This window comes from Brienomyrus brachyistius, chromosome 23, assembly GCF_023856365.1.
Source record: "Brienomyrus brachyistius isolate T26 chromosome 23, BBRACH_0.4, whole genome shotgun sequence".
Lineage (NCBI taxonomy): Eukaryota > Metazoa > Chordata > Actinopteri > Osteoglossiformes > Mormyridae > Brienomyrus > Brienomyrus brachyistius.
Genome location: NC_064555.1, coordinates 20,022,081 through 20,166,259, shown reverse-complemented (window position 1 = coordinate 20,166,259; position 144,179 = coordinate 20,022,081). Strand labels below are relative to the sequence as shown.

The following is a 144,179-nucleotide window of genomic DNA, read 5'->3' as shown; positions in this document are numbered from 1 at the left end:
TGTAATCAATCACAAAGAAACACCTAAGAATGACTGTCTAAATGAGCATATAAGTATTGAAAAAGATTTCTTAAACGATTTTTATTTTATTTTATTTTAAAATGACCAGCCAAGCACCTATCAAGATTTTGTCGATATTTCAAATTATATTACGTCTATTTAAAGTGCTATAGAAAAAGACTATATAATGTTTATAAAATGTGAAGTTCGCAATGAAAATGCCCCGTTCATTATTACTCTAGGTTCAATGGCCGCGTTAATTAGGTCTAATTAGCCTCATTCAACAAGAAGTACAGCAATTACATTTATACTGTTTTCAACTGTAATTGGCCTGATTATACGGAGTATTGCCCTCATTAACCAATGCTCGAATTGTTTAAAAGGGAAATGAATAGCGGGGACACCCACCAACAAAAAATCAACGGATAAATAACAAAGAATATGCTAATTTGATTCATTAATATAAAATACCAGATATCCATTCATTCACCTAAGACAAGACTAACATTACACATACAGGCGTTTACAAATGTTTATTACGTGAAAAATAAATCCCAGCGTTATAAAATATAATGTGGCCCTTAACCCACAGACAATGAGGTAAAAAAATTTACTCCTTTCAACTTATCGGGCAACTTTTGGTTGCGGACGATACATCTTGATGCTTGTGAAGAAATCCGACTGATTTTATTGATCTAGACAAGATTGAGTCAAAAAAAGCAAAAAAAGAAGTACCAAAATAAACATATATTCCCAATCGGTCTGGCGAAAACTATTTATCCGGTAAAAACAAATTGTCAGCAAGGCAAGTGCGGGAGGAAGATATGGAAGTGCGGGTATAGAAAATAAATTTTAACGAACAAAGTCCAAATTTATCTTGCACCACCCTCTATGAGGATTAAAACATGCCAATACAATAATCATACCTATACACTTAATATATTGTGGTTAATAGACTGTTTAATATGAACAATATAACTGGGAATGCAGAAAAACACCGATTCACCTTCTTTTAAACAGATTACAAGTCATCCACCGTGACTCACAAAAAACCTTCTCCAAAATATGTTATTTACACTCAAACGAAAGGATCACGCACGTATATAATTCATTTTATATGCGTTGCATTATTATTTGCAGAACAGGTGAAACAGTCATGTAAAATTAAATATAAATATGCGTGTGGCAATAGACACTCAATTTACAAAGTTTATATTCCTATATCACTATAATGTATTAATAGAGAATAAATCATAGATAATTAATTGCATACCAAGTACATTGTTTTAGCCTATCTGCTTAGCAATTTCTAGTCCAAGCAAAGTTCCAAAACCACCATCCACAAGCCCCGAAGTCTTTTAAACCGCACTTACCTGAACAAATAATTACTGTTAAAAATAATAGCAGCATCCGTGGTTGGTTCATGTTTTAAGAAAATCCGTTATAAATTCTCTCTTCTTAATCTTCAAAAACGTTGGATGTTATGCTGAGTAACGTTTCTTTCCTTTATCCTCCAGAAAAAATCTGAATCAAAAATTTAAACTGATGAAAAACCGAAAAAAAACTTTATTCTACAGGATAGAATATTTTACTTAAGAAATCATTTCTGCATTGATTTAAAAACCCTTTTCCAGCAAGTGCCGGAGTAGGCTACCGTTCGTCTGCACAGCTAGTCTACTTTAAGAATAGTCCCTGTTCTTCCCACTATTCCGGACCCCTTCAAATTAGTTATACGGCGTTATTGTCGTCCCCGTTGTCACCCGCGGTCAATGAATGGACGCTGACACAGGATACTATCGCAGGCAGAAGCAGGTTGGCCCTGATGAACCAATGACCGTCGATCCGCCGCAAGATGGGAGGCGTTTTAAGGAAGATGGACGTTCCGTTCAAGCTGATTCCTGAAAGCTTGTGCACGACTTATTGACATATCAGTATAGCTGCATTATAGGGTACCAAGTATTACACTTGCTAACACTTCACTTAAAGCTGTCTTGTATAATGTAATAACCTTAATAGCACATTCTTAATGCATAATAAGCATGGATATAATGTGCTGTTTTGAAATAATATTTATAACAATGTCTATAATGCTTCATCAATGCATTATAATGTGTTCATAGATTCTTATAGACATGACATTCATAGTCTTACGTTTGCCTGTGGCATCCACCTAACCCTCCTGACTCCTCCCTAACGAGCCAGGACTGTTGCTCGTTGCCTCGTTAGTCTTTGTATTTAAGTGCCAGTTTGGCTTGTCAGCCCCTGTCTGGTCAGTGATGCCATTCCTCTTGTCCGTCCATGTCCGTCCATGTCCGTCCATGTCCGTCCATGTCCGTCCATGTCCTTCCATGTCCTTCCCCATACAAGCCTTCTTCTTTTGACCCCTTGTGGTCTTATTTGTCTCCCTGTTCCCGTTTAGTCCAATAAACACCTTTTTGTTGGCCAAACACCTGCCTTCCAGTCTGTAACAGCAATCAACACTCTTGTGACATGCAGAAAGTTTTCCCAAACATTTGCATTATATCCTAAATTTGACATCTAAATATGCAGTCAGCTCAGAGATATAAAATAAGCAAAAATCACTGGCAGTTCTGGCATTAAAACAACTGAATCAATTCCATCAAAACTGCAAAAAAAAAAATTCAGTGAACACAGTTTGACCATTTCAGTGTTGGGTCACTATACTGCACAGTTGCACATCATATCGGGCACTAACTGTTAAACTTCACCTTTCCTGTCTTCCTTGGCTCAAACTCCTATGATTTCATCATAGGACATTTGCCCAGCAACCACGTGGTTCATGCCGATGACAGCAGAACTACTGAGATGATCCTGCGACATGGATCTCAGGTGTGACTTGGTGTGTTTAAGCTTCTCTCTACTCCTACTGCTGTCACTGCAAGAGTGAGAGCGATTCTGCAGGCTGTCCATAAATTTCAAAGAGTTACTTTTCATGTATGTATGTCAGTAACTCAAGCACTGTCACATGTTCCTACGCAAGTTTCCTTCCATCCAAATTTGACCGTCCTTTATGCATTACAGTTTTTCTGGATCGGTTTGGCACATTTTATAAAACATACTTAACATTCTCAAGACTTAAACGGCATTTCCCAAAACAGTTCATACATATAGCACAACACTATAGTTTAGTTGCAAAACTTAACCAAGCTTTTAAAATGATTTAAAAATATGTTCCATAAATTGCAGTCATACGGCATTGTTGTGCTTTTGGTTCCCATGATACACGATTTTGTTGTCGTTTTGTTGTCCTTGTGTTATTCAGCGCTGTGTGACTTCATTGTTTACTATTGTACTGTGTCTTGATATCTACAGATGTAACATGAGCTTGCGAGGGCTTCCTCTTGCCAGTGAACTTCACATACTGTAATTTAGAGACTTGCAATGTAGAAACTGGTGTATTTGACATGAATACTGTAAGCATCAGCTTGTTAAACAAAAATGATCAGTCAGTGACAATGAGAAAGTGGGAACCAACTATCATTCACAAATTGTGGAGCTCAGGAGCAGACTTACACTGACATACAGTAGTGACCAGGGACGGATTACGGACCGGGCCAGTGGGGCTGCTGCCCAGGGGCCCTTGGGGTGCAGGGGGCCCGTGGGGCCCCTAGCCCAAAACAATTTGCAACGCTTATGAACAATGTATTTTCGTTTGTCTATTTTAGAGGGCCTACATTCTTTGATCCTCTGCCAACAAGGGCCCCTGACCCTATAGGGAGGGCGTTTGGCTGCCAAGGGCCCTTGAATTGTGATGGTTGTGGTGGTGGTGCTGGTGGTGGGGGGGGGGGGGGGCCTCGCGAACGAACCCATAATCCATCCCTGGTAGTGACAATATATCTAAGCATTTTGACTGTCATGGCTAAAACGATGCTTATTTTACTTTTAATTTTGGTGCCACTTGCTAATTCATTGGTGGAATTATTTAATTGTTTTGAGTAAATTACCGGCTTTTGCAACTAAACCATAGTGTTGTGCTGTATGTATGAACCATTTTGAGAAATGATCTAATAGTCGTGAGAATATTAAGCATGTTTCATGAAATATGTCAAAGCAGTCGAGAAAAGCTGCAACAATATATTTAAGCATTTTGACTGTCTTGGTTAAAATGATGCTGATTGTACGTTTCATTTCGGTGGCAGTGACTAATTCATTGGTGGAATTATTTGCTTTTGAGACATGAGTTAATTGTTTTGGGTGAGTAGTTTTGAGTGCCTTTTGCAACTTAGCCTAACTGTTGCACTAAATCCAGGCCAAACCCCAAACTGAGAATAAAATATATTTCATTAAGTGTGCCAAAGCAATTGAGAAACACTCTAATAAAAAAAAACTATGTTATTGGTTTATGTATTTGCTATACTATACTTTATGTTGTTATTTTGGGGCGTACTCTTCTACTTATAAAAAAAAAAATTCACTTAGTGACGCATTTCTCAGAACATACCCTCGTCGGTAAGCGACACACGACTGTAGCACATTACAAACATACACCTGTCAAGGAGTGAAGTAGGTGTTAGTGCAGTTAGGCTGAGCTTCCATTGAATGTCTAGTCATAAGTGTAAGCAGAATTGGAGCCAGAGCTATGAACAATCTTTCAAACATAACCAGAACATAACAAGATAACTATTCAAATTAACAAATTGCAACACAAAGACTATTCCAAAAATATGAAGTGGTGTAGTAAAGGCATTACTGGAAGGCTGGGGAAGCCGTATGTCTGGTCACACTCTGTCTACAGCAGTGTTTCTCAATCCGGTTCTCGGAGACCCACAGTTTCTGTGTCACGTGGGTATTATGGGCATGTGGGTTTTGTTTATATCCTTGTGCCTTTGGTACGTCAGCCGGGATCGCGGGACTAATTAATTGCCTTGACAATTGCGGCGCTGGAACAATGGTTGGGATTGGTTGGGAAAGTGAAGGGGGAGGATCGCATTACAGAAAAGGCACCCTGGAAGTTAGGACAGCAGACCCGGAGGAGATACCGGAAAAAGGCACACCAGGGAGTGGACAGCAGAGACCCGGAGGAGAGACCGGAAAAAGGCGCACCAGGGAAAGGACAGAAGAAACACCGGACGAGGCATCGGGAGAAGACGCACCGGAGAGTGGACAGGGGAGCCGATACTGGAGAGCGGAGCACCCCGAGTGGCGATTGCGTCTCGAGACGCTCTGTCGGGGAAGGAATCGCTTGGACGCCGGAGCGGGGGAGAGTAACTGGGCATTCCCCCCGCAGCGAGTTAAGTGGAAACTCTGCTCGCTTGGACAGAGCCAAATATCGGGTCGGCGTCGGATCTGGGGTCTGGTTTAGGCTGATGTAGTGGCGGGTGTTCGAAACCAGGTTATCAATCCTCCCTGTAGTGGATACCGTGATATGGTGTCGTTTGTAGTGGGTGTGTACGGGTGTTTCGATGTGTGTGTGTGTGTGTGTGTGTGTGTGTGTGTGTGTGTGTGTGTGTGTGTGTGTGTGTGTGATTATTGCGGTGCCCTGTGGGGGTGATAAGTGTGCGGTAGTGTGCCTTTGTCGCGATACTCTCAGTATCCCTATACGGCGATTGTGGGTCGTGCTGTGGTAGAATCTGTTTGCTCGCCTTGTGTTTGTCACCCTTATAGGCTGGGGCGGACGGAACCGGGCTTGTGGGGATCATCTTTTGCACGGACATCGCCTGGCCCCGCTGATCCGATAGTGGGCCCTGAACGGACTAAATTTTTATGACGTTTTTGTATGCCATCGGCTAGCCTTGGCGTTTTAAAGTGTGTTTTTACTTTTTATGTAAAATAAATTGGTAAAATACAAACCATCGGGTGTTTGGGTGTCTGTGGAGCAACTCATACCAGCACAACCAGTTGGAACCCAATTGGAGGGTCCTGGTGCCCTATGGTAACATCTGGACCAGACAGAAAAGTGGACTGACTGTCTGGCAGGAAGATCGGAGGTAAAACATAGACCAACTGTGGGTCCCCGAGGACCGGATTTGGAGACACTGATCTACAGAGTTTTATAATCAAACGGCTGTGATGCTCAATCGCAAAAAATTTACAGCCTGTTCAGCATTTGACCCCAAGTATTCTCCCAGCCAGAGCAAGAACCATATCCCTACACCAACAAGCTACACGATTTACGCGTAAGCCAAGGTAAAGACCAATGAGCTGTGTATCTTAGGGCTCCAGAGGCTATTGTTAAGATCAATGGCATAATAAACTGCACTAATTTCCAGGATATTTTAGCGCGAAACCTGGTTGTTTCTACATGAAGGTTGACCATAATCATAACGAAAATCGTTTATTGTATGCAATCATTTTTATGAAGGGTTCCAAAAACTCCAAAAAACATGAACTGAATGTGCATATACATTCACCGGCCACTTCAATAGGTGAGCCTTGCTAGTTTGGATGGACTCTCTTTTGCCTTCAGAACTGCCTTAATTCTTTGTGGGAAGGATTCAACAACGGGCTTCAAACATTCCTCAGAGATTCACGTTGTTCTTAGCTGACAGGAGTGGCATCCACTGTGATCTTCTGCTGCTTAAGCTTGTCTGCTTCAAGGTTCGACATGCATTCAGAGATATTTGCATTCTGTATACCTTTGTTGTAACGAGTGCTTATTTCAGTTACTGTTGCCTTTCTATCAACTTGAACCAGACTGGCCATTTTCCTCCATCCCTTGCCATCAGCAAGGCCAGAGAACCACCACTCACTGGATCTTTTTCTGTAGAGATGGTTGTACATGAAAATGCCAGTAGATCAGTAGTTTCTGAAATACTCATACCAGCGTGTCTAGCACTAACAATCATGCCACGTGCAAAGTCGCTTAAATCACCATTTTGGTGTTTGATGTGAACATTAACTAAAGCTCCTGACCTGCATCTGCATAATTTTATGCATTGTGTTTCTGACACACAATTGGCTGATTAGATATTTGCTGCGGCAAACATTGGTTGATGTTAAACTGCATTGTAGGTCAAGATAAGGCAGGTGTACAGACCATTCACAGACTCTCAGCACCAAGAAGTTAAACATTCCCAAATGGAGATCATCGTGCTGAAATGCAGGAGGCACAGCAGTAAGGCCGACATCTTCTGCTCCTCTGAATTACTCTCTGAAAGGCTTTAAGCGCACGATGAACGCCATTGAAATATAGGCTGTTCATTCCGACAGACCGGCAAAAATTGTTTACCGTCAGTTGTGAAGCATTGATCTTAACATAGTAATGTCTATGTAACTTCTTACTCTGATGTCCTTGAGCTGATTGTTCAAATGGATTCCTTACAAACATCTTTATGACTGTACATCAACATTGTAGAGTAACTTCAATGGACAGGCATCCTGTTCAATTTGTCTCCTGCCTTATATCCCATGTTCAAGACAGAGTGATAGTGGATAGAGATGTATATATACACACTGAGATTTTATACATTTGCATGTTACTCACTTAACATTTACTAAATATTCAGTCAATATTCTTTACTAAAAAAATGCATTTACAGTATGTTCACCATATAAGTGCCTTTATTAGCAAGAAAATGTCATATCTTTGATTATCAAAGTAATGTCCTCTGCCAGTTATAACAGCAGAGAAAACCTGAGGCATTCTTTCTACAACAGACATTAAATACTGCTCTGTTTCATAGGGTGAAACAGTTAACTAGTGCACTTAAAGTTAAAGAACAGCCTAGAATGTGACTATGCCATCACCACACAACCAGGAAATAGGATGTCAGACATGTACTGTTACATACTCTTTCCATGTTATAAAGGAAACTTGTTTTGACTAATATTTTCATTTACAGTTGTTCACTGAAATGTCCAATGCTTAACAAGTTTTTGAAATACATGGAAAAGTGCTAAAAACCTGTGCTGTGCAAAAACTATTGGCTGGCAGTGTATTATGGGAATGTTACCCACTGACCAATGGTATGGCGGCTCAGTGGCAAGTACTGTGGTCTCGGACCTCCAGGGCTGGAGGTTTGAGTCTCAGCGTGAGTCTGCATCTTCTCCCTATGTTGCGTGGCTCTCCGAAAGGTGCTCTGCTTTTATGCTGCAGTCCAAAAGCATGCAGCTGGGCCCACTGGCATTTCTCAAACGAAACAGAAACCTGCCCATAATACATGCCATGCAAGAGGCTAACATTTTTATCCAAGCTGTGCCCTAAAATTCTGCCCTTTGCTGCTGTGGACAGGATTCCCTGAACCCTATACCAGGATAATTGGATGAAAATACTGTTTTTTAAATCATTTTTCCTGTTTTCAAATTTGTAGAAAAAAAATTTAAATATACTACAATATTGCAGCATTTCAGTACCTAACATTTGTAATACCCAATATTTAATAATTAGTAGAAATGACTACAAACAATACAAATCAATCTAAAAATGTTTTATTTACTCTGTTTTCTGTTGTCAGAAGTGACATATCCATATGTGCTGAAAAAGAAAATAAATTGAGACAGGATACAGTATTCAGTCCTTTTACAGTGTGGCATTTAACCAAAACTTACATTAAAATGATTACAGTGTGAATGTCATGCCAGAAAACACTCAGGACAGAGCCAAGGGCCGAGTATGCCAGGATTTATTGTATCTGAGGCAGTCAAAAACAGCGGAGACAGAGGTTGGGGTCACAGAGCAGGTAAATCATGAATCTGGGGGGATCAGTCCTGCGGAGATGACGCTGGACAGGGTTTGATGCTTGGTAAGTAGCCACATGGATTAACAATACCTCACACTGAATGTGGGGCTGCTCAGGGTTATATAAGGACGCATCAGGTGTGGCTTCCTTCCCGAAGGAGCCTGCATTCACTCGAGGAGAGTATGACAGTGAATACAATACTGCAGTAATGAGTAGTAATGAGCTGATACAAAAGCATAATAAAGAGTGGAAAAGTTGATCATTTTCCTAAGCTGGAATCCCCTGAACTCACTTGCAGATTAATGGCATGAAGCTGCACACAGCAAGCTGGCGCTGTCGCCTATTCCGAGGGCGTCAGACGTTGGCAAAGTGCTGTACACCCGCCTCACCGAATCCTGCGGACAGGGAAACCTCCGGTGACTTCTGAGGGGCCTGAAATATCGGGGAGGGGTCCAACAGAACGCAGCCCTCCATCAAATCCGTGCTGGCGAAGCACCTGGGATAATGCATCTGTTTATTAAGTCTTCATTGGTAAATGTTCAGGACCACGCACGGCCATATTAAGTGCCCTTGTGAGAGTAACGCCGGGACGAGATGCTGCCCTTATCCGATTAGCTCCATAATGGCCCGGCGGTTGCCCACGGCGGCTATCACAGGCTGCTAATCTGGGCCCGTATTCAGTTCCCCATGTGCTTTTCACGGCGTCACTTTCACAAGCTGTTGACTCCATTATCTGCAGGGAAGAAGAAAGTGAGGATTTATACGGGGGGGGGGGGGGGGGGGGGCAGGGAGAGAGGCAGCAGAGAGGAACAGAGGAAGGGGAAGGGACCTGGGGGAGGAGAGAATGAGAGATCTGAAGAATTACAAATGAGGCGTCGTTGTTTACATAGGCATTGGAATTCCTTTAGTCTTGACTCTAAATATTAAAAGTTCACTTTCACTTTTTCCTCGGCTCCAATAGGTAACAGTTTTTACCAAAATCCGTGTGCATTTTAACGCCTGCTGACTTATCATCTATACATTTGCATATAGACACAATAAACCAAACATTAAACCAATACAACCAGTGATCTCTTATCTAAGACGAGCAGTGTTTCCCAGCTCAGCTTCCAGTTTAAAAATGAGAGTTTCCTCACAGAGCACAAGACTGTTTGTGGGAGACCATATGCATAATCAGAGGAAGAATTCATTATGCATATCAAGGGCTAGACTGAAGCCTGCATAAGCACACAAGCAGGAAAACTACAATTCTGCTTAGTGGACACCTTTAACATCCACCAATGACAACAATAAATTAGTGGCATGTCGATTAGTCAAAAGCAATATATTAATAACAAGGCTCTCCGTATCTGCAATTACGCATCTGCAGATTCAAACAACCGTGGATCGAAATTATACTAGAAGAAATCAGAAAGTTCCAAAAAGCTAAACCTGAATTTGCTGTGTTCTGAGCACTACACTGAAAGTGAAATTTGGGTAGACTATCATAATATTCAGCCAGATGCGGGGGTGACTAAATCATTTTCTTCCGCTGCTGACGTTCTGGTTTGCGGTTCTGGTGAGACTGAACGCCAGAGATCCACTCCTTTGTTGTTCACCCTCACTGCTTTATGATGCTAATAACGAAAGAGGCTGGTTATAATTCACTATATGATCCTGAGGCTTCAGAGTGAAGGCAGAAAAAACATTGCAGACGCTCCTCTACTTACGAACTTTCAGACATACGAACGAAGAGGACCGTCAGTCCAAATTGTGTTCGTTGGGCTCCTGTTTCCTGTCCGCAACATCACTTTTTTTTCTGCACATCAGCCCCGCCCAGTACAACTTCTGGCCGCTACTCCTGCCGCGCAGCAGCATAGCGTGCGAACTCCCAGCATCCTAGTTCTTTGTACTTGCATATACCCTTAAAATGATGTTGAATAACAACTTTCAAGTTACTAACGTATATCATTCGTAAGTAGAGGAGCGTCCGCATTTTACTTTATCAAGTCATTTATCTGGCTTGTGTATTTTCCCTTTTTTATTTGTATTGTGTTAGGTATTATAAGTAATATAGAGATGGATTAACCATTTTGCATAAGAGATTTGAATATCCATGGATTTTGGTATCAGCAGGGGTCCTGAAACCAATCCCCTGCGAATACAGAGGACCGCCTGCGTAAGGAATGCATCGTAACAGTATAATACCTTAATATACCGGAAGAATTACTGGGCAGCTCTGCAGGCTCACATCTCCATAGCTGGGGGACTGACTCCTGTCCCAGGCTGTGTGTCATTTCCATCCATAGTCCAAAATATGTGCGATTACAACAACTGGCAAAAATCACGCAATCACCACACTTAGAGTATGTTCACCCTGCTTTTTACTTCATAGCAAATAAACAAATCACAGATATAAATTAAATTCCAGATATTTTTTCCTCTACTTTATTTGGATAAAACTATAGCATTAATTAAAATAATTGTATTTCATTTGTTTGACACAGCTGAACATGATGGCTATGTGAAATCTATCAAACAAAAATGGTTTCATGTTATATCTATGATTTGTTTGTTTGGCACGAAGTATAAAAGCCGGGTGAACATCCTCTAAGTGGCGTGACTCCGTGATTTTTGTGAGGGGTCGTGGGTACACTGGCATCTCTCAATCACACATACTACGTGCCGGAGAGTATGCCCTGTGATGGACTGGCATCCCATTCGGAACGTGCCGCACCGTACCTTCCAAGGGACGGGATCCAGGTCCACTGTGTACTGGATAACCAGGGCGGAAGGAGGAAAAAGAAAACTGCTCAACCCGACTAGCAATAAGCTGGAATAATGAGCCAGACTTCTGTAAACTCACTACCACAAACAATAACCCAGAATAAAGCAAGGAACTCAGGTGGCTTCCTGTTATTCATACCCACCCCCCCCCACCCCCCCAGCAGCTGAAAACACAGATATTTCTGTACAACAGTTTACATGCAGCATTTAAGAGACCCTGGGTCTCTAAATTCCCCTTGGGCCCTCGGGATGGAATCACTCTTGCTGTACTGCCCTGCTGGACTGAAAAAAACATGCATGTCAAACTAAATTCCATTACAACAAACAACAAAAGCGAACACTAACCCGCCCGCCCAAAAAGATCATCTCAAATCCACTGCTTCACCTTAAAACCCATATTCCAGAATGTCAAAGTGTCAGGATTTTATTGGGGGAGGATCTGGAACAACACTACTACACTGTGGACTTACACATACGTAAAAACACACACCACACATTTTTACAATATGAACGGTTCGTTTAAAAGCAAAACAAGCATTTGAGTTTGTAAAACTTCACAAACCTACATTATACAAGGCTAGTTCCCTGGCAGACAGTAAAACCATGTAGACAGAAGCAATAAATACGGCTGATGAATAATTCTGACATGTTTAAATCTATGCCGCAGATGAATCCATAGAATTGGCAGCAAAAATCATAAGTGATCATAAGTGATTGAAGTTCTGCAAGGGAGACAGGGAACCAAACGCCTCCAGCATGCTGGACGATGCCTTAAGGGAGAGAGGGGAGATAAATGAATGCTTACCTACTGATATTAGTGCGAGGGTGACACTGCAGTCTGCTCAGCCAATCACAGCATAACCCCCCCCCCTCCCCACAACCTACAAACCCAACACACATGTATAATCTACATGTATGCTGACATGTATAAGCATGACACGGGGCTCACCCTCCACTCGGCCACGCCAGCGGCAATGCGCTGCTCCGACTGGGAGATGCGCTCGCGGCCAGCCAGCACTCTCTGTGACAAGGCGGCGTTCTCCTTCTGCAGCTTCTTCAGCTCCCGGCGCAGGTACTGCCGCTGTTGCTGGTAGTAAGGCATCACGAAACTGCACAGGTCCCTCTCTGGTACCCCACTGGGCCGCCTGGCGATCACACACGCCGGGTGGAGCCAACATGGCGCATGTAAAAGATGCACGTGGACATAGGGTAAAGTTACTGAACTTGTACAAACTCCTGGCACACAAGATAAGCACACAAAACTGCAAGACATTAAGCTTTTCAGTGTCTCAATAGCAAACAGCCTGAGAATACTTCGCAAAATTCTGAAAGCCCAGACATAGTGTGAATTTTACATCACAAATTTAAATCTTATCACGATTTTACCTTTGCATACGATAAGATCATGTAAATGAGTTTCCAGCCTTTTCCCTTAATGGTTCACGGTAGCAACGAGCCGGACAAGCAAATGGCAAATAGTGGCAGAGGTCTTGGGAATTATTTTTTTGTTCAGTTCTTGTTAATTATCTGAGTAATGATTATGAGTAGTTGTTAAAAAAGCTTCTTGCCCAAGAGTTTATGCTATATATAGACACACAGCCAGAATTTCAGAGTCAGGCTACAACTTAAACTGCGGTCGGCAGTGTTACGGGGCCAGAGCCTAATCTGAATGTATTATCAGAGAAGATGAGTGTCCCCACCAAGCCGGGTCTGTGCTCTCCTTGGCTGCTGCCTCCAGACGGTCCAGATCCGCCAGCTTACACTGAAGGTTCCCTTCCTCCATGATCTGAGCGATGTCATCCTGCACATGAGCAGTGAAGCACCAACATAACTAGCAGTAAAGTGCAAACAGCAGGATTTAACTAGAGCCTTTTGAAATAAACATTAAACGATAAATACTAATACACACTTCAACAAAGCTAGAATATGAATTGGCTTATTTACAACTAAAATGAACTATAATTACACCTTCAGCCAGTGCCTATGGTCTATTCCCAAGACAGCTGGTATTTTTCCCAAGATATATCATACATATATATCTTATCTTAAACAAATAACACATCAGATGTGCAAAGAGCAGTGATTTTCAACCACTGTGGCACAGTACACTAGTGTGCCGTGAGAAATTGTAAGGTGTATCGTGGGAAATTGTTCAATTTCATTTAATTGATATAAAATACTTATTTTAATTAATTACTTGCAAATAACATGCCATTGTTGAGTGTCTGTGCTGTAACAGTGATGTATTCTAAACAAACAAAGCTATTTCAACATTACTCCCATTTTCCACAACATATCTGTGTGAGCTGAGCTTTTCAAGCCTGACTCATATAAAAACTAAAAACAGAGAGAGACTGAGGGCTGATGAGGAAGAGCTTTGTGTGTCTGTCTGCCTTCAATTCCTGCCACGGTATCAGCTTTGTGTTCATCCAAACAGGCTCAGGTTTCACACTGAGTGAGTATGAATAAACTGAGAGACTATTTTCTCATTACTAGGCTACAGAGTGTCATTTTGTAACATTTTTGGTTGGTGGTGTGCAGTGGGATTTTTTTCAATGGAGAAAATGTGCCGTGGCTCAAAAAAGGTTGAAATACACTGGAATAGAGCTCATCTGACCTCCAAACAACTGATAGTGCTTATGCTGTCAAGCTTCATCCATGACCGACACTTAGATTGTTCAGTTTTATATGATTTACTACTCAAATGTCTGTATGCAAGTTGTTTGACAGAGTTTGCAGAAAACAATTTTTAGTTGCAAATCAAAATACCTCCACACTTGGCTTCTGTTTTTTTTTTTTTTGCGGCTATCCCCACGTTTTCAAATAAATTCCTATAATTCTCTGCATTAGCAGAATAACCAAATATCAGCATTCAGGACATCAGTATTCAAATAATAATGCCTCAAACGGTTATCGGAACAGAATTATTTGCGCACTCTTAGAACGGACAAAAATAAGTACAAAGTTAAAAAAAATACATAAAGCTACATAAGAGGAAGCAATGATACTTGCATTAAACTGATAAAAACAAATGCACATATTAAGTCTCTCAGGCGATTTCTAAATAGATGTGTGTGGGGGGGCGTGGCCATGATGTCACAGGAAGGAGAGTCAGGTGACCACAGCTTGCGTGACAATGTGCGGTTCAGTGGGCTAAGCCGCTGCCTGTGATCAGAAGATCGTCGGTTTGAGCCTCAGCAAAAGTCACATGTCCGCTGGCCACTGAGAAAAGCCCCTCCCCCTAATCTCTACAGGTGCTGGCTGACCCTGTGCTGTGACCCCAAAGCTTATGCTCACCTGTCTGTGCAAGATGGGGGTAGAAAGGTAGTATAATATCCAAAACAACTTAATGTGCTTCATTCCAGTAAATAAGTTGTACCATGGGCGGCATGGTGGTGCAGTGGTTAGCACTGTCGCCTCGCACCTCTGGGACCCGGGTTCGGGTCTCCGCCTGGGTCACATGTGTGCGGAGTTTGCATGTTCTCCCCATGTCGTTGTGGGGTTTCCTCCGGGTACTCCGGTTTCCCCCCACAGTCCAAAAACATGCTGAGGCTAATTGGAGTTGCTGAATTGCCCATAGGTGTGCATGTGTGAGTGAATGGTGTGTGAGTGTGCCCTGCGATGGGCTGGCCCCCCATCCTGGGTTGTTCCCTGCCTCGTGCCCATTGATTCCGGGATAGGCTCCGGACCCCCCGCGACCCAATAGGATAAGCGGTTTGGAAAATGGATGGATGGATGGAAGTTGTACCATTTCAGATATCGCTACCCGAATGTCCAGTCAAGGTCACTCATTTCAGTTTTACTTTCTTCACATAAAGAAATGGTTCTATTTTCATGCTTTTGGGTGGGGATCAACGCATCCCATTCCATAATGCAGCAAATTGAAAGTCCCTGACAGATTCTACTGCAACGTGGTCCTGTTAACGCACTTCCCAACCTGGATGGCAGTCTGAAGCTCTGAGATGAACTGCCTGTGTATGCTCTCTGTCAGCTGGGGGTTCTGCTTGTAAAATGGGTGGAAGGTCTTCGCAAATCTGTGAAAACTACAAAGAGCAAATTCAGTTTGCAAAGCCACTATTCCCCAAGAGTCAAACAAAGCATAAAGACCAATAAAGGGAAAGGTGATACCCAGGAACAATGGACTGTCTAAAAGCAGTCAGTCTCTCAGTGGCCTAAACAGCAGTTTAACTGACAAGGAAAATTATTTAATTGCACATTCCAAGTGAAAAACAAGTTGGAGAACATTTTAATATTTTCTGAAAACAGCATGCCTAAAATATCCTTTTAATGTCACCAAAGCGTCGTCCTCATTACTATTTTCTTCTCTGATATCCATCCATCCATCAATTACTTATATAATAAAGTTAAGGGGGGGGGATACTTCAGAGATCCCTTGTTAGAAAGCAGAGGAGGCAACGTCCCTCTCAGAACATTTGCACACACACACGCACACAAACAAACTACAGAGGTACCCCGTGCAGGACACACAAATCAGGATTTAGGGACTTTGGAGTTCATACCTTTCTCATAGATTTAAGCAGCTCCAGTACTGATGAACTGACTATCCATCTATCCCCTAACCACTTATCCTAGTCAGAGCAGAAAACCTAGGATTACAACCATCTAAATAAATAATGAGGTCGACAAAGATTCTGCTGTCCTTCAGAACAGGACCCACATTGGGCCTGATTTTAGGCAACTTCTGCAGCCCGTTAGATCACTGCGAAATATATTAAATATAGTTATACTCAACTAACGTGGGAAAGCAAAACTATGTGATATCCAACTATCTGAGACGTGCTCCTGGCTACACCAAACACAGGGTCGTTAACTTTGGTCAGCTGGCTGCATGAGATTTTCAATTCGACACAAGTCTGCACACACATTTAAATGTATGTAAGAGTTTTATTACCTTGTAAATAGTCTACGCTATCCCTACGCTTTTGACGTAGCTAACTTAGGTTTATAACGGAATAATACAGATTTCCGTAAGATTTCTTGCGCGAGAGTCCGAAACCGTGAGTGTCACGTCAAAGGCGTGAGAGCTGACAGCCCTACTTCTAAATCACAATACCCTTGACATCAGGACAGTTGTTTTGTTTTCAACCTCCGCGCCTCGTTTATCAACCTAACATGTCCAATAGATGAGTTGAACCTGCCCGGCTAATTTAATTAAAAACGATGATTCGAGGAGTGGATTAAACCGGACAAATAATATGAAAAGTTTACACCATTAGTGTTCGAGGGTCAGCATCTCTAGAAAAGGGTCGGTTCCGTAGGTGGCTGAGGCTAGTCACCTGGCATCAGCTATCAGTCTTTGCAAGCTCTTTTCCATAACTTTGTTGAAAAGCTTCAGTCGATTCCTTCGTGGATCGGCGGCATTGCTTTCACTGGCGCTACTACGCTCTGCAGATTGGTCTGAGGCGTCTCCAGCACTTGCCCGATCTTCGGTAGTGCCCCGCTTTTCCTCCATGCTGCTTCTTTTTGATCGAGGTTGCAAAAAAACCGCCAACAATTCAATATGGCCACCCTGCTGTCAGTAACTTGGAAAGAGTTTCGTTTTTCAATATCATTGGACAGCGTCCTTTCCATTTTAACCAATCGCGTCGTCGTAGAAATCGCAATCACGCTTAGCATTTGTCCATTCAGTCAGAAGAAGCTGTCACACTAAGCGAACGCCCGCCTTTTAAAAGCACAGCGCACACCAACTAGGATAGTTCAGTAAAAATTGAAATGCTGCTGTATTACAGGTCTTCCCCATGGTGGACTTTGCACTGCCGTCGTCTGTCGCATTTTTATTATTACCAATAAATTACAAACCCCGACAGGTTAAGAACACCTCTAATAAACTTAATAGGGAGATCGTTAATAATGAGATTCGGTCGAATATCGCACAGATAAAATCAGAACCAACTTCTTTATTAACATCACAAAAAGGGGATCTTGTAGGGGGTAGAACACATTTCTCCAACACAAATTGCGTTTTAAACACGTGCCAGACTCAATAACTTGGCTGATCTCCAGCACCGAGGTAATTTTAACAAAATAGCGACCTCTATTGGTCAACAGAATGTGTAATGCAATCCACTATTTAAGCAAATTCCAGTAAATGTCAGAGTATTTTAACGACGTAATAGATAAAACACTACTACTGCTAATTACAACTACAAAAAAAGTAAAACAAATACAACAAAACTTGGATCGGAAAATAATCTAAAACAAAACAATCGTTTATAAAATCCAAAAAGTACCAAAGAAAGATGAAAAATTTAGTCGTACTTTATTGTCGGGGGTGGGCGAGGATGCAGATTTGTCCCGGGCTGTTTAAAGGAAGAAACATTTCATTTAACAGATATTACGTGTCACCCCACTCGGCTGCATCTCGCGATTGTCCATGTTCTGGACAATGGCCCCACCAGGCAGTCCTTGGATCCGTTGCCCCTCCAAAGTAGTGAACTAGATGATAAAGCCTTTCCAGCGCCCGCCCCTTAGCTTCCTCCCTCGACCTCTGGAAATCATCCATCATCACACAATCTTGGAGAAGAGCCTGAATTTTCCTCCAAAGAAAGATTAGCTATGGTACCAGTAGAACTCGTATTCGGATAAGAAGTAACATATTAAAGGAGATATTCAACACTTTTAACATCTTCACTAAATGCTATTGTTTATTAAAACTTGTCAGATACCATTTTGGAACAAGCTTCCCTATAGCATAATAATGACACACATTCTTTATATTCATTCTAGTCAGCACTAGATAAATTTCAAGGAGTTCTTGGCAAGCAAAATTGCTGTAAAAGTTAAATGTGGCAATGAAATTACTCTCATTAAGGAATCTGTTTTCTGTGAGTTTTTTTTTCTTTTTCTTACAGGAGAATCAAGAATATTTACCTTAAATGTTTTTCCTAACCTCCACCATAAAGACAAAGAGAAGCAAATAATAATAATAATAATAATAATAATGATAAAATAAAAAAAATATATATATATTTCCTCTAAAAGTCATTGTTCCCGAAGGAGCATGACATAAAATCAAGTATGTGTCACTGTAAATGCTATTTCATAAGCAGCAAACTACAGAAATTGTAAAAGAACTAGCAGGTGAACCAAGGCTAATATATTTGCCTGCATGTTTGAGTGAAGTACTTTTTTATGCTTAGTCTTGTTATAGATTTTCTCCTTAATTGTTACATAGTAATAAGTTAATGCCACAAAAATACCTGGCGGGTCGATCTATTTATTATTCTTTTTAAAATAATATTGATACTGATGCTGCACCCAATAACCCAGAAATATGCCCCTCCTGTCACATTGTGTTTTCCGTGTCCCTTATTGCCATCTGTACAGATACTGATCCCCTTGAAAATGCCCTGACACTAAGAATAACATTGTCCCCTTAATCAATAACATGTTAACAATAACAGCAGAAATATTTATTTTGAACAATGACTATCTAAAATGTCGTAAACGCAGTTTAGGCCACAGTGGTCCAGACAAATGTGTTTAAGATAAACGAATAAAGCATGGTTTAATGGGTCTTTTGATTTTTTTTTTCTTGAAGAGATGGTTGGGTTCTGCAGTGCTGAAACGTAGGGGAAATTTATTCCACCGTAGAAGCACAAAAACTGTAGGCAGGATTCAAAGAGGGGAAAGGCAACCCTGTAATTAAGGAATAATGAAAATCTGTATCATTTAAAATCTTTTATCTCTTCCTGCAGGTAAACGAATGCCAGTCTGATTGGATGCACCCAACCCCCCAGCTGGGCCCTTTAACTGTGTGGCTGTCCCACAGTTCTATTGCTTGGGGTTTTCGCAGGTAGGCGGAAATACCAGGAGCGGACAGAAAGGAAAACGGAAAACACAGGAAATCAGTTTCATACTCGTGCGAAATTTTCCTAATGCTGTTTTCCAGAGTGCAAAGAACAAAAGGATTAGAACAGAAGCCTCAAAATACGTCCCAGATGGATGTGAAAGCAAAACCAACTTTTAATGAAAAATAATACCACAGGATCCTTTCATACAATAAACATCCTTTATGAATGTAAAACTCAGGCACTTCCAGTACAAAAGGGCATAAGGATGCTTTTAGGAATTTCCAAGCAATCCATTTCAAGTGCATTTTATCCAGTATGCTACCAGCTAACCTTTCCCAAGTAAATTCACACAAACTATGACTTTTTTTGCCAAGAAACATTGCAAAAATAACTCCCATCCTAAGAGGCAAATGAATTGATTAATAACAAAGTACAATTGAGTGACTGAGCTGTAAACTTGCATTCTAAACACTGAAGGTAACTTGCTGCACCTTTGTGTTGTTCACTGCTAGATCCTGAAACTGCAGAACCATCATAGATCTACTGACATGTTGTACCAGAGTTGTTCCTCAACTCTCTGATGCAAAGAGTAAATATGAATAATGACATTACCGTCCCTTGTTTTGCTCAATATTATATCGGAGATGCAGACTGGTGCAGACAACCTTTGGCCAGTTGGTGAGGTAACTGTAGCCCCCCTAATCACCTCAAGCTTCTCCCCCAGCAGGGAAGGTTGTTACACAAAAAGGATGTGTTTATTATAAGGAATCCAGCTGGTCTGTAGTCATTAGGGTCACTGGACCATCTATTCTATGTGCACAGGCACTGCGTGAGGCTTGGGTTCACGGTAGCCAGAGATCTTCCTCTCTCCATACCTCCACCATGCCATTATTCTCCAGCAGTTTAAGAATCAATGCACATTGTATTAGTTATCAATGGGAAATTCCATCCATCCGGCCACAAATCTCCCATGATGCTTAGCCAGTACTGGGTCATGGAAAGTCTGAAGAAAAACTGAGGAAGAATAAGAGCATAGGACAGAGGACCCACCCTGGGCAGGATTCACGAGGAAAGCGCACAATCACAACCTAAGGGAAATTTACAGTCACCATCCATCTATCTATTCAACCATCCATCCATTGTCGAATAACCATTTAGCCTATGCTAAGTTGTGGAGGCACATGATACGAGGTATGAGCAGCTGATACTACTAATGAAAACTAAAAGACCCTTTATTTGCCATTTGCACAAGATACATTGGAATGCTTCTCTGTCTCCCCCAACTTGCTATTCATGAGACACTCAGACACATAGACAGGTGAGGGCAAGCTTGGGGGTCACAGCACAGGGTCAGTCAGGGTGCAGAACCCCTGGAGCTGGGGGTTAAGGGGCCCATGGACATGTGACCATTCTGCTATCCTGCTGGGGCTTGAGCTGACCGTCTTCTGACCATGGGCACAAATGCTTAGCCTGCCACCCCCACACTCACCACTTTATTTTTAGGGGTGGCAACATGTCAAACCCGCTGTCAGCTTTTCACACTAGGCGTCAGCAGCATGGATTCCTGAGAGTCCTGGGTAGCGAGAATTACAGAGCGTTTAGCAATTAATGGTTGCAGAATATCCTGTAAGGATCAGAGACCAAACTCATACCCAATCCATGTTTGTCTAAGCAAACTAATCATTTTGGACATAAAACGTTTTGTCATGCCAGGTAGCACACAGGGGTCTTACGTACAACAAGTGTCATTCTCTGCTTTCCTCTTTCTCTGGGATTCTTGTTCTATCATGTCTCTTTAAATAAAAACGGAGACTTGCTGAAATAAGATCGAATGCAGAATTCTCAATGAATTCTGCAGACAATTAAGCAACTGCAGAGGGAAAAAAATGGCAAATAAATTGCTTAATAAAATGCCTGTAAAGCTTTTATTATGACTGGAAAAGTAACCAGTGTTTTGGAAGGAGTCTATTCAAGCCAGTCAGTGGGTCATGGGAATTGGTAGCAATGGTGTTTGTCTGCTAGTAAGATAAGCAGTAGTTTGGCCGACGAGCCAAATAAATAAATAAATGCAACACAACTACAAATTTTTTAAACGCTGCATTCTCATCCAGCTAACAAACTAGGTAGCCGGACGAGAGAAGGTAACACGAGGAATTAATGAGGCAGCGGTAGGCTGAACTGAAGGAATGCGAGAATGTAACACAGAAGTATCATGTATGCATTTATACTTTTTGGGTTGTACTTTTGTTTCGAACTTAGACCACTTTCAATTCAAAGACGTCCATGTATTTTTGTCCTATTTCACTTTTGTTTTTCTTTTCTTAAAAAGGAGGCCGTCTGTGTGTTCAGCACTGGGCATGTAGACGACTGAACATGACACTGCAGGTTTCTCATTGTCAAAAGCTCAGGGATCCTGCCTTTATCCCCAAAACGATTAATCTTAAACAGTTAGCATTCAAACTGTACTGCAAACAGTCAGTTAGGTTGTGTCTCCCATAGGAAGGCACAGCCCATCTCTTTGTCTTTATAAGCTACGTAGCCCCTATGCTATATGCTGCTGCTGTTTCACTAGCTTCCTTCTATTATTTCCATAACAGCAGGACACATCACAACTGTCCTTTGGACAGACGAGGCAGGTAACATTCGCCTGCAAGGTGTTTAAGAGGCGACCGTTTTACAGCTAAAGATTATATATATATATTCCGAATTTTCATGTTTTTATTTTAAAAAGCATTTTCAATGGCAGTTTAACCTTATTTTAAATCTGATCATTCAACAGAAGTAATACAGGTTAACTAATTCATTCTATAGCAACCACGCCTTGAGTTACTGGGTTTGTATAGAAGTTGTTGATGGTGCAAACTCTGCGATAAGACCAGAACGACAAAATCATCCCACTCTTGTTAATTCCTTTTTATCCTGATTGAAAAACATTTTGTTGAGCAAACAAATCAAACACGAAATTATACTTATTTAAACAAAGTTAATTTTATGAGCTGATATGAAAAATACAATATTAATTTCAGTCACATTTTTTCCCATGTTCTTATTTTAATATTGGCTATAGATTTTGGAAGGAATGACAATATATGAAAATGCCAAATATCTACAGTAAGGAACAGAATTATGTCCTGGGAGCAACTGGACTTCACTTTTGAGATTTAAGTAAAATGTCTGAACGGGACAAGGAGTAGATTGCAACAAGCCTGGTGGTTTCAAGTTATTTAATTCATAATTCTCCAAAATGGTCTGATACAATTGAACTTTGGTTTGGGTCGTTAGTTAATTATTCATTGGGTTTTCATTGGGTAGGAATAATGAGTGTGGATATAAAATGAGACTATTTTCAAGCAAAGCTCTGGAAGAACATGAGATTGGTGAAAACAGAGGAGTCACTGTGAGATGAGTGAGTTACTGACAATGGAGGAAGCTGACTGGAAAAAGGGGAAGGAATACAAGTTACACCAGTATACAACTGACAGAGATGCTCACTGGGGTTAGTGGCAAGGCTGCAGGCCGAAGATCGATGGGCTTCTTTCATTCTGTGCTTCCAGAATCCTGGCTGTTGTTCAGCCTTTGGCTCGGGGGCAGGGAGGCCTTATTCCTCAAAGCATTACACAGGTGCACTTGGTGGTCTTGGGGCTCATCTGGTCAAATAGGCTGGACGCCTGTGTCTGGATCAGTTTCCAGAAACTGGAGAAGGAGATTTCCTCACCGTCCTTCACGCCCATGGTCTGCATCATTGTAGACAAACCCTGCTCACCTCCTGAGGTCTGTGAGAGAACAACAGAACCAGCCTCCTCATTTACATGGTATTAATATTCAAGGCTAAACGTCAATCATAATTTATAATTCAGCCCATACTTCTGAACAGCCAGACAATAATTTGCAATAATCGAGAAAGAGCTAAGAAAGTATTAATTCTACAGAAGACCAGCTTTTGTGAATACTGCTGAAAACTTATGCTAACCAGAATGCCGAGCTGTTATGGGAGAATTGGCCTTTCCAGAAATGTAATGGTTTATGTAAACATCTAATACCATGTCTTTTATAGTCCAAAAGTCACACATGGAAACCTAAAATGTGTGAAACTATAACTATGAATAAATAAAATAATATTTAAAAACTTGAATGGGAAGTGTATAGAGAATACCCTCGTCCCTTGGAATTATGGGGATTGGATTCAGGACGCTCTGCTGATGCCAAAATCCACGGATGCTCAAGTCCCTTATATAAATTGGTGTGTAGTATAGTATTTGTATAACCTATACACATTTTATATACTTTAAATCTTCTCTGGATTGCTTATACGTAGAGATGGGCTGATCCACATTCTTTCAGTTCCGATCCGAATCCGATATACACCTGCCGATACGGATACAAGATTTGTTTTTATTTTAATATAAATAAATAGGCCTATATAATATACATTTATACTTTATGTATTTATTTTTAAATACAGATGAAAAATGTATGCCAAAAAATCTTTAATTAGGCTACCAGAAACATACATAACGTACTTTTCCACCTCGTTTGTACATCTTGTTTTAACGTTTTTGAGGTATTTGCAGTTCAGTTTGAATATCTTCCAGGAGAGTACATGCCAGTGGCGAATGCTTAAAATGCCACACAATTATTCTCCCACTGGCAACAGCATCACTGACACTGTATCATAAGCTGTAGGAGTGCATAGCCCAAGCTAGCGACTCCCAAACCATCCAGTGCTTTTCTCATATTACTCGCGTTGTCTCGCACAATTCCGGGCGCTGTGTTTACTGGGCTTTTGCACTAAACGCTACTCCCACCTCTTAAAACTTTTATTTTTACAAAGATTGCAAATCGCTATGCTACAAGCTGTTTTTTAAGCGTAAATCGGGACCAGACCGTCACTCTCACATTTGCTGTTTTTACGCTTCTCCTGCTGTGAAGGGTATGCACAAGACGTCACAGACAGCGGAAGTCACTGCGTTCACACCCGCTGAGTAGCAGAAAAATTGAGTGGCAGCGTTAATGTTCAGCTTCAATGCCGCAAAAACATATATGAAACCGGAAAGAGCAGTCGTGCGATTGATTGTACAAATAGATTTAACTCGAAATAGGAGCTATCTTTTTAGAGACTGCCAAAACTAAATAAGTATCGGACATGGATCGATCATATATGGCCGATAACATATCCGTCAAATAGGTCTGGATCGGCGACGATATCGAACATCCGAGTATCGGATCGGTGCATCTCAACTCATAATACTTAACACAATGTAAATCCTATGTAAATAGTTATTATACCTCGTACTGCGTTGTTTAGGAAATGATGGCAAGGAAAAAAAGAACTTTGCCAAAGTTCTATTTGAGGTTGGGGGAACCGCAGCAGCGGATACAGAGGGCCAGCTATACAACAGAGGCCATCTGTTTCATCTTGTACCGTGCCCATTAAAAAAACAAGAAGGTCTGAGATGTGAGATGGTGATCAGAGCACGGATGAGTCACTTGGATGAAGATTTCCAGGATCTCTTAATGACAAAAGGTCTACAGAGTACATCAAGAACCTAAGGACATTTATTACTCTAGCACTTGATGAGTTTACAGTCATCACTTGTATATTTTCAAATAATTTTTGGCATTGAGCTATTGACTGGCGTGGTCATTCCCTAATACTGTTTGTCTTCAGTAGAGTTGGTATGAAGAGTGCAAGTAATAAGTGGCATCTCTGGATTCCATGCAGTGTGAGTGTTTGCAAACACCCTTAACATTTTTGGTAATTGTCATACAGCTTTCACTAGCCCTTTGCTGACCCAGCTGATTCCATAGATGATTAGTAGACAGATGGTTATAATAAACCATGGGCAAGTTATTAGGAAGACATGTGTTCCTTAGGAGGGCAGTCTGAGGAGTAGCTGTATCCGTCACCCTCTCGTTCCGTTGTGTGAATGGCAAGCATTGTGGCTGTGGTGCCCTGCAGATCACTCAGTACTGCACTGCTGGTGCAGAGGCTGCTGCTGCTGCCCACTGCAGCCTCCATAAGATCTCATGGCCTGACCTGCTGTCGAATCTTTGACATGTAGCCCAAAGGCCTGCATCTGCCTATAATCGCTTGCAGATCCAGGCGTGGGTTTAGCTCAGGACATAAAACATTTGTTTTCACTTTGACGAGATTGCTTTTCATGTTTTTTTTTATTTTTCTTTTCTGGAAACGCTTTACTTGAGGGAGTATTAATGATATAGTACACTCTTACTTAATGTATTTATTAACCAGAAACTAAGTATAAGGTACTGATCATATTGTGTTGTAACAGGTCAAAGATTTCATGCAGTTACCATATCTGTTAATGATTTAAACTTGAGTATTGTGCACGTATAGCTTACTTGTGCCATTCTTCCTTCTTGACTAAGAACTTCTGTTATAGCAGTGACCTTGGTGATAATTATTAATTTTGTACAGCTTCAGAATTTGCTCAAATGAAGTGACCATTTTCAAAGCTTACAGCTAATTAGTTGGTTGCATTAATGTGCAGTTATTAATTTGCTAACCCCTGGATGTGAATCTCGAGTTACGTCTCCCACAAATAGTCAGTGGTCTCAGAACAGTTTTCAGGGACTGTGTGATAAGGATCCTACGTTATATAAAAAAAAATCCTCTTAGAAAAAATAAACGTAACGGACACTGGTTTCCTGGCCCATTTAACTGTGAAGGCAGTTGAGCAGAAAGCAGGACCACACCTTTAGTGATGAATGGCAGGTGTGGCTGAGTACACGGCAGAGAAGCTTACCTTAGCCAGGGTGGGCAGCTGGGCGGAGAGGAGGTTCTTGAACTGATCTGTATTCAGACCATTGCTGTTCTCACCACCGGCCTTGTGGAACTCTGTGACCAGGGTGCTGATGGCCTTCTCCAGATCTGAAACCTAAGAGAGAAGACAGAGGTGTCAGGCTGTCCAACTGAGCTTACTTAGAATAAGAGACCACACTCTGCTCTCAGACACAAACTGCTGAGAGCATTGCCAGGTATACTATAATGTGTACATTGATTCAAGCCAAAATGCCAACATACTTCTAGACAATAAGTCTGTCTTGACATGCATACCAGACTTTTGCATGCCTCCCATACTTCAAGAGTAAATTATGTGCAGCTATCTGCTTGACACGGTATGCGTACAACTATTTTTTTTTATTTTTCACAAGGGTCAGATTTTGCTGTTGAAATGTCAACACTCGCAGTGGGTTTTTGCTTGCAAATTATTCCAACACGGAAATCCTGCATTTTTCTGGCACTGCACAATATAAACGACCCCGCCAGCCGGCAACATTACAACATTTAGTAAAAAATAGCATGTACGAATACACAGCCATTATTCAGTATTATATTTATCGAAAAGCTGGGTTAAGGAACATCAGTCTATTTTCAAATCATTTATGTAAAACAACGTCATTCCACCCAGAAGGTAAAGGTGTCCTTTAAAAGAGACCGTGCTTGCAGTTTCTTGCTCACGTTCTGAATGGCGGTTCCCTCAGGTATAGACCAGTGAAGGAGGCACCTGAAATACCTGCTGGTCGAGCAATGAGGGCTCTGATAGCAGCTACTATTTACCTTCAGGGAGTGCTGAAGGTACCGCGAGCTTCAGTTGAGCAATAACAGAGGAGAGACTGAATATGGGAGTACAGGTGACTAACTGTCGGTTTTCCATTCCCCAGAAGGGCGGAATTATCCAATCCTTAGTAATCCTGCCACGGACATGGACTGGAATGTCAACCACTTTCAACATATTTCAAAATGTTTAAAATAAAAAATACATATATATAGGCGTGGCTGTGTGTGTTTCTACATACACACACACACACGATAGGTCAGTATACTGCATAGTATAGTTATGTACATGCAGAATGTCCACACAATGTACGTGATATCATACATAACGTAGGACAGACCGATCTCCCTGCGTTTGAGCAGAGACCACCTGGTCTTGGCACAGGAATGCTGGAGGAGGCTGATTGATTCCCCCTGCTTTCCATTTTACTCCGCGGCGGTCAGACACTGGAAAACTTAATTGCACTAAATATGGCCCAAAGCGAATTCTGCGGACGGTTACACAGAAATTACAGTGTCCGTGCGCTAAAGCAGGCAGTCATTTCTGAGACATCCATAAAGTGTACTGCCCCACGAATACGCGCTTTACTTGTTTTACGTTGCCGAACTTATAGTCACGAATTAAAATCGCCGAAACAATGTTCAAGCACAATCTTCAAGACATAGGCTAACAAAAGACAGATGTTGTCCTGCGTCAGATTTTTAAAATAGTTTAAATAGGCACGTTTCTTCATGTTTTTCATATAATATGGTGTTTAATAAAGCTAACAATCTCTTGAGAAGTGACGCTTCTGTTGAGAGAATAGAGAAATGACGAGGTCCGATACTGTATCATAAAAGTGGGTAAAATGTATCCTTTTAAGTCTATAATCAGTCCAGGTTTTCCTTAAGAGTTCCAAAAAGTTTCCCCCTACCTTTTCCGCCATTTGGCTTCGTTTCTTCTGCGCTTTCTGTTAAAAGTAAAGGTTTCTTTCTGCGAAGTTCAGTAATTGTTACGTTTCGCTCTCAGAGTTCCATTACTTCTGTCATCTTGGCTCGCATCCCGTATCCTCCCCTCCGACGCAAAAAAAAAAGAAACTGGATTCCACCTTCCGTGTCAGTCAGGGAGTCACAGCCCAGGGAGACAGTTTAAAGCTGTTGTCACACAGATCTCACTAACCGTTACCTTAACACTAACTGAAAAGAAAATGTTTCGAGTTCACATATATCTTGGTTTGCTGTTATGGGGCAGTGCTTTTTTAATGTGTCAGAGGACTTTTTTCATGGCAATCTCAAGTATGCGCAGAGTTAAGCCCATCTGGAACCTTTTAAGAGGAGTTGGAACACGTTGCATTTGAGCAACAGTTAGATTGCAAGTTTGGACTGGTGTGCTGTGCTTTTTATCCATGCTGCTGTTAACCCCTTCATATTTGTGTACATACTCTTTTATTTTTATGCGACCGAGCTCAGCTGAAGCATGATCGTAACTGTAACTACAACAGACTGATTCGATTTTAAATATGTGTTCCGGATAGAAGGAAATGTGCTTATGTACGAAAAGGCTGACCTAACGATAGCATCAGACAGGTAGTTTCACCGTGTACGTCTGCTAATGCATAAACTGCCAGGGGAAGTGTGGGGAAAAAACACGAACAAGCATTGCCGCATTCTGGAAAGCCGGTTATATTACTTTTAACTGGCGATTTTACCTTCCCAAATGTTTTATAACAAATTAATGTTTCCGGTAAATATACATACGCATGTAAATGTTTTTTGTTTTAATATTCATGTCCACATATTGCTCCATTTTTATCGGCTTTAAAACACAAAACAAATCAAGGTTTCTCTTTTTTGGATGTGCTACTTTTACAATTTAAAACGCACCCTAAATGACACCATCACAGTGGCCCTGACGGCCGCGGTGGCTTATTTCTTCATCTGCCGGTCTCAGGATACCACGCAGCAGTTGCCTGGAAATGGAAAAGACAGCGCCCACTTGACACCTATAGGTCACAACATGTGAGACGGAAGGTTCTTGTCCACAAAACATGTTGATCCAGATGTCTTCGTTTTCCTCTCTATCATATGTTTCGTTCTTTGGTGTGCAATTACCCGAAAATAGCTGGTGTTTTCTTCCCAAATAAATTTGTTTATGCGGAGCTTCGTAAAAGACCCCAGTTACCTTTGTTCTAGCCTTTTGTTATTGTTGTAAAGACTGAACTCCTTTTAGCAGAGAATGCCTGACATGCCTTAAATATCAAGATGATAATCTGTCATTTATGAAGCATATCCAACTCTGTAATGATTCCTGGGCAACCTTCTGACTTATTGCAAAGGTGCTTGTGGTTTCATACATGCTTTACGCTATTCTGGGAGAACCGCTCTCACCTCTCTGCCCCTCTTGTGTATGTGGGTGTGTCTGCAAACGTGTGTGTATGGGTCAGGTATATATTATATTGTGGGGACCAGTTATTTTGGCATTGTGGGGATTTTTTGGGTCCCCACAAGGGGAAATTCAATTGTAGAAAAATCTGTGACTGCAATCAAAAAACTAAAAATGCCAAAAGACTTGTATTTTGTTTGGTTACTTATGGTTAAGGTTAGGAATGGGTAGGGGTTAAGGTTGTCAGTGCTGGGATTACAGGGATTAGCTCACAATAATGAAAGGATGGTCCCCACAAAGATGTGAGTACAGGTCTGTGTGTGTGTGCGGGATGGGTGTGAGAGTAGCTTTTATGATGTTTTGTGAAAGCAGCAAATGACATCTGGCGTGGCCAGAAATGTAATCAGATTGCTTAACCCGGTGGATTTCAAAAGAAGAATGGGAAGGACTCGATTCTGAGATTCCAGGACTCAATAGCCGAGTGCAGAGTAATCATTATATTGAAATTAGATTACCCGGAATGGCATTGAAAATACGGATATTATCTTAGCATATTTCAAATAATGAAAATTATACGGTCTCTGAACATCACCCTAAATAACATTATTTTATAGATTTTATGTTGAAATATTTTATTTATATCTCATCCTAATCCTACTGATATATTCAAGTACGGTATTCATAGTATCTTTGGAAAATCGCATAGCTTTAACGTCTGATGAGCAGTTGGAATATTTAATCATTTCAAAATTGTACTGAGCCTATAGCTTTCATATTGTTCATGCTGAAAGACTCTCATTTCAAGGTTATTTTATTAGTATAAAGGATTGCTTACGAGGGAGGGTCTCTTACTAGTGAATTGTCTTTCCTAAATGATTTCCCTCAAGGAAAGCAAAGATTGCAAATCCAGCCTTTTCTCAGTAGCAACACTCTTCTGGGCACGTTTGAGATCGAATGTTATATGGTAGGAGAAAAGGAGAATTGCAAGCCAAAAATCACACATACCTTTCTAATCATTGTCCCTATTTAAGCCTGCCCAAACTTGCTAAAAGACGACGCTGACGTATGCTGGAGTGTTTCCGATCCTTTTTATGGTGGACATGTTGAGAATGCTGCACAATTATGGCGACACACAGACACAGATGCTAGCAGGCTTCCAGTGCTGATTTCATACGAGAGTCACAGAGCTGTATTCAGTTAGGGCCATGTGATTCACATCATGAAGGAGCAGACTGCTCTATCTAGGAAGCAGGTAAACCTAGTTCACTGCCCCCTGAGTGTGCATATATGCAGTATAATTTATTATAAATCCATTATGCATTCATATTATTATTGAGCCTTTGAGCAACAGTTAGTATTGACTTTTGAAAAATTAAACGAGCGTGTGAATTATTTCCACTATGTAAACATGTGGTAGGAGCTTGTAGCTACTCGTATAATAACTTCCCATATTATACTGACTACATATGTCATAATAAAAATGTAACGACTCATAATGTAAACACTCATCATGGGGTTAAAAACCCACACCCAATAACTGCATTAAATCCAAGCACATAATGTAGTAAATATCGTCTTATATTGCTTTTAATATATTATGAGTTATTTGCTATTACATATTATGCATTGTGTGCAAGAGAGATTCAATATGGCTTATTGACCAGGAATTTATTTTTAAGGATTTGCCACTGTTTTTATCTCCACTAGATGGCAGTGATTTTTAACACTATTCTCGATGCCAATAGACCCCCTTTGGCTTGATGGGTCCCTGACAAGGGGAATACTGACCTTGGCTGTGGTGCTGATTGTGTTTGTAACGCTAAGCAGCGATGGGGGGCATCTCAGTTACATACAGTAAGTATTAGGTGGGGCCGTACCTATGTGCTGTTGCAGTGTTTGGTGAGACTTCACCTATATTTTGTAACAATGTGGGGTGAGGTTTCAACTGTTTATAGTTGCAGTACTAAATGAGGCCTAACCTATATATATATATAAAAACAGTATTGGGTGAGGCCTTGTATATAAAAATGTAACCATGTTGAATGAGCCCTTGTCTGGCTGAAACGATGACAGCTACAGCCTATCAACCTAGAGGGGAATCAGGTCTGTTCATATGATTGTCCAGGTCAATGTCAAATGCTGTCAGCTTACTGGAGACTTTGGGTCAGGTCACTGACAAGGTTCTTGTTTGTGCGGCTGGCGCTCAGTTATGTATGTTAATTAAGACATTTTGAAGCTTCTAATAACACTGTGGGTGGGAACATACCAAACTGCGCTCTCAGCCAGCTAATAAACTGGATTAGTGGGTGGACCGTGGAGAACTAATTAAAAGTGATGACTTAATCTAGAGACAAAATATGTGAAAACAGCCAAGAGGAAATATAAATCATACACCTCATACCAGTTTGACTCCTTTCTTAAACATTGGGATTGTCGGTACTAAAAGTGCAGGTTCTTCAGTCACAAAAGCTGCAAAATGATTTAACATGGGAAGGACAACCGTCACAAAAAATCGTGATTTGGACAAAGTGTATCAGCAAAGAGGAATAGTACAAGGTGAAACGGATTGAAATGGCTGTCAAAGACTACAGTGGTATTGCCTGAAAAATTACGGACCTGATTGATGATGTTTCATAATTACAAAATTATGATTCCAGTTTAGCACTGGGATGATGTCCAATGTACTCCATGTCTCCCAGGGACCAGTCCTAACCATTACTGAACATTTATGGGTAGGGGTGTTGGTTTCATATTAACATTTGGGGGGAGGAGCAGGGAGATTCGGAGATATTCAGAATAAAGCGTTTTAACGGAGGGTAGGGGGTTCGCCAAATAAAAACTGTAAGAAAAAAATTTAAATTATGTAATAAGATATATTAATGGAATGTGTGTTTTTTTTTTAAACCAGACATTATATGTGATATTATTGAGGAGGATGATCCCTCCCCCATATCTACACCTATATATGTTTAGGGGAAGTTCTGGAGCACAGACTGTACTGTAGAATTCAACCTCCTTCATTCCTCATGGAACATCTGAGATCCTTTTCACGAAGGATGTTCCAGTACGCTGTCTCACTACATGCAATTCAGGATCTGTATGACAGCATTTGAAGAATATTTGTTTTGAAGGAAAGGGGGGGACTCCTTGCCACATCCTTGATTGTAATATATTGCTTGTAACACCCCATGTGAGGTTATTTCTGTTAAGAACTTAGTGTCGCACTTCCCCCTTTCTTGTTTAAAGTCATGGCCGCCCCTGTTTCAATCCTAAAAGCTTGTTTATCCATCCACAGGCCAGAGAATCCTTGCTTTTATAACAAAGTTTAAAAAAAGATGGAGCTTGAAGCGGCCACACAGCTATTTATTTAAAATGTGCTCCAAGAGATGATCTTTCTGAAAACCTCAAACGGTTCTGAACGCCTGACTCAGAATCTGATACCGAGGCTTTTAAACACAGCTGTGCTGTACAGATGATCGTCTCCAGAAGATGTTTAGGTTTATTACTTTGTCCAGTGATAGATTCCTATAGGACTTGGATTTTCAGTTTACTGCTCCCGTGAGAAACCAGCTGCGAAGAGTTCAGTTGTGGTGATGTTCTGTTGGGGCCCCATGATTCATGGCTCAGTGGACCCTGGCCTGCTTCTGATGGGCTGCATTTGGTTTTAATCACTTGCAGAAACAGCTCTGAGTTCAGACTTCAGGGCGTTGGGTCTCCTTCAGACAGCCACTCCCCAGGAGTTGTTATTTCTCTTAATATTTCCCATCTTGACCAGATTTTGACCAGGTCACTTCACCGGTGGTTGATTCCCAGAATGCATTAGCAGGGGTGTAGGAACAAGGGGGTGGGGGTGTAGCCCTCAATATTCAATTTGCCTTAAATTATTAATTTCTCAAACTCTTTCTTACACTGTTGCATTAGCAGACTAAATAGAAATGCCGCCTCAATATTATCTCCACAAGATGATTAATATGAAGATTATTTTTAAGATTATTTTTAGGGTTAATCCTCCCCCTTCATTTCCCTTAACCTATCAGTCCATCAGCTTTAATGCATGCAGATTGGAGGGTACAGTTTGGGGTGGGCTGGGGGGCAGGGCGGGGGGTTAACTTCTACACCTCCGCAGAGACTGCAGGCTAAATCTGGACCTTTATTGGATTTAGTAACCATATGATCTTTTTCTCAAAAATAGCTAGCAAACTGACTGCTACAACTGATTAGCATTTTAATTGAAGGACTGTAATACTCCCGTGTTTGGGCTGCAGTCCTGCTCCCAGCAGCTGAGCATTGTGTGTCTGCTTTCCCCCCCAGTGATGCAAGATGAGTTGGAGTCAGCGTCACGCCTCCGGGAAGGATGAGTGCCGGGTGTCTCTGCCCTGCAGCTGACCTTGGTCAGGACGGGCACCCGGGCAGAGAGGAGCTCATTCACTTGTGCTCGTGGTCTCGCCATTTTCTAAACAATAGCCTCAATAATCTATGGCGTGACATAGCAATATCTAGCCTTATATAATATGGAAAAGGGAGAAGTATGGATGAACTGAGGTTAATATGAAACCGCCTCAGCCTCAGGGTTAATGTAGAAATCATATCAAATCTGTCCATTACATATATTTGCTTATGTGTGTTCATTCGCCATAGTCATAAATTGTGCCATGTACCCTTGTAATCAAGGAAATTAGATTTTGAGGCACTAGAGGAACTAACTTCAACCCGAATGCTGGGGGCTACGATTTCTGCAGTATTCCAAAGATTGGCCCTTTGAGCTTTCAAGTCATGCACTCAAGTCCACTTTAGTCAAGTCCAATTCAAGCTTATACTTTTAACATACTGAGTCTGCGTCAAGAACAAGTCCAATAGTGTGGAGAGTCTGAGATGAGACCGAGTCCATTACAGAACCCAGTGAGAATGCAAGTTCAAGTCCGGAAAAACACAAGTTCGATTCTAGGTCATGAACCCGAATGCAGAAACTATATAGAGAAGTCTAAAGAAATGTAGCTTTTTTCTATTTAAATTATTTGTTTATTTTAATTGACCACCAACGACTAAGCGATAAATGATGTCAAACACAAAGGTAACAGCTCCATTGCATCCGACAGAAATGATTCATTCTATTGTAACATGACTGTATCCTGATAAATAAATGAAAAGGAGGAGTACATGTCTGAGTGAATGGTGTGTGAGTGAATGGTGTGTGAATGAATGGTGTGTGAGTGAATGGTGTGTGAGTGTGCCCTGCGATGGGCTGGCCCCCCATCCTGGGTTGTTCCCTGCCTCATGCCCATTGCTTCCAGGATAGGCTCCGGACCCCCCGCGACCCAGTAGGATAAGCGGTTTGGAAAATGGATGGATGAAATAGCACAAAGTGTTATTTAAAGGCTTTTTAAAGAAAGTTTTTATTCAAGATTTTATATTTTGTGTACAATGTTCAGTGGCATATCCACTGCGTAACACACTACGTGTGATTTTTATGATATCACACTACAATCTCGACATATTGCTCTTGAGAAATGCAAATGCTGTGAGCATTTTACAGTTTAATCGTGCATGATGGGCGGGTTAAGATTCCAGTGTCTGAAAAACTGCTAATTCATTCCCACTCCCGGCAGATCAATCGTTAGGCCCTTAAGTAAGACCTTTAAACATACCTACTCCAAGGGTGCCGAACACTGACTGACCTCGTGATCAGATCACAAACATCACCCTCACAGAGACTAAGGTAGGTGATGTGAAAAGGGGAATTTCCGACTCATAAAGTATAGCAGTAATGATAAGATGTTGGCTGACTAGCTGAATGGCTAATGTTGGCTAGGCACTTGAGCAGTCATTGCCTCTCGACAAAATGATTTCATTCTCATCACAAAGAAACGAAAACGGAATGTGTGGCATATTATAGAGCCATCTGAAAATGGTATATGGTGCAGATTTAAAAAAAAATTGTCTTTGTAAAAAACACTATTACTGCTTCATCGATAATGACACTGCAATTCCAGCCAACATTACAGTGTCATTAAACATACATGAAATAGTCACTCATACTATAATACAGGGGTCCGTAAATATTTTTTCCTGAGGGTCAAATTCCATCGGCAAAACAAAGCCAAGGTCCACTGCATGTGAGATAAGTAGATGACCGGGGATGGGCTGTGATATTCCCAACAATAATATTTGCTGACCTGGGATGCCCACAATCTGATGAATACCCAGTTTCCTGCTCCTCATAAGAGAAAACTAAGGGAAAAAAATTAGAAAAATCTTTGACTGCAATCAAAAAAATAAAATGCAAAAATACATGTATTTTGCTTGGATACTTATGGTTATTGTTAGGGCTGGATAGGGGCTGGATAAGTAGCATTATTATTTTTCCCATAGAAATGAATGAGCGGTCCCCACAAAGACATGATTACAGGTGTGTGTGTGTGTGTGTGTGTGTGTGTGTGTGTGAGAGAGAGAGAGAGAGAGAGAGAGAGAGAGAGAGAGAGAGAGAGAGAGAGAGAGAATATTTTAAGAATACTTTTTTGTATGGTATTACAGGTATCTATCAACGTACGTCCCGGATTTGTGCACAGAAATTAGGACATAAGTCAATCTGGACGTATAGCGATCATCATGGGGGAGTTACTTCTGGTTTGACATAAGATATCACACACTAACTAAAGCTCTGTACTGACAGGGCAGCTCGTCTGTTTTGATTCTTGCTGCATGCCGCACACGTGGCAAAATCCGTCCCCTAAGGTGCATGTCTGCTTCGGAAGTCTCTCGTTAAATTTCACTAAGACACTTGCGAGTCGTAAGCACGACCCGACGTTACTCGATCAGACGTAAGTCGACGGACGACTGTAGTTATATCATTTCTCTCTTGCTTCTGTTCTGGGATGTTTTCCATTTGTACGTGTAGTAATACAAGTTGCTTACATAGCTGTGTAACTAATTTTTAAGTAACAAACATGGAATATAACGTTTCATATTTTGAACATAATTTAAAATGCCTGCACATATTCAGAAATTTTTAATTATAATGTTATATTTCGAAAAATCTATGACGTGCATAAGCATCACAGATATATACATCAATGTATAGTCCGGAATGAACTGAGAAATAACATTTTTGAGAAAATATGAACAACACTATATATATAAGGACTATACGCACCGACGAATTATGTGGTCCCCGAAATTGTTTTAATCTTCTATAATTCACAGAATGCATAACAAAAATACACCACATGCAACCATAACATTAAGATGTATATCCGCAATTAAATATGGGCATTTTGTCTTTTCTCTGATTCTGAATTTGCCTTCCAATAATTACCTTACAAACATATTTCGCATTTAGATAAACAGAAAACACACATACTAATTGTAACACCGTGAAAGTGAGCAGAAAAGGACAAGTCACGCCATCATTTGGAAACGATGATTTGTGTCTTCTGTGTAATATCTTTTTGTTTCCCCCTACCTTTTCCGCCTCCTGGCTTCGTTTCTTCTGCGCTTTCTGTTAAACGTAAAGGTTTCTTTCTGCGAAGTTCAGTAATTGTTCCATTGCTTCTGTGATCTTGCCTAGCATCCCACATCCTCATGACATTCACGGCGCTTTAAGCCAATTCGCATCCTTTAAATTCCACTGGAACACGCCGTATTCGAGCTACAACTAGCTTGCAAGTTCGGACTTGCGTGCTGTGCTTTTATTCCCATGTAGTATTTAAGATCACATCCTCTGTTTTCTCACTAGGCAGCCACCGAAAAGTTTGTTACGCACAGCAAGTCCAGACGAGGCCGATAAGAACATAAAAAAAAAAAATTAATGCTACTACGATTCACAATTTGCATGCTGGGATATGTGATTATGAAGGTCATGGTGGTCAATGAACTTCTAAATACATTGCAGGAGGGCACACTGAATTGGATGATCATATATTAATAATTTCATATTAATATATGAAATTATCAACAATGTAGAATACAACACGTATTACTAACTGAAACAGTGGGAATAGAGTAAAGCCATATTTCTATTAACATAGCACATTTCGGAACATACTTTCTACAAATATATGACGTAATGAAAGGTAAACAGAGCTCAGATTCTTATGTCCTTCCCTGCCGGATACATCTGCAGGAAAGTTTTCTGTCACTGGGATCGGCACCAAACGCGATTTTCTGATATCTGCAAGACCAGCTGGCCGCTGCTATAGCTCATAGTAACCAGCAGAGGGAGACAGAAAAATGTATAAACCGCGCCTTTTCCCTGCCCTGCTTGTTTTCCAGCTATCCCTGCCCTACACACTGCTGATTACCTGGATCAGGTGTGTTCAGTCAATCAGAAGCTGAAAGACAGCTGGGACTTGTGTGTGGGGCAGGGATAGCTGGAAAACAAGCAGGGCAGTGGGGCCCGAAGACCCACTTTGAGAACCACTGGCTTAAAAGACAGAATGAACCCCTGCTCACTTTTTAATCAGTTATGAATGTTTCCAGCTACGTTAAGGCCTATGACTACATTCCACAAACATGAATAGCTTGGATCCATGGGCCACTATGAACTGTAACACTGAACCAGCTTGTTGTCTAATGGAAATATCATACAAAGACCAATTGTTCATAAATAGCATTGTGCAACACTCCTCATAGATTGCTATGAAGGTCTGCTAAAATATTCAGACTGGAAAGAAGCAACTGTCAGGATCTGACCCTACTGTGTCCACCGGGTTCTAATTTGGCCAACAGATGTTGTTGGTCATCTTGTTTTCCTAGCAATTCTGTCCTGATGTGGTAATTAATTTATGGATTTGCACCTGTCCATTCTTTCAGTCTTGTTATCTGTATATATAACCATGTACCCTGGTCATTGTGAGTGCTGTATTAGTCCTTCTGATTTCCTCGTTTTCAGTGTTTACTTGTCACTGTTTGCCCTGCCTCACCCTGTGTTCAGATTAGTGCTTCTCCATCGTGTTTCTCCAGCCTACCTCCCATTGTTTTCACCCCACACGCTCCTTTTGTTTCTTGCAATATTTGTCCCTAATAAAGCTTCCCTATTACTGCAAAGCCGCTCTCTAAATCGTCTCTCCTACTCCCAGTCCCAGTAACTTATTAAAATAAAATTTCATTGTATTAATGCAAAAGCAAGCTTTTGCACTCTCCTCTACATTAAGTATTTTAAGGATTTATAACAGCTTATCGGTGTAATAAAATACTTAAGAAGTACGGGGTCCCCTAAATTAGGGCTGCGAAAGAGGTTCATAAAAATGTCAATATACATCAAGACAATGAGACTGGTCATAGCAGCCAAAATATCCACATCACCTCCCAGGAATCTTGGAAGAGGAACAGACTTAAGGATAAAATTTTCATGCGTTTTATTTCTTTCAGTGGATAAATGTATCCATCTACTTGCAAACACTTGCCCATTAAAATGGCAATATTTGTCAAAACCCAATCAACATTTTACTTGAAGAGTTTTAAACCATTCTTTACACTTTTCAATGGTGATACTGAAGCATGATGATCAAGGACATGGTGGCAGTGTAGGTGATGTAACTGCGCCGAAAGACACGCCACTTTATTACGAGAGTTCTGGACTGCAGGATGAGCTCAGTGAGCAGGATGGAATAGTATTCCGGGGAGAACGAGTTGTAATTCCACATGACATTAGAGGCGAGATTATTTGCAGAATTCACTCATCTCATCTAGGCATGGATAGAGGCCTCAGACGAGCTAGGGAATGTGTTTATTGGCCCGAGATGACAGAACATATCAAGAACTACGTTGGGAAATGTGATACAAGCAGTTTGCTAGAGACAAGACAGCAAAAAGAGACACCACACTGTCATGAAATACCAGATAGGCCATGGTCCAAAGTTGGGACGGACATTTTTACGTTCAACAACAAAGAGTATCTGATAACAGTAGACTACTACTCCAACTTTTGGGAGATTGACTATCTGCCAGACAGCAAATCGGGCACAATTATTAGGAAGATTTAAATGAACATTTTGCCCAACATAAATGAACATACCCAACACAATAATTACAGATAATGGCCAACAATATTCGTCTCAGGAATTCAAAAGATTTATCCAGTTACGAGAATTTAATCACAAAACCTCATCCCCAGTATACCCACAGAGTAACGGCAAAGCAGAGGAAATGGCGAAACGCCTTATGCTGAAGGCCAAAGTAACAGGTGAGGAGCCTTACTTAGCTATATTGGATCACAGAAACACTCCAAGCCAAGGCCTACAGGCTAGCCCTTCTCAAATGCTTCTGAGCAGGAGGACAAGAACATTACTTGCAACGAAACAGAGTCTTCTACATCCGAGAGTGCCGCAGATACTACAAGGACCGAGACACAACCAAGAACGACAAGCCAGATACTACAACAGAACAGTACGGGACATAGACAGACTGAAACCAGGAGACAGGGTGAGAGTTCAGCCGTATGAACCAAACACGGTTTGGAGACGAGCGAGAAAAACCAGTAAAAAAAAGGAAAAGGGATGTAACAATAGGATTGTTATGTCTTAAGCTAATGTTCCCACAAGGACCGAATAAGTTGGGCACACGGAGATTGTACAGAGAGGAGAGCATTGCTGCCCGTGTGACTGTTCTGACTGTAATTATTGTGTGCAATAAAAAGACACAAACTAGAACAGTGAGTCCGCACCTTTAATAAAACTCAAGCGATAAACAGCCCTGAAGGTCAAAATATATCGACATTTCAAAAAACACAATGACATTTTAGAAAACGGAAAGGGTAGGACCACACTTCTTATTCGTGATTGGACAGTACCCTTGGAGTGACATGGGTATTGTCCAATCACGAACAAGAAGTGTGGCCCTACTCTTTTCCTGATTGCGAATAGACAGTACCCTTGTCACTCATGACAGTTCATTTAATGAAGGGTTCACCAACTCCGGTCCTGGAGAGCTACCGTCCAGTAGGTTTTCTATCATACCTGGTTTCTGATGAGCCACACCTGCTCTCAGGTAAATAACAGGAACAGGTGTGGCTCATCAGAAGCCAAGTGGGACAGAAAGCCTACTGGACGGTAGCTCTCCAGGACCGGAGTTGGAGACCCCTGATATAATGCTTCTCGTGAATCCCCATGTGATCAGCTGTTTCAAGTTGCTTGTTAGGACTGGCTGGTTTATGATCACATCAGTCCTGTGTATCTAAGCCTGGGTTTAAGTATGTTTCCTGAGTCCAGTCATTAACGTCATTTTCAGTTTGCTGTCTGTTCCGTTGTCCTGCTTGTCTTTCCCTTTTGATTAAACCCCCTGTTCCCCAATTCCTTGCGTCCTGTCCCTGCTTAACCTTGCTATCGTGTGAAGGTCGGCACCTAAAAAAAAAAGAATTCACTAAATTATAAATGCTCTGGTGAAGATCATAATTGTTCTTGTGTTCGGGTCGGCCCTGACCCGTTTGTAAGTTTTAATTGCATAAATGCACCACATAAGTCTGTGTACTGCATCAAGGCTTGTTGACTTTGCCAGGAACCTCTATTTAAATAAATAAAGTAGGCAATGCATACCTACACATGTAAAGCAAGACAAGACCAATTCAAATTATTTATATAATTCTCTTGAGATTTATTTTACCGTAATTCTTTTTATTGAAAACGAGAGGTAAGGAAAGGTCCAGAAAGCCTCACCAAAAATATCAAAACCAATCTTTCATGGATAAGGAAGCATAACAAGGTAACCAAGAGGTAAGAAACAAATTGGATGATAAATGTTGTTCTGAGGGTATTTTATGGCTGATTTAAGACACCGGTCGGCTAACAGAGGTTAAACTGGGTTTGAACTGGGAGTAGTCATTGAGGTTTTAAATTGGACTCCTGTGGCCTGTACTGTACTGTACTGTACGGTTACTGGCTTATTGGGGTACATTGTTGGGCAAAATGTAAGTGAACGAGTATTAAATCCATTTAAACTGTGGTACCTTAAATCTGACAAGTTACCCCAATAAGTCAGTAACCCCACTTCGTAGTACAGGCCACTGGTTTCTTTTCAGAAACTGCCACTAGAGGTCACTCAGTGGTTTATCTGAAATCTGCCCTGTACCTGATTTAGCTGCAGCTTAAGGAGAGATGATCCCCAAATCAGATATTAATAATGAGGTATTTTAATACTTTGAACAGCTATTATGTCATGCAGGCAGGCCACATGAAACCTTGATGTGTTACAGCACCTGGCAGTGCTTAGGCTACCGTTGTATGGCACTTAGCTTACACTTTAAAGCTAGAGAGGGTGATGATTTGTATTTATTTGTCCTATATTTTAAATCTCTAAAGGAAAAAAGTTGCTGAAGCTCATGAACTTTCTGTCCTACAGACCTCTGACGATATTGAGGCCCCTTGTATCCTGTCTGCTTAACTCTATTCATCTCTATTCATTTCTACAGTAGGGGCATGGTGGTGCAGTGGTTAGCAATGTTACCTCACACCTCTGGGACCCGGGTTCGAGTCTCCGCCTGGGTCACCTGTGTGCAGAGTTTGCATGTTCTCCCCATGTCGTCGTGGGGTTTCCTCCGGGTACTCCGGTTTCCCCCCACAGTCCAGAGACATGCTGAGGCCAATCGGAGTTGCTAAATTGGTGTGCATGTCTGAGTGAATAGGCTCCGGACCCCCCACGACCCACTAGGATAAGCAGTTTGGAAAATGGATGGATGGATCTCTATCAGATTCTTTCTCAGCATGCAAATGATGTCGGCTAGATACAGGGTAGCCAGCTCTCATGCATCTGGCGTGAATCTCACGCTTTCACACTCTCACACTTTCTCACGCTCATGTGAATGCTGTCTGTAAACCACAACACCCGCCCACCACTGAAACTGAGGCAGAAATTTCTCCTGTTATTGAATCTCTCATTAAGCAGGAAAACAGTGCAGAGTGTTTATTTTTTGAATAGGGGAAGCACAATGCGGACATTTAATAGTATGACCTTAAAATGTCTTATTTTAGTGGGCCTGCAACTTATATGTAAATTCTGCTTTTGTTAATCAAAGGACTTCATTAGAATGAAGTTGACAACATGAGCTGCAGTGTGTGCCTGGCTTCAAAGCCTCTAGCTCAGCTTGAACTCATGATCAGCTCTTTGTTGGCCTCAGAGCTGACAATCACATCTGGCTAAGGTGTAGTTTGTGTTATGTGTTTTAGAAATCACAACTGTTTGCCCAGATTGACTTTCAGCTGCCAGTCAGAGGCTGTGTGGAGGACACCAGGCATAGATCTTGGCTGAGGGTGGGGTTTCTCTCCAGCACTTACAATGTAGACCTTTCTCTCCAACACTAACGAAGGAGACTTCTGGAGGGTGTTGGTGTTGAATGGTGTTAATTGTCAAGGTCGTGCTGTCTGCAATCTTCTTAATCAGCTGGTCATGGCACATACTGTAGCAGACTTCTCCAAGGGTCTACAAATAGCTGATTAGGAGATGTTCCAGTGACCATGTCCCAGAGTAACTGGTTGTTGTGTTGCTCTACCACCAGGCATGAAGGTTTGCAGGGCTTAGGAGTGTATCGTAGACAGATTTGACAAGAAACTGAATGCGATGGGAATGTGCCTGCCAGATGTTGTCCATGCCTGCCTAGCCTCCTGAAGAAGATGTTGTCTTCCATGTCTGCCAGGGTCCTAGGGAAGAGACCTAGGCTGGTGCATCCTTTTTCCAGAGCCCCCACTATAGCCATCTGTCTTAAGAGTAACTCTGCCATCTTCACCGCTGTTTCAGCTCTTTGTTTCCTGCAAGTACAAAAACATTTCCCCTGCTAACTTTCTGGGTCCAAAAACATGCCAGAGTTACAGTTGCCAAATTCCCTGTCTGTAGGAATAGGGTTTGTGCTGTGAATAGTTTAGTGGAACATCCGGGGTTATTCTCTGCAACCTTGCATAGGACAAGTGGATTTAGAAGATGAATCAATGGAGGCATTGTCTGTGTACCTCTGTATGCTATAATGACAATAAAATTGAAGTGAAAATGACCAATTTGCAGGGTTGTGTTTTGGACATTTTGTATAAGAGAAAAAATCATTTTCACTTTTATGACAGAAACATGCTGTGGGAAGCTTTGCATTGATAGGCAACTTGGCCAGTAAGGCAAGGAAACAAAAGGGAAGTTCTGGTTTCCAGTACAGAAACCAGAACGTTGGTCACTTAAAATATACTGGGGCGTTTATTGGTGTTTTAATCCGCCTCCATTTTGCAGAACTTCAGTCAGAAGAGGTGTTAAACCACAAGAGTACTTGTCAGAGTGATATATGTATCAAACAATGATGTTCTGTTTTGTGCATATCTATACAAAGGTTAGACTCCCCTAGTCCTGCTGTATGTAAGTCACTGAACAATGTTGGCTTACAGTATGTGACCTTTGACCTTTGAGCAGTGCATGAATACCATGATGTAATGACTGCTGCTGGGGAGAGTGCTGGGAGGTGGCCAATATCTGAAAGTAGAAAGTAGATACTTTGGAGAAAACGAGGTTGTTGTATACCAGGCGTCCCTAACTATTTTCTGTATATTTTGTTCGGGGGTCTGAAGTCAAATATATGAGTCCAGCAGTTGGTGACCACTGTTTTATACTTTACTGCCATGACTAACTATAATACTGGATATGACTCACTTATGTCTCCAGAGCCACTTCTACAACAAACAACAACAAATTTATTTTTATATAGCGCATTATCACAACATTACATTGTCTCAAAGCGCTTTACAGCATCCTCACCCAAAGCCCCCAGTGAGTAAGCCATAGGCGACAGTGGCAAGGAAAAACTCCCTAGAAGGAAGAAACCTTGGGAGGGACCAGACTCAAAGGGGGAGCCCATCCTCCAGGGGCCGAATAAATAAATCACACTTAACATGCTATACAGTGCACTGACTATAGCGTTACCATATTTGCTGTTTATTTAGCTATATTCTGACACTAACCAGTGGTCCCATTCAAGCTCCTATACCTCCTAAGAGGGAGGAGCCAAGAGGGAGTCCTCCGGGACCACCTCGGGGACTAGGGCGACAGGAACTGGAGCTGCTGCAGACGGAGGGGGCGCCTGCCAGGGAACTGCTGCAGGCGGAGGGGGCGCCTGCCAGGGAACTGCTGCAGGCGGTGGCTGCTGCAGTGGGGGCGCCTGCCCGGGAACTGCAGGAGGAATAGCAGCAGGCAGTGGGGGCTGCGCTGGCTGCGCAAGTGGCTGCGCAGGCGAAGGCGGCTGCGCGAGCTGCGCAGGCAGCGAAGGCGGCTGCGCAGGCGGCGGCGGCCACTCTGGAGCGGGATCCGCGGGCGGCGGCAGCGTAGAGTGCAGGGGGGCAGTTGCTGCGAGCAGTGCAGGCGGCGGCGGTCGCCCGGGAGCGGGGTCCGCCGGTAACGTCGTTTGCTCTCAAGCAGGATCCGCGGGCAGAGGGGGCTGCTCCGGTTCAGGTTCCGGGGGCAGAGGCGGATGCTCCGGTGCGGGATCCTCCGGCTTCCAGAGCTGGAGAAGCCTCTGTAAGCCCTCCGCGAGGGCTTCGAGGGCCGCCGGTTCAGAGGCGGGGTTAAAAGCCTCGAAGTCTCTGTGAAGCTGATGCAGGAGTTGTTCCACCTCTGAGTCCCTAGGAGCTGGGAAGCTGTCCAACACCCTCCAATATAAGCCCTGGAGGGCGAAGAACTTGTGTGCCAGCCGCTCTCTGCCTTCCGACAGAGGTGAGGGGAGCGTCTTAGGGGCGTTGGCCTCCACCGGCGGGACTGGTAAGTCCAGCGAGGGAGAGACGATCCCTGCCCCCTGTGGAAAGCGGGGCATACGCGGGATTGGGTCTCTAATCGCTCGCTGTCCTCCCCAATTCTACAGCCTCTCGGGCCGGAAATTATACCGCTCGAGAGGTGGCAGCTGGCAGGGGGACAAGGGCTCGAGGTCCGGGAATGGTACTTGCCTCTGCTTCTCGTCCTCGCTATCCCAGAGTCGGGCCAGGAAACGGGCTCCAAAATGAAGCGATTCTGACAGCGGGCTAGGGATGAGCTCCTCCTTCTCGCTCTCGAAAGGGAGACTGGAGCCAGAGAGCGAGCAGGACCCCAGACACAAACAGGAGCAACGGGCAGGTACTGACATCGACAACATCAATGACGGACAAGGCACTAAGGTAAGACACGGGCTGAAATAGACCAAACAACAGGGTACAGCTGGGTACGATCGGGGAAGCACACGTGGATAATCAGGGGGGCGTGGCACACGCGAGGATCGTACGAGCCGGGCGTGACAACACTGTTCTGCCTGATTTAATGTAAGTTGCTTATTTAATGCAACTTCATTGCTTATTTATTTTTAGCATGTTTAATCGCTGTTGAACATTGTTGGTGAAACTTCCTGATTTGTCTCAAAACTTGAATAGTTCCAGATCATCCCCCCCATTATGTTAGAGTGACCACACATCTATTTAAGGATAGTCTACAAAACCACAGTGTGACGTGTAAAATAACTGCATATAACAGAACAATCTAAGCAGGCCCACCAAAAGGCACACTGTCCAAGTTTGGATGCAGTTGTCTCTCTGACTGCTCACTGGATAAGGTAAGATCCTATACATGATGAGTTGCCAATATATCAATTTATCAACAGAAATATCCGTGCGGAATGTCTGATTTAAACATTTTTCGCATTTGCTGTATATTTTGCTCAAGTAATGTAAAACTTAAAAAATATATGCTTTGACAACTATTGGTTTCATGATAATATTTTCCATGATATTCAAAAACTCAGATGTAGAGAAGAATGTACTGTGATAAATATTTTGACATGAGGCACGTTAACAGAGCTACGGAGACCTTTTTTATCTTGTCTGCACAAGTAATACGAATTTATAGTAAATTAAGTTGCTATCTAAGTACTTCAGATGCACACATGAAACCATATAATGGACAGAATTCAGCAAATCAAGTTTAATTTTTGCATTAGAATGTCATGCAATGAAATTCTTGCTGCTCTTGTACGGGGCGCCAAGTATCAAGCGCTCATTTTCGTGCACAAAATACATTCTGTGCCACAAAAAAAGCATCATTTAATGACAAAATCGTTCATTTTGTGGACGAAATGCCTTTCCTGGTGCCTTTTGTGACTCAACAAAAGGAGAAATGCATTCTTTCGTTCGACTAAAAATTCGTGTGATTCCACAGAATCAGCTTCATCCACAAAATGACATTCATTTCATCTACAAAAATGATTCACTATCATTCATGGAATGCATTTTTTACTAATATATTTCGTCCACTCACAAAATGCATTTTGTGAATGAATTGACTTTCTCTGTCCATCTAATGCAGAGGTGCCCAACCATTTTCAACTCAAGTGGCCAGTGTGCCAAGATCTACCAGTTCAAATAGGGAGCCATAGCTATTACTCTAGCTATTGCCTTTCTACATAGTTAACAGGCACACAGCAAATCCAGGTAATTCTCCAAATTGAAAAAGTGTAAATAAATGTATTTCTCCACCTTATTGGGACCGCTGGCACTGGGAAGATGCAGCTGGGTAAAAACTGACTGCTCTGTTGCTAAATGATGTTTCGTTTCACGCATTTTTCGCCTGCATCTTTTTGAAATGCTGCTCCAAATCGCCCTTCTACGGTAAAGCCACACTCGTATTGCATATAAGACATGTGGACTTCGAATTTGAGTAAACAAAAAAATAATCCTCTTCCCATTCTGAATGAAAATTATACGTTTTTGATCTTCTGGCTTCTGACGTGTTTGGTAACGAAATGTTTGCAGCGCACAATTAGTTGCACACTGAAAAAATAGTTGCTATTCAAACTCCACACACATGTAGCCCAGGTAAAGACTCGAACCCGGGTCCCAGAGGTTTGAGGCAACAGTGCTAACCACATGCCGCCCCAGAGGGAAAACGTTTTAAAAAGAATTTGAGGAAGCACTTCTTTACACAGTGTGTAGTTACAGTATGGAATAGTCTTCCTGCTAGTGTAGCGCAAGCTAAAACCCTGGGCTCCTTTAAATCAGAGCTAGATAAGATTTTAACAACTCTGAGCTATTAGCTAAGTTCTCCCCAGATGAGCTGAAATGCATCAATCATTCCCTATGAAAAGTATTTGTTATTCTGGAGGCACGTCAGTCACGTTCACTCACACTGTAGAGCTGGAAGTGACAGGATAATTCATTCATTTCACCATTGCCATCCTAGCACCGGTCTACAGTTTCAAAGTTTTTTTGTACTTTAATACAGAATCAGACCTGAATCACCACTGATGGAGGGACTGTGGAGGCTCCTTGTCCTGGGCTGGTTATGTCACCTCCAGTCTCCTGGCGTCTTAGGAGTCATGGCCATTGGAACCCCAGAAGAGTGTGAAAAGGCTCCCTTTGTCCCTGGCTACAACCTGGGAGGAGAAGGCTTTGATATTGTGAAGATGGAGCACAAAGGTGCATATGTGATCGATTCTGAACAGTGGAGGAATGCAAACGGAACCTGTAAACTTAGACGAAATCCTTACTTGGGAGGGGTCCGGCAGAAGATTCCAATAGCTGTAGTGAATTGGAGAGCCCTCTCCAAATGCAGAATGAAGGTCTCCAGCACTATCTATAAATCCAGTGAGTCTGTTGTCAATGACAGCACATCCAGTGTGACAAACAACTGGAAAATTGGCCTAGAGATTCCAGTCGACCCTAATGTGAAAGTTGGGGTGGGCTTTGGCGGTACCCACTCACGGGATGCAATGTTTGCCATGAAGAAATCAAAAGAAGACAAATACAGCTTCACCAAACACCAGGTCCACTGCAGCTTGTATAGGTGAGACTCACTTTTAAGACGACATGCAAAACATTAACAAAAAGCTAACTATGTTTAATAGAACAGAAGACAATACAAAAGCTAAAAGATTGTTACGTAACAGGCTCAAAAAGATACTTTTTCAATTTCTTAGGCAACAATGAAAATAGTCATTGAACCACATATTGAAACCTTTGTTGTGTTTTTTTCTCTTTTCCTCCTCATTATTGTTTTATGTTACCCCTGCCTTCCCCAGGTACAGTGTAGCAACTAAGCCTCCACTTCACAAAGAGTTTCTGGAGTTCATTAACCAGCTGCCTAAAGTGTACAACCAAAATACTGCATCACATTATAATAATCTGATTGATATATATGGTACCCATTTTATTAAACAAGTGGAAATGGGTGGAAAATTAAAGAGTGTTACTTCTATTAAGACCTGCCTGGCTTCAATGAGTGGCCTCACAGACACAGCTGTTAAAGACTGCCTGGATGTTGAAGCTTCAGCAACAATTGCAATGACTGCAAGTATAAAGACAGAAGCCCATCACTGCAAGGAACTTAAGAAGAAACTGGGCAGCAGCCAGACCTTTAGCAGCATGTTCAGTGATCGCCACTCTGAGGTGGTGGGTGGGAATGTTAATTCAGCAGACTTGCTTTTCTCAGGTGGTTCAGATCCAAGTACATACAAGAGTTGGCTGGATTCCTTGAAGAACAGCCCAAATGGAGTCTTCTACTCTCTTAAACCCCTCCATTTTTTGTTGCCTTCTGGCCATTTTGCAATAAAGCCAGTTAAGAAAGCAGTAAAAGAGTACATCATAAAGAATGCATTAGTGAAGAGCTGCTCTGAATCTTGTCGGATAGGAGTAAGATCTTCTGCGAGAGACCACTGTGCCTGTGTCTGCAATGGCAATGAGAATATAAACTCCAACTGCTGCCCAGTTTCAAATGGACTGGCTACACTGAAAGTGTATAAAATGAGAGCAAAGAAGCTGTATGGAGATTTCTTTACCCAAACTGATGGCTCTGTTCTAGTGTCATATGGTACACAGAGAAAGCGTACTGATATTATTCCAAACAATGACAATCCAGTATGGCGGGAAAATTTTGAGTTTGGTGCCATCAAAGTTGACATGTCCACTAAGCTAACATTCCAGGTATATGATGAAGATACATACTGGAACAGTGACCTTCTAGGAAAATGTTCGTTTGACCTTCGAAGAGGAACTGTTTCAGACACCTGTATGTTTACATATGGTACCTTCTTCTTCTCCTACACATTAACATGTGCTCCCAGCTTAAGTGGTAGTACTTGTTCTGAATACATACCAACACCTATGAGCGTCTCCCAAGCAAAGATCTTCGACTCCCGTAATGGGATCCTTGCTAGGAATCTCTGGAAGGTAGAAAAGGCTGGGAAACAACCAGGGAACCACTCCATCATATTATAGCTTCAAACAGTGAGCACCACCTGCAGCTGTTCGCTTTGCAATATGGCTTCCAATAGGTCAGATCACTTCAGATTATGGTTAATGTCCTTTCAGTGATAACTCATCCTGAGCTGTGCATGAGATGCAAGGAGTTTTTGAGAAGGTATTCTGTTGAAGTAGGTCTTTTGTATGCATACTGCTAGATTATCTAAAACAAAAATGCCTTTTTCTTTAAATAAACAAATGTAATGTATTTAACCCACCACACGAAAGTCGAATAAATATTTGCTTTCTGCTTTGCATATTTTTTATCCAGCTAGTTGAATAAAGCCTTGACAAGCATAAAATGTGTAATCTGATTGTCTTTTACAGAAATACAATTGTTTACAGCGTGTTTCTCAGTGGGCCAAGCTTGTGAGTAGAAGGTTACTGGTTTAATCCTGGCTGCCGTTCGCTATGGGTGGCTGCCCTTCACTGCCAAGCTTGCTCTCACCTATATAATGGAGAGCAAGATGGTGTAGATGAAAAGAAAATTTCCCCATGGTAATCAATAAGGTATCATTATTATTTTTATTAATATTGGAAAACATCATGTCACATGGAAGTCTGATGAACCCGAGACATAAATTTTCATAATGGAAGTATTTTTTATTAGATTATAATACAAATAATAATAATACTTTTAATTTAATAGTACATTTATAGTCATTTTTATTTAATATTATACTACGGGACCGTTGAATGCTTGAATCTGATTGGCTGACGAACGTTCTGAGGTGTGCAATTATTTTCAGATAAACGCACGGCGAACGTAGTTCCAGGTAGCTCTCTTGACCGCATTACAGTTCCATATCACTTCGCATAGTTAACTGTAATAATGGAAATTAGCATACAGTACCTATACAGCACACAGGACTAACAAAAACAACAACATGACAGACGATTTTCCGAAAGTAAATTTTAATATTTACGGTGAATATGAAACTTTCAACAACTGGGCTGCAGCAGTATTAGTTAGCCTAGTGTACCAACTTAAAGGCTACACATGACATTTCTCACTAGCGAGGTAATAACAGCGCTGCATCTTAAAGCAGACTTACAGTTTAGAGATGGTGCTTCAGAACACTGTTGAGGGACACACAGAGGTAGCCTAATTCATACAAGCTCTCTCTCTGTTTCTCTTTCTCTGTGTCTCTGTCTCTCTCGCTCTCTTTCTAATAACTTCAATATTAACTGCATTAGTCTTCTATCAACGGCTCAAGCCTCCATTGCCAGCTTTAAAATGATGTTTTGGAACTAGCAAAAGAGTCGTTGGATGAGATGCGGAAGAAATAATCCTACTCACAATAGCGATTTAAGTAGAAAAACCGGACGAATCCCTTGAAATATATCATCTGATCGATGTCTTGAGGTGTGGCAACCGTAGTATAAGCGGAATAATTGACTCCGGGCCGTTGAATTATTAGAAAGTAATGCACACCCGAGGTGTAACGCATTACCACCTCGGGTGTGCATTATTTTCTAATAATTCAACGGCCCGTCGTCAATTATTCCTTACTTAGCTAACTAGTATTTTCTTAATGTATTTTCATTATAAAATTTATTCACTTATGTATTAGCATTGGGGGGGTGGCATGGTGGTGCACTGGTTAATAGGGATGTTTCACTGTATGGGACCAGGGTTTGAGTCTCCCCCATGCACATGTAGATTGGGAGGGAATGGCAGTGGCCACCCCAATCGTATTTGCAGTATGGTTAAATATGTATTTGATAATTCAACCACTGCCTGATTTATAAATAATGTAGAGTTATAGCATATAGGTATCTTTAATATTCCCAAATTTTTTAAATGCCTTATATTTCGATTTATGTTCCACCCCAAAATGACCTCTGGTCCAACCCTGGCCACCCGCTGAAATTCTTCTGTCTCTGGTACTGCCACTATGCCTCCATGTGTGTGGAGTTTGCATGTTCCACTCATGTTGCCCTCCGGTTTCCTCTGGGCACTTCGCTGTTCCTGTGTTTCCTGTAAGAGCCAAAGTCTTTGGTAGTGTGAACTTTCAAACTACAGATTTCTCTGAAATAATAATTAGAATAATGTAATCAGAAGGCAAACTCCACAAGTTAATCTTCTGACAGATTAACCACCTTCGCTGGGCACTGATGACCTCTGACAACCACTTCGAATCAAAATGTGAATCGTGGTGATGTCTTCTTCGCCTGTATTAGTGATACTAGAGTTGGAGGGCAGGATTCACAATTGGAGGAGCGCTTTAGTATCTTAGTGGACATTAAGCAGATTGAGGGATTTTTAGATACGGCTCAATCGGAACACGAATCCATCTTGGATCTGGCTGTTATCCCTCCTGCCGTGACTGTTTCCAGTCCGGCACCAGCGGCCAGCGTACGTGAGTACTGGGTCATGGTCAGACGTGGTTCTAAGACGAGAGCTCCTGCACACCAGCCACCAGCAGCTTCTCTGCTCTTGGGGGCAGGTCTGCAGATGCAGAAAAGGTGCTTGTAATTGGAGACTCGATAGTCAGAAAGGTTAGAGTTTTTATCAGTCGAAAAGCAGAGGTTTCTGTAAAATGCCTCCCTGGGGCCAGAGTTTCCAACGTCGAGACGAAATTGGACTCAAACTTCAGCAATGAAGTCACCACTGAAACTAATGATATAAAGTCCTGACAATCCGAAGTATTAAAGAGGAGCTTCATTTTTATGTGTTAAGGCTAAAACAAAATGTCGGAATCTAATCTCTGGCCCCTTACCTGTTCTCTATAGAGGGGATGTAACCAACAGTAGGATACTTTCCCTAAAGTGCTGGTTAGAGACCAGGGCCTCCATTTTGACATGATCTAATGCAAAGTGTAAAGCGCAAAGGGGAATTAACAATTCCATTTTGCTATTTTGACGGCGGAAAAAAAACAGACTTTGCACCAGCGCAAGAAGGAAAAACGTTGTCCAATCTCTTTTAATCATTCAAAGGCATTTTTCTGGTATCACCAGATCTTCTGCGCAGTGCCAAAAACCGTATAGTAATGTCCGAAGGAAACGGAAGCTCGCTGCTGAAGGATAACAGCGCCTGGGAACGAGAATTTAATTATGCGCGCGCGTGTGTGTGTGTGTGTGTGTGTGTGTGCAATTCGCAAAATATAAATAAAAGTGTGATCTAGGTTCAGACAAAACATAACATACAGTTTTTAAAGTGCTTTGAAATGTGCTCAATTCATGAATGCTCAATCAAACAGAGACAGAATCCGCACCCTTTGAGTCACTGTCCACTTGGGTGGGAGGGGTTTAATCTCAACGAGCCGCAGGTTTGCCTGAATTGCCACCAGTTTTTCTAACTGTACGTCTGTGAGCCTGTTGTGGATTTTTGTTTGCATGTTACCAAAAACGTATCAGTTTCTCAGAAGGTCGGTGTGATGTCGTGTGCAGGACATAAGGAATACACATACACACAGCGCTACGAAACATCACAACGTTAATGACCAGACTGGGCAAACATACTTTAACGTAGAATAAAATACACAGGACTATTGACAGCAACTCGAAACAGCTGATCAAACGGGGATTCGACATGAGGTTAACGAGGGTGCGTGGCACACAGGAGGATCGGATGAGCAGGGCATGACAGGCGGCTGATTTTGGGAAGTTTCATAAGACAGTAACAGCCTTAGATGATCGAAGGATGATCTAAATTAGAGTAAAATGTAAGAGACATTGATTAGCTAGCAAGAATGGATTACAGGAAGCAAAATGCAGCTCATGCCCCCATTTACATTGGAGGAGACGCTTTGAGAAGCTAGGCAGTTTCAATTTCCCTTGGGGTCACCCTCAGCAATAACCTCAAGTGGTGAGAGCATTCAGCAGCTGTCGCCAAAAAGGCTCACCAATGCCTTCACTTCCTCAGCCACCAAGTCCAGATGAGCACCACAGTCCTCAGGCCTCTGTGCCTGGGTTCAAACTCAGCCTTCAGCAAGACCCTTAACCCCCAGCTCCCTGGGCACCCCAACAGCTGGCTGCCCTACAGACACAAGTTGAGGGAGGTGTAAAAAAGAATACCCCCATGGGGACAATAAAGGATCGATTATTATTTCTACGGGAGTGCTGTGGAATCCATCCTCATAGGGTGTATTATGTCTTGGTACAGCAGCTGCTCCACACACGACAAAAGCTCACCATGAAGGATTCCAGCCATCCTGCACTGCCTCTTCTCTTTTTACTGCCTTCTGGTAGGAAATTCAGGACAATCCACACATGTACCAGAAGGATCAGGGACAGATTTTACCCCAGTTCTGTCAGACTGTTTAACATAAACAGATGTTACATATAGATGCTGTTCCCATGTGCAATAATAATGGGCTCTATTTTGATGATGCAATGCAAAGCACAGCTAACATTTATGGGTGTGTACAAATTCATTTTTGTTATCCTGATGGAAAAGGATTTCACGGCAGTGCAACTCCCTTAATTATTCAGATGTGTGCTTTATGCATAACATGCAATAAACCAATTATAATAGCATGTCACCTCACCTTTAATAGGCAGGGGTGCATGAGTTACGGGGGGACTGCTATTATAATGCCATAATTACCTGGCAAACCAGATCGGTTTTTTGGACGAGGACCTGCTTGTGGGAAAAGCGCATTTGTGACCCATCACCACGAAATTAGTCATATGGGTGCAGTTCCACCAGTGCGACTTAAGACTCGTTTTGTGGCGATGGGTCACAAATGCGCAAGCACATCATTTATAGGAGCACCACTGTCTCCAGGTGTCCCAGCTTCACCCCCCACCTCAACCTGTCCATTCTGTGTCTGCAGCCTCCTGGTTCTGGTGCCTGTCTGAAGGACTCCCGGTATATCATGCTCACCCTAAGGAGGTCCCGTCGGTGGCAGCCTCACTGCCTCCGAAAGTCCCACCAGATCCAGTTCCACTCCATGATGTCCCACCAGTGCCCACCTCACTGTCTCTGGACATCCAGCGGGCATCTGCCTGTGGCAGCTGCTCCAGCTCCTGCCCTGCAGGCTCTTCAGGACCCTCCCACCCTGCAGTCCCCTTAGTGCCCCCTGCCCTTGTTCCTGTTCTCGCTCTGTAGGTCCCTTGTCACCACCTAGCCCGGATTGCTTTCCTGTTTATACCGATCGGCTGTGATTTTTTAAATGCAGCAGTACGGTCGTGATGTGTTTGTTGTGATTGAGGGTGATTGAAATTGCACCGCTGATGTCACTCTGGATAGGACTGGGAAGGAGTCTTGTATGGTGTCTGGGGGGGGGGCCTCATTGGTTGGTGCGGGATTGGGGCTTGGTAGATGTGCGGTGTGATAAACAGGGGCGGTATCACAATAAACCTCGCGGAACGTGCCGACTGGTCGGGTCAGCGCTGCTCGCCTAGACAGGGTCTGTGTGTCGAAGTTTGGGTGGAATAAGGTTTTGATGGCATGTATGACTCCATGCACCTTTTTTGATCAACACTTGGTGTCAGTTGACTTGCTTCTGTCAAAGATCTCAACGCCTAAATTCTGTTGGCGCTTGGATGGAAAAGAAGATCTTTAGGGATTTGGCATCCTGGTGGGATGTGACTAAGGTTCAGCTCAGGGTGTTTTGCCAGCGGTACACTGCTCAGTCGAAGGCAGTGGTTATCAGCATCCTTTGAGATTTGGAGAAGGAAATTACTTTATTTGAGAGGGACTTAGTTTCTGGTGCGGTGATGCCACTGACATTGTAGGTGTATTGGATGAGAAGAGGAAGGTCTTGAGCTCCTTCCTGAATGAATGGGCAAAGGGGGCTTCAGTCTGAGCTAGTATGTCTCGTATTAGGGACACGGATGCTGCAAATTCTTTCTTTTTCAGTCTGGGCAAAGAGATGAGAGCCAAACCACATATGTTACACCATTGGTATTTATACGGGTCACTGACTACAGCACTGTTGTAAGTGCAGAGGCTGACTATGGATTATTACACTGTGATACTATATTTTTGGTGAAAAAGAGTTTGATCTGTTTGATAGTGGCACATATTCATCCTTCCAGGGTTGGGGGATTGTCCGTTTTAGGGGCAAGAAGAAACTTTCACATACCTTTTTTTGAGGTATGTGAGGCTTGGGATCATGTTCCTACAGCTGACGCAGTGGTTTTGTGGATTCTGGGCAAATTAGTAAAAATAATAACATTTATACAACAATAATAACGGTTTGTTTATCTGTGCTCTGAGAAACAGGGTGTGTGAGAAGGGTAAATTGTGCATGTTAAACTTTTTGGCGGGGCAAGCTAAGCCTGCGGTTTGGCTGACTTGGCAGAATAAGCTGAGAGGGACTGCATTGATAGATCCTAAGCTTGTACTGGTGAGGCTGGTGCCGATGAGGCTGAGGGTGGAGCATGTGTACTCTTCGCTAACCCATACCCTGCAGAATTTCTCAACGTTATGGGGACAGGGTGGGGTGTTGCGTGAACTTGGTGAAGATCAGGGCCTTGTGTTAGAAGTGAGATGATGCATGGTTTATGTGGATTTGTGCAGCGTTTTCCTATTTGTGAGTTGTTTTTACTGTCATTCTTTGTGCTTTTGTGACAATAAAGGGATTTTAAAAGTCAGTCTCTCTCTCTCTCTCTCTCTCTCTCTCTCTCTCTCGGAGCCTGCAGGTGAGGGGCAGGGTGAGGTGCAGCTCATTCGCTGTTGCTCTCTCTCTCACTCTCTCTCTCACACGCAGCAATGTGCAGCACACACACACACACACAGACCCTGCTATTGGTGACTATGAGAGAGAGAAGTAAAGGTACAAAAGTATGGTAATATTTCACTGGAGTCGATGCTTTCAATGCTCGTTGCTACAAGTACAACATATCTTTTACATGTAAGGGCTGAAACAGATGCAATATGTCAAAATATTTAGCAAAAGTCCATCAAATGCAAAGGTTTTCGACTGCCTAGCTTGTTGCTTATCTCTCGTTGGTCCAGGTATGTTATGTAATATTTAGCGGCCTAGAGCCCACACACAGAGTTAATCAGTAGTTCTCAACCCATGGGTCACGACCCAAATTCGGGTCATGGCAAGTTCTGAAAGGTCGCGAGGCACAGTTGGAAATATAAGCATTTTAAAACCAGCAAGCTCCTATGCTGATCCACGATCAGATTTCCCAGCCCCACTCCTGGAATTGGGTCTTGGGTCTGCAAACGCTTAACACAAAACTAGTGAACACTCAACCAATCCAAACAGCCAAAGCACAGATACTTCGTTTAAAATTCACCGGCACATCCAATCAGATTTGTGTGATAGGCATTCAGGTCAGGTCAGGTCGGGTGCTGATGCACATGAAACCCAGCTGGTGACCCCCCAGGCAGACACACTGTCCAGTCCCACACTCTGGAAATGGCCATCCATCTGCTACTGCCAGATGTTACGTGGGCATCCCCTCGGCCTGGTCCAGCCGCTTGGGTCCTCAGCAATGAGGATCCTGCGAGCCGGATCACCCTCAGGGAAACGCGCCACGTGGCTGTAGTGCTGTAACTGAGGCTCCTTCACAATGCAGGTAATGTGCCTCATTCTGGACTCCCTGAGCAACTGCTCATTCAACACAAAGTCAAACCAGTGGTACCCAAGGATCCTCCGAAGAGACACAATACCAAAGGAGTCCAATCTTCCTCTCAGCTCACTGGATAGCATCCATATCTCACAGCCATACAGCAAGACAAGGAGCATCAGGACTCCAAAGACTTAGAACTTTGTCCTCTTGCAAAGATATTGGGAGTCACCATAGGCACTGATTGGCATTGATTGGTATAAGTTGCAGAATGCATTACGTGCCTGATCATGCTGTTAATTTACACTGATATTTGATTTAGGGTTGTGACTGAGTTGACATGGTAAAAAATGGGTCGCAGTGCTAAAAAGGTTGGGAACAACTGAACTAAATTATACAAATATGGATTCATGATTAAAAGCAACTATTGGCCAGCTGATTGGCCACTCGGGTTCAGATCAGGGAGTCCGTTCCTCCCAATCACCCCCCCTCCAGGCCACACTGTTGTTGCCCACGTGAGCGATGAAGTCCAACAGTAAATCGAGGGAATCCCCTTGTGGTGCACTAACCAGCACGCCTCTCAGGGAGTCCAAGAAGGCTGGGGACTCGGAACCATCATTCGCCGGAGATGACAGTCAGAGACCTCTCCCCAACCAGAAGGCGCAGGGAGACAGCCCCCTCGTTCAAAGGGGTAAACTCCGATGTTAATGTATCGAGCTGTGGGGGCCAGCAGTAGCCCCACCCCAGCTCGTTGTCAATCACCTACTGCACTCCAGAAGAAAAAAGCATCCAGCCCCCCTACAGGAAACTGAATCCAGAGCCCACGCTATGCGTTTAGGTGAGCCGACTATATCTAGCCGGTATCTCTCAACAATTGGCAGAGGAGCAACCAAAAGTCCCTCATGGTTGAAAAATAGACCATCAGCTTCCTTAGTACCCCCCCCCCCCCCCATTTGTTTCAATATAGAGGCCTCATAAGGGCCAGCATGTTCTTCCTGTGACTGATCTCATGCCACAAGTACTGTTCTTAATACAAACAATATAAAATCATAAAATAAACCATATAAAAGAGACAGCATACGTTAAAATACTGCTAATAGGAAAGAAAGCAGGCAATATGTTCTTTATTATTTATTTATAAAGTTATTTATAAAAAAAAAGAAAAAGATTATAATAGATTGTAAGAAGCTGACTCATTGACTGACACCAGTTCATATGTTCTCTCCATTATATGCATGACAGTTTGGGATTATAGCACTGGAATAATAGTAAATTATGAAATGATGTTATTTCTTTCCGCACGTTTCCAGCCTGCTTTTCCCCTGATTTTTATTTGCAGTGAGCAGTGTGATGCTTCCTAAGCCGTTTACTCCCTGGCCGCTGCCTCACGTATGATAACAGCGCATGGAGGAAACATGCAGCTTCTGCACCAACAGACCCTAGAATTTTTTTTTTATTACGGAGCTGCTGCTCTGCTTATGAACATGGAAGCTGTTATGTTCAAAATCAGTGAGGGAGAATGTACTCATGGCTCTAACATCGCCACCTACTGGCAGCAGAGTTGAACACAACAGAAGCTCCATATTCAGTTTGCATGGTTGTGGATGCCTTGTTCTTCTGATTCATGGCTATGTAGTATCAAATATCCCAGCAAGACTATTTGTCTAAAACAGTGATCACCAGCCAATTAAACAGTTGATCTTTCAGGCATTGCTAGTCGATTGTGAAAATAATGTTCACTGCATTAATTGCTTCACTCAGTTTTCAAAGGAAAATACCCTGGTATTACTGTAATACTGCACAATCCTATTTAGCACCAAAATCATTCTTGCGCTGTGCAAGCTAAAAAAAGGGAGGGTTTTAGAGCACAGTGCAGAACATAACCCCAATTGCTCCAGGAACTGGCTGACCAAGGCTGTAATTACAATATATATTGGGGGGGGGGACATCCATTCCAATATTCAGACATGCTCGCAATGTCTCCCCCCAATATATATCATAATTTCAGCCTTGGTTGCCCCCAATGTTGACACCATGGTTATGGCTGCCATGCCTCTAGCCCCCTGCACCTGTCTGATCATTCTGTTTCCTCTGCAGTGTGACCCTAAACACGCCACACCAGTTGTTCATTTGTCTTGCCTCCCATTCCTGCCCTCATAGTGTATTAACCATTCCCAGCTGCCTCTCATCTGCCCTTTTGTTAATCCTGTATTTAAGCGCTCCCCAGGCTTTGTTTGAACCTGTGTGCCTCATCGAATTAAGTCCCCAATGTGGGGTTTGTCCACAGCGGCATTTGGGTCATACTTTCCCTGTCAGACAACGGCTTTGTGCCTGACCCTCCTTTCTCAGTTTTACGCCATTTTGGATAAGAGCAACAAATAAATGCTGAACAATACATAGGTGTCTTACATTATGTGATCTGTTTTCACTGGGCTGCTGAATAAATGGAGGACAGAGCACTTGCCTCTTCACTATTTGGAGGCATCTTGAGCAGAACCACAAACATTTAGTGTTGAGTAAATGCTGCGCAGATGAGGTAATAATTAAGTAAGGAAGCAATCTTCAAAACTGCAGTGTGACGCTGAAAAGAACTTGATATAAAAGATGAACAATCTAACCAGGCACGCCAAAAGGGACACGCTCCACATCTACATTCAATGGTATCTGATCTGGTTGCTCACTGAATAAGGTAGGATCACACATGTGGCTGAGTTGCTAATATTTCAAATCAAGAAAATTATGGAAATGTGTAATTGAACCATTTTATGTATTTGTTGTATATTTTTGCCTAAGCAATGTAGAACGACAAAAAGTATTTAAGAACCACTGACTATATAAGAAGTGTTTTCATATTTAAGGAGTCCTTAAGCCATCAATTAACGCAAAAAAAATTAAAGCAAAAACTACATCCTACACTGTATATAGAAGTTATACAAATGCTACAATTTTCACTATAATGGTAATATTAAAAAAAGATGAGCTAAAAATTTGTTAAACTGCTGATATTATTTTCAAAAAGTATTTAATGGAGTTTGCAGCTTTTTCCTGGACACAAAAAACAAGATCATCAATAGAATGTTGTGCAGCTACTTAAGATAGTTTCCTTTTGGTTATTTTACTCTCTTTACACATTTTCTTCAACATGGTATTATGTTTCTTGGAAAGTTGATCACCTTTATTAATGTGAGTGCTGCCCATCTGCTTTGGTCTTCTGTAGACATTCATAGGAATGCACCTGGATATGGGTGAAGCACATCATTTACTTCATGATTTCACTCTATTTAAACTGGAACGTAAATAAATAATCTTTACTTCTCTTGGTTATTGTGGCAACACACTTAGCAGATCAGAGTAGACCTCACTTTTTCCAAGGCCACAGACTGCAGCTCTGGGGCATTTGCAGGAACCTTCAAGCCAGCTGAGAAAAATAGTTCCCTCCAGCATGTCCTGGGTCTGCCCCTGACTTACATTCACTGTATATTTCCAGTTTTTCTCAGACACTTTGGTACATTTATGAAATCAACATCTGTAAAACAATACATGCATTTTTCGAAACTATTTGTACAAACACCACCACACAGTGGATCACCTGCAAAATCCCATAACTTTCTCAAAATATTTAGTTTATCCCTCAAAAGTAGGTATTTAAGCCAATGAACATGTCAGTGGTATCAGAATGACAAGTCCTTGTGTCATTGTTTACAAACAAGATGTTTGTAAAATGCGTAGTCATGTTGTCAATATAACTATTTTCTGTTGTAAACTATAGCTAAGGTTTTGTTGACAATGATTGAATGCAGAAGGCTGTACTTTTTCTGTAACAGTATACTATACCACATAAACACACTTGTAACTTACAGTATATATAAACAGTGTGTGTATGCTTATATATCCCAACATTTAGCTGTATCCTTCAACCAGCCTCAACCATTGCAACGTTATAACTGGGAAAATGCTCCATAACTGTGGCCCCTATTTCATTGGTATTGTGCCTTATGTCCTGGCCTCTCGTACCTCTTCCTCTGTTTTACCTCCTTATCCTTCCATCATGCAGCCTTACTCCTCTTCTTCCCGACTGTTGACCCTGTTCATTTCCACGTTCTTCTATTGTCAGAAATTGTAATATTGTGTCATGCTCTGGCAATATATGCTTGCCAACCGAAGGTTCACGAGATGTGATATTTTAGAGGACTACTGTAGTTGATCACTGATCAGTCTAATACTTCAAACAGTCCCCTCCATTGATAAAAGTTAAGATTCGATTGAGAGCAATTCATCAATTCAGGACACATTTACCAACTGTAATAGAGCTGTATAGAGAATATCCTTGACAGATTATGACAACAGGTTTAGCCATTTTGCATGCAATGACTTATGCAATGAACTAATGCTTAGATGGGCTAAGATAATTCAACAGAGTACTGGTAAAATACATTTTCCCAATGGAATGAGACATTGCTTTTATGATGTGCACAAGTGAATCAGGGATGTGGAAGTGGGACAGGTAGTTTTGAGACTTTAAATTCTAATCTGAGAAATGCACCAAAGCAACTGAGAAAAACTGTAAACGTTCATGCATCAAATGTACAACTGTTTACCCAGGGTCAGGGTATATTTAAATATTATCTTTTAGGGTAGATAATAGGTAAGAACCTGCTAGCTGTGAGCAAGAGTCACCCTCTGCAGGTTTGTACATAAGCAGAGGTCTGACTAAATATATTACGCATTTAAGGGTCTATTATGCCATGCACTTAAGCCAAAAAACTGCATAGCTGCCGACTTGCGTGCTTTGGGCTGAGAAACAGCAAAATACGGGCATGTCACATGTAAATGAACCTTTTACCACACATTTTGCTACTGACTAAAGTACACTTAAGTACTTTTTTCACTATGCGTTCTTGAGGGCCATATTACAATTTTTCTTCATTGCTTTGGAGCATTTCTGAAATAAATTGACAATTTGCAAAATTGTTGCAAAATTCTATATTTGCCCCCCCCCTTTCTAAATAATGAAAAATGTACAACATGATTATCAAACTCCATTTAAAACTGAATTGAATCCACTTTATTGTTTATTAGTGGGTCTCCTAGATCTCCATCTTTACCTGCACAACACAGATCGTTATTACAAAAAACACAAACATTGCAGACAAATATGAATTTAATGAATTTAATTTATTGTGGGTTTCCTGAAACCAACAGAGTCAAAATTATACAGACAGAGTCAAAAATATACATGCAGAACACATAATATTTAACTAAGGTAAGAGAACAGAATCTCTGCTCACTCAAGAGCATAGCAACACGTATCTGAATGCTGACAAACGAGCAAAATTTTTGCTTGCTGTGTTTTTGTGTATTTCACAGTTGTTACAGGATGTAAATTAATATATATAGAAATAATAGTAACATCATTTAAAATACAAGTTACCCCCTTCAGATTCACAGACATTCCTGGTTTCAGTAATTTGCGAGTTGGCCATGAACAGTTAAACTGACATGTTTTTAGAGCTTGCCGAAAGATCGCAGAAATTTGCATGGGGCGTAATCCTTCGCAGACTGGCATACATTGCACCGGACTGTACCTAGTGTAAATACTTAAATCATGTCCGTGGTATGTAGTTATGTCAGTGAATGTAAGTGCATCGCATTCTCATGAAGTGTTAAATATAACATTTCCCTGTTGTGGGCTGTTTGTGATCCCCTGATGGTGTTCGATGTGTGATCTGGCCACTTCCCCTGTCCGTGCCACGGCTGGTCCTCACTCTGGTCATCCCACTAAGTGAATATGTTAACTCTCATCTGCCCTTCTGCTTATTTATTAATAATTAATTACCACGCTGACTTTGCAACAATATGGATATTTAGTAGAATTTGGTCATTCAAATCAGTATGAATATTCAGTTATTCCAGGTATATTTTTTCCATAGTATAGACTATCTGGCAATTAAAAAAAATCCACTGGCAGGAATTCCGACCGTGGCTGCGGCTCTGGGTGCGGCTCGAGCTCTACGGCCCCCACTGCAACCCTGCCCTTTCTTTGTATATGCTGTGGGTTACTAAGACAGGCAGCACATAGGTATTTAGGGTTAAATCAAGCTCTCCCCCAGCACAAAGTGTGTGCTCACCAAGGACACAGGGTATGTTTGCGCAATAGCACAGGGCAAAGCACAACCTCAGTAAAGAATCGGAATCTGTAACTGTCCCCTGTTCTCATGCTCTTTCTGTCGCCCACCAGAGAAGCTGGGATTCTGCTGTACGTCTTTAAGACTGCAGGCAGCTTGATTTCTCTTTGTTTTATTAGCAGGGAGCTGTCTGATATTTCCTAAGCTGTTTACTCCCTGGTACCAGCCTGACATATTACTGAACTGCTGCTCTGCCCTTATCACTCTGGTTTCATTTTTGAGATATTTAACATCCTCTTAATTTGAGTAATTAAATCTTAAAATCAAACCGACTCAGTCACTAATACAGCAAAAATTTCTTGTGCTTATATTGTGCTTTTATCATGGAAGTCGCATGTACGATTACGTGTGGGTATCTTCATATTCTTGTTCATGGTTATGTAGTATCAAATCTCACATTAAGACCATTTGTTTGAATTGTGTATTTTTATTACTGTAGAACCGGACCTGAAACACCACTGATGGAGGGACTGTGGAGGCTCCTTGTCCTGGGCTGGTTATGTCACCTCCAGTCTCCTGGCATCTTAGGAGTCATGGCCATTGGAACCCCAGAAGAGTGTGAAAAGGCTCCCTTTGTCCCTGGCTACAACCTGGGAGGAGAAGGCTTTGATATTGTGAAGATGGAGCACAAAGGTGCATATGTGATCGATTCTGAACAGTGGAGGAATGCAAACGGAACCTGTAAACTTAGGCAAAATCCTTACTTGGGAGGGATCCGGCAGAAGATTCCAATAGCTGTAGTGGATTGGAGACCCCTCTCCAAATGCAGAATGAAGGTCTCCAGCACTGTCTATGAATCCAGTGAGTCTGTTGTCAATGACAGCACATCCAGTGTGACAAACAACTGGAAAGTTGGCCTAGAGATTCCAGTCAACCCTAATGTGAAAGTTGGGGTGGGCTTGGGCGGTACCCACTCACGGGATGCAATGTTTGCCATGACGAAATCAAAGCAAGACAAATACAGCTTCACCAAACATCAGGTCCACTGCAGCTTGTATAGGTGAGACTCACTTTTAAGACGACATGCAAAACATTAACAAAAAGCTAAATATGTAAATGAGCAAGAGATTATAAAACTTTATACTACGGGACCGTTGAATGCTTGAATCTGATTGGCTGACGAACGTTCTGAGGTGTGCAATTATTTTCAGATAAACGCACGGCGAACGTAGTTCCAGGTAGCTCTCTTGACCACATTACAGTTCCATATCACTTCGCATAGTTAACTGTAATAACGGAAATTAGCATACAGTACCTATACAGCACACAGGACTAACAAAAACAACAACATGACAGACAATTTTCCGAAAGTAAATTTTAATATTTACGGTGAATATGAAACTTTCAACAACTGGGCTGCAGCAGTATTAGTTAGCCTAGTGTACCAACTTAAAGGCTACACATGACATTTCTCACTAGCGAGGTAATAACAGCGCTGCATTTTAAAGCATACTTACAGTTTAGAGACGGTGCTTCAGAACACTGTTGAGGGACACACAGTTTTACATAAATTACTTGTGATTATTTTAGGCACGAATGAAAATAGATGTTATTATAGATATTGAAACCCATCATATTTTTTCTCTTTTCCTCCTCATTATTGTTTTATGTTACCCCTGCCTTCCCCAGGTACAGTGTAGCAACTAAGCCTCCACTTCACAAAGAGTTTCTGGAGTTCATTAACCAGCTGCCTAAAGAGTACAACCAAAATACTGCATCACATTATAATAATCTGATTGATATATATGGTACCCATTTTATTAAACTAGTGGAAACTGGTGGAAAATTAAAGAGTATCACTGCCATCAAGACCTGCCAGACTGCAATGAGCGGCCTCACAGACACAGCTGTTAAAGACTGCCTGGATGTTGAAGCTTCAGCAACAATTGCAATGACTGCAAGTATAAAGACAGAAGCCCATCACTGCAAGGAACTTAAGAAGAAACTGGGCAGCAGCCAGACCTTTAGCAGCATGTTCAGTGATCGCCACTCTGAGGTGGTGGGTGGGAATGTTAATTCAGCAGATTTGCTTTTCTCAGGTGGTTCAGATCCAAGTACATACAAGACTTGGCTGAATTCCTTGAAGAACAGCCCAGATGTAGTCTCCTACAGTCTGAAACCCCTACATTTTTTGCTGCCTTCTGGCCATTTTGCAATAAAGCCAGTTAAGAAAGCAATAGAAGAGTACATCATAGAGAACGCACTGCTGAAGACCTGCTCTGAATCTTGTCAGATAGGAATAAGATCTTCTGCGAGAGACCACTGTGCCTGTGTCTGCAATGGCAATGAGAATATAAACTCCAACTGCTGCCCAGTTTCAAAAGGACTGGCTACACTGAAAGTGTATAAAATGAGAGCAAAGAAGCTGTATGGAGATCGCTTTACCAAAACTGATGGCTCTGTTCTAGTCTCATATGGTACACAGAGTAAGCGTACTGAGATTATTCCAGATGATGACAATCCAGTATGGCAGGATAATTTTGAGTTTGGTGCCATCAAAGTTGACATGTCCACTAAGCTAACATTCCAGGTATATGAAGAAGATACATACTGGGACAGTGACCTTCTAGGAGAATGTTCGTTTGACCTTCGAAGAGGAACTGTTTCAGACACCTGTATGTTTACATATGGTACCTTCTTCTTCTCCTACACATTAACATGTGCTCCCAGCTTGGGTGGTAGTATTTGTTCTGAATACATACCAACACCTATGAGCGTCTCCCAAGCAAAGATCTTTGACTCCCGTAATGGGATCCTTGCTAGGAATCTCTGGAAGGTAAAAAAGGCTGGGAAACAACCAGGGAACCACTCCATCATATTATAGCTTCAAACGGTGAGCACCACCTGCAGCTGTTTGCTTTGCAATATGGCTTCCAATAGGTCAGATCACTTCAGATTATGGTTAATGTCCTTTCAGTGATAACTGATCCAGAGCTGTGTATGGGATATAAAGTCTTTGAGAGAGTTTTCTGCTGAAGTAGATCTTTTGTAGATAAACTGCCAAATTACCTAAAACAAAAAGCCTTTAAAGTAGAAAATCCTTTAAGATGTAAAGGATTTAGCATTAAGATGAATAAATGTTTGCTTTATGTTTTGAATTTTTTTTTCTTGCTCCATGAATAAAACATTGAGAAGCATAAACTGTGTGCTATTAATGATCAAAATGATTGAAAAACATCAAAAATGATCACGTCACATGGATGTCTAGTGTAGACATGCAAGAGTGTGAGGAGCCCAAGATGTCATTGTTCATAATGGGAGTATTTTAATTAGTATAGTACTATAATAATACAAATAAAATTATACCTTTAATTCTACATTTTAGGATAATTATAGACATCAAACTATAAAATAACATACAGTAGAACCTCGATTCTTGAACTTAATCCATTGCAGAAGGCTGTTCGAGAACCGATTTGGTCCTGAAGGAATTCCCATGTATATTCAGCACTCATTGTCCACTGTTCCTTCATCCTCTGGTTAAACTCCTGCCAAACCATCTCTGCCGGGTTTTGGTTAGGTGGCCAGGTCATGTGACTCTATAACTCTCCTTTGTAGGCAGCTTGGCATGTCCAAACTTTTGACTGGTACTATAGATGATTAAGGAGTCATGGGGGGGGTGGTGGAACTAAACACTTAAGGAGGCACTCAAGGTTTAATTCAAGATCAGCCAAGACCATTCATCAATGTCTCAATATTTATCACAACAGCTTAATATCCATATGTTTGTTAACTCTGAGAACCTGACAAATGCAAAATGCATTTATTTTTGCACCCATTAACTCCAGGCTCGTAACTTTGGGTAGGTATAACACAGAGGCATGATTCGCATATCTTTGCGATCGAGAGAACTGACTCAATCTGGTCATCCAAGCTGCAGCATTGTATATTAAAATATTCCAGAGTAATCCTGTGTGTAATGAGGCATATTTTTTTATATCAATATTATACACATTAGATGGAAAACGAAGTGCATATTCGCTTCTGCAATGGCTATAAATATCTTCATAATGCATTAAGTACATTTATAAAGTGTTATAAGCACAGTTATAACTATTCATGAAAAGACATAACACATTATAGTCATGTGCATTTTGCATTGTGAAATCTCTATGAAGGTCTCGTCTATAATGCACTTTTAAGCATCATTAAGCCCCTAACAGACATAATATTTTGATGAATCTTCAGTACACTGTTCTTATGTTATGTTGCTGATCTGTGCATCTCACTGTATGAATATCAGTAGTAGATATGAAGGACTGCTGCAGACGGATTCTAGTGGAGTACAAAACACTGCCATTTAATAAGATGGCTTCAGTAGCAACAAAATGACATCACCTACTCTGTCATTAGGTTAACTGCGGTGGTCAGTTTAAACCGGGTTAGAACTGGAAGTAGTGACTGGGGTCTTAAACTGGACTCCAGGTTTCTTTTCAGAAACTGCCACTAGAGGTCACTCAGTGGTTTATCTGAAATCTGCCCTGTATATGATTTAGCTGCAGCTTAAGGAGAGATGATCCCCAAATCAGATATAAATAATGAGGTATTTCAATACTTTGAACAGCTATTATGTGATGCAGGCAGGCCAGATGAAACCTTGATGTGTTACAGCACCTGGCAGTGCTTAGGCTACCGTCGTATGGCACTTAGCTTACACTTTAAAGCTAGAGAGGGTGATGATTTTTATTTATTTGTCCTATATTTTAAATCTCTAAAGAAAAAAAGTTGCTGAAGCTCATGAACTTTCTGTCCTACAGACCTCTGATGATATTCAGGCCCCTTCTATCCTGTCTGCTTAACTCTATTCATCTCTATCAGATTCTTTCGCATCATGCAAATGATGTCGGCTAGATACAGGGTAGCTAGCTCTCATGCATCTAGCGTGAATCTCACACTTTCAAACACTCGTGCAAATGCTGTCTGTTCTATACTGTTCGTCTGTAAACCACAATACCCATCCTCAACTGCAACTGAAGAAGACATTTCTCCTGCTAATGATTTTGACAGGAAATCACTGTACCAGTGGGGGATGCTTATTTTTAAAATGAAGGAACCACAATGTGGACAGCTGATATTCTAACCTAAAAACGTCTTTTTTTCTTATTTTAGTAGGTCTGCAACTTCTGTAAATTCTGCTTTTGTTAATCAAAGGAGTTCATTAAGTCGACAACATGAGATGCAGTGTGTGCCTGGCTTCAAAGCCTCTAGCTCAGCTTGAACACACATACAGCTTACTGTAATTATCAAGCTAACTACCCAGTCTAGTCTACTGAAAATCAGTGAATTTGAAAATTAAACAAACGCTCAAACAGAGAACTCATTGTTAACGACTTCATTTATATTATTTACAAATGCCAATGGCAAAACTTGACATGCAAAATGATAAACACACGTTGGGTTTCAGCAAAATGCTTCCCCACACCTTCATGTGACAGAATGAATGAATACTGTAAGACAGGGGTCTCAAACTCCAGTCCTGGAGGGCTACCGTCCAGTAGGTTTTCTATCCTACCTGGCTTCTGATGAGCCACACCTGTTCCTGATGTTCACCTGAGAGCAGGTGTGGCTCATCAGAAGCCAGGTAGGATAGAAAACCTACCGGACAGTAGCTCTCCAGGACCGGAGCTGGAGATCCCTGCTGTAAGCTAACACTGACAACACCGTGTGAAACTTATCAGTCGTGAGTAATAATATTAATGGTAGTGTTTCCTGTCTCCCAATCACCATGCAGAGAAGCCTGGCTTCCTGACGGGTCTAAAATATCTGACTCAATTTGTTCAATTGATGTTGTCTAAGCAAAAACTAAGACACTCTCATAGACTCCCAGTGAGACACGGCATTTGGCTCCATGAACACATAATTGGAGCATATTCCCCAATCTATTCTCTATTTAGACAAAGTGTGCAAGAACTTTCCTTAGACTTCCATTGAACAATAACTATGGGCTATCCTGGTTTCAAAGGAAAAAATAACATATATGTTGTCAGATGTTGTGGAAAGCAACTCCCACTTAACGATCAGCACTCTGGTTCAATTAGTAAGATAGATTATACTTTTAATCACAAATAACATAAATTTATATTGATATATTGACTAACTCAATTTATTCATTCATTCTTTGCATTGGAAGAGAAGTTCTGCTTGGAGGTGCAAGTTCAGATCTCGCAGACAGACGCTACCAGCACCCCGTCAGTATGCGTCTGGGCCTACCAGGCTGCGTAGGCGACCATCGTATGGCACTTAGCTTACATTTTAATGATCGAGAAAGTGATGATTTGTATTTATTTATCCTATATTTTAAATCTTTCACGGAAAAAAAGTTGCTGAAGCTCATGATCTTTCTGTCCTACAGACCTCTGATGATATTCAGGCCCCTTCTATCCTGTCTGCTTAACTCTATTAATCTCTATCACATTCTTTCGCAGCATGCAAATGATGTCGGCTAAATGCAAGGTAGCCAGCTCTCATGCATCTGGCGTGAATCTCACACTTCTAGATTGTCACGCTCATGGTGAATGCTGTCTGTTCAATGCGGTCTGTCTGTAAACCACAACACCCGCCCCCAACTGCAACTGAGGCAGAAATTTCTCCTGTTATTGAATCTCTCATTAGGCAGGAAAACACTGCAGTAGTGCGTTTATTTTTTGAATAGGGGAAGCACAATGCGGACATTTAATAGTATGACCTTAAAAGGTCTTATTTTAGTGGGCCTGCAACTTATATGTCAATTCTGCTTTTGTTAATCAAAGGACTTCATTAGAATGAAGTTGTCAACATGAGCTGCAGTGTGTGCCTGGCTTCAACGCCTCTAGTTTGGCTTGAACTCACATACAGCTTAATCATCAATCTAACTACCCAGCAAATCTACTGAAAATCATTGAACTTGAAAATTAAACAGACGCTCAAACACATAACTCCCTGTTAAAGACATTATTTATGTTATCTACAAAGGCCAATGGCAAAACATGACTTGCAAAATGATAACCACTCACTCTGGGTTTCAACAAAGTGTCGATTGGTGTTAATTGCCGTGGTTTTACTGTCAGCATAGAATTTCTCCTTAAGCACCTAGTCATGGCACCAGCTGTAGCAGACTTCACCAAGGGCTGATTAAGAGATGTTCCAGTGACCATGTCCCAGAGTAACTGGTTGTTGTGTTGCTCTACCACCAGGCATGAAGGTTTGCAGGGTTTAGGAGTGTATCGTAGACAGATTTGACAAGAAACTGAATGCGATGGGAATGTGCCTGCCAGATGTTGTCCATGCCTGCCTAGCCTCCTGAAAAAGATGATGTCTTCCATGTCTGCCAGGGTCCTAGGGAAGAGACCTAGGCTGGTGCATCCTTTTTCCAGAGCCCCCACTATAGCCATCTGTCTTAAGAGTAACTCTGCCATCTTCACCGCTGCTTCAGCTCTTTGTTTCCTGCAAGTACAAAAACATTTCCCCTGCTAACTTTGTTTAACACAAACTAATCTACTCAATTTGGAGAATGTGCTCAGATCATGAATGCTCAGTCAAACAAAGACAGATTCCCCACCCTCTGAATCACTGTCCACCTCAGCTGAGGTATTGGATGGGAGGGATTCAGTCTCAAAAAGCCTCAGGTTTGCTGAACTGCCATCAATTTTTCTACCTGTACATCCGGAAGCCTGTTGTGGACTTTTAAGTGTGTGTTTCCAAAGACAGACCAGTTGCTCAGAAGGTCGGCTGATTTTGAGAGTTTCCATAAGATTATTGCTGCAAACAGTAACAGAGCCTTGGATGATCAAAGACCCTTCCACCAGGCTGACACTGAGCTACATCATCACAGAATAAACTGGAGCAACACATCTATTAGCTAGCAAAACTGGATTTCAGGAAACAAGATGCAGCTCATGCCCCAATCTACATTGGAAGAGATGCTGTACAGAGGTTCAGCAACAGTTTCCTTGGGGGCACCTTCAGCAATAACCTCAAGTAGACAGAACATACAGCTGCTGTCACCAAAAAGGCCCACCAACTCCTTCACTTTCTCAGGTGTCTGAGGAAAGCCTGGATGACCACCGTTAAGGGGGCAAGCCAAGCACCAGCTCCACCGGGATGCAGCCAGTGCTTTCCTGCTCTGCTACGCAATACGCCCACAGGACCAGGGGAAGGTGGTTGCATTTGGCTTGGAAGATGTGGGGCAGGACATGCTCCATGAGCCTCTCAAATGTGGCCGGGGTGTTGCACAGTCCGAACAGCATCAACTGGAAGTGCTATAGTCCATGGTTGATGGAGAAAGCGGTCTTATGGCGAGCTTCCGGGGCCAGTTCAACCTGCCAGTAGTCAGTCTGGAGGTCCAGGATGCTGAGCCACATCAACCCAGAGATGTAGTCCAGTGCGTTGTCAATGCTTGGCAGTGAGTCTTTCCTCATCACTGCTTTCAGCCATCGGTAGTCAACGCAGTCATGCAACTGCCATGACCTGTCCTTTTTGCCAATGGGGACCGCTTAAGCCATCCATGGGCTGTTGGACGGCTCTATGACTCTTAAAGTGCCTGATCTCTCCACAGCCGTGGCAGGGGGCAGCTGCTGGTGGGCAGCATCTCTACCATGGCTCTCTCCTCACTATCAGAGCCCTCAGGCATGCAGATGCAGCTCCTACACGGTATGGCTGGCAACTGGTGGAACAGGATTTCTGCAGCCATTTTTGCCTCCGCCAGGTCCTTGGGGAGTGTGGACCGCCACCCGCAATTGGATGTGCTGCCGTAGCCACTCTGGTTTTAGTGCCTGGGTAAGGGCTTGCCATGGCAACTCTTCCTGTGTGGCGCCAGGGAAGTCTGCCCTCTTCACCTCCACGAACTGCTGCCGGCTGAACCACAGCTCCAGTGCTTCCTCCAGGGTGGTGAGATCTTGCTGCTCATCGGGGGTCAGGCTGAGGAGAGCCTGGAGCACGTCCTTCTCCAGTGCTAATGCCAAGTTCACTGCCATCTCCTCCTCACTCCAGCCATTGGGCTGGGTGGCCCGGCGCACTTGGATCAGGTAAGTGTCCAGGGGCTACTTCGCTCCATGGTGGTGGAGGAGCATCACCGTGGGCTTTGCCCTCCTCTCTCGTGCTGGCATGCTTACTTTAGCTCGCTCTGCCTGAGGGTGGAGTGAGCAGACCGTGCTGGATCCATCAGATCTCCCTGGGAAGACACGCTACTCGGTGTCCAGGGTTTTTGTCTGGTCTTCTAGTGCTCCCCACCATTGCTGCCAGAACCGTTGTTCCAGTTGTTTAACATCTTCCTAAGACTATTCCAATCAAACTTCTGACACCAGTGTAAGAGTGGGTTGCTAAGCCCTGCTGCTGACAATGATCAGGCAGAGACTGTTCCGGGTTTGGTGGCATTTATTGTTTCTGTACCACTCGTACTAACAACGCACTTGCACTGCCCACCATCTCTGTTGCCCCACTTACTCCTAATACACACAGTGGGTGCACACACACACACACACACACACACACACACACAGATACTAAATATAACAATAACCATTTAACACTGTATGGGACATAACACAGCAAATTTGCATACAACACAACCGACTACGGAAAACTATTTACAAGGCTGGCATCAGTCCAACCTGCAGCGTTGCCCGCTGGTTTGAACCTGCAAAACCACTTTGCATTGCGCTTTCCACCGTTATGAAATAGGGACCGAAATGTTCATTATGTGCAATATAATGTGCAATATATGTTAATAGTGTGTTTAAAACGCTTACGTGTAATATTGAAAAGTATTAGATCGATAAGTACTATCGGTAAGAGTAGTAGTGACATTAAAATCTCTACTTGTATGGCTTCTGTTTTATTTATACATGGATACTTTGTATTCCATTTGTTATTCTATTAGTTTATTATTTGTTGTATTACTATTGTATTATCAATTTTATCATTCTATTTCTAACTTGTTGCACCAGCTCTAGGAGTCACAAGAGCTGCGGTGAGTCGAGTATGAAGGTGGCACAATGGTTAGTACTGTTACCTCCCATCTCTGGGCCCAGGGATCCAGTGTCTGTCCTGGTTCTGTGTGTGTAGAGTTTGCATGAGTTTTCCATGTATCATTGTAGGGTTTCCCCTGGGGTTTCTGCCAAATTCTCCATTTGTGTGAATAGTATGTGTGCCCTGTGACGGGTTAGTGAACCATCCTGGGTTATTATCTGCATTGTGCCCACAGCTTCCGGGATACGCTCTGCAACCTTGCATAGGACTGGATTTAGAAGATGGATCCATTGTGTACCTCCGTGCACTATAATGACAATGAAATTGAATTGAAAAACACTATTTAAGGTAATTTACTGGTCACTGGATGTTTTTTGGACATGTTGCATAAGAGCCAAAAATCACCATTTGCAATTTTATGACAGAAACATGCTGTAGGAAGCCCTGCATTCATAGGCAACTTGGCCAGTAAGGCAAGGAAACTATTTTTAATCAGCCTCCATTTTGCAGAACTTCAGTCAGTCAGAAGAGTAAAACCACAAGAGTACTTGTCAGAGTGATATATGTATCAAATAATATTGTTCTGTTTTGTGCATATCTATACAAAGGTTAGTCTCCCCTAGTCCTGCTGTATGTAAGCCACTGGACAATGTTAGCTTATGTGACCTTTGACCTTTGAGCAGTGCATGAATACCATGCTGTGATGACTGCTGCTGGGAAGGGTGCTGGCAGGTGGCTAATATCTGAAAGTAGAAAGTAGATACTTTGGAGAAAATGAGGTTGCTGTATACCAGGCGTCCCTAACTATTTTCTGTATATTTTGTTTGGGGGTCTGAAGTCAAATATATCTTGGAGTCCAGCAGTTGGTGACCACTGTTTTATACTTTACTGCCATGACTAACTATAATACCGGATATTCGGTCTTCAAGCGACGACTCAAAACATTCCTTTTTCAGAAATACCTGACGTAGTACTTCTGTATTCTTACTCGGCACTTTTTCTGGTGTGTGTTTTTAAAAAAAATAATAATAAAAAAAAATTCAAATTATGCACTACTCAACGGAGTTTTCAGACAGACGGTATTCATAGCTTGGGTCCTTATTGAGCTAGCATCGGAAATTCATCGCAGAGTCTCAAAGCACTTATGTAAGTCGCTCTGGCTAAGGGCATCTGCCAAATACTGTAAATATAAATGTAAATGTAATGGATATGACTCATGTCTCCAGACCCACTTCTAGGGCAGATGATTTCAAAGAAGCTCTTTTGTTGCGCTGTTACTGAGCTGTCATTTTTGTACTTATGGCCTACCTGTTAGCTTTAATAAGTTTGGCCATTCATTAGATACTGCATTGCATGAAAATCCAAGACAGTGGCTGTTTCTGTAATTTTACATGCCATCAACAATCGCAGCATGTACAAAATCAATGAGATCTGGTGTCATAGACATTCTAATGCTTAGCTGAACAGTAAGTGTCCTTGTCTGTATGCTGTATATATTCAGTTGCAACCACATGGTTAGCTGTTTGCTTTAGCAGGCAGCACCCAATAAACTGCCCACCATGTGTGTCTTACAGTCCAGTTTAGTAGTCTGGAAGCTTTGAAACTGACAGAAAGTTTGATTATTGGTTTTTAAATAAACATCAAAATAGGCTATAGATTCAACAAAATATTTTTTATGAGCCATATGTTGTTTATTTGCAGTTGAACAGCATTTATTTGTATCAGCAAAAAGTGTTCACTGTGTAAAGCTTGGAACATGCCAAGCCTATCTTCGGCTTTCAAAAATTGTCAGGATATCGATAATATCAGGCGACTGCCTGTCGTGCTCGTGTGTGTACCACATTTGAACATGGCTGATATCCTTTGGCCCTGTTCTGGCTGGTTTAGCATATTTAATCGTAGTTGAACCTAGTTGGTGAAACTCAGCTCTCTGAGTTCTCTGATTTGTCTCAAAACTTGAATAGTTCCAGATCATCCCCCCATCATGTTAGAGAGATCACACATCTATTTAAGGATAGTCTACAAAACCACAGTGTGACGTGTAAAATAACTGCATAAAACAGAACAATCTAAGCAGGCCCACCAAAAGGCACACTGTCCACATTTAGATTCAGTTGTCTCTCTGACTGCTCACTGGATAAGGTAAGATCCTATGCATGATGAGTTTATCAATTTATCAACAGAAATATCCGTGCGGGATGTCTGATTTAAACATTTTTCGCATTTGCTGTATATTTTGCTGAAGTAATGTAAAACTTAAAAACTATAAGCTTTGACAACTATTGGTTATATGATATTTGTTCCCATGATATTCAAAAAGTCAGATGTAGAGTTAGGAATGTAAAGCAATAAATATTTTGCCGTGACATGTTAACAGTGCAGTTCTGTGTTTAAAAACAGGCACAAGATGAAATGTGTGGAATGTGACGTTCGTTTCGTTTTTGGAAATTGATCATGGTCTGTCATCAACTCTTGAGATTAAGTTTTTAAATATAAAGTTTTTAGTATCTAAGCAAAACTGTTTCTTGAATTTGTATAAATGCTATTAGCTGCTGATTCATTTTCAGGCTAAAATAAAGAATTAAAGTAATATAGAATAAAGGTGAAACATATGGGCTGAAAAGTTCTTTAACTGCTGATGTTAATTCCAAAATAGTATTCAACAAATTCGGGGGCGGGATGGTGGTGCAGTGGTTAGCACTATTGCCTCACACCTCTGCGACCCAGGTTCGAGTCTCCGCCTGGGTTACACGTGTGCGGAGTTTGCATGTTCTCCCCATGTCGTCGTGGGGTTTCCTCCAGGTACTCTGGTTTCCCGCCACAGTCCAAAGACATGCTGAGGCTAATTGGAGTTGCTAAATTGCCTGTAGGTGTGTGAGTGACTGGTGTGTGAGTGTGCCCTGCAGTGGGCTGGCCCCCCATCCTGGGTTGTTCCCTGCCAAGTGCCCATTGCTTCTGGGATAGGCTCCGGACCCCCCGCGACCCAGTAGGGCAAGTGGTTTGGATGAATGGATGGATGGATATTCAGCTAATTTTGTACGCCTTTCCTGGACATACCAAACAAAATCCGTCCATCCATTTTCCAAACCGCTTATCCTACTGTGTCGCGGGGGGTCCGGAGCCTATCCCGGAAGCAACCAAACAAAATCATCAATGGAAATATATGTTGTATAACTACTTCATTTTGGTCATTTTATTCTTCGGTTTCATTTTGGTCATTTTATTCTCTTCACACATGAAAATTTCGATCTGATCTTGTTTTTCTAGAAAAGGCACAAGTAAATATGTGACATTTCTTTATGTGAGTGGTGTCCATTTAATTTTTACTGTTGTAGGCTTTCAGCAGAATGCACCTGAATATGGGTCAAGCATATAATTTAAGTAATTTCACTCTATATAAACTACTGCTACCTAACTAGATATAAATATGGCCCTTTAGAATATGGCCCTTACAATACTTTTGTATTTTTATGGCAAAAGCCCAAAACTACAGAGGGAATGGAAAACTCCTCCCAGGTGTTATTGATAAAAAGCCTTGGTGCTTTCAGCTGTTCCTGAAAACGTCCCCAGTGAACTGAAAGTTCTGGACCTTCAAAACAGTGATAAGCTGTGAGACTAATTACAGTGCATGTTCATATGACTGAGGCTAACATAAAATAGCTAACAGATACAGAAACTTCTAAACTAACACAAAGTCCATACATTGTGTAGCGGTAATTGGTCTGCATTCTCTAAAGGTTACCAAATCACACTCTACACGGTTTACATCAAATTCTGCCCAGACAGCACACAGTAACTCTGCCAGATCTGGGCCAGATATTGGACAGAATTTGGTGCAGATCCGCAAAACGGGTCTTTGCCGGGGTCTTTCTGTCCAACAGCGCAATACCGGCACGGATTTGGATTGGGGATCAGGAACAGACCTTGGCCAGTACTGGCCCAATACAGTTATTAATGCTATGATATGTGGTGTGGATCTGGCCCAGATCTGTGACGCAAGCTTTACATCTGGGGCTCATCTGGCCCTGGTCTGTGATTGGTGATTCATTTTTCCAGCTACACCTGGGCCAAACATGGCCCAAATAAATCCCCACACATTTCTCATCTTCAAAACTGATTTTTATTTTTTTTACATTTCTGATTTCAACCTCATCCAGAGAACACGTAACGTTTTTTATCTATTACAAAAAGTTGGAACCAGGTACAGGTCTGTGAACATAAATAAAAAAGAGAAGTACATTTACTAATGTGTGTGTGTGTGTGTGTGTGTGTGTGTGTGTGGTATCTTACTTGGCCTGTCACTGAAGAGTAGGAAGTAGCACGTCAGTAGAAGTAAACTGGGAACACAGTTTTCATACTATGCAATAGAGAAGGAAAGGAATTCAAAACTAGTGCTGGATGATACTGGTGGTGCCTGTAGAGTCATTTCTAAATCCTAATGCGTCATTCAACAGGGCGTCAGGTGGAAATAAAGGTCGAGTAACAAGTTTCAAAATCAGGCTACAGGTGCATTCTGTGTCTCAAAATGTGATTGTATGCATGTGATATAGCTAGTTACCTGCAGGAGATGATGGGCGGCTTGACCTCAACTTTACTAGAATCAGCAGAGGGAATGAGACAAAACCTATGGGACACAGTTCAAAGAAATAGGAGACATTTAGCTACTTAAAAAAACTCAGTAACACTGCTGCAAAAATGAGAATCTGGATTTGAAGTGAACAAAAAATGGGGGAAAAATACACTTAATGTTTCACCTCACAGATAAATTACACTTCAAATCGAAACGTATTTGTTCAAACACTATCAAAGTTAAATCTGAAAAAGATTTCATGCTAACGCTAGCAATAAATGTTATACTAACATTTAACTAAACGAAGTTTACTGATTTTTCCAAAAACCATGCAAACAGGGTCTCATCAACTGGGCCTGGTACGTTTAAGTAACTTTAAGTATCGTTTGCATGCTAAGCAGGTGAATGAACTGGAAGACACGAACAGGCTTGCAATAACCTCAGATAATATTTACTGGCAAGTTGGGGACACTGAACCCAAAATTATAATTTTACGCAGACGTACAAAAATACTGCCGGCATCTCATTTCACCTAACGTCCACGCGAACGGAGATATTCACCAATTTTGAAAACAGGCTTTCACCACAGTCGCCAGTTCTTACTTTAAGCTTACTTTCGCATTAGTTATGTCTTTTAATCGCATGGATAGGACTATCAGCTATATAGCTGTTGGCTCACCTGTTAGCCTGTCTGACTAAAACGCCTAAGTTTGTCGTAATGTTAGTCAGTGTAAACTAAGTTAGAAAACTTAATGTTTGATAGAAATATTTAACAGACTAACATGATGTCAATCTTAATATAGTTTTATAATGCACTTACCAAAAAGCACAAGCAGATCTTCACTGGTTGTTGTGTGACTCTTTAGTTAACTCTTACTGAGGCACGTACACGCGTATCTGCGAGATTTAAAAAAGCGTGGGTCCGGTCTGTGCTGCTGGCCCGGGTCAGATGCGGACCTTTCTGACGGACTGTCAGTCGGAGGTTGCGGACAAATATGCTGCAAAGCTGGTGCAGAGGTGCACAGTGAGTGTGACTGCGACGCGAATCTGGTGATTCGAAGACGGATCCGGCACAGAGAGAATTGTCTTTCTATCTATCTTCTTAATAGCGTCTTAATGATTCTGTATGTGTTATGAAGTACCAAATTACATTCCATATATTTCACCCCTTTGGGAAGGGGGAGCAAAAACCCTGAGCTTCAGGGAAATCCCCCCCCCCACTTCGGGGTCCATGGCTGGCATGGCGCACAAACTGCCTTATGCTCAGATTCCGACACCCACAGAATAGTGGCTTCTTCAGTGAATAGTGGAGAGGACTGCCGTATGAAACCTCCCCAAGATATATTCCATACACTTTATCTACATAATCTACCAAGACTACATCATCTAATACAATCTCAATATGCGATTGTATTTATTTGTATTTATTTCTCGCACAACAAGAGGTGAGAGGTTAACTGATAATGCTGCAGTCCAATGTCCATAACAGAGACTTCTTCATGATTCTGATCATTCCAGCCATTGTAGCAGGCAGCGGTTCTTTTGTGATGTACTCATGACAGGAATGGCTTTACTCTCGACGTGGGCCGGACCTTGTCAGTGACCTCTGTGTTGCTGTCTGGTTCCGTGTTGGTCCAGGAATTCTATGCTCCAAACGGTCCTCCCACCACCTTCGACACAGCAGCTATGGTCGCATGTGGAGACAGCGCTCTGCTCACTAGGGTGCAAACTAAAGGAACTACACAGCAAATGAGCAGTAGCAGAGCAAGAAAAGTGCCTCCATAACCCCCCCCCCCCCCCCCCACATATTACACCACCAGTCAAAGATTCCTGCGTGTCGACCTGCACCTCTCGCCATCTCGTCCTGTAACCCCAGCGATTTAACACTCGGTGGTGTACTCTGCATCCTGGGGAGATGGCTGCCTCATTCCGCTCTGTGTCGTCCCTTGTCGTCTGTGCTTTCTCCTTTTCCTCTTTGGAAATAGCTTTGTGTATTTTGACTTGTTATGTACAATTTACAACTTTTACAACAATTTACAAAAATCAGTAGCACCCCCCCCCCCCTTTGCTCTATGGGCAAGATCATGCACGTCCATTATCAAGGTGTCAACCATTGGCGGAATGCAGCCAAAAGTTCCTCATGGTTGCAAAACACCACCGTTATCCTTAGTCCCCCCCCCCCCCCCCCCATTTCTACACAGAGCCCAGCATGTTTCTCCTGTGAATGATCTCACACCTCAAGTATGTGACCTGCTCTTATCAGTATTGCAGCCTGGCTTGGGGCCCCTTATGTCCCCCTTTCTCTAAACCTTCAGCAACAGCATTGACCCTCGATGGCGGTCAGCTGAGGTGTCAGCAGCCAGCAGATCTGCTACATACTATATCACTGTGCTTCTTAAAATCAGTCCATCCAAAACTGCCATAGGCACCTGACTGAACACATGTGGCCAGTGATGAAGTCCCTGCGGAATCCTCATATAGGTACCACTGACCCCTAAAGGTAGAATGCAAATAAAAACTGAATAGGGACACAGTGAAAAAGATCCTCAACTGTAAACCACTTTCCACTGTCTGAGTCTCCACTGCTTCATTCCCTGCACACAGATCACAAATTAGAACATAAGAAATGTACAAACGATAGGTGGCCAATTGGGTCATCAAGCTCATTTGGGGGAGAACTTTAATAGTTAATTAAAGCTATTACACAGCATGTAGTTAGAGTATGGAATAGTCTTCCTGCTAGTGTAGTGCAAGCTAAAACCCTGGGTTCCTTTAAACCAGAGCTAGATAAGATTTTAACAACTCTGAGATATTAGTTAAGTTCTCCCCAAACGAGCTTGATGGGCCAAATGGTCTCCTCTCGTTCGTAAATTTGTTATGTTCTTATGTTCTAACACCTATTTTTTTATTTATTAAATTAATAATCGACACCTTTGCGGTAATGATAGAGAGGTTTCAGAAATTAGGTTAATGGCTTCATGTGAATCACCCATCTTCCCTTTGCCCCTCAAATAATACATTTGTTTATTTCAATGTTTGCTGTTTAATACACTTACTAAAATGTGATGCAGTTGCTTTGTAAGTGATATAGTTAACTTCTTATGATAAAATTTGGTATTCCAAAAATAGTTGCCAAAAAAGTGTGTGTGGGGGTCGTCTTGTTAATTATTTTACAATAAATTGGGGGAAATTATGGGCTGGCCCCCCATCCTGGGTTGTTCCCAGCCTCGTGCCCATTGCTTCTGAGATAGGCTCCGGACCCCCCGCGACCTAGTAGGATCAGCGGTTTGGAAAATGGATGGATGGATGGATGGATGGATGGATGGATGGATGGGGGAAATTAAACAACGTTTAACTTCTGAGTAACAATTTGATGCATTTAATAACTATATTCTATCAAGGTATACAAACAATATACAATCATAAGATAAATCGTAGAAAAGAGACAGTGTACGTTAAAATACTGGTTATAATCAGGCAATATGTTCTGCTAAGTTATTTATAAAAAAAAAAAAGATTATAATAGATTGTAAGAAGCTGACTCATTGACTGACACCAGTTCATATGTTCTCTCCATTATATGCATGACAGTTTGGGATTATAGCACTGGAATAATAGTAAATTATGAAATGATGTTATTTCTTTCCGAAAGTTTCCAGCCTGCTTTTCCCCTGATTTTATTTGCAGTGAGCAGTGTGATGCTTCCTAAGCCGTTTACTCCCTGGCCGCTGCCTCACGTATGTTAACAGCGCATGGAGGAAACATGCAGCTTCTGCACCAACAGACCTTAGAATTTTTTTTTATTACGGAGCTGCTGCTCTGCTTATGAACATGGAAGCTGTTATGTTCAAAATCAATATGAGGGAGAATGTACTCATGGGTCTAACATCGCCACCTACTGGCAGCAGAGTTGAACACAACAGAAGCACCATATTCAGTTTGCATGGTTGTGGATGCCTTGTTCTTCTGATTCATGGCTATGTAGTATCAAATATCCCAGCAAGACTATTTGTCTAAAACAGTGATCACCAGCCAATTAAACAGTTGATCTTTCAGGCATTGCTAGTCGATTGTGAAAATAATGTTCACTGCATTAATTGCTTCACTCAGTTTTCAAAGGAAAATACCCTGGTAATACTGCAATACTGCCCAATCCTATTTAGCACCCCCCACCCCCCTGTTCCTTATTCTCCTCCCTGCAATCAGTATGTTGTCTGGCAATGGGTGAGCATTAGTAGCCGGCATAACAAACTGGAATTGGCATTTTTAATAACCTAAGGTCATGCATGCATGTGTATTTGATTTTGACTGCACTGTCACAGATCGCCTCAGACTTGGACGTGAAAGGATAATGCATTTTACCAGTGCCCCCCCCCCCCCCCCCAAGATTTTACAACCACCCCCCCCCCCCCCCATCCCAAAGCACAAATACAAACACACACGCAAACCAGTTATTGTATTTGCAAAATGTAAAAAGGCTAAGGAGCACTGGTCTGAAGTACATGTTTTGTTTACTTTATTAGAGAATCAGACCTGAATCACCACTGATGGAGGGACTGTGGAGGCTCCTTGTCCTGGGCTGGTTATGTCACCTCCAGTCTCCTGGCGTCTTAGGAGTCATGGCCATTGGAACCCCAGAAGAGTGTGAAAAGGCTTCCTTTGTCCCTGGCTACAACCTGGGAGGAGAAGGCTTTGATATTGTGAAGATGGAGCGCAAAGGTGCATATGTGATCGATTCTGAACAGTGGAGGAATGCAAACGGAACCTGTAAACTTAGACGAAATCCTTACTTGGGAGGGCCGCGGCAGAAGATTCCAATAGCTGTAGTGGATTGGAGAGCCCTCTCCAAATGCAGAATGAAGGTCTCCAGCACTGTCTATGAATCCAGTGAGTCTGTTGTCAATGACAGCACATCCAGTGTGACAAACAACTGGAAAGTTGGCCTAGAGATTCCAGTCAACCCTAATGTGAAAGTTGGGGTGGGCTTGGGCGGTACCCACTCACGGGATGCAACGTTTGCCATGACGAAATCAAAGCAAGACAAATACAGCTTCACCAAACATCAGGTCCACTGCAGCTTGTATAGGTGAGACTCACTTTTAAGAGGACATGCAAAACATTAACAAAAAGCTAACTATGTTTAATAGAACAGAAGACAATACAAAAGCTAAAAGATTGTTACGTAACAGGTTCAAAAAGATACATTTTCAATTTCTTAGACAACAATGAAAATAGACATTGAACCACATATTGAAACCTTCGTTGTGTTTTTTTCTCTTTTCCTCCTCATTATTGTTTTATGTTACCCCTGCCTTCCCCAGGTACAGTGTAGCAACTAAGCCTCCACTTCACAAAGAGTTTCTGGAGTTCATTAACCAGCTACCCAAACAGTACAACCAAAATACTAAAACCAATTATAGAGATCTGATTGATACGTATGGTACCCATTTTATTAAACAAGTGAAAACGGGTGGAAAATTAAGGAGTATCACTGCTATTAAGACCTGCCAGACTGCAATGAGTGGCCTCACAGACACAGCTGTTAAAGACTGCCTGGATGTTGAAGCTTCAGCAACAATTGCAATGACTGCAAGTATAAAGACAGAAGCCCATCACTGCAAGGAACTTAAGAAGAAACTGGGCAGCAGCCAGACCTTTAGCAGCATGTTCAGTGAACGCCACTCTGAGGTGGTGGGTGGGAATGTTAATTCAGCAGATTTGCTTTTCTCAGGTGGTTCAGATCCAAGTACATACAAGAGTTGGCTGGATTCCTTGAAGAACAGCCCAGATGTAGTCTCCTACAGTCTGAAACCCCTACATTTTTTGCTGCCTTCTGGCCATTTTGCAATAATGTCAGTTAAGAAAGCAATAGAACAGTACATCATAGAGAACGCACTGCTGAAGAGCTGCTCTGAATCTTGTCAGATAGGAATAAGATCTTCTGCGAGAGACCACTGTGCCTGTGTCTGCAATGGCAATGAGAATATAAACTCCAACTGCTGCCCAGTTTCAAAAGGACTGGCTACACTGAAAGTGTATAAAATGAGAGCAAAGAAGCTGTATGGAGATCGCTTTACCCAAACTGATGGCTCTGTTCTAGTGTCATATGGTACACAGAGTAAACGTACTGAGATTATTCCAGATGATGACAATCCAGTATGGCGGGAAAATTTTGAGTTTGGTGCCATCAAAGTTGACATGTCCACTAAGCTAACATTCCAGGTATATGATGAAGATACATACTGGGACAGTGACCTTCTAGGAGAATGTTCGTTTGACCTTCGAAGTGGAACTGTTTCAGACGCCTGTACATTTACATATGGTACCTTCTTCTTCTCCTACATATTAACATGTGCTCCCAGCTTGAGTGGTAGTACTTGTTCTGAATACATACCAACACCTATGAGCGTCTCCCAAGCAAAGATCTTCGACTCCCGAAATGGCATCCTTGCTAGGAATCTCTGGAAGGTAGAAAAGGCTGGGAAACAACCAGGGAACCACTCCATCATATTATAGCTTCAAACGGTGAGCACCACCTGCAGCTGTTCGCTTTGCAATATGGCTTCCAATAGGTCAGATCACTTCAGATTATGGTTAATGTCCTTTCAGTGATAACTGATCCAGAGCTGTGCATGGGATATAAAGTCTTTGAGAGAGTTTTCTGCTGAAGTAGATCTTTTGTAGATAAACTGCCAAATTACCTAAAACAAAAAGCCTTTAAAGTAGAAAATCCTTTAAGATGTAAAGGATTTAGCATTAAGATGAATAAATGCTTGCTTTATGTTTAGAATTTTTTTTTCTTGCTCCATGAATAAAACATTGAGAAGCATAAACTGTGTGCTATTAATGATCAAAATGATTGAAAAACATCAAAAATGATCACGTCACATGGAGGTCTAGTGTAGACATGCAAGAGTGTGAGGAGCCCAAGATGTCATTGTTCATAATGGGAGTATTTTAATTAGTATAGTACTATAATAATACAAATAAAATTATACCTTTAATTCTACATTTTAGGATAATTATAGACATCAAACTACAAAATAACATACAGTAGAACCTCGATTCTTGAACTTAATCCATTGCAGAAGGCTGTTCGAGAACCGATTTGGTCCTGAAGGAATTCCCATGTATATTCAGCACTCATTGTCCACTGTTCCTTCATCCTCTGGTTAAACTCCTGCCAAACCATCTCTGCCGGGTTTTGGTTAGGTGGCCAGGTCATGTGACTCTATAACCCTTTGTAGGCAGCTTGGCATGTCCAAACTTTTGACTGGTACTATAGATGATTAAGGAGTTATGGGGGGGGTGGAACTAAACACTTAAGGAGGCACTCAAGGTTTTATTCAAGATCAGCCAAGACCATTCATCAATGTCTCAATATTTATCACAACGGCTTAATATCCATATGTTTGTTAACTCTGAGAACCTGACAAATGCAAAATGCATTTATTTTTGCACCCATTAACTCCAGGCTCGTAACTTTGGGTAGGTATAACACAGAGGCATGATTGGCATATCTTTGCGATCGAGAGAACTGACTCAATCTGGTCATCCAAGTTGCAGCATTGTATACTAAAATATTCCAGAGTAATCTTGTGCGTAATGAGGCATATTTTTTTATATCAATATTATACACATTAGATGGAAAACGAAGTGCATATTCGCTTCTGCAATGGCTATAAACATCTTCATAATGCATTAAGTACATTTATAAAGTGTTATAAGCACAGTTATAACTATTCATGAAAAGACATAACACATTATAGTCATGTGCATTTTGCATTGTGAAATCTCTATGAAGGTCTTGTCTATAATGCACTTTTAAGCATCATTAAGCCCCTAACAGACGTAATATTTTGATGAATCTTCAGTACACTGTTCTTATGTTATGTTGCTGATCTGTGCATCTCACTGTATGAATATCAGTAGTAGATATGAAGGACTGCTGCAGACGGATTCTAGTGGAGTACATCAGTAGTGGTGTGAAAAACACTGCCATTTAATCAGATGGCTTCAGTAGCAACAAAATGACATCACCTACTCTGTCATTAGGTTAACTGCGGTGGACAGTTTAAACCGGGTTAGAACTGGAAGTAGTGACTGGGGTCTTAAACTGGACTTCAGGTTTCTTTTCAGAAACTGCCACTAGAGGTCACTCAGTGGTTTATCTGAAATCTGCTCTGTATATGATTTAGCTGCAGCTTAAGGAGAGATGATCCCCAAATCAGATATTAATAATGAGGTATTTTAATACTTTGAACAGCTATTATGTGATGCAGGCAAGCCAGATGAAACCTTGATGTGTTACAGCACCTGGCAGTGCTTAGGCTACCGTCGTATGGCACTTAGCTTACACTTTAAAGCTAGAGAGGGTGATGATTTGTATTTATTTGTCCTATATTTTAAATCTCTAAAGAAAAAAAGTTGCTGAAGCTCATGAACTTTCTGTCCTACAGACCTCTGATGATATTCAGGCCCCTTCTATCCTGTCTGCTTAACTCTATTCATCTCTAGCAGATTCTTTCGCAGCATGCAAATGATGTCGGCTAGATACAGGGTAGCCAGCTCTCATGCATCTGGCGTGAATCTCACACTTCTAGATTGTCACGCTCATGTGCATACTGTCTGTTCAATGCTGTCTATCTGTAAACCACAACACCCGCCCACCACTGAAACTGAGGCAGAAATTTCTCCTGTTATTGAATCTCTCATTAAGCAGGAAAACACTGCAGTAGTGCGTTTATTTTTTGAATAGGGGAAGCACAATGCGGACATTTAATAGTATGACCTTAAAAGGTCTTATTGTAGTGGGCCTGCAACTTATATGTCAATTCTGTTTTTGTTAATCAAAGGACTTCATTAGAATGAAGTTGTCAATATGAGCTGCAGTGTGTGCCTGGCTTCAACGCCTCTAGTTTGGCTTGAACTCACATACAGCTTAATCATCAATCTAACTACCCAGCAAATCTACTGAAAATCATTGAACTTGAAAATTAAACAGACGCTCAAACACATAACTCCCTGTTAACGACATTATTTATGTTATCTACAAAGGCCAATGGCAAAACATGACTTGCAAAATAATAACCACTCACTCTGGGTTTCAACAAAGTGTCAATTGGTGTTAATTGCCATGGTTTTACTGTCAGCATAGAATTTCTCCTTAAGCACCTAGTCATGGCACCAGCTGTAGCAGACTTCACCAAGGGCTTTCAAACAGCTGATTAAGAGATGTTCCAGTGACCATGTCCCAGAGTAACTGGTTGTTGTGTTGCTCTACCACCAGGCATGAAGGTTTGCAGGGCTTAGGAGTGTATCGTAGACAGATTTGACAAGAAACTGAATGCGATGGGAATGTGCCTGCCAGATGTTGTCCATGCCTGCCTAACCTCCTGAAGAAGATGTTGTCTTCCATGTCTGCCAGGGTCCTAGGGAAGAGACCTAGGCTGGTGCATCCTTTTTCCAGAGCCCCCACTATAGCCATCTGTCTTAAGAGTAACTCTGCCATCTTCACCGCTGCTTCAGCTCTTTGTTTCCTGCAAGTACAAAAACATTTCCCCTGCTAACTTTGTTTAACACAAACTAGTCTACTCAATTTGGAGAATGTGCTCAGATCATGAATGCTCAGTCAAACAAAGACAGATTCCCCACCCTCTGAATCACTGTCCACCTCAGCTGAGGTATTGGATGGGAGGGATTCAGTCTCAAAGAGCCTCAGGTTTGCTGAACTGCCATCAATTTTTCTACCTGTACATCCAAAAGCCTGTTGTGGACTTTTAAGTGTGTGTTTCCAAAGACAGACCAGTTGCTCAGAAGGTCGGCTGATTTTGAGAGTTTCCATAAGATTATTGCTGCAAACAGTAACAGAGCCTTGGATGATCAAAGACCCTTCCACCAGGCTGACACTGAGCTACATCATCACAGAATAAACTGGAGCAACACATCTATTAGCTAGCAAAACTGGATTTCAGGAAACAAGATGCAGCTCATGCCCCAATCTACATTGGAAGAGATGCCGTACAGAGGTTCAGCAACAGTTTCCTTGGGGGCACCTTCAGCAATAACCTCAAGTAGACAGAACATACAGCTGCTGTCACCAAAAAGGCCCACCAACTCCTTCACTTTCTCAGGTGTCTGAGGAAAGCCTGGATGACCACCGTTAAGGGGGCAAGCCAAGCACCAGCTCCACCGGGATGCAGCCAGTGCTTTCCTGCTCTGCTACGCAATACGCCCACAGGACCAGGGGAAGGTGGTTGCACTGATGCTCATTCATGAGGATTTCCAGTTGTGTGCCTAGGGTACACTGAAACCATTCCACCACTCTGTTGCTCTGCAGGTGAAGGGGTGTGGTGCAGCATCACTGTGCAGCATCTCTGGGGCCTCGCACCTGCAAAAAACTCATTGAGGAGCTTAGCCGCTGAGATGATGGCGCTCTGGTTGGGAACCACAGATGCCTAGGGCCACTTTGTGAAGCTGGGAATGGCTGCGAATGGCTGCGAGTATGTAGCGATTCCCAGCCTCAGTGGAGGAAAGGGGCCCAGGACATCCACCCCCATTCACACCATGGTGGTACCCATAAGGTACCAGGTAGTGCATCCAGTGCTGGAGAAGGGAGCACTTCTTGGGGTTCAACTGTGACCCTGCCTACCAGATTGTGGAGAACACAGTTCTTAGGTTCTGAATTGCTCTTACGAAGTCAGTGGCATAGACCAGAAGATTGTTGAGGTAGACTACGCATTTGGCTTGGAAGATGTGGGGCAGGACATGCTCCATGAGCCTCTCAAATGTGGCCGGGGTGTTGCACAGTCCGAACAGCATCAACTGGAAGTGCTATAGTCCATGGTTGATGGAGAAAGTGGTCTTATGGCGAGCTTCCGGGGCCAGTTCAACCTGCCAGTAGTCAGTCTGGAGGTCCAGGATGCTGAGCCACATCAACCCAGAGATGTAGTCCAGTGCGTTGTCAATGCTTGGCAGTGAGTCTTTCCTCGTCACTGCTTTCAGCCATCAGTAGTCAACGCAGTCATGCAACTGCCATGACCTGTCCTTTTTGCCAATGGGGACCGCTTAAGCCACCCATGGGCTGTTGGACGGCTCTATGACTCTTAAAGTGCCTGATCTCTCCACAGCCGTGGCAGGGGGCAGCTGCTGGTGGGCAGCATCTCTACCATGGCTCTCTCCTCACTATCAGAGCCCTCAGGCATGCAGATGTAGCTCCTACACGGTATGGCTGGCAACTGGTGGAACAGGATTTCTGCAGCCATTTTTGCCTCCGCCAGGTCCTTCGGGAGTGTGGACCGCCACCCGCAATTGGATGTGCTGGCGTAGCCACTCTGGTTTTAGTGCCTGGGTAAGGGCTTGCCATGGCAACTCTTCCTGTGTGGCGCCAGGGAAGTCTGCCCTCTTCACCTCCACGAACTGCTGCCGGCTGCACCACAGCTCCAGTGCTTCCTCCAGGGTGGTGAGATCTTGCTGCTCATCGGGGGTCAGGCTGAGGAGAGCCTGGAGCACGTCCTTCTCCAGTGCTAATGCCAAGTTCACTGCCGTCTCCTCCTCCTCACTCCAGCCATTGGGCAGGGTGGCCCGGCGCACTTGGATCAGGTAAGTGTCCAGGGGCTACTTCGCTCCATGGTGGTGGAGGAGCATCACCGTGGGCTTTGCCCTCTTCTCTCGTGCTGGCATGCTTACTTTAGCTCGCTCTGCCTGAGGGTGGAGTGAGCAGACCGTGCTGGATCCATCAGATTTCCCTGGGAAGACACGCTACTCGGTGTCCAGGGTTTTTGTCTGGTCTTCTAGTGCTCCCCACCATTGCTGCCAGAACCGTTGTTCCAGTTGTTTAACATCTTCCTAAGACTATTCCAATCAAACTTCTGACACCAGTGTAAGAGTGGGTTGCTAAGCCCTGCTGCTGACAATGATCAGGCAAAGACTGTTCTGGGTTTGGTGGCATTTATTGTTTCTGTACCACTCGTACTAACAACGCACTTGCACTGCCCACCATCTCTGTTGCCCCGCTTACTCCTAATACACACAGTGGGTGCACACACACACACACACACACATACACACACACACACACTAAATATAACAATAACAACAATAGAGTGTTTCCAAATACCAGGAATCCTCTGTTGTTCCATGCATGCAGTAAATATAAATTAGAAAATTCCCCCAAGTTGCTCTGCACAGGTCTTGAGCACCTTGCCACAGATCTGATCTGGGCCTGGACTCTTCCTACTACTAAGTTGACCTTAGCATCCTCACCACCGTACCAGTGTCCAGACTGATTTTACATGAGCCTGATTTAATACTGTGCCTCAGGTTATTTTTCTGCTCTGTAAAGTCATGCTTATCAATTTTCAGATGAAATTCATTTAGGTTATCAGCAAGATGTCATCGGAGTTAAAACCTGCAAGTTTGACTTCACTGTCCCCCCTCACATAGCGACCAGTCATTTTTTCTCATGCCATTCCAGGCAAGTCTGGCATTATTACGCCTGAATTCTGCGTCTATCTTTCTCTTTTAGCTTTCTTTATCTCTGCCCTTACCATTTACCTGCGTACTTTAACCTTAATTACATTACCGCTATTAAAAGCAGCTTTCCTTTGGTTAAATCAGTTTTTTTCAAATCAGAAGACACCCATGGCTTGTGGTTATGATAAACCATAACTTCCTTAGTCGGAATCACGGAGTCTTTACAGAATTTGATATAGCAGCACACAACATCAGTAAGTTCATGTATATTGTCAGAAGAGTCCAAAAACACAGACCAATCAGTACAATCAAAACAACCCCTATTGGGCAGGAGAGCTATCCTCAGACCAAACGTCCACCCTTTGCCTCACCACCTGCTCACGTTGCAGAACAGTCTTATATGTTGGAAGAAGGTGGACGATGATCCAACGATCCACAAGGTGGAGCAGCAAGGGATTGTTATGCCCCTTTGATGGGACCATAGCATAAGTCCAAAGTTGTCATATGTCGTGTTGGGCAGTTGACATACTGATAAAATCCCAATAGTATCCCTTTAATTTTGCAGTGGTTAAAAGTGCCGAGAATGAAATTTGGTGAGTCCGGCAAAACAGACTGGAGGTGCTGAACCACATTAAGCAATGCAATAGCATTGGGAGAAGCCCGAATTTCAGTATAAGCCCTGGAGATGAACATCTGTTTAGCCAGGATGTGGGATGACTGATCAGCTTGATCAGAAAAGGAAGATGCCCAGAGAGGCATCTCGAAAATCTGGACAGTTGCTGACAGAAGTATTTCAGGAATAGCGTTATCCGTACGCCACTGGATCAGTTCATCATCGCCCTACATTAGCTCCAGCTGCTGGCCTTGGTTGGACACAGAGGTTGGCATTACCTCCCCGAAGGTAAGAACTTTTCCGGGGGGCTCTGTTGCTGTGTGAGGTTCTGGGTCGCTGAGGTGAGCATTCTCTGGGATCGGCCCTGGGATTGACTCATCCAGGTCCACCACAGGAGTGGAGCAAGGGCAGCTGTGTGGTCGATATCCAAGTCTGGTCATTCTGTCACACCACACAGGAAAAGGATGACCCACTACACAGCGTAAGGCAGGAAAAGCCCCCACTGAGGGGACCTTTATTAGGGAAAACACAGGACCAGATGGGCATGACATGGAGCATATATGTTGCTCTGAAATAGTTTCACAGTTTCAGTTTTATTTGAACAAACTAACGTTACCACACAGTAAAATTACCATCAAAGAAAGAGTCAGTTTTTCAATTTCAATTCAAAGTCAATTTAGCAAGTCCAATTAGCCTCAGCATGTCCTTGGACTGTAGGGGAAAACCGGAGTACCCGGAGGAAACCCCATGACGTCATAGGGAGAACATGCAAACTCCACACACATGGGACGGATTATGGGTTGTGTGGGCCCCTGGGCAAAACGTCCGCAAGGACCCCCCCCCCCCCCTCACCACCACCACCACCACAACCACCACAATTCAAGGGCCCTTGGCAGCCAAACGCCCTCCCTATAGGGTCAGGGGCCCTTGTAGGCAGAGGATCAAAGAATGTAGGCCCTCTAAAATAGACAAACGAAAATACATTGTTGATAAGCGTTGCAAATTGTTTTGGGCTAGGGGCCCCACGGGCCCCCTGCACCCCAAGGGCCCCTGGGCAGCGGCCCTGCTGGCCCGGTCCGTAATCCGTCCCTGGTGCTAACCACTGCAGCACCATGCCGCCCCTATTTGCTTCTTTTTCTCTCTTAAATAAAAAGTACTGATAAGAGTACCAGAAAAGTACTAGATCGATAAGTACTATCGGTAAGAGTAGTAGTGACATTAAAATCTCTACTTGTATGGCTTCTGTTTTATGTATACATGGATACTTTGTATTCCATTTGTTATTCTATTAGTTTATTATTTGTTGTATTACTATTGTATTATCAATTTTATCATTCTATTTTTAACTTGTTGCACCAGCTCTAGGAGTCACAAGACTTCTTGAAGTCTGCATATTATAATGACAATAAAGCTGCGGTGAGTCGAGTATGAAGGTGACACAATGGTTAGTACTGTTACCTCCCATCTCTGGGCCCAGGGATCCAGTGTCTGTCCTGGTTCTGTGTGTGTAGAGTTTGCATGAGTTTTCCATGTATCATTGTAGGGTTTCCCCTGGGGTTTCTGCCAAATTCTCCATTTGTGTGAATAGTATGTGTGCCCTGTGACGGGTTAGTGAACCATCCTGGGTTATTATCTGCATTGTGCCCACAGCTTCTGGGATACGCTCTGCAACCTTGCATAGGACTGGATTTAGAAGATGGATCCATTGTGTACCTCCGTGCACTATAATGACAATGAAATTGAATTGAAAAACACTATTTAAGGTAATTTACTGGTCACTGTTTCGGTTTGTAGGGTTGTTTTTTGGACATGTTGCATAAGAGCCAAAAATCACCATTTGCAATTTTATAACAGAAACATGCTTTAGGAAGCTCTGCATTCATAGGCAACTTGGCCAGTAAGGCAAGGAAACTATTTTTTAATCAGCCTCCATTTTGCAGAACTTCAGTCAGTCAGAAGAGGTGTTAAACCACAAGAGTATTTGTCAGAGTAATATATGTATCAAACAATGATGTTCTGTTTTGTGCATATCTATACAAAGGCTAGTCTCCCCTAGTCCTGCTGTATGTAAGTCACTGGACAATGTTAGCTTATGTGACCTTTGACCTTTGAGCAGTGCATGAATACCATGCTGTGATGACTGCTGCTGGGAAGGGTGCTGGCAGGTGGCTAATATCTAAAAGTAGAAAGTAGATACTTTGGAGAAAACGAGGTTGTTGTATACCAGGCGTCCCCAACTATTTTCTGTATATTTTGTTTGGGGGTCTGAAGTCAAATATATCTTGGAGTCCAGCAGTTGGTGACCACTGTTTTATACTTTACTGCCATGACTAACTATAATACCGGATATTCGGTCTTCAAGCGACGACTCAAAACATTCCTTTTTCAGAAATACCTGACGTAGTACTTCTGTATTCTTACTCGGCACTTTTTCTGGTGTGTGTTTTTAAAAAAAAAAATAATAAAAAAAAAAAATTTTTAATTATGCACTACTCAACGGAGTTTTCGGACAGATGGTATTATACTAACTATACTAACTATAATACTGGATATGACTCATTTATGTCTCCAGAGCCACTTCTAGGGCAGATGATTTCAGAGAAGCTCTTTTGTTGCGCTGTTACTGAGCTGTCATTTTTGTACTTATGGCCTTCCTGTTAGCTTTAAGTTTGGCCATTCATTAGATACCGCATTGCATGAAAATCCAAGACAGTGGCTGTTTCTGTAATTTTACATGCTATCAACAATCGCAGCATGTACAAAATCAATGAGATCTGGTGTCATAGACATTCTAATGCTTAGCTGAACAGTAAGCGTCCTTGTCTGTATGCTGTATATATTCAGTTGCAACCACATGGTTAGCTGTTTGCTTTAGCAGGCAGCGCCCAATAAACTGCCCACCGTGTGTGTCTTGCAGTCCAGTTTAGTAGTCTGGAAGCTTTGAAACTGACAGAAAGTTTGATTATTGGTTTTTAAATAAACATCAAAATAGGCTATAGATTCAACAAAATATTTTTTTGTGAGCCATATGTTGTTTATTTGTTGAACAGCATTTATTTGTATCAGCAAAAAGTGTTCACTGTGTAAAGCTTGGAACATGCCAAGCCTATCTTCGGCTTTCAAAAATTGTCAGGATATCGATAATATCAGGCGACTGCCTGTCGTGCTCGTGTGTGTACCACATTCGAACATGGCTGATGTCCATTGGCCCTGTTCTGGCTGGTTTAGCATATTTAATCGTAGTTGAACCTAGTTGGTGAAACTCAGCTCTCTGACTTGTCTCAAAACTTGAATAGTTCCAGATCATCCCCCCATCATGTTAGAGAGATCACATATCTATTTAAGGATAGTCTACAAAACCACAGTGTGACGTGTAAAATAACTGCATAAAACTGAACAATCTAACCAGGCCCACCAAAAGGCACACTGTCCACGTTTAGATGCAGTTGTCTCTCTGACTGCTCACTGGATAAGGTAAGATCCTATACATGATTAGTTGCCAATATATCAATTTATCAACAGAAATATCCGTGTGGAATGTCTGATTTAAAAAATTTTGCATTTGCTGCATATTTTGCTGAAGTAATGTAAAACTTAAAAACTATAAGCTTTGACAACTATTGGTTAAATGACATTTGTTTCCATGATATTCAAAAAGTCAGATGTAGAGTTAGGAATGTAAAGCAATAAATATTTTGCCGTGACATGTTAACAGTGCAGTTCTGTGTTTAAAAACAGGCACAACATGAAATGTGTGGAATGTGACGTTCGTTTCTTTTTTGGAAATTGATCATGGTCTGTCATCAACTCTTGAGATTAAGTTTTTAAAATCAGTTTTTAGTATCTAAGCCAAGCTGTTTCTTGAATTTGTATAAATGCTATTAGCTGCTGATTCATTTTCAGGCTAAAATAAAGAATTAAAGTAATATAGAATAAAGGTGAAACATATGGGCTGAAAAGTTATTTAATTGCTGATGTTAATTCCAAAATAGTATTCAACAAATTCGGAGGCGGCATGGTGGTGCAGTGGTTCGCACTGTTGCCTCACACCTCTGCGACCCAGGTTTGAGTCTCCGCCTGGGTTACACGTGTGCGGAGTTTGCATGTTCTCCCCATGTCGTCGTGGGGTTTCCTCCAGGTACTCTGGTTTCCCGCCACAGTCCAAAGATATGCTGAGGCTAATTGGAGTTGCTAAATTGCCTGTAGGTGTGCATGTGCATGTGACTGGTGTGTGAGTGTGCCCTGCGATGGGCTGGCCCCTCATCCTGGGTTGTTCCCTGCCTTGTGCCCATTGATTCCGGGATAGGCTCCGGACCCCCCGCGACCCAATAGGATAAGCGGTTTGGTAAATGGATGGATGGATGAAATTCGGAGGCGGCATGGTGGTGCAGTGGTTCGCACTGTTGCCTCACACCTCTGCGACCCAGGTTTGAGTCTCCGCCTGGGTTACACGTGTGCGGAGTTTGCATGTTCTCCCCATGTCGTCGTGGGGTTTCCTCCAGGTACTCTGGTTTCCCGCCACAGTCCAAAGATATGCTGAGGCTAATTGGAGTTGCTAAATTGCCTGTAGGTGTGCATGTGCATGTGACTGGTGTGTGAGTGTGCCCTGCGATGGGCTGGCCCCTCATCCTGGGTTGTTCCCTGCCTTGTGCCCATTGCTTCTGGGATATGCTCCGGACCCCCCGCGACCCAGTAGGGAAAGTGGTTTGGAAAATGGATGGATGGATATTCAGCTAATTTTGTACGCCATTCCTGGACATACCAAACAAAATCCATCTATCCATTTTCCAAACCGCTTATCCTACTGGGTCGCGGGGGGTCCGGAGCCTATCCCGGAAGCAACCAAACAAAATCATCAATGGAAATATATGTTGTATAACTACTTCATTTTGGTCATTTTATTCTTCAGTTTCATTTTGGTCATTTTATTCTCTTCACACATGAAAATTTCGATCTGATCTTGTTTTTCTAGAAAAGGCACAAGTAAATATGTGACATTTCTTTATGTGAGTAGTGTCCATTTCATTTTTACTGTTGTAGGCTTTCAGCAAAATGCACCTGAATATGGGTCAAGCATATAATTTAAGTAATTTCACTCTATATAAACTACTGCTACCTAACTAGATATAAATATGGCCCTTTAGAATATGGCCCTTACAATAATTTTGTATTTTTATGGCAAAAGCCCAAAACTACAGAGGGAATGAAAAACTCCTCCCAGGTGTTATTGATAAAAAGTCTTGGTGCTTTCAGCTGTTCCTAAAAACCTCCCCAGTGAACTGAAAGTTCTGGACCTTCAAAAGAGTGATAAGCTGTGAGACTAATTACAGTGCATGTTCATATGACTGAGGCTAACATAAAATAGCTAACAGATACAGAAACTTCTAAACTAAAAATACACTTAATGTTTCACCTCACAGATAAATTACACTTCAAATCGAAACATATTTGTTCAAACACTATCAAAATTAAATCTGAAAAAAGATTTTATGCTAACGCTAGCAAGAAATGTTATACTAACATTTAACTAAACGAAGTTTAATGATTTTTCCAAAAACCGTGCAAACAGGGTCTCATCAACTGGGCCTGGTACGTTTAAGTTACTTTAAGTATCGTTTGCATGCTAAGCAGGTGAATGGACTGGAAGACACGAACAGGCTTGCAATAACCTCAGATAATATTTACTGCCAAGTTGGGGACACTGAACCCAAAATTATAATTTTACGCAGACGTACAAAAATACTGCCGGCATCTCATTTCACCTAACATCCACGCGAACGGAGATATTCACCAATTTTGAAAACAGGCTTTCACCACAGTCGCCAGTTCTTACTTTAAGCTTACTTTCGCATTAGTTATGTCTTTTAATTGCATGGATAGGACTATCAGCTATATAGCTGTTAGCTCACCTGTTAGCCTGTCTGACTAAAACATCTAAGGTCTAAGAAATATTTAACAGACTAACATGATGTCAATCTTAATATAGTTTTATAATGCACTTACCAAGAAGCACAAGCAGATCTTCACTGGTTGTTGTGTGACTCTTTAGTTAACTCTTACTGAGGCACGTACACGCGTATCTGCGAGATTTGCGAGTAGCTGCCCCGGATCAGATGCGGACCTTTCTGACGGACTGTCAGTCGGAGGTTGCGGACAAATATGCTGCAAAGCTGGTGCAGAGGTGCACAGTGAGTGTGACTGCGACGCGAATCTGGTGATTCGAAGACGGATCCGGCACAGAGAGATGCCCTCCCCCCACTTCGGGGTCCATGGCTGGCATGGCGCACAAACTACCTTATGCTCAGATTCCGACACCCACAGAATAGTGGCTTCTTCAGTAAATAGTGGAGATGACTGCCGTATGAAACCTCCCCAAGATATATTCCATACACTTTATCTACATAATCTACCAAGACTACATCATCTAATACAATCTCAATATGCGATTGTATTTATTTGTATTTATTTCTCGCACAACAAGAGCTGAGAGGTTAACTGATAATGCTGCAGTCCAATGTCCATAACAGAGACTTCTTCATGATTCTGATCATCCCAGCCATTGTAGCAGGCAGCGGTTCTTTTGTGATGTACTCATGACAAGAATGGCTTTACTCCCGACGTGGGCCGGACCTTGTCAGTGACCTCTGTGTTGCTGTCTGATTCCGTGTTGGTCCAGGAACTCTGTGCTCCAAACGGTCCTCCCACCACCTTCGACACAGCAGCTATGGTCGCATGTGGAGACAGCGCTCTGCTCACTAGGGTGCAAACTAAAGGAACTACACAGCAAATGAGCAGTAGCAGAGCAAGAAAAGTGCCTCCATAACCCCCCCCCATATTACACCACCAGTCAAAGATTCCTGCGTGTCGACCTGCACCTCTCGCCATCTCGTCCTGTAACCCCAGCGATTTAACACTCGGTGGTGTACTCTGCATCCTGGGGAGATGCCTGCCTCATTCCGCTCTGTGTCGTCCCTTGTCGTCTGTACTTTCTCCTTTTCCTCTTTGGAAATACCTTGTGTATTTTGACTTGTTATGTACAATTTACAACTTTTACAACAATTTACAAAAATCAGTAGCACCCCCCTCCCCCCCTTTGCTCTATGGGCAAGATCATGCACGTCCATTATCAAGGTGTCAACCATTGGCGGAATGCAGCCAAAAGTTCCTCATGGTTGCAAAACACCACCGTTATCCTTAGTGCCCCCCCCCCCCCCCCATTTCTACACAGAGCCCAGCATGTTTCTCCTGTGAATGTCCTCACACCCCAAGTATGTGACCTGCTCTTATCAGTATTGCAGCCTGGCTTGGGGCCCCTTATGTCCCCCTTTCTCTAAACCTTCAGCAACAGCATTGACCCTCGATGGCGGTCAGCTGAGGTGTCAGCAGCCAGCAGATCTGCTACATACTATATCACTGTGCTTCTTAAAATCAGTCCATCCAAAACTGCCATAAGCACCTGACTGAACACATGTGGCCAGTGATTAAGTCCCTGCAGAATCCTCATATAGGTACCACTGACCCCTAAAGGTAGAATGCAAAGGAAAACTGAATAGGGACACAGTGAAAAAGATCCTCAACTGTAAACCACTTTCCACTGTCTGAGTCTCCACTGCTTCATTCCCTGCACACAGATCACAAATTAGAACATAAGAAATGTACAAACGATAGGTGGCCATTTGGGTCATCAAGCTCATTTGGGGGACAACTTTAATAGTTAATTAAAGCTATTACACAGCATGTAGTTAGAATATGGAATAGTCTTCCTGCTAGTGTAGTGCAAGCTAAAACCCTGGGTTCCTTTAAACCAGAGCTAGATAAGATTTTAACAACTCTGAGCTATTAGTTAAGTTCTTCCCAAACGAGCTTGATGGGCCGAATGGCCTCCTCTCGTTCGTAAATTTCTTATGTTCTTACGTTCAAACATTTTTTTATTTATTAAATTAATAATCGACACCTTTGCGGTAATGATAGAGAGGTTTCAGAAATTAGGTTAATGGCTTCATGTGAATCACCCATCTTCCCTTTGCCCCTCAAATAATACATTTGTTTATTTCAATGTTGGCTGTTTAATACACTTACAAAAATGTGATGCAGTTGCTTTGTAACAGTGATATAGTTAACTTCTTATGATAAAATGTGGTATTCCAAAAATAGTTGCCAAAAAAGTGTGGGGGGGGGTCATCTTGTTAATTATTTTACAATAAATTGGGGGAAATTAAACAACGTTTCACTTCTGAGTAACAATTTGATGCATTTAATAACTATATTCTATCAAGGTATACAAACAATATACAATCATAAGATAAATCATAGAAAAGAGACAGTGTACGTTAAAATACTGGTTATAATCAGGCAATATGTTCTGCTAAGTTATTTATAAAAAAAAAAAAAAGATTATAATAGATTGTAAGAAGCTGACTCATTGACTGACACCAGTTCATATGTTCTCTCCATTATATGCATGACAGTTTGGGATTATAGCACTGGAATAATAGTAAAATAGAAGTTATGAAATGATGTTATTTCTTTCCGAACGTTTCCAGCCTGCTTTTCCCCTGATTTTATTTGCAGTGAGCAGTGTGATGCTTCCTAAGCCGTTTACTCCCTGGCCGCTGCCTCACGTATGATAACAGCGCATGGAGGAAACATGCAGCTTCTGCACCAACAGACCTTAGAATTTTTTTTTTATTACGGAGCTGCTGCTCTGCTTATGAACATGGAAGCTGTTATGTTCAAAATCAGTATGAGGGAGAATGTACTCATGGGTCTAACATCGCCACCTACTGGCAGCAGAGTTGAACACAACAGAAGCACCATATTCAGTTTGCATGGTTGTGGATGCCTTGTTCTTCTGATTCATGGCTATGTAGTATCAAATATCCCAGCAAGACTATTTGTCTAAAACAGTGATCACCAGCCAATTAAACAGTCGATCTTTCAGGCATTGCTAGTCGATTGTGAAAATAATGTTCACTGCATTAATTGCTTCACTCAGTTTTCAAAGGAAAATACCCTAGTATTTTACTGCCCAATACTGCCCAATCCTATTTAGCACCCCCCACCCCCCTGTTCCTTATTCTCCTCCCTGCAATCAGTATGTTGTCTGGCAATGGGTGAGCATTAGTAGCCTGCATAACAAACTGGAATTGGCATTTTTAATAACCTAAGGTCATGCATGCATGTGTATTTGATTTTGACTGCACTGTCACAGATCGCCTCAGACTTGGACGTGAAAGGATAATGCATTTTACCAGTGCCCCCCCCCCCCCCCCAAGATTTTACAACCACCCCCCCCCCCCCCCCCATCCCAAAGCACAAATACAAACACACACACGCAAACCAGTTATTGTATTTGCAAAATGTAAAAAGGCTAAGGAGCACTGGTCTGAAGTACATGTTTTGTTTACTTCATTAGAGAATCAGACCTGAATCACCACTGATGGAGGGACTGTGGAGGCTCCTTGTCCTGGGCTGGTTATGTCACCTCCAGTCTCCTGGCGTCTTAGGAGTCATGGCCATTGGAACCCCAGAAGAGTGTGAAAAGGCTCCCTTTGTCCCTGGCTACAACCTGGGAGGAGAAGGCTTTGATATTGTGAAGATGGAGCGCAAAGGTGCATATGTGATCGATTCTGAACAGTGGAGGAATGCAAACGGAACCTGTAAACTTAGACGAAATCCTTACTTGAAAGGGCCGCGGCAGAAGATTCCAATAGCTGTAGTGAATTGGAGAGCCATCTCCAAATGCAGAATGAAGGTCTCCAGCACTGTCTATGAATCCAGTGAGTCTGTTGTCAATGACAGCACATCCAGTGTGACAAACAACTGGAAAGCTGGCCTAGAGATTCCAGTCAACCCTAATGTGAAAGTTGGGGTGGGCTTGGGCGGTACCCACTCACGGGATGCAACGTTTGCCATGACGAAATCAAAGCAAGACAAATACAGCTTCACCAAACATCAGGTCCACTGCAGCTTGTATAGGTGAGACTCACTTTTAAGACGACATGCAAAATAATAACAAAAAGCTAACTATGTTTAATAGAACAGAAGACAATACAAAAGCTAAAAGATTGTTACGTAACAGGCTCAAAAAGATACTTTTTCAATTTCTTAGGCAACAATGAAAATAGACATTGAACCACATATTGAAACCTTTGTTGTGTTTTTTTCTCTTTTCCTCCTCATTATTGTTTTATGTTACCCCTGCCTTCCCCAGTTACAGTGTAGCAATTAAGCCTCCACTTCACAAAGAGTTTCTGGAGTTCATTAACCAGCTACCCAAACAGTACAACCAAAATACTAAAACCAATTATAGAGATCTGATTGATACGTATGGTACCCATTTTATAAAAAAAGTGGAAACTGGTGGAAAATTAAAGAGTATCACTGCCATCAAGACCTGCCAGACTGCAATGAGTGGCCTCACAGACACAGCTGTTAAAGACTGCCTGGATGTTGAAGCTTCAGCAACAACTGCAATGACTGCAAGTATAAAGACAGAAGCCCATCACTGCAAGGAACTTAAGAAGAAACTGGGCAGCAGCCAGACCTTTAGCAGCATGTTCAGTGAACGCCACTCTGAGGTGGTGGGTGGGAATGTTAATTCAGCAGATTTGCTTTTCTCAGGTGGTTCAGATCCAAGTACATACAAGAGTTGGCTGGATTCCTTGAAGAACAGCCCAGATGTAGTCTCCTACAGTCTGAAACCCCTACATTTTTTGCTGCCTTCTGGCCATTTTGCAATAATGTCAGTTAAGAAAGCAATAGAACAGTACATCATAGAGAACGCACTGCTGAAGAGCTGCTCTGAATCTTGTCAGATAGGAATAAGATCTTCTGCGAGAGACCACTGTGCCTGTGTCTGCAATGGCAATGGGAATATAAACTCCAACTGCTGCCCAATTTCAAAAGGACTGGCTACACTGAAAGTGTATAAAATGAGAGCAAAGAAGCTGTATGGAGATCACTTTACCAAAACTGATGGCTCTGTTCTAGTGTCATATGGTAGACAGAGACAGCGTACTAAGATTATTCCAGATAATGACAATCCAGTATGGCAGGAAAATTTTGAGTTTGGTGCCATCAAAGTTGACATGTCCACTAAGCTAACATTCCAGGTATATGATGAAGATACAACTTGGAACAGTGACCTTCTAGGAAAATGTTCGTTTGACCTTCAAAGAGGAACTGTTTCAGACACCTGTATGTTTACATATGGTACCTTCTTCTTCTCCTACACATTAACATGTGCTCCCAGCTTGGGTGGTAGTACTTGTTCTGGATACAAACCAACACCTATGAGCGTCTCCCAAGCAAAGATCTTCGACTCCCGTAATGGCATCCTTGCTAGGAATCTCTGGAAGGTAGAAAAGGCTGGGAAACAACCAGGGAACCACTCCATCATATTATAGCTTCAAACGGTGAGCACCACCTGCAGTTATTTTCTTTGCAATATAATTTCCTATAGGTCAGATCAGTTCAAATTATGGTTAATGTCCTTTAAGTGAAAACTCATCCAAAGACCTGCATGAGATTCAAAGAGTTTATGAGAGTTATCTGTTAAAGTAGATCTTAGTAGTTGCCCAGGCAAATTACTTAAACCAAAAAAGTCTTTTGATTAACATAAACAAGCCTTTAAGATGTGATGGATTTAATTCACCGCAATTAACATATATATTCATTTGCTTTGCGCTTTGAATTATTTTTTTTCTTGCTATCTGAATAAAGCATTGACAAGCATAAAATGTGTTTCTACACCGAATTTGATTTTCTAAGGTGTTTCAGATCCAAGTGAATACAAGAGTTGGCTGGATTCCTTGAAAAACATTCCAGGTATTCCAGATACCATACATTGAATACTTATAATGCTACAGCCCTTGTCTTTAAATGCAGACTTGAGAAGCTTCAGCAAAAACCATTTAAAAATTTGCGATGCCAGTCCAACAGGACAGTGTGGAGGGTTGTGACTCCCACTTTGCGAACCAGATGAAGTCACATAAAAGTTAACATCTTTTCAGTAAATACTGAACACATCTAAAGATCAGCGTGTGATGCATGTTTTCATATCTGTTGAAGAAGATGAATTCTGGTGGGCATATTATCTTTTGTAGCTACACTAAAATTAAGAAAGAACAAGGCTTTAAGATGTATTGAATTTAATCCACAGTATTTAACCTTACACTATATGCAGTTTGCAGTCTGAATGATTTATTCACAGTTGCTGATTTTTTTAATCTGAAGTACTGGCAAGCATAAAATGTCTGGTGACTGACTGAAATTATAGTACTGCCATTATTTAATTACAAATTATAGATAATTTTGCTTACCTAAATTATTAAACACCTTGCACTTTATTAGGACAGATAGATTCACGATGCAGGAACCGGAGAGCATCCATTCAGTAAATGCTTATCCCACTCAGGATTGCAGTGGGTCTGGATACTAATCCCAGAGGCTAAGGGCACACGGCAGTGACATATCTAAAGATTATTTCGGAACTCCCCTTAACCTCAGCATCGGTTGTTGCGGGGGAGGGACAGTCTGGGGCATCAAGAGGAAACCCCACAACAACGCAGGGAGAACATGCAAATTCCACACACGGAGCCACAGCAGAAACTTGAATCCTGGTCCTAGAGGTGGCAGCAATATTGCTAAGCACTGTGCCACTGTGCCACTGTGACACCCCCGACTGGAGGCCAAAACTGGGCACTTTTGTTTTGATCTGGTCTAATAGAATAGAAAAGTACAGAATATAGATACTTTATTCATCCCCATGGGGAAATTGGCTTGTCTCCATCTTGCTCTGCATAACAGACTCACAAATAAAATGTAGATTCATGTAAGTTTTGGGGTCAGAATATAGGGTCAGTCAGCATTTAGTACATATAGAGTAAGAGTCTTTCACAACAGTGATATAAATTCTGATATTACATAACTATTAGGCAGAACTGTTTAAATGTGCTAGACATGAACACGAAAAACCCATGAGGGTAAGAATTTTGATTAAATTTTGAATTTTATCAATAAGGTAAGATTAGCTGGCAAGAATTTTACTGCTGCAACACCAGCCAGGGCTACGATCTGGAGAAAGAGGTAAGGACCATGCGCCGATACGGCATGTTGCCGCACCCACCACAGGGATGAGAACCGAAGTGCAGCCATGCAAGGGGTGATGCCTCAGACCACACCAGTTCTTGTCCGAAACTCTCGAACAACCTATATATTTACACCTATATGGATATGCGGCATCATTTAGTGCTGAAGACATTAAATTACACTGCAGGGGCAAGAGGGACCAACAATGAGGGTTGGCTGCTGCTCCGAAAGCAGCCAAAGGTAACCCCACGTTCATTCACCCCCCCCCCCCCCCCACCTTGGTCCACCTTTGGATCTTATGATCCAAAATCCTGGTTTTATTTTATGTTAATGTGACTTATCTCATAGATCTTTGTATTTAATTTACTAAATTCATTACAAAGGTGCACAAAGTGAAACCCAAAACTATTCCTCTTCCAACTCTTCATGCAATACAAAGTTGTACTGAACTTGGAGCCAGGAATGTACCAGGGAGCACATAGCAGAGGAACAATCTAGACAGGAAGCCAGTCCATCACACGGTACAAACATCCAGTTATTAAATCAATGCTTGTCCTCTGCACGGTTTTATTATTCTTATTGTGATTTAAAAATTTAATAGCGATAATAATAATTCCCAAAATTTCCGTTGAATTAAATACTTGCAGTATCAACCATCCATTCTACCGACACTACCTTTCTATACTTCAATGCCGGAAACGCAGCAACAAGAAATGACGTTGAGCGTTTAGAACAAAAAACTCCATTGGATAAATCTTAAGCAGGTCTGTTAACACCGCTCACAACGATTGGATAAGCATGTAAAAATGCGCGTTACGGGGACCCACACAGAGCAGGGAATATGAGGGTAAGAAGAAGGCGGCCATCTTCGTGAGGTCGTAAGATTTTGCGGTGAGATCTTTTAATAAGCTTTAAAAAAATACAAACTCAAATCTTATACCAGAATATAAAAATGCGCATAAATGTATACAGATTAGCTGTCGACGTATTTTTGTATAGAGCAGACACTAAAATGTGACTTGCGACGTGATAACGCCAGACTGTGGACTGAGCAGGCTAACAAGGTACCGATATATAATTAATTTGAACCATTTAGCCTATTTAGATCCGGATGAAACCTAGAATATTTATTATATTTAGGATCGGGTATATAGGATTTTAATGGCAACGAATGTGCAATTTTCAAAGCCAGAGGCAAACGATAAGAAACACGGACGGGGAAAAATTGGCAGTAGAACGTCATAGGAAGTACGTACTTCTCCCGCAAAACTAGTCACTGCCCCCTCTCTGCATCACTCAGGACTGCAGACGTAAATAAGTAATATATGTTCAATTCACTTAATATTTAATCTTAGTAAGACAGTTATGTTTAATTAATTATTGACTTTTGTTTTTTGTGAATATTATGCAATTATTTTTTCTGTAAGTTTAAAATGTTTATACAATACCTCAATTAGCTGTTTAAGACTTGTATTCAAATAGTTTGGTTTCAGATAACACTGTTATACTCCAATATATGACGTGTTTGTAATGTTTTTACCTTCAATAAAATCTTTTGTAATGTTTTTCATTTGTTCTTCGCCGTACTTTTCTCGTCAAGATGCCCAGGCACTGCTCAGCTGCTGGTTGTAAGTCCCGTGACACTAGAGAAACACGGAAAGCTGGAATTACCTTCCATAGGTGAGCTGATTTTTTTTTTCCTTTTGTTTTAATGAAGTGTACCAGTGTAATCCTGCTACACTTTGTTAATGTCTGCACTGTTGTTTAAACCAAAGTAGTCATTTGTCCTACTTGCATGATATTGTATGTGTATTGCATTTCACTGTATTTGTACAAATGACAGTAAAGCTTTTGAACCCTTGGATCCTTGACAGACTGCCAAAGCGTGGTAGCCCACGCCGCACACAATGGATCTTAAATTCCCAGCGCAAGGACCCCCAAGGAAAGGGTCAGTGGGACCCCCAGAGTCACTTTATCTACTTCTGCTCCAAACACTTCACACCGGAGAGTTTTGAGCTGTCTGGAGTCAGGTAAGCTGGAGGGAGATAGACCACAAGTGCATAGCAGTCAATCACACCTGCTAATCGTGAGCATATGTATTTGAATGTTCAGCATTTTGTCATTATCAATGTTTGGGTATTTTCTTATAGCCAGGACTAAATTATTTCTTCAAATAGTCCTCCATAAAAAGTTCACAAGAAAATTTGCCTTGTGTCTTTAGTTGCAGTCCATCAATTATCCAACCGTTTGTCTTATTCGCTTCTCCCTCTTGCACACAGTGGTTACCGAAGACTGAAAGAAGATGCATTACCTACTGTCTTTGAAACGTTCTCAAGGCAGAAGCGATGCACTGGTGATAAAGGGCAACAGACAAGCAAGCAGACACAGACGAGCAGACAGGCACGGTAATACATAGAGACACACATCTAACCTGTCATTTTCACAGAGGAAATTAATGCTTCTTAGGGATGTGCATGTGATGCAGTGCGACTCGACGTAATACAATGTGAAGAAAAAATTTAACACAACGTTATGCAAATCAATATGGTACAGATACAGAAACAGGTTAGAGAGGGGAAATCGATCAAAATATAAAATTATTGGTCACATTTCTAAATAATAAAGCCATAGGGCCTCTACTAATAATTATATATTCATAAATAGGATTTTACAGATGCAAAGATGTTGGAAACAGTGCATCTCGAGTTTATCCCGAATTGTATCTGGTGCATGTTTTTTTTAATCGGGGCAACCACATCATAAACTTTTATGCCAATGCACCAATGGAAATCAGCGAATCCTATCATCCCCAATGTCTTTGTTTTGTATTTTCCAAGGAGACAGACGCGTTCCCTGAAGCAGACAAGGACTGTGTTAGAGCCTGGCAATCAGCTGGGGCCAGAGAGCTCTGCTGCTGCAGGAAAAGCTGCTGGAGGGGTGGACTCTCTCCTGGAAGACACATCTGAGCGAAACAGTGCTGTGAACGAGGCCGGGGGGGCCGGGATGGGAACAAAGCCCCTTCCAAGCGCTGACTCTCCTTTGCCCTCCTCTTTTTCCCAGTCCTCACCTCACACATCCCAAGTTCTGCTCCCTCCCTCTGAAAGTTCTCCCTCTTCTTCCCAGATGGCAGCACCGTTTCTTACAGACCGCCAGTCATCATCGTCCCCTCAGCCTCCTTCCCCGTCTCGGTACATGAAACGACTACCACCCCCGCCGGGGTTTCATTTGCCCAGAGAGCATAGCTATGCCCAGCTCTGTCCCTCGGTGTGGAGGAAGCGCTACGACAGGGCTATTGATAGCTTGGAGAAGACCCTGCGCCTGCTCAACGCAGCCAGACGGAGGGAGACGCGTCTCAGGCACACGCTGCTGCGTCTCCGCGAGGACCGGCTCCGACAAACACTTCTGCACCTCAGAGGGGGAGCGAAATGGAAAGAGGGTAGAGAGAGGGTAAAACAGAGCCTGCAAGGTGGTATCAGAGAGAGAGCAGATAGGGCCGTGAGACAGGGGACAGATGAGCAAGAAATGGAGATAGAGAGGATGGCAGAGGAGTTGAATCTCTTTGATGATGAAGCAGAAGACTCAAGTGAATGGGGAGGGTATCCCCAATCATCATCGACAAGGACGAAAGAGAAGATGGGCTACTGCTTCTACTGTGGAAGAGGGCAAAAGCAGCTTGGTGACATGGAGGAAGGAAGTTCAGGAACATCTGAGAAAGTTAAGGAGGGACTTGAGGACAAAGATGGTTCCCAGAGCCGTGAAACAGATGAGAAAACCCAACACAACCAAGAGAGTAGAGTTACAACCCAGAATGCTGGAAGGACTCAGGAAAAGATTGCAGACGCAGGAACTGAGGCCTGTTGTTACTACTACTACTACAGTGGCTGCACAGGGGGGCAAGAGGGAAATGCAGTCGAAGATGTGCAGATAGTCACCATGGAGCTGCCGCATGGCTGGCAGCTGTCACCGCAGCAGCAGCAAGCGCAGTCGGTGCAACCTCAAGCAGCTGCATTAAAAAGTGTGAGCCAGACTGGTGCACTCCAGGAAGGTCGCAGGTTACAGGTACCCTTGCAGCCAGAGAAGCCAAATCAGAAGTATCTCACAAGCTCTCTGTCAACAGGATCGCTGCAGGCCGTCTCGCCGTCCCAGGACCTGCACCTGCTGCAGTCAATGCGGCTCGAGCTGCATAAACCACATGTGCAAATGCAGCAGGTCGAGCTGGTCCAGCAAGGCCTCACCGCACAGCCAAGGGTTTTTGTGATGGACTCTGTGGGTGAGGGACAGGCGGGAGTTGGGACTGAGGACCAACAGGTGTTTTGGGTACAAGAAGACAGGGACGGGCATCTGCTGCTGGTCCCAGTACCTGGGGAAGATGTGAGAAAAGGCACAGCCCAGAAGGAGCTCAGAGACACTGCAGTTCAGCCTCTGCTAGTATCAGAGGTGGGATTTCATAATGATATGACTGATGGCAACCTGGAACCTTATCTGGAGGGCAGTGATGGAGGGCAAAGGATCACAGGACAGACTGGAAAAGAGCAGTACATAGCAGAGGTTAGGACTGCTGCAGGAGGCGGGGATTTGAGGGAAAAGCTGAAGGAGCATTTAGAAGGCTTCCAGCTCCAACTCAGCAATGAATTCATAAATTAGCATGTCGGTCACTAAACATGTATCGCAGTGTTCACAGGTATTGGAGGAGAATGTATGGGGCAGACAAGATGTCTATTAAAAACAGCCGGCTTATTTTTCCATTTATATTATATTTATGATAATTGTTTACTTGTCGTACTTTGTTTTAAAATAACTCAGCATAAAGTTTTTTTTTATAACCATTGATATTAAAATCTCAGCTGCAGAGGTGATTGAATGTGCCGAAGTTTTAAAGGAATTGGACTCAGCTTGGTATTAATACGCTTCATTAGCTATAGCTATATAACAGTTCCTGATTTAGTACTTGTGGTTCAGTGTCAATGATAAATTCTTATGAATGTAGGAGTTACCTGTAATTTTTGGTAAAAAAAAGTGTGTGTTATATCAATATTCTATTTACTTGTGTGTGTCGGATGGGGGGCTGGAATTATGCTTATATCAGATTGTATTAGTTTTGCATACAGTACTGTGCAAAGGTCTTAGGCACTCAAACTTTAACACTATTTATCTGGGTAGTAAGTGCACATTTTCTTGGAACAAAAAAATATTATTTAACATAAGAACATATGAAAATTACGAGAAACACATACATTTATAAACATTTAATAATAAATTTAATAATAAATAAACATTTACTGAAAAACGTATTTGTTAAAATAACTAAGACTTTATTCTGTCAAAATTTAAAAAATGTGTTTTGATGCATGTCACTGAATGCTGCTTAATAGTACCTAACCGGGGGTGCTCCCCCAGAGACAGTTGCTAGTCCATTTATTCTTTTAAAGACTACTGATTCCAATTTGGTGCCATATGCTTTTATCTTGTAGGTCATAGGATAGCTCCATTTCTACCAGCTATAGGCCATGGTACGTCTGGGCTATTATGCTTAAATTCTTTATTGATTAGCGTTGTCTATGTGCTTTATAACAAATTTCATACTTCTTTTACACAAGTTTACTTATTGTATACACACTTTAAAGTTCAGAAAACGACTTGCCTCAGCTGTTTTCAATAAAAGACAGTGGTGTGTGGGTGTCGTGGCTGCAAACACAAGCACGACATAGAGAGAGCAAGAGTTATTTTAACAAGGATCGCCAGCGTTATTCCTTGATTCTTGTTGTCGAAATGCTTAAGATGTTTTATTTTAAATAACACATTACCCGAGTCGTGGGCGCGCTGCGGTGGTGGGGGTCACGTGCACTCATAGTTACAGTTTTCTCTTTTGAACCCATATCTGTACTTGTGCGCGGTCATATATGAAAAACAAAACTTCAAACAGGATTTACTGGGAGACAAAATGTCCAACTTGATGTATGGCCCGCGTGGCACGGCCTTGATGATACTTGTGCCTCTACCATAGGAGGAAAACCCCCCCGCTCGACGTAGTAAAATTATCTGTACTTGTGCGCGGTCATGTATGAAAAACAAAACTTCAAACAGAATTTACTGGGAGACAAAATGTCCAACTTGATGAATGGCCCAAGTTATTAGAGATGACCGGGATTTGACCTACCGGGATGTACAAAAGTGCGGCCCCATACGCTGATGTAATACAAACGCTTGCGTGAGGAAAAAAACCCACATACTCTGTCAAAACTACCGCCAAGCGTTTTTATTGGATGTCAGACCCTCCGCCTCCTCTCATTCTTTGCTCCAACTTTATCATTTTCTCCCAGAGTCTCATTCTCTCAGAGTTTCTCTCAGACTCGCGCAGCGGCATGGCTCTCAGCTCTCCGGCATCAGTCTCGCACAGCAGCGCGGCTCTCAGCTCTCTGGTCACTAAATTTAATTACTTCCTTATCACCCTAATGGTGCCGACTGGAGCCCCCAATCTCTCCCTGACTTCCCCGTGATCAGTATTTGCTAACACTGTCTGTATTCAAATGATCAACCAAGAACATTGGGAAGTCTTTACTACTTTTCCTTGCAGAATATTGGTTTAAGCTTAATAAAACCAAACAAGCGCAGTCCAAGATAGACGTATTACTATCAGCAGTCTCTGTTCGGCCAGGTTTTTGCTACTTCTCCTTACAATCTGACATCAACATATCCGAATAACAAAACCTAAAGGTTGCTTATTTGCATATTAAAAAAAATACATAATGGGGATATATAGCTTTCGAAGGAACAAACAGGCACGCTTTGGTTTGTTCAGAAATATTTTATTAAAAGCGATACAAGATTATTATATATCATAAGCTTTGATAAGTAATTATAAAATGCTGCAAGCTATTCACACTCGGGCATGCCATCATCACCCACCTTCACTCTTAGACTGGGGAGCCCTTCTCAGTCCTGGCAGGAGACCAACACGTGAGTCCCAAGAATGTGCCGGGTGATGCGCGCTCTATCCCAAGGCTGAGCTCCAGTCCGCACTGAGTCCTCCCCGTTCCTTTATACTAGATACCTTAAAAGCTACTGCATTTGTGTGGGCAGGGAATGAGCCGGCCTGGCTTACCCCTCCCCTCCGGCAGTGCACTCTTATTTTGTCAATTCTTATCTTAGTGGAGTGAAATTCCTTGCAGCTGCAAAACATATTGGGTAACCCTTTGTCTTCTCCTCGGAAAAACAAGGTAAGCATCCTTGAACAAGAATTTCTTAGGACAAGCGTTCCACAAACAAGCTGTACAATTAATTCCAGAAAAACATGTTGCGCTACTCATCCTGGCACAATGGCATGGGTGAATCACGGATGTACTGGAGGAGGCATTAGAATCTCAGGGTGGTTAGTCCATACACACACAGAATCAATCAATACCTCCATCACCCCAAATGTATGTCTGCTAGGTGGAGTTGGAGGTGTTCCGAACTGTGAGTACTGGAGTTGAACAATCATAATATTCCAGAATATTACAGTAATAGGAGGACAGTGAACAACTCTTACTAATTCTATGCTATGTAAGAGTCGTAATCACCCACAAATTTTTTCTCTTACAGCCATGATGAGACCAATTTACTTGCAGAGGGTGTTTCTGTCTTGATCCAGTCGTACGACGACTTAAATGCGTTCGATGTGTTTCCAGCACATCGAACCAGGGCCCATCGTATCCGAGTTTGGTATAACAGAGTCGACAGACTTGGTCTTATCAACTAACCGTATCTCCAGTGTTAGTGTAACCAAAATGTTCCCAAACTCGTGATTATGACTGACTTTAGCTAGAAATCACGGCCACAGTTAGCATATTATTTTCCATGTTGAACATCTTCTTGTGAATTTAGGTTACTCCCGTGTCAGGAAATGTATTGATTAATTTCTGTCTGCATTCCAAACCAAAAATGGTTTAACTGAATGGAAAACAGCTAGTATGTGTTCTACCCAGGAAGCGAGGACCTTGTGAAAAAATAGCGTAGTAAAGTATATTAATAATGCGCTATAATTACAAAAAGTGTAATAGAAATAATTTTCTTTGAGTATTTTTTCAAATGTACTTTAAATGTATTTTTGTACACTTTAAAGAGGTATATTATAAATGTAACTGTGCTTTAGTGTAAGAGAGAGATGCAATACCGCTTTCGTCAAAATGACAGGTCGGGTCAAAGGTCACGTTCAAAAGTTCAGTGGGCGGAGCTTATGTTGTAGTGGGTTGAGCTTGGTTGTGTAACTGACGCAATAGCATGTGGATTTAATTATTTATTTAAATATTTTTTTTTGTCTTCTTCCCCGGGGGTTGGTTGTGTAACTGCTGCAATGGTATTTGTATTTAATTATTTATTTATTATTTTAAATGATTGTGGCTTAGGGGCCTGGGTTGGTTGTGTTAGTGATGCAATGGTATTTGGATTTAATTATTTATTATTTTAAATGCTTATTTTAAATGTTTATTATTTTAAAATGATATTGAGGAGAGTGCTTATGAGTGTGTATTATTTTAAAAATGATATTGATGAGAGTGCTTATGAGCGTGTGTTATTTGAATAAGTTATTATTATTATTATTTTGTGGGGCGCGGGGGGGGGGAGTGAGCGTGGCTGGGTTACCTGATGGAGCGCGAGCGTACGGTGTGCGGTAGCGTGGTAAGGTCCCCGGGCTTCGGAGAATCAGCAAAGGACTTATTCACATACTGGTGCGGTAGCGCGGAAAGGTCCGCACGGCTTTTGGATAATCCTCGGAGAGAGCGATGCGGGAGAGCTGAGAGGCGTGCTGCTGCGCGAGTCTGAGAGAAACTGTGAGAGACTGTGGGATAAAATGGTAAAGTTGGAGCAAAGAATGAGAGGAGGAGGTGCAGGGTCTATCGTCCAATAAAAACGCTCGGCGCTAGTTTTGACCGTGTGTTTTTTCCTCACGCAAGCGTTTGTATCACATCGGCGTATGGCGCCAATTTGTAAAGGTCATAAGTCGAGACATACATCGAGTCTGTCAATTTGTCCGCCAGTAAATTCTGCAGGGCCGAGCCACCTGGCCATCGAGGCGCCCCCCTACCCGGCCACGCGGGCCATACATCGAGTCTGACACTTTTGCCCTCCAGTAAATTCTGTTTAAAGTTTTGTTTTCACATACGTCCCAAATTACAGATAATTTTCTTACACAGGCACGAGTAGCATCATCAAGGCCGTACCACCTGGTCATACATCAAGTCTGACAATTTCCCCGCCAGTAAATTCTGTTTATAGTTTTGTTTGTCATACATGACCGTGCAGATATGGGGTGACAGAGACAATTAAATTGTATTGCGGCGAGCGGGGGGGGGGCTATTCCTCCTAGGGCAGAGGCACAAGTATCTTCGAGGTCTTACCCTTCCTGCCAGCCAAAGAGGTTCATCCAGGCCTTACCCGGTGAGTATATTATTTCTTTTATTCGCGTGATAAAAATGCTAATTAATTAAATTAAATTAAATTAAAAATAACATTCTAATAATAGGTATTCTCTGTTTTTTCTATGTACAAGAGAGAGAGACTGCGCTGACCGGTCAAGAGAAAATCTACAAGAGACCTGAATCAGCAGTGTTATAAAGCACATAGCCAACGCTAATTAATAAAGAATTTAAGCATAATAGCCCAGACGTACCATGGCCTATAGCTGGTAGAAACGGAGCTATCCTACGGCCTACAAGATAAAAGCATATGGCACCAAATTGGAATCAGTAGTCTTTAAAAGAATAAATGGACTAGCAACTGTCTCTGGGGGAGCAGCCCCGGTTAGGTACTATTAAGCAGCATTTAGTGACATGCATCAAAACACATTTTTTAAAACTTTGACAGAATAAAGTCTTAGTTATTTTAATAAATACGTTTTTCAGTAAATGTTTATTCACGCGCATGCGGACAAACACACACCCCGGAGGTCAAACAAAAAAAAAGTTGATACAAACTACAGTTGTATCGGACACGCACACAAAAACACAAAAGAGTTTGCTCAATCAAAAAACACCAAACATATATAGTTCACGTTTTTTATTAAAATGTATAAGGATTGTTTTGATTTAAATTAATATGAGTGGAATATAAGTCATTTACGCAACAGGATTTGAGGAAGAACCTAAATAGCAGCTAGAAATGACCGACCAGGCAGGCAGAAGTCTGCTTTTCTTATCTCACAAGTCATGGAAGGGTGGGAGGGGGGCCACATAAGTGTGGGGTAGGAACTGTGGAATCAGGCAGGGGTGTAAGAATTTAGGATATAGTCTTGTTATTTTAAAGAAGGTGTACATGATTATTTAATTATATTTAAAGAAGGTGTACATGATTATTTAATTACATTTAATAGGAACCAGTAAGCTGCATTTAGCACCATGCTGCAAATACACATAAAAAAAAACTTTAAAGAATAAGGTCTTAGTTATTTTAATAAAGACATCCTACAAGGTACCCACGGCCCCAGCTTATATAATCTACAAGCTTGATCTGAGATGCTTGCTGGAGTACAATGCTAAGTTGACAACGGTAACGGAGCTGCATATTGTTTGATAGTTATGAAACATAGTTCAAATTCAACAGTGTCAGCAGTCATCCACTATGCAGGGAGACTACAGATTGACTATAACGACCCCATTTATCTGCTGGAATTATTTAAAAAAAAAATTTGACATAATAAAGCCTTAGTTATTTTAATAAATATGTTTTTTCAGTAAATGTATATTCATGCTCATGTGCACAAACACACACACACACACACACACACACACTGGTGGTCAGGGGCTTTAGAGTTTAACTTTAGGTCTGTGAAAGTATAGGACCGCTAACTTAGTCGTTCATGAGTCTTATTGTGAAAAACCACACAAAATAGACTTGTAAATTTTAAAGAAAAGACATTAACAGCTTTTGTTAATGTTTACATGTATAAAAACTTTAGATGTGTTTGTAAAACAGTCAAACAAAAATGTGTTATTTTAAAGTAGTATAAAATATAACCTTAACTTTGGACGCAAGATGAACAACCTACACACACACATAGACACACACACACACACACACACACAGCAAAACCCCAAGCATGCGCACAAGCGCACAACCAAAGGTTGGGAAATGTGCTTTTCCTTATCTCACAAGTCATGGAAGGGGGGGATGGGGGACACATAAGTGGGGGGTAGGAACTGTGGAATCAGGCAAGGGTGTAAGAATTTAGGATATAGTCTTGTTATTTTAAAGAAGGTGTACATGATTATTTAATTATATTTAATAGCAACCAGTAAGCTGCATTTACACATTAAACGCAAAAACACATTAAAAACTTTAAAGAATGGTAATATAACTTCACCATAGTTTTTAGTTACACAAATGTTTTAAAATGTAACATGAAAGTTTTTCAAAGTAAGATGTACAAATGTTTTAAAATGTGACATGAAAGTTTTTCAGATATACAAATGTTTTAAAACGTAACATGAAAGTTTTTCAAAGTAAGATGTACAAATGTTTTAAAATGTGACATGAAAGTTTTTCAAAGTAAGATGTACAACTGTTTTAAGACATTACATAAAAGTTTTTCAAAGTAAGATGTACAGATGTTTTAAGATGTAAGATGTTTGGGTGTTTTACAAAAACATTTTGTTATGTGTTTGTAGCCCAAACGTATTTTTAAAATGTACAAAGTTTTATGCATTCAGTTTGTGAATTAGTTTTGAAATCTAATATGAACATGGCTTTTATTTTACAAAAGCAAAGTTGTAAAAAATTTGTAGGGTTTTTATCAAAGGAGATTTTGTTAATGTAACATAAAGTTTTTTTATTTTCAAAGTTGCACAAGTGTTTCAAAATGTATCATGTATACGTGTGTTGTATTTTTCAAGCTTGTACAAAAATGTTTATGCACATTTATCAAATGAGTTTTTAAAATGTACCATGACCGGGTGTTTTATTATTCAAAATAAAAGTTGTACATATGTTTTGTTATATGTATGCACCACGGTTGTGTTTTTAAAATGTACTAATTTTGTGAGGTGGTGGGAATAAAGCATATTTAAAGGGGTACCTCTCATGGAATCTACCAATCTTTACCAGCTGATGAACCCTGAGCCACACGGGGACTGGGGGTTTTAACCGTGAGACTCGACACCTAGGCATTAGATCCTTATGTCAACAATGGTCCCCATGCATGTACCCAGTGTAGGGTCAGGTCCAGAGAAAGCTGTAACTACGAGTGCACCTGGTTAACAGCATTTAATTTATAACAGTACGAGCTAGAAAAATGCATTTAGCAGTCGCATTAAAACACGTTAAAGACTTTAAAGAATAAAGCCTTAGTTATTTTTTAATAAAGATGGCTTTTCAGTAAATGTTGACTTTCCTACAAGGTGACCCCCGAGGCCTATGCTTATAGCATCCGGGTGCCTGATTTGAGATGCTTACTGAGGATGCCATGTTAACACCGGTAACTGAGCTGCACCATGTGTCACACTTAATGAAACTTAGTCCTAATTCAACAGAACCAGTCGTCATCCACTTTGCAGTGAGATTTCTGAGCGAAAAGTGAGCAAAGTTTCATTTTCTTACTTTACCACCTATCGGTTAGTAAGGGAAATGGAGGCGGTAATATGTCGGACACGTCAATGGCACTGAGCGCGAGGGAGTGTGCGGTGTGGCGCGAGCTGCTAGCTGATGTAACGCTGCGAACAGTGGGGCTCTGACGTTTTTAAGATGCGGCTAACTATCCCCGAGACACTTTAGCCAGGTTCGTGTATATTTGCTCTTAATGCTGCGGTCAACGCCAGGAGGGAGCTGGCTAGCAATAACATCTTTAGCTGGTCTTAAAGCTTGCTGTATTTTTCATTCAGTAAATACACGGTTTAGAAGAAAACCTAATCGACATTTAAATAAATTAAAAATAAACGTACAAAACTATTGAAATCCACAAGAAGCATGTGCATATTTTTCTGGTTTGCATGTTATGTGTGGTTGTCTAAGCACCGTCGGCCTAGTGTTTGATAGGTGATGGAGAAGCATACGGTCGTAAACTGCATGCGCTTATGCCAACAGGTGTTTAACATACAAACATAGACGCTTTTCTCTAACGTAAAACATTTAAAGGCTCATTCTGTTTTGTCGACATTCTTTAATTTTATTCAAGTAGCCTCTAATCACCTTACACTTGTTCTATTTTACTGTAGAGTATTTTAAAACAATGTCACTGAAATGTCACCACATGTCAAAGCTAACAAGGTAACATGATTGTATCAGCGGAACAAAAAGCCGTCGCCTGGATATGTATAGACAGATCATGTATTGCTCAGCAAATCGACAGCATTTTGAAATCTATTTGTATCTAGACAAATATATTGGGAATGAAGCGTCGCGTTTTAAGAGGCAGACATTGAGGCCGAATTTAAGTTGGTCACAAATGTATTTTTCTTCTGCAGCTAGAAGCGTCGTCTGAGCCTGATTTTAACTGGCATGTCGGTGTGGGATTCTTATAGTAGAAGTTATGTGAATTGCGGTACTCTGAAATTAAGTGATATGTGTATTAGAATCGTGAAGTGTCATCTTCCTTTTGTTTTAGCTTCCCCCTAGGCATTTTTATGAACTGTATTGCAATATCAGACAGTGTGTCATGAATTTCTGAAGGCATGTTATATATGACCGTTCCTTGGATACGTCTCTTGTACAGTAGTTACAGTTTGTCAGGACAAGACTGTTTGCCTAATGTGACATGGTGAACAAGTCCTGTGATTAAAGCATGTCTGCTGCTTAAAACATTGTGTTGTATGATGAAGGTTTCTTGCCGGTACATGTTGAATTACATTAGAATATTCAAGTATTATTTTTTAAATCATTTAATGAAATAGGTATTTATCTCATTATTGATGATGCCTGTGGTCCACCTGTATGACAAGTAACCTGTCCCGGACAGAGGTTTCTTCAAGGCCTGTTGTAGGAACCCCATGGTGTAGCATTATAAGAAAGTATACAGGGAGTAGTACAAATGAGCAGTCGCCCTGCCCCTCTTTTACTCATTTTGGATGCTTAAATTACTAAATTGTGTCTTTAATGCTATTCTGTATGATTCTATGGTCTGAGTGAGTCTCCAGTACTACATGAATGGTAAACTTAAAAACTCTACTTCTCTTAGCTTAATAATATTTTCTTTCTTGAGTTGAATTAGTTTGTGTCTAATTTTCATTTTATTGATTTTCTGCACACTTGGATTATTTATTTGCCCCCCTTGTCTTAAAGGCTAGAGGGGGTCTGTGCTTGTGACCTGGCAATTATTTTCGGTGTTTGTCACTAAACTTGCAATATAAAATTTGAAGACAGGTCTGTGACCTGTGCTTGCAACAAAAAACGTCTAAGTGGTAGTAGGCAAAGCACAGCACTGCCTATACTTTCTGAAAAGGCTAATCTTTTATGGCACAGACAGGAAAAGGTGATGATCCACTAGCAGCTCCAAGACGAAAATGGGGTTTATTAAAGAAAAACAGAGCACCCTGGGGTAAAATACTAAACAAAAAGGCCGTGAGGGGTCCGAAACTAGCTGGGAGAAATAAGATTGAACTAAAGAAATCATTAAGTAACACAACTAAGGAACTAGGCTAAACAGAGAGCAGGACTAAAAAACCAACCAGTCATTTCACAGTGTGTGTGTGTGTGTGTGTGTGTGTGTGTGTGTGTGTGTGTGTGTGTGTGTGTGTGTGTGTGTGTGTGTGTGTGTGTGTGTGTGTGTGTGTGGCACATGCATTCGTTTGTCCGTCCGTCTGTCTGTGGTCAGTGTTAGTTGTGAACTGTGTGCTTGGTTTTTTAGTCCTGCTCTCTGTTTAGCCTAGTTCCTTAGTTGTGTTACTTAATGATTTCTTTAGTTCAATCTTATTTCTCCCAGCTAGTTTCGGACCCCTCACGGCCTTTTTGTTTAGTATTTTACCCCAGGGTGCTCTGTTTTTCTTTAATAAACCCCATTTTCGTCTTGGAGCTGCTAGTGGATCATCACCTTTTCCTGTCTGTGCCATAAAAGATTAGCCTTTTCAGAAAGTATAGGCAGTGCTGTGCTTTGCCTACTACCACTTAGACGTTTTTTGTTGCAAGCACAGGTCACAGACCTGTCTTCAAATTTTATATTGCAAGTTTAGTGACAAACACCGAAAATAATTTCCAGGTCACAAGCACAGACCCCCTCTAGCCTTTAAGACAAGGGGGGCAAATAAATAATCCAAGTGTGCAGAAAATCAATAAAATGAAAATTAGACACAAACTAATTCAACTCAAGAAAGAAAATATTATTAAGCTAAGAGAAGTAGAGTTTTTAAGTTTACCATTCATGTAGTACTGGAGACTCACTCAGACCATAGAATCATACAGAATAGCATTAAAGACACAATTTAGTAATTTAAGCATCCAAAATGAGTAAAAGAGGGGCAGGGCGACTGCTCATTTGTACTACTCCCTGTATACTTTCTCATAATGCTACACCATGGGGTTCCTACAACAGGCCTTGAAGAAACCTCTGTCCGGGACAGGTTACTTGTCATACAGGTGGACCACAGGCATCATCAATAATGAGATAAATACCTATTTCATTAAATGATTTAAAAAATAATACTTGAATATTCTAATGTAATTCAACATGTACCGGCAAGAAACCTTCATCATACAACACAATGTTTTAAGCAGCAGACATGCTTTAATCACAGGACTTGTTCACCATGTCACATTAGGCAAACAGTCTTGTCCTGACAAACTGTAACTACTGTACAAGAGACGTATCCAAGGAACGGTCATATATAACATGCCTTCAGAAATTCATGACACACTGTCTGATATTGCAATACAGTTCATAAAAATGCCTAGGGGGAAGCTAAAACAAAAGGAAGATGACACTTCACGATTCTAATACACATATCACTTAATTTCAGAGTACCGCAATTCACATAACTTCTACTATAAGAATCCCACACCGACATGCCAGTTAAAATCAGGCTCAGACGACGCTTCTAGCTGCAGAAGAAAAATACATTTGTGACCAACTTAAATTCGGCCTCAATGTCTGCCTCTTAAAACGCGACGCTTCATTCCCAATATATTTGTCTAGATACAAATAGATTTCAAAATGCTGTCGATTTGCTGAGCAATACATGATCTGTCTATACATATCCAGGCGACGGCTTTTTGTTCCGCTGATACAATCATGTTACCTTGTTAGCTTTGACATGTGGTGACATTTCAGTGACATTGTTTTAAAATACTCTACAGTAAAATAGAACAAGTGTAAGGTGATTAGAGGCTACTTGAATAAAATTAAAGAATGTCGACAAAACAGAATGAGCCTTTAAATGTTTTACGTTAGAGAAAAGCGTCTATGTTTGTATGTTAAACACCTGTTGGCATAAGCGCATGCAGTTTACGACCGTATGCTTCTCCATCACCTATCAAACACTAGGCCGACGGTGCTTAGACAACCACACATAACATGCAAACCAGAAAAATATGCACATGCTTCTTGTGGATTTCAATAGTTTTGTACGTTTATTTTTAATTTATTTAAATGTCGATTAGGTTTTCTTCTAAACCGTGTATTTACTGAATGAAAAATACAGCAAGCTTTAAGACCAGCTAAAGATGTTATTGCTAGCCAGCTCCCTCCTGGCGTTGACCGCAGCATTAAGAGCAAATATACACGAACCTGGCTAAAGTGTCTCGGGGATAGTTAGCCGCATCTTAAAAACGTCAGAGCCCCACTGTTCGCAGCGTTACATCAGCTAGCAGCTCGCGCCACACCGCACACTCCCTCGCGCTCAGTGCCATTGACGTGTCCGACATATTACCGCCTCCATTTCCCTTACTAACCGATAGGTGGTAAAGTAAGAAAATGAAACTTTGCTCACTTTTCGCTCAGAAATCTCACTGCAAAGTGGATGACGACTGGTTCTGTTGAATTAGGACTAAGTTTCATTAAGTGTGACACATGGTGCAGCTCAGTTACCGGTGTTAACATGGCATCCTCAGTAAGCATCTCAAATCAGGCACCCGGATGCTATAAGCATAGGCCTCGGGGGTCACCTTGTAGGAAAGTCAACATTTACTGAAAAGCCATCTTTATTAAAAAATAACTAAGGCTTTATTCTTTAAAGTCTTTAACGTGTTTTAATGCGACTGCTAAATGCATTTTTCTAGCTCGTACTGTTATAAATTAAATGCTGTTAACCAGGTGCACTCGTAGTTACAGCTTTCTCTGGACCTGACCCTACACTGGGTACATGCATGGGGACCATTGTTGACATAAGGATCTAATGCCTAGGTGTCGAGTCTCACGGTTAAAACCCCCAGTCCCCGTGTGGCTCAGGGTTCATCAGCTGGTAAAGATTGGTAGATTCCATGAGAGGTACCCCTTTAAATATGCTTTATTCCCACCACCTCACAAAATTAGTACATTTTAAAAACACAACCGTGGTGCATACATATAACAAAACATATGTACAACTTTTATTTTGAATAATAAAACACCCGGTCATGGTACATTTTAAAAACTCATTTGATAAATGTGCATAAACATTTTTGTACAAGCTTGAAAAATACAACACACGTATACATGATACATTTTGAAACACTTGTGCAACTTTGAAAATAAAAAAACTTTATGTTACATTAACAAAATCTCCTTTGATAAAAACCCTACAAATTTTTTACAACTTTGCTTTTGTAAAATAAAAGCCATGTTCATATTAGATTTCAAAACTAATTCACAAACTGAATGCATAAAACTTTGTACATTTTAAAAATACGTTTGGGCTACAAACACATAACAAAATGTTTTTGTAAAACACCCAAACATCTTACATCTTAAAACATCTGTACATCTTACTTTGAAAAACTTTTATGTAATGTCTTAAAACAGTTGTACATCTTACTTTGAAAAACTTTCATGTCACATTTTAAAACATTTGTACATCTTACTTTGAAAAACTTTCATGTTACGTTTTAAAACATTTGTATATCTGAAAAACTTTCATGTCACATTTTAAAACATTTGTACATCTTACTTTGAAAAACTTTCATGTTACATTTTAAAACATTTGTGTAACTAAAAACTATGGTGAAGTTATATTACCATTCTTTAAAGTTTTTAATGTGTTTTTGCGTTTAATGTGTAAATGCAGCTTACTGGTTGCTATTAAATATAATTAAATAATCATGTACACCTTCTTTAAAATAACAAGACTATATCCTAAATTCTTACACCCTTGCCTGATTCCACAGTTCCTACCCCCCACTTATGTGTCCCCCATCCCCCCCTTCCATGACTTGTGAGATAAGGAAAAGCACATTTCCCAACCTTTGGTTGTGCGCTTGTGCGCATGCTTGGGGTTTTGCTGTGTGTGTGTGTGTGTGTGTGTGTGTGTGTGTGTGTGTGTGTGTGTGTGTGTGTGTCTATGTGTGTGTGTAGGTTGTTCATCTTGCGTCCAAAGTTAAGGTTATATTTTATACTACTTTAAAATAACACATTTTTGTTTGACTGTTTTACAAACACATCTAAAGTTTTTATACATGTAAACATTAACAAAAGCTGTTAATGTCTTTTCTTTAAAATTTACAAGTCTATTTTGTGTGGTTTTTCACAATAAGACTCATGAACGACTAAGTTAGCGGTCCTATACTTTCACAGACCTAAAGTTAAACTCTAAAGCCCCTGACCACCAGTGTGTGTGTGTGTGTGTGTGTGTGTGTGTTTGTGCACATGAGCATGAATATACATTTACTGAAAAAACATATTTATTAAAATAACTAAGGCTTTATTATGTCAAATTTTTTTTTTAAATAATTCCAGCAGATAAATGGGGTCGTTATAGTCAATCTGTAGTCTCCCTGCATAGTGGATGACTGCTGACACTGTTGAATTTGAACTATGTTTCATAACTATCAAACAATATGCAGCTCCGTTACCGTTGTCAACTTAGCATTGTACTCCAGCAAGCATCTCAGATCAAGCTTGTAGATTATATAAGCTGGGGCCGTGGGTACCTTGTAGGATGTCTTTATTAAAATAACTAAGACCTTATTCTTTAAAGTTTTTTTTTATGTGTATTTGCAGCATGGTGCTAAATGCAGCTTACTGGTTCCTATTAAATGTAATTAAATAATCATGTACACCTTCTTTAAATATAATTAAATAATCATGTACACCTTCTTTAAAATAACAAGACTATATCCTAAATTCTTACACCCCTGCCTGATTCCACAGTTCCTACCCCACACTTATGTGGCCCCCCTCCCACCCTTCCATGACTTGTGAGATAAGAAAAGCAGACTTCTGCCTGCCTGGTCGGTCATTTCTAGCTGCTATTTAGGTTCTTCCTCAAATCCTGTTGCGTAAATGACTTATATTCCACTCATATTAATTTAAATCAAAACAATCCTTATACATTTTAATAAAAAACGTGAACTATATATGTTTGGTGTTTTTTGATTGAGCAAACTCTTTTGTGTTTTTGTGTGCGTGTCCGATACAACTGTAGTTTGTATCAACTTTTTTTTAGTTTGACCTCCGGGGTGTGTGTTTGTCCGCATGCGCGTGAATAAACATTTACTGAAAAACGTATTTATTAAAATAACTAAGACTTTATTCTGTCAAAGTTTTAAAAAATGTGTTTTGATGCATGTCACTAAATGCTGCTTAATAGTACCTAACCGGGGCTGCTCCCCCAGAGACAGTTGCTAGTCCATTTATTCTTTTAAAGACTACTGATTCCAATTTGGTGCCATATGCTTTTATCTTGTAGGCCGTAGGATAGCTCCGTTTCTACCAGCTATAGGCCATGGTACGTCTGGGCTATTATGCTTAAATTCTTTATTAATTAGCGTTGGCTATGTGCTTTATAACACTGCTGATTCAGGTCTCTTGTAGATTTTCTCTTGACCGGTCAGCGCAGTCTCTCTCTCTTGTACATAGAAAAAACAGAGAATACCTATTATTAGAATGTTATTTTTAATTTAATTTAATTTAATTTAATTAATTAGCATTTTTATCACGCGAATAAAAGAAATAATATACTCACCGGGTAAGGCCTGGATGAACCTCTTTGGCTGGCAGGAAGGGTAAGACCTCGAAGATACTTGTGCCTCTGCCCTAGGAGGAATAGGCCCCCCCCCGCTCGCCGCAATACAATTTAATTGTCTCTGTCACCCCATATCTGCACGGTCATGTATGACAAACAAAACTATAAACAGAATTTACTGGCGGGGAAATTGTCAGACTTGATGTATGACCAGGTGGTACGGCCTTGATGATGCTACTCGTGCCTGTGTAAGAAAATTATCTGTAATTTGGGACGTATGTGAAAACAAAACTTTAAACAGAATTTACTGGAGGGCAAAAGTGTCAGACTCGATGTATGGCCCGCGTGGCCGGGTAGGGGGGCGCCTCGATGGCCAGGTGGCACGGCCCTGCAGAATTTACTGGCGGACAAATTGACAGACTCGATGTATGTCTCGACTTATGACCTTTACAAATTGGCGCCATACGCCGATGTGATACAAACGCTTGCGTGAGGAAAAAACACACGGTCAAAACTAGCGCCGAGCGTTTTTATTGGACGATAGACCCTGCACCTCCTCCTCTCATTCTTTGCTCCAACTTTACCATTTTATCCCACAGTCTCTCACAGTTTGTCTCAGACTCGCGCAGCAGCACGCCTCTCAGCTCTCCCTCATCGCTCTCTCCGAGGATTATCCAAAAGCCGTGCGGACCTTTCCGCGCTACCGCACCAGTATGTGAATAAGTCCTTTGCTGATTCTCCGAAGCCCGGGGACCTTACCACGCTACCGCACACCGTACGCTCGCGCTCCATCAGGTAACCCAGCCACGCTCACTCCCCCCCCCCCCGCGCCCCACAAAATAATAATAATAATAACTTATTCAAATAACACACGCTCATAAGCACTCTCATCAATATCATTTTTAAAATAATACACACTCATAAGCACTCTCCTCAATATCATTTTAAAATAATAAACATTTAAAATAAGCATTTAAAATAATAAATAATTAAATCCAAATACCATTGCATCACTAACACAACCAACCCAGGCCCCTAAGCCACAATCATTTAAAATAATAAATAAATAATTAAATACAAATACCATTGCAGCAGTTACACAACCAACCCCCGGGGAAGAAGACAAAAAAAAATATTTAAATAAATAATTAAATCCACATGCTATTGCGTCAGTTACACAACCAAGCTCAACCCACTACAACATAAGCTCCGCCCACTGAACTTTTGAACGTGACCTTTGACCCGACCTGTCATTTTGACGAAAGCGGTATTGCATCTCTCTCTAGTGTACTTAAGCATAATTGAACTAAAATATACTTGTTTGCAAGTACAGTTTGGAATATTTTTTGTGTACTTTATAAAAATTGTATCACAAACTTAAATGTGCTTTACTGTACTTAAGCATACTTCATATTGCTTGCTGCCAATCTTCCCACATGTTATACCACCAGTCAAACAATCTTGCATCTGCATCTCTTGCCATATCATCCAGTAACACCTGTGATTTAACACTCGGAGGTGTACTCTGTCTCCTGGGGAGATGACTGGCTTGTCCTGGTCTGTGTCTTCTCTTGTCGTCTGTGTTTGCCCCTTTTCCTACTTGAAAATAGCTTTGCATATTTGAGTTATACACTCCATGTACAACTTCAAGTCATAAACCTTGTTTTTTTCTGTATTACTCCCCCCTTGTGCAAAGGTCAAGTCCATGAGCATTTCATTATCAAGGTGTCAACCACTGACAGAGACACAACCAAAAATCCATCATGGTTGTGAAACAGACCACCAGTGTCCTTAGTGCCCCCCCTCCCCCCTTTGTTTTCAGACAGAGGCCTCATACAGGCCCCCTCCCATGACTGATCTCATGCCCCAAGTATGCAACCTGTTCTTATCAGTATTGCAGCTTAGCTTTGGGCACGTCAAGCCCCCCTTTTACTAAGACTTTGAGCATCGGCAGCTTCAGTCCCTATGTATATAACTGTGTGTAACCACAGAGCAGATCAGTGCCTGTGTGTATAACTGTGTGTTAGCACAGAGCAGATCAGTGCCTGTGTGTATAACTGTGTGTTAGCACAGAGCAGATCAGTGGCTGTGTGTATAACTGTGTGTTAGCACAGAGCAGATCAGTGGCTGTGTGTATAAGTGTGTGTTAGCACAGAGCAGATCACCCACATATCGTATCACTGTGCTTCTTAAATTCAACCCATCCAAATCTGCCCTAAGCACTTATTCACATCCCTGCAGCATCCTGTGACTGTTATGTTAGGGACACACTTAAAAATGCCAACTACAAATCCACAGCTATGAACCACTTTTCACTGAGCGGCACATTTGTTAGTAGGGTGTGAGGATTGGGATCTTCCACTGATTGATCCTCCACTAACTATTTTGCTGCACACAAATCATAAACTAACCTCCACATTTTGCCTCCTGCCTTTGGGACAGGCAGGAGGGAGGTGTCGCAGGTACTGATGATAAGCACCACTACCCTCTACCTGCAGTAACCCTTCTATCATCTTCCTTATACCTGGGTTACCTGTCTTTACTAGGCCTACATCCATATCACAGGCGGTCCACACCTCCTCAGGCACTTCCATCTACTGCCAACATTCCTCTGTACTTTATTTCCCTTCACACTGCAATAACTTGTATAAGGGCCCAGGACCAGAGTTGGAGACCCCTGTTCTAGGATGTCCCAAATATTTTCAGCAACATCTTCTACCCCGTATTAGCTATACTGCCCCTGCTGGATGACAAACTTTGTCGCAGAAGATTGTACTGTACATTGAGCACCTCTACTCCCCTCTCTGCTGAACAAATTCACTTGTATATGCTCTGATATGAGTATGGGCATATTTACATTTTTATCCCCTACCTGAACTTCTACTAAACAAGATTTTGAAACATACAGTTTCAAACTGTATGTTTGAAACTGTATACAGAAAAACTGGAGTTGTGGTTCAGCCACATGGAAGGGAGACATCGCAGTTGTGACTTACGAACAGTAACGTTGTGGGTGCACAGGCTGGCATAGAGAACTGACTCATTGATGGACGTTGGCTTTGACCTTGATCAGTTTACACCTTGCAATTTAGCAAGCAAGGCCACTTTATCTTTTTGGTAGCATGCCCAGGGCCGTTGGGCAGCCAGTTGACCTTGGATCCTAAACATAATTAAACATAATTTCCTCAGGGATCAAAAAAATATTCTAAAATAGTTTTTTTCTCTCTATTTGGGAGGTTTTGGGTTCTCTCCTCTGTTGTCTTTCTTTCTTTCTTTCTTTTGTCTTATTCTGCCGTGATGATTTTGAAATGTGCCTACATAAGGTGCTTTGAGTAGGTACTTGGAAATTTTTCACCAAGGTGTCTTGATTAACTTCACACCTATTTTAACGGAGATTAAAAAAACCATAAAAAATACTACCTCATTTGTTAAGATAGCTTTAACAGAACCAGAGATATTGAAGATTTAATATGCCTGAAATTGGCCTTTTGTTCTAATGTAATTACAATTAGAACTGTAGAAAAAACTGTGACTACTTAGAGCAACTTCACTCTGCATAGGCGGAGGGCAGCCTGCGCCTCATTCAATAAATGTAAGAAATTGTAAATAGGGTATGGTGCTCTTAAACAACCATAACTTTGCCAATATCTAACCAATCTTAGTGATTTTGCAACATGTCTTTGAATGTTGAAATGAAAATTTACTTGGGGGTATCTACATGAGCTGGCATGATGTCCAACCAATCAGGAGCCAGATCAGTGGTCACGTGACATTGACCCATCCTCCGTACAGCAATCATTACAATCTTTTTGGCTCCTAACGAGGAGACAGCCTGAAGTGGGCACACGATTGTACAGTGTGGGCATGCATCAATCGTCATCATAGTTGGCAATTTTCACATTTAGGGTGCAATAAATATGCCTGTGTACAAATAATTGATGCCCCATGATTCTTTCGATTTTTATTTAGTGCGCGAAAGTTACCTTGTTTTCAAATTGTTGTTCCTCCGCGAATACCGAACCGATTTTGATCCGGTAAAAAATAAGAAAATCAAGGATAAATAAATTATTCAAAACGGCGGATATCTCATAAGTTGAATGCAGAGCTAGCCGCGAAAGCCGCATTTTCGCACCCAACCCGTAACCGCCACTGAAAAAATGATGACGTCTTCACACGGAATAGTAGAGTGAGCGACCAATGCAGGATATCCGAGCACCTACTTTGAGGTGAAACGCATTATATAACAAATTTCATTCACTTATGTGTTTTCTTAAAAAAAACTTCCTTAACACGTATTCCCTAAATATTTTGTACTAATTTAAAATAACACATGTAAGTGTTACTGTTTGTCTTCCTAACTTGCATTACAGTAATTTAAAATAGCTAATTTATGTTAAAGTGTTTTTCCTCATTAAAACTTAATGGCTAAATATTTTATAGTAATTTAAAATAGCAGATATGAAGTCTTTAAAGTCTTTTTTTCTACCTTAGCCTGTTTGGGCGTTACCACACACACCCGCGATAAGAGCTACACCCTTTAAGCCCCGCCCATTTATGACACATTCTCTCTTTGATGTAACTCATTTCAGATTTGTAATGGAACAGTATAGATTTGCTGTAAGATTTCTTGCCTTAACAATGGAAGTCTGAGTGTCACGCCAGATGAAGATTGCAGCTTGATGGGCTGCTCCTAAATTTACCAGAGGAGTGTGTGGCTATAACAGTGTGACCTTCATGTTTTGTAGCGCTTCAGGCGCAGCTACATGTTTGGAAGGTTTCTGTTCATGTGCACGAGTCTGTGTATTTTACGTAACATAATTATTTGCTCGCTGCAAGGCATTAGCATTTGCGTTTCTCATTTTGTTGTCTTATTTTTATTCTTAGTGTTGTCTCAGGAGTTACTGCAGGAAAGAACTGCATGTTCTTTTAATACCAGCATTCGCAAAATATATATAGGTAGATACAAGATTGAGTATTTCTGAGCTCCGAAAATATGTTGTGTCTCATTTCCACTATTGTTTACACGGGTCTATTTTCTTTTTACTTATCTCCATCTTACAGTTTTTACAGTGTATGTTAAGGCACATTTCAGAGAAATAAATGAAAAATTTCTTAGAGCAATTGTGTTGCTTTTAAGAGGTTACAAACACCCGCAGAACCTTGAGATACTTTTGCCTAAACTTGGCGGAACATTCTATCTTGAGCTTTTCACACCGTGTTTAGCTTTTTCTTCTGTCTTATCATGTCAGAGTCTGAACAGATAGTAAAACAAAGCTGGGTTTCATTTTTGTATGTCAGTAGGATTACATCTTTGCTGCTCAATACATTTCAGCATTCTTTAGTGTGTGCAGGTAGAAAACTTATAGTGTAGGGGCTCCTACCATTTAAGCAGAATTCACATTCTCCCTTACCCATGTTCATGCACACAGGGTTTTGTGGTGAGCGTTTGCACAAACGGGACACTCTTGGCGCGGACTTTTGGGTGTGTTTTGGCGAGATGAAATACAGACACTTGCTTTTTGGCGCTCGACTTGTGGTGGCTGCCTCTTTCCTATTTTACCACCACACCACGGCTCTACAGTGGTGACCCCGACGTTCCGGTGCGTTTGTTTTTCGCTCCGACCATGCTCGCAAACACAGTTGAGCTCAACCTCCCAGAGTTCTGGTGCGGCCAGGTGGCAGTTTGGTTCGTGCAGGTGGAGGCTCAGATCACCTTGCGTGGTATTGCGGTGGACGTAACAAAGCATTATTACATTGTTGCAGTGCTGAATAGCTCCATGGCGGCTAGAGTGGTGAGTCTGCTGCAGAACCCTTCGAAAGTGAACAAATAAGGTGCCTTGAAGCCTCTGTTGCGGACCATTTATGACCTTTCCGATACAGAACGTGTGCGCCGCTTGCTCTTGCTGCCCAGGGTGGGCGATTCATGGCCTTCAGAGCTGATGGATCATATGCTAGCTCTCCTAGGTGACCATCAGCCCAGTTTTCGTTGACCACAAGCCCCTAACGTTGTCCACTTGTGAGCAGCGGCAGCTCTCCTTTATATCGGAGTTCACGACTGTCATCTGCCATGTGGCAGGGAAACATAATCAAGTTGCAGACTGTTTCTCCTGCTCGGTGGCAGGTGCTGTGCACTTGGGAGTAGATTATGCAGGTGCAGACTTATAGGACCGCAGTCTGCAGCTGGCAGATGTTCCCTTCCTTGACTGCATCACCACCCTCCTTTGTGATGTCTCAAACGGTCTAGCTAGGCCCATTGTGCCAGTTGGGGTCGTCACATTTTTGAGGTGGTGCAGGGGTTTTCACACCCAGCCAGATACGCGTCTCAGCGTCTGATGGCCGTCAAGTTTGTCTACATGGGCTGCGGAAGAATGTCCATAGTTGGGCCACCTCCTGCAGTGTCAGCGTGCTCAGCCAGGGCTCTCATTGGTGGAGGGCTGTCCCGTTTTGAGGTTCTGTCTGATGTGTCTTCGGCCCGTGGAGCCCAGTTTATCTCTGAGCTCTGGGTTGCAGTGGCCCAGGTTTTGGGGGTTTCCCTCCATCGTAACACGGCCTACCATCCGCAGCCCAATGGACTGTACAAGCGTTTTCACCGCTCCCTGAAAGCTGCTCTTCGGGCCAGCCTCAGGCATTGGCGGCTGGGTGGACAGTCTTCCCTGGGTTTTGTTGGGCCTCCAGAACGCTCTCAAGCCAGACCTATAATCCTCGTCAGCTGAGTTAGTATAGGCAGACTCTGTGGGTGCCAGGGGACTTCCTGCCCACCACCCCAGTCCCTTGGTGCACCGGACGCCTGATCTCCACTCTGCAGGACTTGGCTGGGGCTTTCGCTCCAGTGCCCACAACTCAGTATGGGGTGCCCCAGATGCATGTTCCGGAGGGTTTGGCCAAGGCATAAGCCTTTGTCCACCATGATGCTCATCGGGGCCCACTGCAGCCACCTTACGATGGGCCATTCCATGTGCTGCAATCCAGGGACAAGTTTTTCACACTGGACATTGGAGGCAAGCCAGACCGGGCAGTCTCTGGCTGCCCTAATTGATTTTGGGGTGGATGTAAGTTTTGTAGATTCAGTAGAGACAGTGGGGAATCCCCATCACCCATGTACAATCTCCCTGGGTGGTCCATACCCTGGATGGCTACGACCTCCCACATCACAGATCCAGTGAATTTGTCACTTGGCAGTACTCATGTAAAGAACGTCTGTGAAGATTCTCAGTAATCCAGGTGAATCTGTCTGGTGTCTGAGTCATTACAACTGGACTTCTTTCTTGTAAGGTAGAAACGTTTCACTGCTCATCCAAGCAGCATCTTCAGTCTGAAGAAGGTTGCTAGTCACCATATATTTATAGTCACTAGTAGTTTCACATCACACCTGCCTAAGTAGGCTTGTTGAGTGAAACAAAAGGGGAGGGGAAATTGTGGGTAGATGTAACAGTCACACCATTAGCAGTCCCTTCTACCCCCATAGAGTGGGTCGTTAAGGTCCCCCTGATGGAGGTGTGAATTGGGTATGATTATCCTAGGAAAGGCAGCATAATAAATTGAAGACAGGTTCTACGTACCTAAAGCCTCCAACCATGTTGAGTGAGCGGTTGTTGATTTGCATAAGCAAAGCTTCCCTCGCCCCTCTCTCAAACCACTTGTCTTCTCTATTCAGTATCTGGATGTTAATGTCCTCAAAAGAGTGTCTTTTGTCTTTCAAATGGAGGTCCAGTTGCCATGACTCAACCACCAGACTATGTAAAGAACATTTCTCTTTTTCTCATTGACTCTCTCTCGGTGCCCTTGGTGCTGGGACACCCTTGCCTTTTCCGACACAATCCTCTCGTAGATTGAGAGAGTCTGTTTTTCACAGTGCCTGCATGCAAGCCAGCCACCAAAGGTCCCTACACAGGAGGACAAGTTCCCCTACCTGTCAGCAGTCCCAGGAGAGTACCTAGACCTGAAGCAGGTTTATAGTAAGTCCTGGACTGCATCCCTTCCACCATATCGCCCTTGTGACTGTGCAGTAGATCTACTACCAGGAACCTCTCCTCCCAGGGGCTGTCTCTACTCACATTCTGTTCCTGAAAGAAGGGCTATGGAAGAATATGTTAACAGGGCTTTAGTCATAGGCATTATTTACCTACATTATTTACCCAGCAGGGGCTGGGTTCTTCTTTGCAGAAAATGAACAAAGATGGAACAGAGGGACGGGGAGCATACATAGAGGGCACAAAACCAGGGGGCAAGGAGGCAAAGGGCAGGGGGAACCAGGAAGCCGAAGGGAACTGAGGGGGGGGGGGGGCAGGCTTCATGCTAAACTTTGTCACTTTGTGCATCTGAGCGTGGCTCCCGGATCGATCTGTACAACAAATAAAGAGAGCTGACTTACAGCCATCCTCTGCCTCCAGTGTGCATCTCTTCCTCATCAACGGACTCGGTGGAGACAGGCTCCAACAGAACCCCGACGGGAGGAAGGCAGGAGCCGCCGGGGCCACAGGCGACCACAAGGCCGAAGCTGGAGGGACCCTTGGCGACCACGAAGCCAGAACCAGAGGGGACGTCGAAGGACAGGAACCAGGGGGCGGACTAGGAACCACTGGAGCAGGAACCACGGGGGGCGGAGCAGGCCAAAAATTATAATACAGATTAAAACACGACAGGCCAGATTATCAAATAAATGAAAGTCTGTTTACTTAGTTGCTGATGGAGTAATGTTGCAGCAGTATTCATATTCTATCTTTGGTGAAACTTTTGGTGATAAGGCTCTCTCTTAGTCTTCTGGCTGTCCTTCCCCCTTCCTAGATTTGAGGTGCTGGATTTTATGGTGCGAGGTCTATGAATATTGACACAGGGGAAGCAACCAAGACAACACCTGACACAAGATGGGAAACGCGGACAGGCAGACCAGGATGGGAGACACAGGGAAAACACCCAAAGGAGGGACAAAACTACCGGAAGTGAACAGAGCAACCACAGGAGGAAGAGGAGCCGAGAGAGGAGGGACAAAGGAACGAGGGACAAACACGGGACGGGCGGTGCCTTGGCCAGGACCTCAGGCGTGGGGGGAGCCTGAGCTGGAGCGTGAGGCACAGGTGGAGCAGGAGGCTCAGGTGTAGCAGGAGCCTTGGGCGGAGCAGGAGGCGTAGCAGGAGCCTTGGGTGGTGAAGTGGGCGGAGGCATAACAGGAGCCTCAGGCGGAGCAGGCGCCTCAGGAGCCTTGGGCGGAGCCAGGACAGGCAGAGCAGGCGCCTCAGGAATGGGGGGAGCCACTGGCCGGAGGTGGTACCTCAGGAACGGGCGGAGCCACAGGCGGAGGTGACACCTCAGGAACGGGCGGAGCCACAGGCCGGAGGTGGCACCTCAGGAACGGGCGGAGCCACAGGCCAGAGGTGGCACCTCAGGAACGGCCGGAGCCACAGGAACCACAGGGGGCAAAGCTGCAGGCACAGGAACCACTGGGGCCGAAGTTGCAGGCATAGGAACCATTGGGGCTGAAGCTGCAGGCACAGCTGTTAGGCTAGACTGTGAAAACTTAATGCAATTTTTCTAGCCAAGAGTTTTCTACATTCTCAAGCGAATTACGGATTCTGAGTAAGGACGGTGGAGCACCGTCTAGCCTAACAGTTCTTAATTAAGGCAAAAGATCTGTTTGTTCCACTTATTGAGCTTTGTAATTGGGTTGCTTCTACAGTATTTGTTGCTTTGATGTCTTTTGAGGAGCATTGCACCTGGTGTTTCGGAATGGGTATGGAAAGCCCTGTCAGAGCATGCGCTTGGCGCGTGAGTCAGACAGAGATTGTTCAAAGACCTACATGGTAATATGGCACCTATTAACGCCTGCCACCCCCTGTTGTGTGAGGAAGGATGCATGTAGTTATCAGTTAGACAAGGCCTCCTGCTGTGAATGTCAGCGTCCCCCCCTCCATCTAACTCTGTTAAAAGTTAGTTAAAACTCTTAAATTCACCCTTAAAACTTGATGGCTACGTTTTATTACTATTATAATGCATTTGTACTAATTAAAAATAACATGTTAAGAAATATGACAAAAGTTTTTTTATTCCTCAAAACATTAGCTCTTGGTACTGCTCCCGGACCCCCTTCATTTCTAACAAGAAGGAATCGAGAGGCAAACTTAAAGTGTTTAAATTTATCGTGCTATGAGTTTTTCTTTCTTAAAATGATCCATTATGGGATGCCTGGGATACATGACAGTTAAAATGTTTAAATCCATCCTGTTAAAGTTTTTATTCCTTAAACCTTATTTAAAATAGAACATTAACAAATACAGATGTTTTCTGTCCTTTAAAACTACTGGAAGTATTTGCTAAAAGGTTGTGCTGTGTGTGAGCTGTGCTGGGATACAAGCCATCCTGCTAAAGTTTGTATTCCTTAAAACTTATTTGAAATAGGACATTAAGAAATACAGATAATGTTTTAATTCTTTAAAACTATTGAAACTATTGAAAGTTTGAGGATGAAATGCCAAACGCTTTACTCATTCAGGAGGCTAGGATGCACTTAAAATAAACTATTAGCACCTGGAGTTTACAAATACTGTAGGAAGGGCATGGGAATCGGGTCCTGTTAATGGGTGCGTTCAACTTCATGCAGCCGCTTACAGCGCTGGCTTAAAGCAATGCATTCTGGTCCTGACGCAATGCATCATGGTTAGATTTTTTTTTCTTTATTATTCAGCAATCAACATAAGGTACAGTGACGTATGTATGAAACATACACATGAACATCGCCAGGGATGTATATATGTGATATATACCACATACACTGGAAGGACTTAATAAGTTGATAGTTTTTTTTGCTTTTTTGTTTTCACACTTCTGCATAGGATCTACGTATTACATAAGTTGTTTTTAATAAACTGTTGTACAGATGTAGCCACTTGAATTTTCCCCTGTTTTCATGATGGGGCCTTGGCTGGTCCTTGGCTGGGCCTTGGCTGGCCTCTGGGTGGGACCTTGACTATAATGAGATCCCCCGATGATGTAATGAATAAGTGGGCCGGCATGATCCGCCCCTTACTTCTCTGTGTGTAAAGTACTTGCAATGATTTATCCATCCACCAGGGGGAGCAGTGATTATGAAAGCTGAAGTGACTTACCTGAAATCAGGTATTGTAACTCCACTGCAAAAAATGAAAATCTAAGCAAGTATAATTTTCTTATATTTAGACAAAATTCCAATTTCATGAATAAACTGACTACACTGCAATAAATGGCCTGTGAAATTTAAGAAATTGTTTCTGTTGTGAGGCAAAGATGGCTTAAAGCAGGGGTGACAAATCGGTGTGTATGCGGGTTTTTTGGATACCCTTTAGGTCAGCTGTTCACATCCAGGTGTGAGGACTCTTCAACCAATTAGTCCCCTAATTTGTAATCTAATTAGGGAGTTGCAACGAAAACCTGCAGACACACTGGCCCTTTGCAGATAAGATTGGCCACGCCTGGCCTAAAACTGGCAAAATGTGTTTTTATGTGTTTATTGATGAAATTAGAATTTTGTACCTTACTTCGCCTTTTGGAGATGAGGCAGACCCAAGATGTGGTCAATGCAATAATTACAGGCCTAAACAAAGTAATAAGTCTGATATTATCGAGCAATGAAGGACAGTGTGGTACATGGAAATTAAACAGATTTGAATCTCATCGGGCTTGTTTGTCACATGACTTCATGTGCAAGGAGGCCAAGCCAGGTACAAAACAGCAGCATGTCCAAGCAATAGAGTTATTTTGGGAGAGGAGAGTGACCCAAGATGTGTGTAACAGACTAATTACAGGCCTAAAGACAGTAATAAGGTTGATTGTGGAGAATAAAGGTGGACAGATTGGAAAATGAAAAATAAAAAAACATATGGTTCTGTACTATGCTTGAATAAAACAGACACATTCCTTAGTGTGTTCTGTCTGGCAAACAGTCTGAAAGGCTGTTGATGGCTGCATATTCATGGGGGTGGGGGGCAGTCACAATGACGTGTGAATGTGTCATTAACTTCATTGCTTGGCCACAATGAAAAGAGATATGTTTGCAAGGGATCAATGTGAAGTTGTTTTTTTAACCTAAGAACACTGAACTAATGGTCAAGCAAGGTGGTGGTAGTATCATACTGTTTTGCTGACAGTACTTTACATCACTACATTGAACAAAGATGATGGAATAATGAAGTAGCACTAGATAGATAGATTGGGAATTTTTTGTCATAGTACCAGACTCAAAAAGAGAAACATAAAAGAAACATGAATAATAAGTATTTACTGTAACCCAAAGTTCACCATAGCGCAAAATGTGTTTTGGTGAATGGGAATGTGTTTCGAGTTTTGCAAAAAGGGTGACTGAGATCTGCAAATTGTGTCTAACTAGGTGAGCATGGTTTAAAGTTTCACCGAACAAGTGACTGATTCAATAAATGACTTTTGGCAATTGGCAGTTTCGTTCCCAAAATGATTTTTAATATTTCAACAATACGGAAAAACTGTCAAACATTTATCCCAAAGTGCTACAAATGCTTTTATTCAGCACAAACTCAGCACCAGTAATCTGAGATAATTTAGAATGTGGTTATTCTAATTTTTAAAATCTACTTTAAACATACCCTTTTCAAAAACCTATTTTCAGTGGTGCTGACAAATTGTAAAAAATTACATTATAAACATTTCTAGCCCAGACTTTTGAGCTCTGAAGCTTATAGACATAGGGGCTGGCTACACAAAGGTGAGTGAGACATTCAAAGAATTGCATGAGGTTTGATTACTAAACTGTTACAACTTTGGACTGACTTTGGAGTCACCAGACCTTTGCATACTGTCAATGGCCCATCAGTCTGGAATGTCTGTCACTGCTCCTCACACCAATCAGTTTGGAAAGGCAGTGTGAATTTTACAGTTTTTTTCAATTTCTAAAACAGATACTGCAATACTGAAGTTGCTTTCTCAAAACTCTTCATACAGTCACCACAACAGTAGTTTATGTGGGCTAAACTGTGTTGGAGTTAGACTCCGCCGAGTCCGTTGATGAGGAAAGAGATGCGCACTGGAGGCGAAGGATGGTTGTAAGTCCGCTCTCTTTATTCCTTGCACAGATCGCGATCCGGGAGCCGCTCAGATGCACAAACAGTACATACCCGAGGAAGCTCAAACTCTGTTGTCTGTGTCTGGCTTATATAGCCCGTCTGGGGCGTCAGCAACTCCTTCCCTGGTTAGGCCCAGTAGGTCAAGAGTGAGCATAATGTCACAAAAACCCTGCAACACACACCTTCTGCTTTTTCTGCTACACCACAGTCTAGGGTGAGCCCCCCTGCCCTGCCTGCCTGCAAGTTGGTTCCTATTTTTTAGTGTGACAAAGTTTAGCACAAAGCTTGGTCCCCTCAACTGCTAAGCATTTCACTTTGCTTTCATACAAATTGCAATCAATGACTAAACACTTCAAAAGTCATGGATTCCTGTCTCACTCACAACCTTTCATTTTCAGAGGCCATTTTGCACATACCTACATACTAATCCTAAAACTGCTAATAAGACAGTCAAAACTGAAATATGTCATTTTGCTAAATTACTATCAAGACCCTTAATAACCACATAATATAAACAAATTATGTTAATTGACATACACTGGATTAGTATGTATCGACGTGCTCGCTAGCCAAGTACCTAGCCCTGTTTGTCTCTGGTGTTGTGAAAACTCTTCAGTTTACCTTAACTCCAACAAGTTATTCAGCTAAGCAAGAAATCCTGGTTTGTGAAGTATCCCTGATCTCAACCCTATTGAAAATTTGTGAGTTATGCTTAAAAGCCACGTCCATGCCAGGAACCCAACTAGTATAAATGAACTAGAACTTCTGCAAAGAAGAGTGGTCAAATATCCATCCATCCTTCCATTTTCCAAACCGCTTTTCCTTCTGGGTCGCGGGGGATCCAGAGCCTATCCCGGAAGCTATGGGGATGAGGCAGGGAACAACCCAGGACGGGGGGCCAGCCCATAACAGGGCACACTCACACACCAGTCACTCACACATGCACTCCTACGGGTAATTTAGCAAGTCCAATTAGCCTCAGCATGTCTTTGGACTGTGGGGGGAAACCGGACTACCCGGAGGAAACCCCATGACGACATGGGGAGAACATGCAAACGAGTGATCAAATATTCAGCCAGAATTATGCCAGAGGCTTGCTAATGTCTACCAAAAGATTCTGGTTGATACCTATTGTACTTGTGTGTGTGTGTAGACTTGTGAACACAATTAAAATGTGATTTTGTAACGAAAGCACCATCTCATGGTAGCACCCTGCAAGTGAATAAATGGGCAGGTTTAGACAAGAATTTAGGCACACCCCCAGAAGGAGGGGGGTTACTCCCCTTGGCTGGCAGCTGGAAAGCAGCCGGCTTGGAGGGGAAAATTGAGCTAGCTGCATCTGTATATCTATCCAGAATAATCTCGTATATACAGTGATAAAACATATGCATAACATTTTCCTCTTCTACCCCATAGAATCACAGGTGTTATCAATAACCAATTTACATCTTCTTAAGGACAAGGGCCTGGCACTGGGCGACTGCCGATAGGAAGACTCCCACTTTGGGGTGGAAACTCAGCAGAAACCCCGCAATGACATGGGGAGAACATGCAAACTCCACACACATGTGACCCAGGCGGAGATTCGAACCCGGGTCTCAGAGGTGTGAGGCAACAGTGCTAACCACTGCACCACCATGCCGCCCCATTATTATTATAATAATAATTATTATATTAATATAATTATTATAACATATATAGGGGGAGGCATGGTGGTGCAGTGGTTAGCACTGTTGCCTCCCATCTCTGGGACCCAGGTTTGAGTCGCCACCTGGGTTACATGTCTGTGGAGTTTGCATGTTCTTCCCAAAATTGTTTTTTTGTGTTGGTGGCAGTGGACTATTGTTCGACTTACAGCAGAAGTTTCTGTATGGAACTGCACCTTTCCACGTAGCTGATGTGCCCCCCTCACAGAGGCTTAAGGTATGATATCTGCAGAAAATCTCCCGGTATCACCAATTTAGGGCACTGTCTTATTATTTAATTTAGGTTTGCATTCATTCAGTTTTCATTTGCAGCATGTAACAGACACTTTTATCCAAAATGATTTCTATTTCCTAAGTACAGGGGACAGCCTCCCTGGAGCCACTTGGGGTTAAGGGTCTTGCTCCGGGACCCAATGGTGGTAGTGCTGGAGGTAGGTTTCCAACCTATCACCTCTTGGTCCAGCAGTGAGTATCCTACCACTAGGCCACTACCACCATCTTTAGGTAAAACAACAGAGCAATAGACAATATTCTATTAATGACTAATTAATTCATGAATTTGGTCAGAAATGTGTTAGCAGGTAAGAAAGGCATTTAGTAATGCTTAATCTTGTATGACGTCATTGGGTGTTAAGGTGCATGCTTCAGGATTTCCTGATGTGTACATTGTTAATAAATGCATTAACTCATGTTTACTTTGGCATTAGTTCATTTATTAATATATGCTTATTTGTTGACCAGTATTGTAAAGTGTTACCATATTTCTTGTGATTAAAGCCCTTTCACTTTAATCTCATTAATGCTCGCGAAAATAACCCGTTCCCACTGTAACGAGATATTGGTTCAGCATTCACAGTTAATGGCAACTCTTGCACATCTCTTGCGTTTCTAGATTTTTTACGGGTGTTTATTGTTATTCACGTTGCAAACACTGTTGCCAACTCCTCACCAAGGAAAGTTGCTGTTGGCTGTCCCAAAAGTCGTTAGAAGTCGCTAAATGACGCCATCGTCTCATTTGCATGTTGTGCATTTAATTGTAATGGATATATATATATATATATATATATATATATATATATATATATATATATATATATATATACCTTATTCGAAATGATGAAAGTCTTATGTAACATCCAAGTAGATTCCCAATCTATGTCATCGAACAGATTATTCCAGTAAAATACTGCAGCTGGTTTAGAGACAACATTCCTCTGAATTATATGTCTAATGCGTTTGTTGGTCGCTTCTTTGTTCAGAAGAGGATACATGCTTCCTATAAACAGATCGTCAGGAACTAGATGAGGGAGAGTGGTTTCTGCCCTTTACAGCAGATGATAGCAGGAGGATTCCCCCACTATGTATCGCGTCAAAAGCCATACAATATTCTTTAAGAGGAATAACAGGAATATACTCGGACAAAAACCTCTCATATGTAAACAACAGACGATCTTCGTTCAATAATTGACTACCTAAAATAAAACCATTATCAATCCATCTTTCAACATAAAGTGTTTTGCGTTTATAAGTTATGTCTTGATTTTTTTGACAGCCAGAGCAGGATCAGCCAGCTTTCACGTCAGAGTCTCCAAAAGTCTCCGACAACACCAGAAAAAGTCGCCAGATGTGTCGCTAGTCGCTTTTTTGAAAACGAGTCGCTAGAGGGGTCTAAAAACTCGCTAAATATAGCGACAAACTCGCTAAGTTGGCAATAAAATTCCCACCTTCGCGCTACAGTTCGTATTAGCGCGAGCAGTCATCGCTTTCGTGCTGTTAGCCAATGACATGGATCCCAGTGCAGGATTCGGCGGCGTAGCTGGGCGTGGTTTGCGCTGAACTGGGCTGGGGGTAAATGGAAGCGCTGGTATAACGCAATATTCACCGCTGTCCATCTTTTAAGGCACAGAAATCGTGGAGCAGTGTGGCATTGAGTAAGTCACTACCTGGAAGAATGTTTTTTTCTCCATGGTTAATATGACATATAGCGAAAATTAGGCATTTCTCCAAGATGTAACAACCTATATAATTCCATTTTGGGTGTTTCAAGCAGGAACGTTACGATTTGAAGTGGATTGGTTGGGCTGCTTTAAACTGTGGCGGGCATTGAATTCCTACTTCTGCTCGGTTGCTGTCTGGACTTTTACCACAGGGAAACGCAGAACACAGATGCGCTGTAAAACGTCGAAAACGTTTCAGCTTCGAGATATTCGAGTTAATTGAGTAAAAAATCTCTGGAAATAGCACAGAAATTGCTGGTGAGTTTGAGCCATTCCCATGTGGTGAAAGTGTGTGTTATGCTCTCAGACTGCTGCAGAAATGTCCGACGGCGCGGTCGAAAGGATAACTGATGTCGCGAAAGAAAAAGAAGGAGACTGGAACGGCGCAGCGCCCGAGGCAGCTGGTGGCTTCGGGAAGTGCGATGCCTGTGGAGCGGCGCACAGTCCCCACGCGTGTCCCCAGCTCCTCCCGTGCCTGCACTCCTTGTGCAAAGTGTGTTTGCAGTCGGGCGCCCAGGACGATGTTAGAGGTGAGGTTGGCTTGCTCTTATTTTCATTGTTTGTTTTGTTTTCCCTTACAAACACTGAACCCTGGAACAATTTTCTCGCATACCATGAATTAATATTTAAGGTTGCGAATCCAACATTTTTTCTGTGCATCTATTGGCAGATTTCCGTTCAGTCCGGATTTTTAAGAGACGTTTGTTTGTTTTATTCTTTCTTTATTGTCGTAGTTGGAGCGCCGTGATATTATTCCTTCGAAATGAGTATGTTGTTGCAAATCTATGCAGTCGTTCAAAACATTAGTACGTGTGGATTACAAAACTGCACTCAGAGAAATTGGGTTATAAGCATGTAGTGGGTCTCTTCTTATCCCATTGTTTTGTTCTTGATCTGCGGGAAGGAATGAACCCTCCTATGGGCGAACTTTAGAATAACTTTTGGAATGTCTTTGCAAGTTTCACGAATCATTGTAGTCTTTACCTTCAAAGGAAAAAAATGAGCATTGTCTTCAGCGTTTGACATTTTGCTATTTTAAATGTTTATTACCACTACCAATAAGTAATAATCATATTTGCTTCGTGTGTGTGTTCAGCCTTATGAAATATTAATGAATATTTCCACAAAATGTAAATGCATCTGCCAGTTCAGGAATTCTTGTTGGTTTCGGATTCTCTTAAGGAATCAGTAGAGAAATGGCTGATGTGGAAATGTCTACTCAGGGTGGTCTTTCCCTCCCTTCCATGTTACTGAGTCCGTGACTGCTGCCTGTCAGGTGGTAGTGTTGTAACGGTCTGTGTCAAAATGATTGATTATTGGTGTTTCATGGGGTCCATTGGGAATGGATACTGTTCCGCCCCAAGAAAAAGGATGATTTGAAAAATGGCTGTGGTGTCCATCTTATCACCGTTAGGCAGGACCGGATCTGTCTGTCTGAACTCCTTATCACACGCCCCTAATGTTCTGTGGCTGGCTTGTGTTCTGAACTGTGACATACTATATTGGTTATGTAATAGTCATTTCCCCTGTCAACGCACTAAAGAAGGTTGACAATGTTATTGCAATCCCTGTAATGTTCCATGGCTAGTTACAGTGCCTGTAGGAAGTCATGATACCCTGTGAAAATCTATACCTTTCATCACGTCACACTCTGGAAAGTGAAATACGTTTAGTTCAGTTTTTTTTTTTACTTTGTTCACATCGTAGCCTTCATTATTAATATGGAAATAACATTTTTCATTCACGAATTAGTGAAATACCTTGTTTGGTAAAGTGATCAGCCCCTTAGAATGTCTCATTCTAAATTGGCTCAGATGCAACCAATCAGCTGTCAGCTCACACACTAAGCTAACTGCCCCACTTGATATCAGTTGTAGGGGTTTTGATTACCTCGGAATAAAACCAGCTGTCTGTTGAAGATTTCACTACCAGCAGTGCAAGGTTCTGCAAAAGAAATCAACACGGTTGGGAAAGTGCCATAAAGGGGCCCAGAGTAAAGCTGTAGAAAGGCACAAGTCGTCTAGATCAGACCATCCATCCAAATTGAATGACTGAGCTAGAAGGGCATTGGTCAGACAGGCTACCAAGAAGCCAAATTACAAGGAGTCACAAGGCTTCATGACCGGGGCTGTTCGATCTGTGCATGTGACGACAAACTCAAGCTTTACACAAAGCTGGCCTGTATGGCAGGGGGGCAAAAAAGAAACCTTCTCTGATAAAGTGCCACATTCAGTCTCATTTACTCTATGCAAAGACCCACCTGGAAGATTCTGCTGCCATGTTGAAAAAGGTAGTGCGGTTAGATGAGACAAAAATAGACCTTTGAGATTGAACTCCAGGTGCTATGTTTGGCAAAAGGCGAACACCAGCACACAATCCAAAAAACCACCATACCCACTGTGAATCAGTTATCGCGTAATCGCCTGATTGCAATTATTTGAACTGACTGTGATTTATTTTTTGCATGACGATTAGAATCGTCTCCATTCATCTGTATAGAAATAGCTGGATGAGAGAGAACAGTCAAATTTCTATCACTATTTCCACATCGTTTTCTACTGTGTAATATTTGACACTCGTTTAATGACATCATCTTGTTGCACTTCTGAACCGATGCATGCCACCTGCCCTATTGGTACCTCGCACGTCTGTTCATGCGCAGCATTGCACTTCACAGTACATTTTACAACGGTGCTCCATTTGTACCACTTCATTTCACAGCACTTTCATGACCCAGCCTGTCCGTATTACTGTTTTTTTCCCACTACTTCAGGTTCATTTTAGTGGCAGATTGTGAGCGATCTCCACCTGTTCAGCCTGATCTCCACCTACCCAGAGTATAAGGCAGATATTCTGGTTTTGGATACTTTGTGTTCTCTGTTTAATTAAAGTTCTGCCTGGCATTTGTTCTTGTCTGAGTGCATGTGTTTTGTGTGAGTGTGTGAAGCATATGGAATTTCAGAGCCGACCTGACCTGCTCTTCCCTGTCATGACTATAGTACTCTTCTCTCTCCTCCTCCTTTTAGTGTGTCCAGTGTGTAACGGCAAGTACACGCTCACAGAGGTCAAGAATGATCCATTCTTCAGGGGGTACACCTACAGTTCCGAAGACCAAGTGCAAAACAAGGTGATGGTGTATATTGGAATAAAGTGTATTTTGGAGTTTGGGGAATAAAGAGAACTGCCAATGCTTCAGTGGCTCTTTATTGGGTGGGACAGTTTCTATTGCATATGCACCGATTGTATTGGCCAACCATCAGTATTAACCAACTGTTGCTGTATCGGCTATCAGCCATTGGTACAAAAATGAGCCGATGTTTACTGCAAATAATTCCCATTACAATGGTGGCCCATGTAACACCCGTGCATTTGGCAAACATTGTTTTGCTAAAAGTTCACAAGCAGGATCTACTAATAAATAATTGAAAACAAATTTGATTGCTGACCTTAAGGCGAGACAGGGAAGTGATGACTACAGTACTGCTGAGTAACGCTTGTCCAACAGTAAGTCGAGCATTTGGTAGCAAAGGAGAATTCGGCGCAGACGGCGCAAAATCAACTGATAAACCCAGTGATTTTCAGAGTAATATCACACTTGAAGATCGACCCTTCTCTGTTATGCATATGTTTATGTATATA

At 42.0% G+C, this 144,179-nt stretch overlaps 7 protein-coding genes and 2 long non-coding RNA genes across 16 annotated transcripts in view; 5 read left to right on the top strand and 4 right to left on the bottom strand.

Moving 5' to 3' along the window:
- Positions 1-8,372: 8,372 nt before the first annotated feature.
- On the bottom strand, positions 8,373-11,558 carry LOC125718843 (uncharacterized). The gene is made up of 2 exons (XR_007384942.1): positions 9,136-11,558; positions 8,373-9,034 (listed from the first exon to the last, which is right to left on the bottom strand). It is a non-coding gene; the product is annotated as an uncharacterized LOC125718843 (long non-coding RNA).
- Positions 11,559-11,813: 255 nt separating this feature from the next.
- si:dkey-6i22.5 (polyamine-modulated factor 1) lies at positions 11,814-18,347 on the bottom strand. Of its 2 annotated transcripts, none has more exons than XM_048992985.1 (5): positions 16,703-18,347; positions 15,343-15,448; positions 13,106-13,206; positions 12,355-12,550; positions 11,814-12,175 (listed from the first exon to the last, which is right to left on the bottom strand). In XM_048992985.1, exons 1-5 carry the CDS (start codon positions 16,876-16,878, stop codon positions 12,110-12,112), a joined length of 645 nt encoding a protein of 214 aa, XP_048848942.1. In that variant the 5' UTR covers positions 16,879-18,347; the 3' UTR covers positions 11,814-12,109. The 2 variants fall into 2 exon arrangements, with proteins under 2 accessions (XP_048848942.1, XP_048848943.1); XM_048992986.1 differs by lacking the exon at positions 16,703-18,347 and adding an exon at positions 15,926-16,694 and having other exon boundaries at positions 15,335-15,448.
- A 4,081-nt stretch (positions 18,348-22,428) lies between these two features.
- s100v2 (S100 calcium binding protein V2) lies at positions 22,429-27,948 on the bottom strand. Its single transcript, XM_048992987.1, has 3 exons — positions 27,713-27,948; positions 25,987-26,118; positions 22,429-22,992 (listed from the first exon to the last, which is right to left on the bottom strand). Exons 1-3 carry the CDS (start codon positions 27,722-27,724, stop codon positions 22,825-22,827), a joined length of 312 nt encoding a protein of 103 aa, XP_048848944.1. The 5' UTR covers positions 27,725-27,948; the 3' UTR covers positions 22,429-22,824.
- Positions 27,949-45,538: 17,590 nt separating this feature from the next.
- Positions 45,539-66,099, top strand: LOC125719279 (perforin-1-like). Of its 2 annotated transcripts, XM_048993921.1 has the most exons (4): positions 45,539-45,688; positions 47,353-47,913; positions 48,149-49,295; positions 65,802-66,099. In XM_048993921.1, exons 2-4 carry the CDS (start codon positions 47,375-47,377, stop codon positions 65,847-65,849), a joined length of 1,734 nt encoding a protein of 577 aa, XP_048849878.1. In that variant the 5' UTR covers positions 45,539-45,688; positions 47,353-47,374; the 3' UTR covers positions 65,850-66,099. The 2 variants fall into 2 exon arrangements, with proteins under 2 accessions (XP_048849878.1, XP_048849879.1); XM_048993922.1 differs by lacking the exon at positions 65,802-66,099 and having other exon boundaries at positions 48,155-49,669.
- On the top strand, positions 59,481-84,342 carry LOC125719281 (perforin-1-like). Its single transcript, XM_048993925.1, has 4 exons — positions 59,481-59,529; positions 63,465-64,025; positions 64,655-65,801; positions 84,009-84,342. Exons 2-4 carry the CDS (start codon positions 63,487-63,489, stop codon positions 84,054-84,056), a joined length of 1,734 nt encoding a protein of 577 aa, XP_048849882.1. The 5' UTR covers positions 59,481-59,529; positions 63,465-63,486; the 3' UTR covers positions 84,057-84,342.
- LOC125719282 (uncharacterized) lies at positions 78,998-110,845 on the bottom strand. Of its 2 annotated transcripts, XR_007385056.1 has the most exons (6): positions 110,626-110,845; positions 105,260-105,362; positions 100,310-100,412; positions 100,053-100,195; positions 97,270-97,349; positions 78,998-79,144 (listed from the first exon to the last, which is right to left on the bottom strand). It is a non-coding gene; the product is annotated as an uncharacterized LOC125719282 (long non-coding RNA). The 2 variants fall into 2 exon arrangements; XR_007385055.1 differs by lacking the exon at positions 78,998-79,144 and having other exon boundaries at positions 97,102-97,349; positions 110,626-110,840.
- On the top strand, positions 100,067-102,368 carry LOC125719280 (perforin-1-like). Its single transcript, XM_048993924.1, has 2 exons — positions 100,067-100,605; positions 100,841-102,368. The coding sequence occupies exons 1-2, from the start codon at positions 100,067-100,069 to the stop codon at positions 102,033-102,035; spliced, it is 1,734 nt and encodes a 577-aa protein (XP_048849881.1). The 3' UTR covers positions 102,036-102,368.
- thap7 (THAP domain containing 7) lies at positions 104,465-109,006 on the top strand. Of its 5 annotated transcripts, XM_048993920.1 has the most exons (7): positions 104,465-104,610; positions 104,719-104,783; positions 104,908-104,967; positions 105,320-105,399; positions 105,594-105,749; positions 105,999-106,124; positions 106,557-109,006. In XM_048993920.1, exons 4-7 carry the CDS (start codon positions 105,320-105,322, stop codon positions 108,361-108,363), a joined length of 2,169 nt encoding a protein of 722 aa, XP_048849877.1. In that variant the 5' UTR covers positions 104,465-104,610; positions 104,719-104,783; positions 104,908-104,967; the 3' UTR covers positions 108,364-109,006. The 5 variants fall into 5 exon arrangements, with proteins under 5 accessions (XP_048849877.1, XP_048849876.1, XP_048849873.1 ...); XM_048993919.1 differs by lacking the exon at positions 104,908-104,967; XM_048993916.1 differs by having other exon boundaries at positions 104,465-105,037.
- A 29,521-nt stretch (positions 110,846-140,366) lies between the features above and the next one.
- Positions 140,367-144,179, top strand: part of LOC125719347 (uncharacterized) — a 14,833-nt gene continuing 11,020 nt past the window's right edge. The window contains exons 1-3 of the mRNA XM_048994029.1: positions 140,367-140,474; positions 140,848-141,070; positions 143,567-143,667. Of these exons, the coding sequence (XP_048849986.1) occupies positions 140,860-141,070; positions 143,567-143,667 (312 nt within the window). The 5' untranslated portion in view covers positions 140,367-140,474; positions 140,848-140,859. The remainder of the gene's footprint in view (positions 140,475-140,847; positions 141,071-143,566; positions 143,668-144,179) is intronic.

Coding starts and splice junctions, on each gene's coding strand:
- si:dkey-6i22.5 (XM_048992985.1), bottom strand. CDS start 16,878: ATGGAGGAAAAGCGGGGCACTACCGAAGATCGGGCAAGTGCTGGAGAC. Junction 15,449..16,702: donor AGACTGATAGCTGATGCCAG/GTGACTAGCCTC, acceptor TGCTCTTTGTAG/TTTTCACAGATTTGCGAAGA. Junction 12,176..12,354: donor CTGGCGTGGCCGAGTGGAGG/GTGAGCCCCGTG, acceptor CTCTCCCTTAAG/GCATCGTCCAGCATGCTGGA.
- s100v2 (XM_048992987.1), bottom strand. Junction 22,993..25,986: donor AGCTGCCCACCCTGGCTAAG/GTAAGCTTCTCT, acceptor GTTCTCTCACAG/ACCTCAGGAGGTGAGCAGGG.
- LOC125719279 (XM_048993921.1), top strand. CDS start 47,375: ATGGAGGGACTGTGGAGGCTCCTTGTCCTGGGCTGGTTATGTCACCTC. Junction 47,914..48,148: donor GTCCACTGCAGCTTGTATAG/GTGAGACTCACT, acceptor TGCCTTCCCCAG/GTACAGTGTAGCAACTAAGC. Junction 49,296..65,801: donor TTGCTAGGAATCTCTGGAAG/GTAGAAAAGGCT, acceptor AATCTCTGGAAG/GTAAAAAAGGCTGGGAAACA.
- LOC125719281 (XM_048993925.1), top strand. CDS start 63,487: ATGGAGGGACTGTGGAGGCTCCTTGTCCTGGGCTGGTTATGTCACCTC. Junction 64,026..64,654: donor GTCCACTGCAGCTTGTATAG/GTGAGACTCACT, acceptor TGCCTTCCCCAG/GTACAGTGTAGCAACTAAGC. Junction 65,802..84,008: donor TTGCTAGGAATCTCTGGAAG/GTAAAAAAGGCT, acceptor AATCTCTGGAAG/GTAGAAAAGGCTGGGAAACA.
- LOC125719280 (XM_048993924.1), top strand. CDS start 100,067: ATGGAGGGACTGTGGAGGCTCCTTGTCCTGGGCTGGTTATGTCACCTC. Junction 100,606..100,840: donor GTCCACTGCAGCTTGTATAG/GTGAGACTCACT, acceptor TGCCTTCCCCAG/TTACAGTGTAGCAATTAAGC.
- thap7 (XM_048993919.1), top strand. CDS start 105,320: ATGCCCAGGCACTGCTCAGCTGCTGGTTGTAAGTCCCGTGACACTAGA. Junction 105,400..105,593: donor GCTGGAATTACCTTCCATAG/GTGAGCTGATTT, acceptor GATCCTTGACAG/ACTGCCAAAGCGTGGTAGCC. Junction 105,750..105,998: donor TTTGAGCTGTCTGGAGTCAG/GTAAGCTGGAGG, acceptor TCTTGCACACAG/TGGTTACCGAAGACTGAAAG.